Consider the following 140060-nt stretch of genomic DNA (forward strand, 5'->3'; position numbering starts at 1 on the left):
AGGTATCCTTCAGACCGCATATTATTTCCATTGTTACTACCTTTCGGCTTCCTATGTTATTCCTTAACACCACGCTAATAGAGCTCCTGCTTGCCAGAAGAGCGCTGCCTGGAAGGAAGCAGTACCGCAGCGTCCGTGTGAGCTGCGGGGCTCCCTCACGGGCCCCCCCAACTCGCAGTTCCCCGGCCGGGAGGACTCCCTCGGCTCCAGGGCCGCGGGGCGGGACCGCTGCGGCCGCGCCTGCGCGCGCGCTCCCGCCGCGGCGGATGAGCGGATCAAGCGGCGACCGGGTGGCGCCGCGCGGGCGGGGCCGGAGCGGCGGCAGCGGCCGGAGCAGGGACGGGGCAGGAGCGGCGGCAGGAGGAGGAGCGGTTGGTGCCGCGCGGGGCAGGCGGAGCCGGCGGCGGGGAGGGGTCCCGGCCACCGCCCACCCCGCACCGGACAGCTGCCGCTCCGCGCCTCCCGCCGGACGCGGCTGCGGGCAGAGGTGAGAGCAGCGGCGGGTCTGGGGCAGCGGACGGGAGTCAGGGTGGGGGTGTGTCACGATGCCACCCAGGTCCCTGCCGGCGCTGCGCTGCCGGCGGTGGCAGGAGGAGGTGGTGTGTGTGTTGCCGCCCCGCCGCCGCTGGGCGGGAGGGGGCTCTGGGAGCCCCTCGGAGTCTCCGGCAGTGCTGGGCCCGCGGTGGGTGTTGCCGGACGCTCGGCGGTGGCCGGACCGGGTCCCGCAGTGGAGGCTGAGCGGGGCGCGACAGGTCGGGTCGGTATCGGACCCCAGCGCTCCCGGTGAGGCGGGACACCTCGGCCGGGGGCTGCAGGGCCGCCTCGCCATCCCCGGCTGTTCTGATTGCCGCGATCACACTCCGGGACACCCCGGGGTCCGCCAGCCACGGGTGGAAACCGCCTGCGGAATGCAGTTAAAATTTAGCTCCTTTGACTGTCGGCAGCCTCCTTCCCCTCCCACTGGGAAAACAGTCTTCTAACGTAGCAATGCCGCGGGGAATGAAACCTAGATCCGTGTTACTGTCCCTGGTCCCTTGCTGCTGCCAGCCGCGCTTGTGACTCTATTAGCAGGCCTTCTAAATGGCTCACTTCCGAAAGAGCGCGTTCCCCTCCTGTCTGAGAGCGTTTGTGCTTAACGTACTCGGTGATCGTTCAGATGAGCTTCAGACGTTTTCTTGAAATAGTAGTCTTCATAAATTGTGTGTTACAGCAACGCGCTTCATAGAATTCCTTCTATGAAAGGAGGAAAGCCATCAATTCAGTGTGTTACTGAAGTTGTTTCTAACGAGTTTCATTGCTGCTGCTGTCCAAACAGTTCTTGGGACCGAGGACAGGAAACCTTTTAAGAACGGCTGGTTTTCATCTGTCAATTTTCATAATTTTAATTGTTTCAATTTAATAATAGAAAACATAAATCTGTTTGATCCATTAAGTTTTAATGTATTTGTGGCCCTGCTGATGCTTGTTAATTATCAACCTCATGTTTGAAGCGTTAAAGAGACAGGAGTTGATACTGAGTTGTTAGTCTGCAGTGAATGGACAGTAGCAGAAGTATATATGGAGTCGTGCTTCCCACTCGTCTTTGTCAGGTCTGTTCGTCAGCAAGTGAGAATTAAGAGTTGATACAGTTCTGGTTTTAAACGACATAAAAAAGAAGAGAAGAACAAAATTGCATTTGTTGGCTATCAAGTAGCTGTAGAAGGGACTGGTGAAATTTTCTGTGTGCTATTTTGTTTTAGAGTTCCCTGAAAGCTTTTGAGGTCATTTGTTGTTTTAGCCATGTACTAGTTTTTAATCAAAACTCCTGAACTTTGAAGTAATTTGTTTTGTGATTATACAACTTTCCAAAACTTGGCCTTAGAGCCCTCCTTTCTGGATGCTAGTTTAATACATCTGCTTCAGGATTGAAACTAGTTGGGAAAAGAGAGATGTGTGATTGTGGTCACTTGTCGGCTCTTTGGTTCCTTTTTTTTTTATCGTTGTAGAGTTGTGAAGAGCATAGTCGTTTAGCTTGGAAAAGACTCTAAAAATCGTGTTGTAAGTAAACTGAATTTGTCGAGGCTGATACAGCTTAGACCTAGCAATGAATAGATCTTTTTTTCTACTTTAATCATGGGTGAGGGAAAGAGCTCCTTTTAAACATGCTGCTCTGTCAAATTAGTTAAAAACTGACTTTTCAGTAAAGGGCCATCCAGCTCATATTTCTGCTGCACGTGTAAACTTCCAGGGTACTTCAAACTCTGTTCTATAAATGCTTGTGAAAGTTTGTTAACTCTTAAAACGTAAGGAGGAATTTTCTAATTTGCAGGAAAAAATGCTGGACTTGTATACTTTTTGCAGGGAACTGAATTGGGACAGAAAGTCAGGCTTCTCCCGTTCTTTTAATAGTGTTAGCTGTATAATCTCAGGGTTTTGCTCAAAAGGGAAATAAAATGCAGGAATTATTGGAAAGTAATTTTGGGAGAAAGGAAGTTTATTGAAGACTGCTCATTTTTAGATAGCCTTTTCTTAAATTCTGTTGAAGTGATCAAAAAGGGTCTGAGGTGATGCAGCACTTACCCATTTTCTTTTGTGTGCTGTTATGCTTTCAAAGAAATGGTTGTGCAATTACCTAGTACAAGAAAATGCATACTTTGTATTCTGTGAAGCTGTGCCCCAGCCTCCTCTCCATCCAGTAAATCTTTGCGTGCAGCACTCAGCCAAGTTTTAATTAACTGTGTCAAGTCAGTTATTAGGCTTTCATCTCTTCACTGATTACTGTTTTACCACCTGCCCCCCCCCCCCCCCCAATTTCCCACAAATTCTGTTTCCTGAAGCATGCAGGGGAGTTTTCTAAGGGTTTTTGCTCACTTCTCCCTCCTAGTGCTGTGAAATTCCTCTTGCTTTAGGCTGTCAGATAACTTATCTGTTAGTTTCTTGGTCTTCTGTTTCAGAATAGAAAATAAATTTTTTGGAGAAACTACTTGATGTCATATACTTAAAACTTCCCAATGGGTCAAGCAATGGGGTTTGCTTTAGTTTTGTTTCTTTTTAATGAACATGTATCAAGCTGTGCATTAGTCAAATTTATGATTAAACACAATTTTTACTGTTCGACAAAATGGAGAATTGTAAAGGAAGACAGAAAAAGACCTTGTGAAGAAATAGTGATAGCTGTAGAAAACAGCATAGTCTTACTACCTACAAGTGTGGGTTTTGCTTCAGTCTGCAGTGTGATAGAAGTAGTATAAACACAGCAGTTGATGATCCTGTTCCCCAAACTGTTATGTGGACATCTTGGTTGGGTAAATTGTGGTTCATAATACAGTATGCTGTTAATGAAGATCTTGCTTCTTCAGCAGATATACTGTTGGAGAGGAGAGGAGCAGTAATAGAAAGCTTTTTGAGGCAGGTATTTGTGCAGTTGCTGTTTTTACAGGAAGTGAAGTAGCGTAGTTCTTCGCCTAGGCTATTTCAGTGAATTGGTGAGGAAGTAAAAAAAAGCACTTCTAAATGTCAAGTGATTTGTTAGATTTTTTCCTGAGTGAACTGTTTTTACTGTTTTTTCCCCTCCATATTCTTACGTTGTCATAATGATGTTGAATTAATTAATCTTTCCTGGCTTTTTAGGCAATATTTAGAATTAACTTTTATTATAATAGGTAGTTGGTGCTAATATAATTCAGAAATATATATCCTTTAAGATAGAAGAGGTGATAGGCAGTCTTGGTTGTTTGGTTTGGTTTAAAAAAAAAACAAAGAAAAAAACAATCCAACAAAAACCCCCATAACAACAAAAAATGGTTTTTTTTCCAAAGGCTTTGACTCATTTTAGAGGACTGTTTCTGGATTTTGCTTGAGTGATTTCTTTTGCTGTTCTCTTGTTTTGGGTTGATAACCTCTCTGTTTAGCTTCAGCCTGTCAATAGTTTCCTGCCTTCCGTCTGCTACCTACAGCTTTCCCGCTTATACAGAGTGGAGAGTCATGCTTTGAGTTTAAAGCTGGAGTAATGTAAAGGGTTTGTAAAGCTCTTGCTTCTGTTGAGAACGTATGAACAAATATTGAGACAGGTGTGACTTTTGCAAGTTTTCTAGATCTTAGAAGGTTTAATTGTAACCAGAAAGTATAAAAAATAAGTCACTGACTTTGAACAATAAATACTTCATGGTATTGATAATTAGTAGAGGAGATATATTGTTGCTGCCTCATGGACTAATTGGAACCCCGGACTTGAAGAATCTACATAGTTTCAGGGATGTTTTTATAAATTAACTTCTGATTGAGGAGATGGTTTCTCTGCCTAAGAAACCCCATCAGTTTAGACACAGTTGAAGCAGCTTTATGTAGCTTTATCTTAAAACATACACTTTTTCAGCTTGTGGGAACAGCAAGTTGCATGCTTTTCTTGTGGTTTTTCTCATTTTTGTAATTTCATACTGTAGTAAAGAGACTTGGTGGATCTTGATGTTTCGAGGACTGACACTGACTTTTAAACAAAGGCCTATGTGCAGTGTTGAATCCTCTAAATGGATCAAGTGAAGTTTGGGAAACAGTGCTCATAATAGGCCACTGATTAGTAGCAGATATGTTAGAAGTGTTTTATTCAGAGTAACTGGTTATGAATTGTACACAGTTGAAATCCGGTGCAGTATTTTGCTATATTTGTTATAAAACAATGTTTTATTCCATCTGTACTCTACAAGAAGAAAATCTGTTGCAGATGTAACATATACAGTAGCATAAGAAGCCTCTTCTGAACAGCTAAAACTGCTTGACAGATGGTAAGAGGCATTTGGAAGTGAGATTTTAATTTTGAGGAAATAGCTTGGACTTCTGGTGTTAGGAGAGGAATAAATAAACCTCATTTTCTTCACACTCTTAACTGTGGATATGAGGTTTTATATCTGCATGTTCCCTCAGTACAGGATACAGCACTGATCATCCATCCACTAAAAATACTACATCAGTCTGGAAATTCTTAAAGGTTAACAGTGACTTTGACACAGTAGTGGAATGTGTGTATATGATCTTACTCTTTTTTTCATTCAAGCATTCATTCGTCCATTTGAAAGTGTTCTCATTGCATCGAAGCTTGAGCTAGTTCATGTGCTGTCTGTATGTTCATACATTTTCCAGTGCATTAATCCTGTCACCCAGTGTTTGTGTTGTAGTACTGCAGAAGCTGTTAATATGACTATTCAGTTGAGATAAGGAAAACCAGCATGTTTCTTTCCAGAGTTATCTTTTGCATACCTGCAAACAGAAGCCATGGTATTTTGAAGATTATTTCAAAAGACCAGTGAGTTGCTTTTGAAAGGGATTGAACCTGGACATGCAGCTGTAATACAGGTCAATTAAACATTTGAAAAAATATTTTTATTAAATTTAGTGTTCTTGCACAGCTTATGGAAGCATGCATGTTGTAGGACACTTCTTTTAATTGACAGTTCTAGTTATTTAAGGAAGTACGCATCAGAAAATACGTGGGTTTTTTTAGAATTCACATGTTTAACTGGTAGTAAGAAGGTGGTCTACTAAACCAGGTTGGGTACTTGACTGTGGCTTGGGCATTATTTATCTATTCCTAAGATAAAGCATTTCCAAGATTTAATAAATTAAAGGACACTTTTCATTTCTCCTTCCACCCTAATATAATGAATTATACCTGTAAATGATTTCCTTGACTCTTCAAGTAGCATAAGTATCATTCCAAACCTGGCTTTGTCTCACGTGCAGTAGGTTTTTTCTAAATACCTCATGTGGCCACATCTCAGTGATTGCATATTTTTCCTCAAAAATATTCTTTAGATTTTATATTTCTTACAGATGATTTGGAGAGTTAAGGCAAACAATTTATTACTTAGAACTGGATGGTGATACTTAAAAAGAGTGTTATACTGTTGATACAAGATTTGTGTGGTAAATTATAGATTCAGTTGGTTTCTAGTTCATGAATTATAAAAGATTCCTGGATTTATTCTAAAGGCGAAATGCAACATATTGAGATTGATGAAATACTTTTGGCCAGGTACACAGCAAGTTCCTTTGCTTGAAATTTTGTGGATTTTTTCTTCCTATTTACTTCAAAGACATGTAGTAGAAAGGATGCTTTTATGGGCAAAATGAATACTTTTTCTTGGTAACATGGGTGATGTTTGCTTAAATATTACATTGACCTAATTTTTTAGTTAATATATTCATATTTTATGGTCTTGCAGTCCTTGCAGGTTTTAAAAAGAAGTGTGATGATGCCGTAAATCTGTGATTAGATACTCCTTAAATGGCACTGAATTAAGAAACTTGAAACCTTAGCTTCCCTTGTCTAACTGAAGTGTAACAGGAAAGATCACTTGGTATGAGGATACGTGGTAACAGATATAAGCCGTTTTAAGTACCAAATAGCATATTTTTCTCTTTATTCTTGCACATTTAGTTCTGATGTAAATAGCTGCTTATGGGCCACTCTTTTTTCTTTAGAAGCAGGCCATAGCATGGTTTGTTTCTGCAGGGGATGTAAATACTGTGAAGTGTATGACTGGAGCTAGGGAAAAATAATGTTCACAGCCATATAAAGCTTTCAAAATAAATCTCCACAAATTTGTCACCCCCTGCTCAAGCTGTTCCTCCCAGACTCATCTCAGAGATGGCTGCCTGAGGGACCTGCTGCGCCGTGCTCCTTTGTGCATGGGGATGGGTGGTGGAGAGGAGCAGCGTAGGAGTTCTGTTCTTTGTGCAGTGGAATGCCAGTGCTGCTAGGAGGAGAAGGAGGAGGCAGTTTATTTGCAGTGGAGATTTTGGTGCAACTTGTGAACCTTTATGCTCCATAAACCAAATACTGTTCTTTAACACAGAAGGGATAGCTAGGATATTGTTTAGACATTAAACCAGTGAGCCTGAATAAACTGCAGTTTGTTGTTTTGCAACTGTGGGAGTCGCATCCAGCAGCACCATACTGTACCAGGAGAGCGGGTTTACCATTGTTCCTCACTGGGAACTAGTCTGAGAGGGACTGAAACATACTAGAGTTTGTCTGAAACTCTAAATACAGAACAGCCCAAACCCAAATATTTAGCGTTGCTGTAGAAGATCACCAATCTCCTTCCTTGCACGACTTTACCTTTGTCTCATAAGAGCTCTATTTTAAGGCTTTTGATATAAGCAGGCCTCTCATGATATTTTTTTCAGTATTTTTTCCAGTGGAAAGCAATCACAAGAACAAGTTTATTTGTGTCACTGAGCCAGTTTAGATGTCTATGTAGAGTAGTGCAATTGACTACATAATGCATGGATAATGTTTTAGTTGAAACAAATGTGTCATACCTTAATGCATATAATGCAGTCTGTGCTACTTGGGTTTGACTCTTGAGAGTGAACCACTTAGCTTTTTCTTCTCCCTTATCCCAACCCTCACATGTGTAGTATGAAAATGAGGCACCTCACCTGCTTGATGGATTCATTTATTTGTTCTTTCTTAGGCAGTTTACCGTTGGTGTATCTACTTCATGGACAGGCACAGACAGTCTTTGTGCTTCCTGTGAACACGGCAGTAGTGCAGACTCCTTGCCAGTGTTGCCACCTACACTATGGCTGCTGAACACGAAGCTGCATTTGTATGTGTGCTTACCTGAACACAGAGTAACTCCAGAGAGTTACAACTAGGAGCTAAACTAAATGTAAACGCTAGGAGTGGTGCTGGGTGGAGGCGGTCTGATCACCTGGGGAAGCCTTGTTTCAGGCCTTCGTCATTTCCAGGTGAAGAGAACCTGTGAAGTCAACCAAGTGCTTTATAAAGTGGACCTCTTTTCCCCAAGTAGGTGGATGTATAATTTAATTATGTTTGGTAGAAATCACATACTCTTATACACTGGCAACGCTAATGCCAGTGTTGCCCTGTTTTTCCATATGTCATGGAAGCTGCTGCACTGCACTTTTTGAGGGACTATTGGACACTCAAGTCTACTGGATTTTTTTTCAAAAAGGACCGAGTAACTTTAAAAAAAGGATATATACTTTAAGTACTTGAAACATGCTGATTTTATTAATGCGTAGTCCATGTATAAATATGGAATAAAGTATCTGAAGACATCCGGTTGCTAACTAAGGGAAGTGCTAACTTCTTGTAGTATACTAGTCCTAGAAATATAGGAGTGATCCAGAGTTGAAATATTAACATGATAAAAATGACAAGACTTGGAAATGGCACAACTATTGCTCCTTTTAGCAAACAATCCTTGAGTAATTATGAATATGTGTAATTCAAGTCCAGAGGAAATAGCTTTGTCTGGAAGCTGAAGCAGAGTTAAATAAATAAAAAAAAGCTTAAAAATTATTTGTAGAAGACTTTAAATAATAGCTAGTGTTATTGGGAGGAAAAAATGCAAGGGAAAAGTTCTGTAGACTTGTGCCAGAAATAGGCAGTAAGTTGGGGTCAATTACTTATTATCTTTCTGGACAATTTGGCACATGGATGTACTATGCACCAGCTAAACTTTGTTAATACTCTGCACTGTAAAACTGGGGCAAATGCAGTGAAAATTTGGCTTTGACTAATCTTAGTGGATTTATTATATGTACTATACAGTCACCATACATTTATTCTGAGTATAGTATACCAGACAATGTAATTTTAGAAAACACGTTTAATTTTGCTAGTATGAGCTGTACAGTTGAATAACTGATTATGCTGCAGCAGAAGTTAGTGCTATGTTATTCTTAATGCTGTCTTTCCCCTTTGGGAGGCAAAGAGAGAAGTCTGTGCATCAGAAGTCATTTAGGTCTTGTGCTGGGGAGCCAAAATACAAGGTTTACAAGAGGAAATTTCAGCAACAATAATAATAGTGTTTAGATTTGCATATTTTCCAGCTCTTCAGATGCTTGACCATTAGTAATCCTCTGAATGAGTTATCTGCTCCTCTGCTCATTCCATTTCTTATGGGGAGACCTTACAGTCCTCTGTGGTTCTCTGTGGTATTGTCTTGTGGTTTTTGTCCCTAATCATACTCTTTTCCAATTAAGGCAATGTCATGAAAATTATGGTAACATGGAGGAGAGGGGCAGGAGGATTGAGGAAGTCTTAAAATTCTTATCTGAAGTAACAGATAGGGTTAACTTAGTGTGACTGAACATCTGGCCACGCTTCTTGTAGCTGATGTCTAACATACTGAGGGTGGATGTAAGGTGCACATCACTAATGGAGGAGTATCTTTTGTGAGTGAAGAGGATTTCCATCACTTTCCTAGTGTAATGGCATCTGCTGTGCTAATGTTGAGGTGGCCTTTTTGCTTCTTTTCCATCCATTTTTTCTGTGTAAGTAGAATAGTGAGGGCCACCTTCTTGTTAGTTTTATTGAAGAAAAAGCATTTAGGATTACTGCTTTCTGTTGCGAGATATGACCTGTCTACTTTGTCCTGCAATTCCAGCTACATTACCTGTTCCAGTTTTGGTGGATACTTCCATCTTTCCCCTGACTTGGTCTCCTACAAAAATCACCATCAGAGTGCTGCAGGGAATTTTCTTTCTCATTTCTTGTAACTGTAGGCACCATCTGACTAACTGTGGCTTGTATTCTCTCCAGATAGCTCAGACACTGCGGAGGACTACTAGCTGGGGGAGGGGATTGGCTTTTTAGTTGTTCTGTTTGTTTGTTTTTTCTGAAGTGATAGGCCTGCTTGTGTTATTTAGACAGTAGTGTGTGCTGTTGTCTCTATGTGATATACACAGTGCCCATGTAGTATCTGCTTCACTGCAAGGACTTGCTGAACCTGAACATAATTTGTGTGTGTGCATGTATATATTTGCATTGAAAATAAACGTACTAGTAAGACATTGGAAGGAGATGACCTCCTGTGAACTGCTAGTTGGCAATCCTCAGTTCAGGGCTCTCAGCTAGATCTTTAGGCTAACACAACAGTTGGGGTAGCTGTGACCTGGAGTTCTTAATTTATTTTTACTTCATTATTTATATACTAATAAATATTATTTAATAATATAACATGTATATTATGTACTATAAATATAAATATATATGCTATGTATGATAAAATTATACATATAATATAAAATAACTTAATTACTTGCAGTCTTCTTTAGAGAAATGAAGCTATTTGTATGGGTAAGTAAAGCAACTTTTATTAATCTGTATGATGCAAATTGTAGACTTTGAAGGTATATCTTTGCTTCAATTAGTGTATTTTTAAAAAAAAATCCAACTTTAAATTGGGTCTGCACAATACATAAAAAGTTGCAATTCTAACACTAAAGATCTTGCTGGGCTGTCTTTTATGATCTGTTGGAGACTGAAAGATTCATGTAATAGCACATATTTCCTGTACTGAAATTACAATTTTGTAGTGTTTCTTTTGTTAGCAAATGAAAAATCTCATCGGTAATTAAAACGTACTCCTAGTGATTGTAGAGAGAAGCCAATAAACTAATGTTTGAATCTTGTTTTGTACGCAGAACTAAGGACCCCGCACTGACCTACCTGTAAAGATTTACTGCTTGCTGTTTTTACAAACAGTACCTTGATTGTGTCTTGCAAATAGGATTGTAGTTATACTTAACTGTCACTAAACTGTGCTGTCAGGACAAACCTTAATGCAAACAGCTACATTAAAATACGTGGGATAGAAAATCATAAGGGGAAAGCATGGACTTAAAGCTTGTGATACTTGTAAGCTGAATCACAGAATATTCTGGGTTGGAAGGTACTCACAAGGATCATCAAGTCCAACTCTTAAGTGAATAGCCCATATAGGGATCGAACCCACAACTGTGACATTATTGGCACCATGCTCTAACCCGCTGAGTGGAGACACCTCCTCTTCAGAAATGAGGATTACATCTATTTAAATGGTGCACAAAATTACTGAGTGTAAGGAGAGGTTCTAAGATAAAATTTTGAAATTTTCAACAAGAATGAATGTTCTACCTTGATGAAAAAAGTTCTTCTTTGATTAAAAAAGCAAGTCTGCTAAGGCAAAGAAGCACGTAGCAGAAAGCTTGTACATGCTAATCAAGGTAGAACACAGAATAGAGATCAATGAGCTGCCCTATAAAATGAGAGAAAATGGTGAAAAAGAAACCTGAGAGAGTGTTCAGATGGGTCTGTACCATGTCAGCTACTTTAATTAAATATTAACTATACCCACTTACTGTCAGTGCTTCAAAGAACAGCGCTCAATATTCCTCTCTGTTCATTAACAAGAATATTTTCTTTGAAGCTTAATAATCAGTTTCTTTCAGTGTCATATACTCCATTTGGTTCTCAGCTCGGAGCAGGGAAACATACTTTATTTCTATGCAAGCTAAGAACTGGTGTAAGGAAATGAGGCCTGTGGTGTCAGAGGGCTTGGCTTTTGGTGGTTTGCTTTGTTTTCTTTTTAAATTTGGAGATCTCTGCTCTAGTCACTCTCAGATCACATGTTACAAATTGTATGTACTACCTTGCTGATCAGACACATTCTTGTTCAATTAAAACAATCTTTAATACTTTCCTCATGTTTTTGGCTTATAAACAATATTTGTATTCAGTGAACTTTAAAAATTTGTCCTTGTATATCTCATTGTTGATTTCTACCTTCTTCCTATACAGAGCTTGATTTATGTCAAAAAGATTAAAGATCTGGTAGGTCGTGGTTATTTTTCAAGCGTAACAAATCAGTGACCGCATGTTGTACCATTTTTTGCGTAAAAATATTTATTTTTTGTTACTAATTGACCAGAAAAGAACTTAAATACACATTTTTTACTGTTTATTTTATCAATTATCAAATTATATTTCATCCCTTTTTATGAAATGAAGAAAACTGGTTGTTTTTTGCTTAAGTCACTTTCCTCTCTGATTGACAGGTTGTTTTTGTAAATATAACCCACTTGTGAACAGGACTTGTGTTATCTCTTAATGTAAATAACCTCCATTTTAGCATTTGCCATATAAACAGCATAGATGGAATTGGGGCATGAATAAGAATAAGGTAAAAGTCAACATTGAGCTGTACCGTTTCAGTTGCTGTAGTCTGTGAGTGCTTCCAAGTATCACCTGTAGTCTTTCATTTGAAGAGAGAAGAAATTGTTTACCTTTACAGGCTCTATAGATTAAATATTTGCCAATAGGAATCTCAGACAAATGTATTGCAGATCTTTCTCTGCCTATCTTCCTGCATTATAGTTCTTTGTTCTCTTACATGGATTTATTTCTGAACTCCATTCCTTAATTATTCTGCATTATAATTTGTGGACTCCTCCTTCTTCTTATTACAGCTACAAGAATTCATTATGTCTCTGAAATAGTTATCAGTATGACACTTCTCATGCTGTGAACAGTTAAAAATTATATCTTCCTGTCTTCTTCATCAGAACTTGCAACAATAGCTTATGCATCAGGCTGATGAAGATCCAGCAGAAAAATTAGATGACTGCATGGCTTAGTCTACTTTTCGTAAAAGAGACCAGTAATTCTTCTGTAACACTGTGGTATTGCTGTGTAGTAACAGCAGGCTCAAACCACTTCTCAAACAGCTTCTCAAACCACTGACGTTTTTGGTTTTAATTTTAAACTTCAGGAAGCTAAGGCTTGTTGCATCTTAAAAAAACAGTGTTAAGGGTAAATCGATTGTGTATTGTTCTTAAGAACTACAGACAATGAGTTTTAACTTTTTTGCTTTTAATTCTGTATACAGAATATTGTCTGGCAGTTGACCTTTTGTGAATTTAGTTTGTACAAAAGCATTTGTGCCAGCAGGCATGGTAGAGGAAGAGGAAACTAGAGTGACAGAGACCTAATGTTACTCTCAGTGTACAGCGTCCAGAAATGATAGCTGAAACATGTCTGAGGTATTAAACATAAGTTTGGACTGTGATTCATTATAGGCATTTTCTAGACATTTTTGTGGGTTTTAAAAAATGCTTAAGTTTCCATTGTTAACAAACCATTTCATTTAAACAGTTTGGTGTTTATTTTGTTTTTGTTTTTGTCCTTCACTGGTAGTTTCTTGTAGGTGATTAAAACTTCTTGTTTAGCAGATGTTTCTATCTTAAAAATGCAGACTTAAGAAGCTTGGGTTGTCTTTCTTGCCAGATGAGTAGCATCTTATATGATTCATTTGGTTTTAAGGTGTTGGGGGAAGTGTAGAAGTGAGCGCTTGGCTTGTAGAATGAATTTCTGAATATGGTTTAATGCCTTGATAGGCAGATGATGTTTGAATTTGCACTTCTGTCTGTAAACTCTTGGAGGAGGGAAGGAAGAGAGAAATGCGGTGGGGTTTTGTGATTTTCTTGTTTGTTTTTATTTTGTCAGGGAGTAGCTGGTGTTTCTATGACTTGTAACTTGCTATAGCTGACCTTCTGCAAGCTGCACTCTGTGTTCTGCAGCAGGGCAGCCCAGACAAGGGAAATTGTAGAGTAGGAAAAGTAATTTCTAAACAACTTTGATGTTGGTGAAGACTTGGAAAAAGACCTGAGTAAAGGAAGGTGTGTGCATGTTATTGGGGTTTTAAATTGCAATCTGAAAGCTCTCACTAAGTCCTCACCTCCTTTTCTGGTGTCAGGGGTCCCAAGAGTTGAGTCTTGAAGGAGGAGAGAAGAAATAATGGGGCTTTTCTATTACCACCTCCAGTTGTAGTAGGTACAGTTTTCCAACTTCACTTATAACCTGTCCTCTTCTTTTGACACAATGTTGCTGTTGCCCTCAATATGGAATGAAAGTTCCCTTGAGGTTTGGGGGCCTTAGTCACCACTCTGTTACAGGGTCATGTTTGCTTGAAATTTGTTCTGTGTTTTTAAAAAAATAGATTTATTTTAAAAAATTTATTTCTGTGTTTGTCCTGCTGTAGCCATCTTTTAGGCGATGACTCTATGTCATTAACTGTTTTGGTTATAATTTTCTGACACTTCTAAATGTCTTTTTTGCATCCCAGCAGTATTCCATGCATAATAGTTTTATCTTTAGCCCCACCCGTTTAGCTCTCTTCTTTCCCTTAAGCATATAGTAGCATATTTGTTTCTTCTTTGCTGCTGTCCTATCTGTCTTAGCAATTCAGAAACCTAGTAGCATTCTTCTGTGTTCTTGTTCTTTGCTTTACTTTTTCTGGAGGAAAATACAGGTGTTCGTTGATGTAAGCTCGCATGATGCATGCATATTTTGCAGTTGTGAAATTTTAAATGTCTCTATTTGAATCCTGTGCGTGGCAGTCTTTGCTGCTTAACTTGCAAAGATCGTGCTATTGTAACAGTGTGAGAGAAGCTGCAGTGCAGGTGCTTATGTCAGCGTCTCCTCCCTCCTCAAACAAATTACTGCAAGCATAAGCTGTACAAGCAAATATAGTAACACTCCACTCCTCCCAAAACTGTGTCCAGGGAGGTTGTCATCAGCATAAATTTATTTGCTAGGAGCACTACTTGTAGGAGCCCTACTGCTGATATCAGATCTGGTGGAATGCAGTGGTATCAGTCTGCTCTCCATTACATCCTTGGACTTTGTTTGCAGAGTTAACGAAGATGACATGTTATTTTGTGTCTTGGCTTCTGTTCCTCCTGTCACTGTTTCTGCTATCTCATGCATTTTCTAGTTGCCAGCAAACATTTTGCTGAGTAGCAAAGAAAGTAATTTTGATCTTTAGCAGGCCATCCTTCCTCATAGGGAATGGAAATGAACCTCTTATGAATTCTGATTTGTGAGCATTACAAAGAGAAGCTTGCATGCTCTGTGTCCTGAGAGCTAGTGTTTTTGTACTTCGCTTGAGATGCATAATGAGGCTCGCAGCTAGGAGGAGGCATTTATCTGGGGGAGCATTGAAATTGCTGATGAGGTGGTTCCTAAAGGTACTGACTTGGTAGTGATTGTGCCATTTTTCTACCCATTATGAAATAATGTGAACCCACCATGATGGTGGCATGGGATTTGCATAGTTTGCTCTTGATTCAATTTGCTTCTGATGTGCAGCAGAACCTCTAAGAGTTTTTGCAATGGGATAGAACATACTTTGCTTTTGTCAACTCCAGTTAAAATTTTAGGAAGAAAGGGAATTATGGGTCAAGGCAATGTATACATGGATTCATGTGACTTCTGTTTCCAGGAGCGAGGAGTAGTTTGTTCTTGTGAAGCTCATGATGTGGACAGTCAACTTTAAGACAAAAGTGACTGCTTCTGGGAGGTTCTACATGGAAACCGTGTTGCTGACAGTTTAGTGTGTTCAGCCGTCTTTCACTGTGAAACTGAGATGTTTGCTGTGCAGGCCATTATTTTCTGGAAAGTGCCCCAATTTCAGGTCAGTTGGAAGCTCAGAGGGTCCAGGTGTACCCACCTGCACAAGAACAGCACTTTGTCGTCAGGATTTCAGGGTTACTACAGAAAACCTAATTTCATTTTGATCAGCTGAAATGAAATGTCTTGAATGTGCTCAAATCCCATAGCAGGAACAGTTTATTGTGAATCTCTGTTTTAAGGATGATCTCACCTTAAAAATTTTTGTTTAACTGGCATTATTTATTACTATTTCTTTAGTGAGCTGAGAAAATTGTTTTTCAAATTAATGCATCTTGCATACTTTTTTACCATGTGAGGTATGCTCTGGAAGTGCCTGAACTGAAGATTCTTGCAGCACCCTTACAGCGTATTTCAATAATATTCAACAATATTCTCTGTATTGCGGTCCTTGCCCAGGGTTGAGGCAGGGAGGTCCAGCTTTGTGAAATACTGCCATCTACAGCACTGTCAAGGGTAACTGAACAGCAACCAAAAGAACTCCTTGGAAGTTGTAAGACTTGAAATATGACTTAACTGAACATGGAGATGATTCTGACTTTTAGCCACCTCATAAAGGATCTGTTTTTGAAATGAAGAGCTAGTTCAAGGTTGTTTATATACCCAAACAAATGCTTATTGAGCAGATATATTGTGTATATTTGAAAATAAATTTTAAAAATGGAAAAAAATAATTAACACCACTCTGAACTTCAGTAGTGAATAAAGTTATACTAAGATATAGCATGTATATTACTGGAAACAAAATTCTGATGTTTAAACTGAGTTGTAACTATAAAATGGTGCTCATCAGCTCAGAATCACTAAACAATCAGAAATTGCTTTACCTGCTTTTCCTTCTGTTGGAAAAGTAATGTTTCTACCTAGTGTCTTAACTGGAAAAAAAAAAGCATGACTTTATTTGTTCTGATGCTAAACACTAATAATGATGATTAATATGAAGGCATAGATGCAACAAGAAAGTAGAGAGATACAGATTTTTTTTTTCTGTTGTTATGATGCAACAGCCTCCTGTACCAGAACAGCTTAGAAAAACTTGTATTGTCCTTAAAAGAGCAGAATTTCATACCTGGCTTAAAATCTTCTAGTATAATATGAATTTCAACATCAAATGGAAAATTTTGGAAAACAGGAACGGTAATAATTTACTTTTAAGCAAACCTAGAGAGTGCTTTTGGTGTGCACCTGTGACAGCATTTGTCATGCGGAATAGCACTTTGTTCAGAGTCTGGGTACTCTGAAAGGCTCTTGTAAGTGACTGGGCATATGTTTACTATAGTCTTCTGTTTCCTTTGATACTTAGGAGTGTGACTATAGTCTTCTATTCCCTTCATTATTCAAGGGTGTGGTAATAGAGTAACATAGTGATTGCCCCAGCTGCAACAAAACCAAGGCCTTGAAAAGAAACCTGATCATTAGAGATTCACATGCATCTGAATTTCATGGCAAGTAGGCATGATTTTTTAAGAGGAAATAACTATCATCTAGGAAAGATGATTTTTTTTTTCTGTTAAACCTTCAATTTTGCCTTCATAAACTGTACGTGTTTTGGGATCGTTGTGAAGAATTGAAGAATTTTTCAGTTCTTCTTAAAAAGTGATTTATTTATGAATTATGATTTTTACTAAACAGCTAACAGATCCTCGAAGGTGTCTAAGGAGACAATTGTGCTGTGCTTTGTTTTTTGATTGAATGCAGTATGATATTCTTCAGTCTCAGAGTAGATAGACTGCTTAGCATTTTAATTGGTTTTCAAGATGAATTCAGCTTTAATGTTCAAGGCCAAAGACAGGGTTATGAAGGTTAATTATACTTACCAACATTTGGGAACAGTCAATTCTCTTTGTATGTGAAGTGTTGGCATAGTGCTTTTCTCCTGGGGCGGAAATTGCTTATTACTTCATCATGTATCTGGATTGCTTGTGTGCATATTGTTGTTAGGTGGTTTCGATAGGTAAGCCTCTCAGTTATTTTACAGTTTGGGCTTTGAAATATCCAACTGGCTTTTCACTTTAAATCTGGATTTTATCAAGTTAATAGCACTCCTGGAGTTACCTTAATTTTATATTCAGTGTCTGTTGCAGACAACTTGAATATGAAAAAGCTGAAATTATGAATATCACAGACTTTCTAGAAGCCATCACGGAAGTGTAAAACATGCCATTGTATTAAGAACTACTGGCTTACAGTATTTATTCTCGGGTTGTGATCATCAGGAGGCGGACAACTCATCCTTCTCTGAATTCTGTTGAGGGCTACAAAAGGAAGGAACAAAATCCTTTCTTATGGGAAAGATTATGTATGCCTGTGTTTTTGAGGTGTTTTGAGGTGTTTTTGAGATCAGAGGTTCTGCATGCTTGCTGATGTCATTGAAATCAATATTACATGTGCTTTTTGACAATTTTGAGAAAAAAAACAAACCCACAAACTTTTACTCTCCTACATGTTCATTATAAGATTTCTTCGATAAATCAGAGTTTTTAGAAGTTAAAGACTGTAGTCGTAACTGCAGTGTACCTGCTGAAGTTGACTGGTTTGTATCTGTGACAGCTGGTTTTGGATATTCAGTCTGGGCACTCAGTTAACAGTGAGCTGAAAATGCAGGACCACAAGGCTTCTCCCATCGCCCCTTTTAGCATTGCACATGGTTGGAAGCATGTAGTGCTGGTTACTCTTACAGCTGCTCCTGCAGGAAGTCTAAAGGGGTACATGCAGTTTTCCTCCTGACATACCAGTGCAATGTGTGAAAGTGAGCGTCAGAGATGGGATGTGCCCCAGGAACAGACTCTTACTCTATGAGTAAGTTGGACATGCGTTTTTGTTCAGTTACAGCTTTTGAGCTATTGCTGCCTGGCTCCATATACAGTGTGAAGTACAGAAATTAGCGTTTCATTCTTTTCCTACATGCCAGACTTGAAAGCAGCTTATGCATGTATTTCCAAGGGAATAAAATGTGTAACATTATACACAGAGGTGTAGTTAACTGCTGTGGCAGAGATACAGGGTATTGAATTGCTTTATGCTAATATTATCTTGGTAATTTAGCTCGTGTTATCTTGGTATTGTGTGTAATTTTAAATATGAAAGTAAATTATAAAATGTTATTAACTGATAACTCTTGTCAGTTTGGGTGACAGTACTGGAATGAGGTAATGCTGTGAAAGGGAGGGATGTCGTTTTTTTCTTTTGAAAGATAAATACATTCTTTCTTGGAATTATTCTTACTTATTATAAAAATAGCAACAGAATTTGTTTGAGCTCACAAGCGTTGCATCCTTCCTTCCAAGCACTTGTGCCTGTCTTCTGTCTAACCCTGCATTCCTGAACTCTGCGATGTCTCTCACAACCTGCACCGTGCTGTTCTGACTCCCTTAACTAAATGAGCACTGGGAGGCTGGATAGAGGATGGTGGAGAAGCAGGATTCAAAACTTCCTATCACAAAATGCTATGGTATTGCACAGCTGAGAGGATTGTATTCACTTTAAATCAGGTGTTCAAGCTATCTGATGGCCCTCTTAAACCATTTTATGGGAAAGAGAATTCCCACTACTTGAGTAGACTGGGTGGAAGGGCAGGAGGAGGTGCCTTGTCCATTAAATATTTGTTTAGCCTTGAACACAATAATTCTTTGTCCAGGATGCTATTTTTGTTTCTCTCTTTGTTTTCTTCTCTGAAGCATTTCAAAGAACTTTCAAGGAAGTGTCAAGACTTTATTTTCCTGTACATGCTTACAACCACTCCCTGGTTGTCAGGGAACAGAACCCTTTATCCCAACCATGACATGTACTAAATTCATGCAGGCAGAGAAGAAAGTATCTCCTTTATTGGTCCCTGAAGCAAAATGTTAAATGTACCCTGATGATATGTGTTTCTTGCTGTGAAGAATCTTGGTGTCTCCTCCCAATACTGGGAGCAAAAAGCATTCTGCTCTTCAGAAATGGGATAGCTTTGGGAACAAAATGTCTAACTCCTGTGCTTGAGGGCTGGCTTTGATGTGTGAAAGGCTTACCTTCTATTTTCAGCTCTGGCAAAAATTATTTTTTTATAAGTTCCTTGTTTGTTTGTTGCAAAGAGTGTGAGCAGTTGCCTGACTTGCATTAGGCAGTGATAGTGACCTGATTTCTGAGGGCTGTGAATTACAGGTCCGTTGTCACTTGATAATGCTTGTAATTCTTCCATAGCTGCTGGTTGTGGCAGGCTAGGTGCTTCTCCTCGCCCAAAGAAATGTCATGGAGGAGCATGTAATTTGTAGAAATAGGTGGGTAAACAAGGGGTTTAGTGCTAGGTCACTTGCCAAGTCTGCAATGCAACAATATTTTACAGTTCCAGTGGATCAAGCTATGTCATTTTAATGTTATTGGTATCCTGGTTAACTAAAAGCTATGTAAGATTCTTGCAGCAGTTCCAAAGCCAAGTTGATCAGCAGTTACTCAGTAGCTTCAGAAGACAAGCTTGGATGTTTGGTGCTAAAAGCACTAGTCCTTGTTAAGGCTGTACAAAGTCCATTTGTAATATTTTTTTCCTGTCTTTAGAAAACCCCCACAAAACAAAAACAATGCAAAAACCCCATAAAAAAAAAAAAACTTCCCCAAATAAAAAACCAACCCCGCCAAAAAACCTATGAAAGATTCTGAATTGCGAGCGTGTAGAATAGCACTGACACCTGAAAAGCAAAGTTATGTTCATCAGCTTATTTTAATTCAGTATTAGAGTGAAAAAAAAATAAACTTGGCATCAACAATGGAAATCTAAATTAGACTTTCTAAATCTTTTTAATAAACCATGATGTGTAAGCCAGATAATATCACTGCCTGTTTGAACCTGCTGCTACTTTAAGTTAGGATTTTTAGAGTTTTTCCTATTGCAGTAGGCTACTCTGACCTTTTGTTCCTAAATTTTCATACAGATATCGTCTATCTTCAAATTGTGGAAACTACCTTCTAGCACTAGCCAAAAGAAATCCAAATGAAGGCCATCTCTTTTGTCATCAAACTCTATTTTAATATCAAGAAGAGGCACTGCTGCCAAGATACGGAAATTAAATTGTACATGAGAATAAACATTAGGTTCCTGTTAGAAATATCCAAATTTAATCCTGTAGAAAGTCCATTTCTTAAAAACCTCTCAAACATAATATAACTGTGTTGCAGCTAAGCACAGCTCAACTCAGACATATTTGTCTGTGTTGAGTCTTCTTTCACACTTTTAATCTTAGAACTTCCGTTGATTTTTCTATTTTATGTATTTCAGTTTAGAGCAGAAATTAGGATTGTTACTCTCTTACCTGAGCTCCTGTGAAATGTATTCATGATGCTCATTAGCAGGACCCAGAGAGGTAATATCAGTTCTTATTTCGCTGAAACAGCCATTGGGGTACAGAAAAGTGATTCTGTACTGGTATGTGTTTGGGAGCTCTGGATGAATAAAGATCATCTATTTTATTCACTCCACATTAATGCTATTCTTCAACAGTACTTGCTGGTGAAAAAAATTATTACTACTTCCAGCGGTGCTTGCTACCTTTGAAAGCAATCGTTTATATATACTCTCAGAACAGCTTTCTGCAACTTTATTCCTTATACAGTTGATTGTATTTTTGACCTGCAAGTAAGGCCTAAAATATTTCTATATCTATCATCTCATTGTAAGATGTTTAGATACATCATTTGATGTATTAGACTTTTAATACCTTCTTGAGGTTTTTTCAGCACAATGGATGAATTGTTGTTCATATTCTTTAAATGTTTTTTATAGTCTTGAAAGAGTATTTTTTTTTCTTTCTTTTTAATGCTTTGACTCTCTGTTTGACAGTAATGTCTGCCAAGGTGAAGTGTTTCTTTTAGGAAAAGCAAGGTTAGATTTTGTTTTGGAATGTTCCACGCAGAGGAAATCCAGATCTATCTCCTGTCTCAGGATGGCAACTGATTCCACTCCGGCATCAGAAACGGAAGGATTTGTTCTGCCACCTATCCAACTTGACTGGGGAAACATATCTGCTGACTTTTTCATTTCAGAAAAACCTTAAAAAACAACATTGCTTTTCCTTTTGCCTTGGCTCGATTCCCTTCATATCCTGCAGGTGTTGGGCGAGTGTGTAGTTGTAAGCACAGTCTGTGCTTACAGAGGCTGTTACGGCTGTAATGGAGGTGAGTTAAAAGATGACCCTCAGCTGTTCTTTACTGCTGCTGTGCCAGACCTGTAGGAGTCCTATGACCTAGCTCAGTTTAGATTATGTGCATTCTGTGAGTGTCTGTTTAAAATAATTTGCAATAGGGGGGTTTCTGTGACAGAAGAGGGTTAGGGAGCACCTGCACAGACAGTTCAAAAAGGCAGAAGCCACAGTGGGAAAAGAGGTGGTAAGGACCAGGTGTGGGGGACTAGTAATCTCCTAATCCCTTTCAGTTGTCTCTAGAAGAATGTGTCACACTGCATCTTCATACAGCTGCCAAAATGAGAGAGAAAAAATGACAGGGTGCCATCTGGCCTCTCATCACAGTGCAGAACAACCTTTTTCTTTTTTTCTTTTTTTTAATACTCTGGGCTATTATGAGAGGCATCTTGGTTTCTAATGCAAAGTTCTAGATGAACATGAATTAACTAGATATCTGAGGAGATGCAGGTGTGTGTGAAAGACTATTAGTATTACCTTCACAGATGTGAAAGAAAACTGCTAATGCTGTTAGAAGAAAGGCAGGATTCCTTGACTTTAAAGTACTAAATTTAACATGTTGCTTTCTTAAACCTTTTTTAGATTTTGTTGTTGTGCAGGAAAAATGCAAGGCCCAAATAGCAAATGTACCCTTAAGTTGCAGGGCAGAGTTCTGAAAGGAATATGGTTTAGAATGTGTCTAAGGAATATGGTTTGCAATGTGTCTAACCATTACTTTGAGTGCATCCTTTTTTCTTCAAAACCAAAACTGTCATTGGCCAATTTAACCTTGTTTAAGGTTCTGTGTAGCATCCACATAGTTATTTTACTGGTTGGTACTGCAGTAAAATAATGTAAAAAATAAAATGTATGTAAAAATAAAATGCTAGATTTGGTGTTGTAAGGTTAGATTAAATCTTCTTTGCCTAATTCACAATGAAGCAAAAAAAAAAAATCTTCTGGATATTTTATGAAGCTTCATAGGATCTCTCTGATTCTAGCTTAATTGAACAAAACCAATGATTTATTGCCTCTCTTATTCTTATACTCAAAAGTTAGATTGAGCCCTAGGTAAAAATGTCTTGTGGAGGCAAACTGTGTAATGCTTCCAAGTAACTAGACACCTATAAGTGAAGAAATAGACATTTTTACTATTAAGACTAACAACTCATTTGAATTATGGGAACAGTCTTGCAGAATATATATCTTGAAGAGTGGGACAGGTTGGAGAGCTTTGAAGTGTATTTCAATGGCCAAAGGACTCCTGAACCCTTGGGCTTTAGCTTTTAGAGAGGATGATGGATTTTATTACCTGATGGTTATTCTTACCATCTCTTCTGTACTCTATTTTTATCAGGACAAGTTTGTGTCTGGTAGTAATCTATTAAAGTTTGTCTCTAAGGTAGTAATTATTAAAGTTGCAGTGGATATTCAGAACTTTGCTACACTTTCCTTGGTGTTCATTGCCATCTAACTCTTTCAAAAGATGGCAAGTGGAAGCACAGTCCAGATACCTCAGCCAACTTATTTCTAGAGATGTTTTCAAGTCTTTTTCTTAAGCTTCAACTTTCCTGTTTTTTGGTGTTTTGGTATTTGATATTTTTTTCCCCTTCTGAAAACAGCACTACAGAAACAGAGGAAATAGTGTTCTTTGCATGTGGACTGTTTGGGAAATGAAGAGGCAGGTGATGAAACGTGGGGTGGAAGGAAGTGTTATGTACAAGGTAGATTTGGTGGCTGATAGCATTAAGTGATCACAGTATACCTGGGGGACTTGAGGCAGTTGTTCAGTTCTGCTGTGCTTATACTCGTAGCAGACTTTTGAGCATTCAAACATTCCAGTTCAGAGTTAATGTAACTGTCATTTGTCATCTATGACTTCTCCTATATAATTACTGATTTTTGTCAAGCTCTTCTGTTTGGACTGACTTAACAGTAGAAGGAACCTAGAGATTTACTCAACTCTCGAATTTCTCTTCTAGAATTGCACAATGCAACATCTTCCTAGTTCTTCCAAGTTCTTATTAGTGTAAGATGCTTAGCTTGAGAGCTAAGGAAAAATCGTGATTTCTTTGTTTACCAGATATTTTGCTGAATCGTTTTATCCTGTTGCCCCTCCTCCATGTTTACCAGTAACTGAGCTTCAGTTCCTGCTTTCTCGGAACTAATCACAACAAACACAGAGTACTTGGCATGCAGTAGCACTGTATCATGTGCAAGAAATTGGCCTGATCTGTAGCTTGTTAATGAAGTGTACTTGGTGTGTGGACTCGTTGGCTAAGAGGGATGGATGATCTGTGGCCTTACACTACAACTAGGAGGCTGCAGTTCCTCTGGTCCACTGGATTCAACGACAGCATGAGTTACACTTAGATTGAGAGCCTCAGTTTGATCACCCTAGTTAGATTTAGAAAGTAGATTTCCTTTAATCTCTTAAAACTGATCCTATACCTGCTAGCTCTTAATTTCTATTAAACTTGCTCCTTTTTATTTGTTTGTTTCAGCACTTAGATACCTTTCTTAAGAGTGTTAGCTTAAACTTCCTTATGGACCTTACAGAACTGAATGCACTGATAACCACACCTCAGAACTGCTTACCTAGGGTTCACCTGGTTATCCTGATGAGTGGTTGAACACGAGTCATCAACATGTCCTTGCCACAAAGAAGGGGAATGATGTTCTTGGATGCATTAGACAAAGCATTTCCAGCAGGTCAAGAATAGTGATCCTTCCTCTCTACTTAGCACTGGTGAGTCCACATCTGGAGTGTTGGCTCCAGTTCAGGGCAACCCAGTACAAGAGAGACATGGACATATTGAAGAGAGTCCAATGAAGGGCCATGAAGATGATCAAAGGCCTAGATCATCTCTTTTATGAGAAAAGGCTGAAAGAGCTGGGACTGTTTAGTCTGGAGAAGAGAAGGCTCAGGGGGATCTCATCGATATGTATAAATAGCTGAAGGGAGGGTATAAAGGTGACAGAGCCAGGTTCTTTCCAGTGGTGCCCAGTGATGGGACAAGAGGCAATGGGCACAAACAGAAACACAGGAGGTTTTGTCCCAACATCAGGAAACATTTTTTGACTATGAGGGTGACCAAACCAAGAACCTGGGTGCATTTTTATCCTTCTTGACATCAATGTGAACAACTAGTTTTCTGTTTTCCTAGCATGCCTTGCCTGTCCTTGTTGCCACGTTGATCTTTGAAATCAGTGTATTATTATGCCTGTGTCATCTTAAAAAAAATTGCAGTATATTCTTATCTGATACACATCTCAGGCAATTTAAGTGCTTTTAGTTATTTTAGGCTTTAAGTAAAGAAGTCAGGCATCCAGCAGAACTTAGGTCAGTTTGGAGGTCAGAGCCCTGGAGAACACTTCCCCTTTGGAAAGGCCGGATCAGCATGCAGTAGCCATTTCACCATGCAACTTGGTGTTGCCCGGTGGCAGATCACAGGTGAGGCTGTACCTTGCCCATGAGATGTGATGCTGGAGTGCAAGAGGGTACTCTGATACTATAACAGATCACAAAACAGTATCGCAGTGCAAATGCCATATCTAATGACCGTAGGTGATAGTACTTAGGGAGAAAGCAAAACCCGTTTCAGCCATGAGATCAGGCAAAGACTCTTGATGAAACTCTCCAGATTTAGTGAAGTGTTTGAACTGAAGCTAAGCTGTGGGAGAAGGGGAAGAAGAGTCTTTTTGTGGTTTGAATTATGATTTAATGTTAGAAAAGTACTTCCAATAGGATATTACTGCCACAGTGTCAGCACTAAATTCTCTAATGTGCCTGGAACAAGTATCATGTTTGGTGAGGAGCTTTTTTTATAGTGGCAGAAAAAGGGGGTTGTATTTCCTACTAATGCCTTTATTCAGTTAAACAAACATTTCCCACAGTAAAAGTTCATGTAATCTGGTTAACTTAGGGAATTTGTAAGTCAATGCAGAGTACTGCCAAATCCACTTCACTGATCTCTAAAAGACTGAACAAAGGCTTGCTGCCACAGTCTTCCCTCATGGCCAAGGCACCCAACTTGTGCTACTTTTGCTCTGTGATCTGTGTAACTGTATCTTAGAAAATATCATGTAACGTTATAGTACTGAGACATACATTTAATGGCTTCTGATACTTTTTTTTAAATTGGTGGGAGTTGTCTTCTTACCTCTTCCCACAGGACATTTAAGCATCCCTGTGTGTAGATAGTTAAAAAAGATCCTGTCCATGCAGAGTAGTAGCTTTCATTGATGCATGCTTTCCTTTCCTTATATGGGAGACCCAAGGAGGATTTTCCTATTTTCAAGGTGGAACTAACTGAAACCCAAATAGTTAAAAAAACTACAAATGGCCGAAGCAATCTGTTAAAATCATAGAACCATAGAATGGTTTGGGTTGGAAGGAACCTTAAAGACCATGTAGCTCCAACCTCCTTGCCAGGGATACCTCCCACCAGACCAGATTGCTCAAAGCCCCGTCCAACCTGGCCTTGAATACTTCCAGGAATGGGGCATACACAACTTCTCTGGGCAACCTGTTCCAGTGTTTCACCACCCTCACAGTAAAGAATTTCTTACTAATATCAAATCTAAACCTACCCTGCTTCAGTTTAAAGTCATTCCCTTTTGTCCTATCACTACATGCCCTTGTAAAAAATCCCTCTTCAGCTCCCTTGTAGCCCTGTTTTAGGTACTGGAAGGTGCTGTGAGGTCTTCCTGGAGCCTTCTCTTCTCTAGGCTGAACAGCACCAACTCTCCTAGCCTGTCATCATAGGAGAGGTGCTTCAGCCCTTCTGATCTTCTTGGCCTTCTTCTGGACTTGCTCCAGCAGGTCCACATCCTTAATATCTTGGAAACCCCAGAGGTGGATGCAATATTCCAGTTGGGGTCTTGTGAGAGCAAAGTAGACCTCCTGATGAGTGACCTGACAGAGTCACCTGCTGGCCATGCTTCTTTTGATGCTGCCCAGGATGTGGTTGGCTTTCTGGGCTGCAAGTGTTCATTGCTGGGTCATGTCCAGTTTTTCATCCACCAGTATCCCAAATTTGTTTTTCTCAGGACTGTTCTCAACCCATTCTCCACCCAGCCTGTATTTGTGCTTGGGATTGCCTCAACTCAGGTGCAGGACCTTGTACTTGGCATTGTTGAACTTCCTAAGGTTCTCACAGACCCACTCTCAAGTGTGTCAAGGTCCCTCTGGATGGCATCCTTCCCCTCCAGTGTGTCAGCTGCACCACACACTTTGGTATCATCATCAAAAATAAGTTAAGATGGAATACAGATGTTAACAGAACAGGTTATGGATCATGTGATAAGAGGGATGCATTTCCCTTCTGCATTAAAGATATGTTTCTGACCTGTTCAACCTTCTTCACAGTTGGAGAGAAATAGCTTCTTTTGTGGCATGATTTGTCTGATAGGTACAGCTGCGTTAAAATAAGCAATACCTTTGTAAGAACTGGATTGTATCCATTGTCTATAAAAGAAAAATGGATGACTAGCTGGATGCCATCATATAGTTATTTTCAAATAATTTCAGCTTGTGTGTGTGTCTTCCTGAACACTTAAGTTTTTAAGAATTATGATTGTGAAGGAACATTTGTTAATTAAAACCTCAAACCAACCAAACTGCAAACACTTGGGAATGTGGAGAGAGCAGCAAAGGCATGTCATAAATGTCCCCCAAAAGCTACAAAAAAACCCAAAAACAAACCAAAAACCCCAAACAATTATACATCGGTTGTATCTTCAAATCTAATGGTTGGGTTAGCCGAAGTAAAATAGAGCTTGTTCACTTGTGGAAGCACCCCTCACAGTAACCTGGCTGCATTTACAAATAAATTCTCCTTCCCTACATTGATTAGAACGTTGTTTCAAAGCCTCGGGGCTCAGATGGTTAGAAGCATTCTGTAATTTTCAAAATAAATATGTTCTCCTTTTGCTGATAGAGCCCTTTTCCTTCCTTGATATTTATTTTGGCATATTTCAGAAGCAATACTGTTCACTTTTAGCTTTCATTTTGCCAAAAAAAATAAGCCAAGCTGGCTGTCTACTCATAAGCTAAGCAATGTCAGGGAAGGTAGTCCTTAACCATTTCTGCACCTGCTTTACTGGTCAAACATGAGCAGGCCGAATTTTCTCCTTCCCTCTCCCAGAAAACTTCACTGCAGCTTTTGGGACCCTGCTGGATTATGAACGTCTTGGGCACCACAAGTGGCCATGAATGCTAGGGATTAGACAGTATGGTACCTGTCTGATGATACTGCTCTTGAGACAGAGATAAGGAGGGGATGTAGTGGCTGTGGTCATGTGAACAAATGGAGGAGCAGAATACACCAGGAGCACTGACAATAAAAATTAAGAGTTGAAAAATGTTAAATATAGAGATGGGTTAAAAGTTTTTTAGGGTAAATGTTCCTGTGTCAGGAAAGATCTGTTTATTCAGATAACTTGAGTGTGGTTGCAAGTTTGCATAACTAAAAAAAGCTGGCAAACTGCTTTAAATATCAGTGCATACATCTGTTTGTTATGCAACTCATTTTTCATCCTGTTTAAAAGAGTTTAGTGTTTCCGTAAATTGAATATGCATGCAGTCTGGTATTGCTGAATTTCCTGCTAATAAGAGAACCTAAAATGGGCATGTGGGGGAGAGATAACAAGGAACAGGCATCAAGTGATTACCCAGTTCTGCATCCTTGCACTGGGATGTGGAAGGGATGCATCGCAGTGCCTGCTGCTCCAGGAAACAGACCTTCTGGGGCGAATTCCTCCTTCTGTGGTAATGCTATCTTTCCTTTTATTAATACAAATTAATCACTTGTAGTAATCTCCTTTCAGATGTCTGCTGTTTCTAACTTACATGAGAACATGTAGCCATACACTTACCAGTTATGCTTTCCAGTTACATGCCACCTCAGTTAATTACTCAGGGGCTTGAGTAATATCCTCATCAGTTCTTTGGACTAAGTCATAGGGAACTATTAACTTTGCAATTTTGTTAGCACTCAGTCATTTTGTTAAACTTTTTTTTAATGCTTCCTCTTGTGTTTTAGTGATATATGGTAAATTGCTATAGTGTGTTAATACTGTATGTTTTTCCTGAGGAAAAATTCTAATTCTAATGTGCTTTACATAATACAAAACAAACAGGATAATAAAAACATTAAAAGTAGTTGAATAAATGTTTATTCTTTATAGTGATATTTGTTTTCATGAGTGTCTATTTCTTAGGCAGGCCTTGAAACACAAGACCTTGTGTATTCTGGTCATCCGTTGACTTTCTCCCATTCTCCTGCATGCAGGATGCTCCTCAGGTTCCCTGGTGGGGATACTTCCTCCCACCTCACCCTTCTGTCCTCATTAAACTGTTTCTACTAAAGCTTGCTGTAGCTTGATATATACATTAAGCATGATATGATAACATCCTATCTTAAAAAAACCCCCACCGTCTCCATGCTACCCCTGCTCTTGCACAAGTGTTGATTTAGCAATCTAGTTTGTAATTTAGTGCTTCCTGCCCCCTCACCCCACCCAAGACAAAATGAAAGGGAAAAACGTGTCCTTGGGGTAATTCTCTGATCAAACACTTTCTCTGGCTGGTGGTAAGGGTGGAGGGAGCATGGCTTTGCTGAGAGTGGAACCACAGGGTTTTCTTCCTGCGGAATACTGACTGTCCTGTTTCACACAGTTCAGTGTACAGCTTTCTCATCTGCTTGTATCTTGCTGATGGAGGCCTTGTAGAGACCAGCAGAACAGTGACTGTAGTTGGACATCTCAGTAGGCATCCCAATTTGATCTGCTTCTCCCCTGAAACCCACTAAATGAATAAGTGGTTAAAGCATGTTTTTTCTATCAAGTTTTGCTTGATTCCAAAGCATTTTCTTGTCTCACTTGTGACTTCAAATGTGCTGTGAATACTACAATTCATTGTAGGTTTCATTCTCTTGCAAAAAAATTAAATAGGAAACACTTAAAGAATGAGGCATTGCTTTCTGTCTGTGCGTGGTGACCTCCAGCTGAGTGCCTGCTCTGCCACAGAGGGTGCTGGCTTGCACAAATTATTTAATTTCTGTGTCTCGGTTCCACAAAGCAATACACGGCTGTTTTTGGAGTTGTGCTGGGAAGCCCTCAACTGTGACTGCTCTGGAATAGCTTTTTCTGTACCCAAACAGCTTGTGTGCCTGTGGGGTGGGAGTGCTGTGGCTGCTGGGAACTCTGGAACAAGGGGAAATACAGCAAGAAACCTGTGGGTTTCTGGGTTTTTTGCATAACTTTTCCTTATTTGTAATAGTTAATGCTTGCCTATGTGAGTAGCTTTTGTATTGGCCATTTTATTTGAAACTATTCTATCCATTCCTAAAAAGTTGATTTTTCTGGGTAAATGTCCATGTTTTGCAAGCAACTGTAAAATGCAGAGTTTGCATTTAGGACTATTTACACTCAAAACTTATGGGAGATAAAGTGTAGCTCTCTTAACAGATTGGAATTGAATCACTGTATTTTTCTTCTCTAGGATCTCGAGCAGCAGGATGGAAGAACTCTAACTGATAGAGAGGCAGACAACAGGCCCTTTCAGCATGGAGACGACTCCAGTTGATGGGGAATTTGATAGAAATTCAGTGAGTAACTTAAATGTGCCTTTGTGTAATGAGATGAATGTAAAGATACTTTTGCAGAGAGAGGGTAAAATGGCTTGAATCTGTTCAGTTTTGGTTTGAATTGATACTTTTCTGGTGAATGTATTTCAAATATCCTGTAGTATCATGTACCATTTCCTAGATTCTCATGGCAAGAAGGCTGAATGTCAAAAAACATTTGGATTTTGGATTTGATTTACTTTTTGGATTTTATCTCAGAGTCCCAAAGAAAAAAAGTATTCCTCTGTCTAAGTGGCATTTTGCTAGTTAGTGACTATGGAGAATAGTAAAAATAATGTATTTCTTGGTGGAATGAGGAGCAGAAAAGGCAGGAGAAGTGATAATTATATGCTATGAGAGCAATCTAAGGTTAAGAGTTGATAATCTGTACTGATAACAAAATTTCTGATGTAGCGAAGCTCTTTCTAAGCACAGTTTAAAACCAGGAAAGGCTAGTGAGTAGTATCACACTTCATCATTGTAATATTGAAATTATTTAAGAATTTGGTTTTCCACAAGCTGTGTTATGTAGAAGCACTCTAATAGGTGAAGCAGGAAATGTTTTTCAGTTTCCAGAGTTGCTTCATGATAGAAAGCACTGCCTCCCAAAGGCAAAAATAAGATATATTTTCTGTAACTGTGGTGAAGGTCAAGTTTAACACTTCATTAGTGACAAACTTTATTTGTGACAGTCAGCTACTACACAGAGCTATTAATTTGTTCAAGTGTTTTATTACTTTTTTTAACTGAAGTGATGAATTTGTAGAAAAACTACTTTGCAGTGCATTAAGAAAATCCTTGACTTTTTCCTGTAATAAACAAATTCATTGTTTTGTTGCATGGACAACACATCTATATCGCAGATGCAACGTACTATGAGTATCGACTGTTGAGTTTTTTAAAAAAAAATCCTGTTAGTTCAGTTACTCTGCTCCTTGTTTCCTAAAATAAAGAAGTACCAGTTTACAAAACACTTCAAAGTAACATAAAATGTGCTAATCTTCTTTTTGTGACCTGCATTCAGAATAGCATGGTATTTAAAAGGTATCTTGAAATGAGTCTCTGTGTGTCTTACCAAGTCTCCTTCAGGAGAATCGTAAGTGTAACAATAGATTGCCTTTTGTCCTATGTGCTTAGGCACCTAAAGTGTAATCTCAGAATAATTTTTTTTAACTGATGGTATACTGTTATAGGCTACTCTAAGCATTTCTTACCAAAATATCAGCTAGTGGGGTAAATGTCTGTCTTAACTGCAGTTACAATGTCAATTTTTTGTTTTGCATGCAGGTGTTAAAAACGTTTTTGAAAGCTTATCTGGTAGTCTAATATTCTTGATCTGGTGTATATCATAGTAAAAAAAGTGAAAATTAAATATTAAAACCCCCATATACATTTTAAGAGAGATCGACCCAGTAATTTTGAAGACCTTGAATCAATGCAAATCATGACTCTTCCCAAAATTTTAAATTTTTTGAAATCATGTTTAAAAGTTTTCTGTATTCCAGACTTTTAGCTGCAGGAGGTTGGTTTGGTTTTGAGGTTTTTTTAAGTTCCATGTGTCTGATGAAAATTCATTAAATACATGAGGTGGAACATGCACGATGAATACTGATCAACATTTTTTTCCCACCATTTTAAGTTCTTTAGGATGTTTCTAGGAGGTACCTGAAAAAGCCCTTTTTTAGAGATGTCAGCTTTCTAATTTGTTTTTTTTTGGCTTGTGTGTAAAAAAAAAACAAAAACAACACAACCAAACCAACCAACCAACCAAACAAAAAATGGAGGAGGAGATTACAGAACTTAATACTGTGATCTTTTCAGAATCAATATAGGGAGAAAAGTCTTACATTAAATTCTTATATTTTCTAACAATTAGGTTTATACATACTGCAATAAATCTGAACACAAAGGCTGTGACAACTCAGCAAACTATTTTTGTAGTCTGGCACCATTAAAACAATGCAAAATACTAGAACCTTTGGTTTGAGTTCTTGTTTGAGAACAGTTTTTGCCTACCTTTCTATAAAATAGTAGTTTAATTTAAACAGCCCTCACTGACTCAGAATTCAGAACATTACATGGGAATGTTTGGTAAAAACTATTCTTCTTCAAAATTATTTTTTTACTAATTTTTAGTTGCCTCTATATTTTACCAAAACATATATTTAATAAATAAATTGCCTGTGATATAGCTTGTACAGTCAGTTCTTGCTATTTAAATACACCAATAGACATAGAAGTACCTTTTTTCCTTGAAGTATAGAATAGAAGTCCTCTCTACTGATCAGACTTGCAGGTTGGGTTAGTGGTCCTGAATTTAAATGTAACTGGAATAATCTTAATGATTTACACATATTCAGCGACTGCCTTCAGGAAAAGTCCATCTTCAGCAGGGTTGAAAACTCTAACTTGGCTTTAGAATGTGCATTTCAACTCTATTAAAAATGTAGCTGTAGGTTTTGATTGTAAAACTAGTAAATCTATTTAAAAAACTTATCTTTTGTAGTATGAGATTCAGACATGTTAGTATGACATATGCTTTTTCTTTTCCCCTAATATTCAACAGGAAAAGGATTTTGTTTTTCAGGACAACTTGGCAGATGTAACTTAAAGTTTAGTAGCAGTTGTTATTAGTTTTATTTCTGAGAAATGAATGTCTAAAAATAGTGCTTTTCTGAAGCACATGAACTGCCTTTGTATAAAACCAGAATTATGGCTGCTGTCTCATGGGATGCTTTATATTGCTGGTTTTATTCCTAAATCTTACTCAAAAACTTTACTGTGAGGAGGACTAGGTTTTGTATGTTCTGGTAGTGACATTTCAAGGAAATTGTGCTTCAGTAGAAGCTAAATTAAACATGTAGTGTTGAGAACCTGCCTTGTCAAAGGACTTGTTCTGTAATCTGTAATAATCAAAGTCATCAATTATATAATGTGAAAGTAAGAGTAGGCTGTGTCTCTGGAAATATGCATATGTTTCTCTTAATTTTGCATATTTAGAATAAGAGTTGTGGGAGGCGATGGACAGGAATGTCCTGAGAACATTCTTTTCAGAGCAAACATTGAAGTAGTAGAACTGTCATGTTTTGTTTCTTTAGTGGTTTGGATCCCAAATCTGCAGATATATGAATTGCAGATGACAGAGGTGCAGTAGGGCACTAGAAAATGAAGAGGTCTTTCTGCCCAAAATCATCTCATTTCAGTACCTTAACATCTTGCATCAGTGTTTAGAAATATATATTCTGCATGTTTTAGGTAAATACACAGGCCCAAATACATCTAATGAAGAGAGGAGGTTGACCAGCAACGGAGGTAGTTTGGTGTGTAAACAGAATGTCTGTTGGAGAAGATCAAGGACAGAGTTAGACAGGCTTGTGTTTCAGCCTCTGGTGTAGGAGCTGTTTGTACCAGTTCATAGGATTAACCATGCAATGCTAAAATATTTACATGAAAAGTCCCTGCACCATCATCTCCGGTGACAGGTTACCCTGCTCTGTGGTGTCATGTTGTATCTTGGCCAGGGCTGCTTGAGAGTCAGGCAGTGAGACCGAATCTGCTGCGGTGCTTTTTCACTCTTATTTCTTCAACATGTAAGTACTCACTGCGAGTGAACATGCTGTCTCAGTCTCTGACACTTCTGATCCTATATGTCCATTTACAATGTATTTTTCCAGATCTGTGCTCTTGCTTTCCAGCTTTTAGTGTGAAATAAAGCAGACCAGTGCTGAATAGAAGTGTTCTTTTCTGTCCTTCAGTCAGTTGCTGGATCTCTGTACAGTTACTGCAGGCTTCTTGCTCTCTTGTCAGTCACTGTTCTCTTGAATCTAAAATCAGCGTAGGGTAGTACAGTTCCAGTCCAAACATAAATTGTTTCCTAATCTGCAGTTATATTATCTGTACGTTAAAAGAAACACTTTGCCTTGAAAGCCATTGAATTCTTGAATACTTTTCATGTACTAGTCCCGAAACCTGCCTGGTAAGTTCATAGGTTCCCTTAGCAGCATTTCACTCTGATGTAAATTTAGTCTCTGACAGGAATTGAAGGTTATTTACCACGTTTGCTTATATTTTATTTCAGCCTTCATTGTTTAATCAAATCTTCTTACGGAAACTACAGAATTATGAAAGAAGGGTTGCCTCACATTTCTAATGATGTGTACTGCAGTTGCTATATTCTCACTGCAATACTTTACATTTGCACATTGCACTGTCAATTTAACACCCAGAGGCAGATGTGAGGGTTAACAAAAAGAAATATATTAAAAAATCTGTTTTGAGATCAAGAGTGCAAGCGAAGACACTTACTTGCAAAGATTTTGATTATGATTTTTCTCTTTTTTGTTTCCTGCTGTTTAGTCCTGATAAAGAGAGGCAAGATTGGATCCTCTATAAAGCAGGGCAAGAATTTATCTTCTTTATGGAATATAAGTTTTTTTTCTTGGGGATATAGAAGATACATCATGTTTGGATTTATTTTTAAGGAGGAAATGTTCATGCTGATCAGTATACTTGTTTTCTCCTTTTCACAGACTTCAAATGTAGTAAATCCTTTAACACGTAGGTGGAACTTGCCTTACATCTGTACACAGCTGAGCACAGTGGGATCTTAGCCTTGATTTTGGTCTTGGTTAGCAATGATTTAAAAAAGATTTCAGATCAGATATCAGAAAGGAGTACAGACTATTACTATGTAGTTACCCTCCACTGTTGCCTATATTTGATGCATTCAGTGGACCACAAATAATTTTTTTTTACGTGATTCTTTGGAAGTACTTTGATGTCCTTCCCAAATCTTTGTTCGCGAAGCCTAGCCATGATGATGATGATGTAAAATGTCCTCTTAAATTTAAAACTGCACTGCTTGTCTTGCATCCTAAGCCATTTAAAATATTACCTGTGTTCATAGATGAACTGAATCTGTGGCTTCTAATTTTGTGTTTGTGTGCAAAAGCAGTTAGGTTTGGATCAAGCATTAGTGGGTGCTTGCATGTTTTTGATGGTGTTAAAGGTTTTTTCTTTCCAAAACTCTTGTCTGAAAGTGGAATGGTTTTGGAAACAAATTTTGCATTATTCAACTTTCTTCAGAGCTTCAGTCTTTTGAAAACATCGTGCATCAAGTCATATTAGCACTAAATTGCTGGTGGAAAAATTCCACTCAGAATAAGCAGTTGAGGTAGTTGCTGTTTACTAATGATAGCTTCTAATAATGGCTTTTCTATAAGCATATTTGTCAGTTTTGTTGCTTCACCTTTTCTGAACTAAGGTCTGCTAAGTCTCCTTTGGCATTGAGGTGCATGTTGTATTTTAGTTATGAACTAACACTGTTTTAATTGTCTTTCTTCTTTCCCGCTGCTGCTGCTTTTGTGCACTTGCTTCTTCCTGGCCTGGATTTTTATGTTTGCTGTTCTTCGTTCTTCAATTGTATGTGTACACAGCAACATGGTGAGAACAGAGATTCTCATGGACCATCAAGTAAGTAACTCCTCTCTTCTACAGTATGTTTGCATATATGTTCATAATAGCATATATTTTGCATATGGGCTGCTGGGTTAAATACTAGATTTTCTTCTGTATCATAATTGACAATTTGAAGTATGATGAAAATTTGCTGTTGGAACAGTATTTTGCCTGGCATGCCAATCATCTATTTCCCTACCTTAACTTTTTTTTTTTTTTAAGCGGGAAAAGTTTATTCTTCACCTCTCTCAGTCATGGCCGCCAAAAATATATTTCTTATATTACTTATCTGGAAGAGAGGAAGCTATTTTTATGTGTTTGAAATGAAACCTTCAAGTGCTATTGTAGTATAGATAGTAAAGATATGGAAATAATGGTTCAGAAGCGCTTTTATTTTTGAGCTTGTCTGTTTATAGTGCTACATGGTTACTTAATTTCAACAATTTTACATATTCAGAACTGACCAGGCGTATATACTGTAATACTCCAGAAATGGATCTGGTGAAGTGATAGGGAAAACTTCAGACGTGGGTATTTATATTCTTGCATTCAGCCAAGGACTTGTTGATGCTGTTGGTTCATGGGCATTAGGATGATAGTATGATTGGCAGAATAATTTTGCCTGGGATTGAGAGTTTGCATGCGTGGGGAAAGGAGAGGTGCAGGTACAAATTGTTTCTTTTTGATAAGAAATCTGCGAAGAAGCTGTGGTCTTAGCTGACGTGGCTTATTACAGACGTTAAGAAAACAATGTTGAATTGAATCATAATAAACCTTTTCCTATATCTGATGTCATTGTACTATTTTCAGGGGTATAGGCACTTTCATATGCTCCTTATAGAAACAGAAGAACTGGGAATCTGACACTTAAGATTTTTTCTTTCATAGTCTTACCTGAAATAAATTGACTGTAAATACCCTGATTTGTATTTCTTCGATGCATGAATTGTACTGAAAAACTGTGTATTAGTAATCTGAAGACCAGTATGATGAAAATGAACAAAGTATGTATTCTCAACTATAACAGTTCTGTTGGTATTGAAATATGTCCTCTAAAGAGTCATGAGGAGGCTTTGGCATTTACTAATTAATGTTTCTTCTCTAAAATTATCCTCTGCTTGTCTTCAAGAAGATAGATGATATGAGTTTAAACTCACTCAGTTGAAGAAAGGTAGGAAGAGAGGTGGTCTTTCTCTTGGGTGGTGCTCTGAAGCCTGAGTGAAAGTCTAAAAACAAATCACCACTTTGAGGCCTTTGAGTGGAAGGAATGGTTGGCAATGCCATTGTATGTCTTCTCAGACACATTGAGCATATGCATATCAAATCTTTTTTTCAAGTGGCAGAAATGGCATGTGAAACCTAAGAAGAATTAGAATAATAGAATAGAAGGAACCTTAAAGATCATCTAGACCCACCCCGTTGGTGTAAGGAGGAACATATTCTACTAGCTTAGGTTGCTCTGAGCCCCATCCAACCCAGCCTTGAACACTTCTGGGCAATCAGAGAAGGTGGTTCCAGTGCCCCACCACCCTCACAGTAAAGAATTTTTTTCCTAATATCTAATCTAAACCTGCCCTCTTTGAGTTTAAAACCATTGTCCTTGTCTTGTCATTACAGACTATGGTAAAAAGTCTTTCTTATAAACTCCCTTCATGTAGTGAAAGGCTGCAGTAAGGTCTCCCCAGAGCCTTCTCTTCTCCAGGCTGATCAACCCCAACTCTCTTAACTTTCTTCATAGGATGTGTTTTTCCCCCCCTCATAATTTCACTAGATGAGGCCTTCCCTAGGGACATTTTAAAAAACCCATAGAAGTCCTATTTCGGTTGTTCTCACATAAATTCATTGGAAAGTGTAAGGGCTTTGAAAATTAGTCAGAAACTGAGTGTGGGTTTAGAGACTTACAGGTTTTGATTAGTTTGCCAAGATTTCACTGCAAAGCTGTTTCCTGGGTTGACTGAATTGTGGCTATCACAAAAGTGGCAAAGAAAGAAGTATTTCAGAAGTTACAGCTAAATGCTATATCTGTATTCAGTAGCAGCCTTTTCACCTCGTCCTAGTTTTGTTTTCATCTCGTGTCTCGTGTCTTAGACCAGTCTTATGGGCTTCTTTTAGCCATCCTCTCCAAAGCAAATTTCTAGCTTGAAAACCTCATTTTCTAGAATGAAATGTTTTGCAAGACAGCAGTTGAATACCAGTTTCATAAATAGCAGTGAAGTTCTTAATAGAAATCTATGCACAAGCACGTAACATCATTGACTGAGCATCATTTTGTATTTCAGCAGTGGTAACAAACAGCGATGAATCACAGCTTGTAACTCCAGGAAAAATGAACCAGCAACAGGGGAAAGAAGCCTATTTTACTCCAACCAAAGAGTTACTCCAGCCGTGTCTGAGCCCAGGAACTTCCCATAGCCATGGTAAGACAAAGCTGTTTTTTACAGAGGTTTTCAAGAACTTAAATTCTGATATTAGTTATCTGTTCCAAAAATTGGTTCAAAACCACTGCTTTTTACAATAAAGAGGTAAGAAAGAAAGCATAATGACCTGTCGTATGTAATTATTTGTATCCTTAAGTGTTAATCTGAAACAGGAAAAAATTCATTATGTGGTGCACTAATTTATTAAAGCATGCTATGATGGGACAACAGGCCATATAATGGGAAATCATATTTATGTGTAACCAATGATAACATTCTTTTCTCAGTACTTAAGTTGTGTCTTTATGCAGAAGTGTTATGATGTACCACCTAAGCCTGGAATCTTTGTGCAAAGATCTTTTAGCAGAAAGATCCTTCTCTTTAGAAAAGTGAAAAAAAGAAAAGCCTTAACACAACTTTTTGCCAGCTTTCAGTCTCTCTGCCTCGCTAAACCTCTTGAAAACAAACTCTCTGTGGATCCATCTGAATTGACTAGATGCAAAGTGAAACTCATTAGTAGACCTGTCATGTCGATAGTCTGTTCAAGAAACAAAAAACCAAGCAAATAAACAAGCTCTCCTTGTGCTTATTTGCATTGGATACCGCTTGCATTGTCTTATTGCCTAGGATATCATTAGATGTGTTTATTATGGTGTGTGAAGTCCTTACTGAAAACTTCAGGCTTTTAAAATTAATATTCTCTTCCCTTTTACTCTTGGCAGCCATGCTAGTCATCTATGCTTCCTTTAGTTCTTCCCGTGAGTAGTGTTCCTGAAATGGCTTTTTATTTTTTACTTTTTTTGGTATGAACCTCCCTAACTCCCATAGCTTGCTTTGTCAAAGTAATATTAGTGTGTCAGAGTAATAAAGGCAGTGTCTCAGGTAACTTTAAATCATTTTCCTGTTTTCCTATTGTCCTAGTTAGAACAGCTGGGACCAGTTCATCACTGTATGGGTGTAACCCAAAACTGTGTATTCTATAGCCTTCCATGCCATTTCCCAGAAACTGTTATCAATAGACCATTTACACCCTCTGCCCAGAGCAGGCCTGACACCTCAGGCTATAAACTGGATGTTAAGAGGCCTGCAAGACAGGAGGATGCTCCTGTCCTCACACCCATTGTGGAACTCCCCGCCCTGAGGGAGGTTACTGGGCACTCCTGCCTGAACTGGAGGATATATAATCTTGGGGTTTTGGGAGGTTTTTAACCACTCGTGGGATCCAGAGGAAAACTGAAGACCACTACTCTCAACCAGACTGCAACCACCACTTTTCAACTGGACTGCAGTCACCACTCTTGACCAGACTGTGACAGCTCTCCCACCAACAGGTTTTCCCTTCTCCTTTTACTTTAGACTCAGGGGTCCCAACGAACACCACTCTGTTCATGCCCCAGGGTGCTGGGTTATACACTTGGGTTTTGTGGGTTAAACCCAATTGTTTGTCTGTATAATCGTACTTATTGTATTATTTTATTAAATTGTTATTCTGTCTTTCGAGTTGGGTTCATTTCCCCTGCTGGTTTACCTTTAAACCAGCACACTCATTCAGTACTATTTAGATAAGAAAAAAACTTTTAAACAAAAGATAGTTGTTACCATGCTGAAAGTAGTAATCTTTTAGCGTATTTTAAGTTATTATGGTAGTATTTTCAGTATTACCCATAGCTAGCTCTGATGTATTTTCTAATAGCTGCTATTATCTCACTGGAACAGCTCTTGATGTTCTCTGGCTTGTGTTATGCTTAATCTGGAAATATTTTCTGGAAATATATGTATAATATACATATATATCTTGTTTGTAATTTTTATTAGGGTTAAAACAATTTTTTGTTATTCTCCCTATTTGCTGTGTTGTATCCCTTATTAGACAAATGCTGTAGTTATATGTGTATTTGAATATTCGAATAAAGTCTTCTTTTTAGTGTTGCTATTTCCACTAATCTATAAAGTCAAACTGTTGTGGTTTTTTCAGGGCTTTCACTCATAGGAATATTATTAAAAAGGGCTTTAAATGCCCTAAGACTTGGTGGTGCTACATCAAACTCCTTGCAGAGATTGTCCTCTCTCCTGACTATTTTTTTTCCCTCTGATTATTTCAGGGCTGATATAAGTGAACTTAAGATGGTTAAATGTATTTGTGCCTTTTTTAGCATCAGTCATCACTGTCTTAGTCTTCCAGGGGCACTACTAGAAACAAAGCTGTAGTTTCATGAAACAAGAAATTTGGCTTGCATTCAATTTGAGTAGTGAAAAGATAGGATGTGGGCTAGGCTTCAGCAACCCACAGTTACTAACTTGTAGCCTATCTGCAACTCAGGCGGTGTAGCTTTGGTTTTTATGGAGGGGGATGACCCATATGTAAAAATTGGGTGAATATTCTATGGTAGTTATTCCTGTGGCAAAATTACAGTACTTGACAAAATGTGAGCTTATTACATATGGGAAAAGAGATGCTGTGGAAACCTGAAAAATATGAAGTAAAACAGAGTTTAAAGTGATGGAGTATTTGAGGTTAATTGTTGTAACTGAAATCCAGTTAACAAAGATATTTACAATAAGCCTGTATGATGAGATAGGAAACGTTTAAATACAGAATTTAAAGGCATTTACTGTGAATTACTTTTAGTCACTGGCACCTGAATTCATCTTTAGGAGATAGATAATGTAAATAAATAATTCAAAATCATGCTGGGCACAGGATAAAGAGAATCAAAACAGAAAAATGTGTGGTACAGTCTACAAAGAACTGATTACATGTATATAAAGGAGAGCTGGGACATAGGTACTTAGCTTTTGGTGCTGGACAGTTGGATGTTGTCGAATGCTATTTGGCTGCTATTACCTGGGTTATGCTTCCTGCTGCCTGAATAAAAGTGCCTGTGTTGCAAGGCCAGTTTTGTATAGAGCTTGTGGTTCAAAACCAGGTGAGTTGGAATGAAACAAAACCTATCAAGAGGTAATCTCTGGAGCATCCAGCACTAACTTTGATGTTAGCAGAGAAACATCACCATGCATGCTGGATTCTTTGGCTGGCCAGCAGCTGTCCAAGGGGAGTCATGCTTTCCATCTCATGGTGAATGTACTGGAATAAGCCTCATTTGTGCCTTCTGCTTGTATTTTAAGTAAGATCCTAATGACAAGTAATACAAATACGGTTGAAACTAGATGAGTTTTAATATGAGGAAGTGGAGGTAAACATTTAATGTCAGTTTGGGCCATTGACTTTCTATTTGGAAAAAGAAGAACCATGTAATGTGCCAATGTAAAGTTGTAAGTGGTATATATTTTATAATTTTAGGCGCTCCCATGTATAAATACTGTGTGACCATAGTTCTGGATTTCAGAAAGCTTCTGTTTTCCTGTACTTGTTTGCTTAGCTTAAGACACATGTCTTAAGCTCTTTCCTCACTCCTGTCACCTTGTGAGATGGAACTTCGTATGTTGTCTGAGCCGGAGATGAGGAATCTTCTTTTAGGAGTCCAGTGCAGATTTGTTTTGCAAAGGTAGAGAACAGTTTGATCTGGCAGCATTGTCTAGTGATTGTTCAGCAAAAGTCTATTTACAATATTGCTGTTCTGTATAATCTTTGTCCTTTATTCTGAGGCTGAAGTAGCTTACCTTTGAGGCTACTGACTGGCACGTGTAGGTGTGGAGGTCAGACTCGCTTCCATAGGAAGGTTCAGCAAGGTTGTTTGAAGGAAATATATTAAAAAAAAAATGATGGTAGGGATTTTTCTCTGAGCAAGTTTGAGCTGGCTTCCCGCCAAAATCTCCAATGTTCAGCAAAAGCCCTTCCCCTCCCTCTCCTTTTCGGCAAAGAAAGGAAAGGGAAAAAAAAATTATAGAAACTGAGAGAAACCGAAACCAACCGAATTATACCAAAATCTATGTGTATTTTTACATATATACAGTTATATACAGTAAGGATATTATGTACAACTCTCAAGAAAGGGGAGAGGGGAAGGGAAAATGGGAAAAAGGGGCAAAAAGGGACAAAACCGAAACAGGTATGCACAATCGATAAACCCGGTAACTAACAAAATAAAGAACTAGTTAAATCTCACCACTTCCCTTGAGAAAAAGCAGGACAGTTGGACACGGCCCAGTACTCTACCCTCACACATGGTAGACAACATCTCCAGGAAGACCTAGGCTGAAACTATCGCATTCTCATATGATCTCAACCTGTTTATGTAGAAAGTTTAGAATTTTAGTGGTGAAATGCTAAGTGAGCCATATATAGCACTGAACCCAAGATGGACTTCTAATTGTCATGGATTAATTTATTTCTGCCTTGCCCATCAAGTAGTTAACTAGAGTGTCAGAATAACCTAGTCCTGATCATAATGCAATTAATGTCTTGAACATACTAAATGATCATAGTATGTTTTTTGGTAAATATTTTATTCGGAATTGTCAGACTTGGAATTGGACCTAAATAATTCAGTAGCCTTTCGATGGAAACTTTAATGAGCTTGGGAAGTTAGCTTTATCTGTAAAGCTTTGCTTCTGTTTGTGGGATGGTGTTTTTAGGCCTTAGTGAGCAGCATGGCCTTGCCAATTCAGCAAGACCAGGTTTTTTTAAGTGTTGTGCATATAGATGTTAGTACTACTAAATCATCTTCCAGTTCTAGTAGCTGACACATAGACTGTATAATGCCAGTTTAGCTCATTTTCTGTGTTTGCATTCTGTGGTCAAAAATGTTATTAACTATTAATGGACAAACAACTAAAGTTTTATCAAGCTTGTTTTTGGAATTTTTCCTTTTTTAACTTGCTGTGTGACCAAAAGCAATAATTGAAAAAATTATTTTATTGCAGTTAAAAAATTAGCATGAAAAGTATCAAGTACAAGACTACATTTTCAGAAGTTGTAGAGCAGAACTGTGCATGCTGATGTAATCTGTCAAATTATCCCTGGTGAATTGGAATCTTGTAAATCTTTTTAACTCAGACGAACTGATTTATTTCTTTGATAAAATGGTTTAATATAGAAATAGTGATTATTTAAAATTTATGAAAAAAATCAGAAGTCTCCTCATAAATGGTTTTTAATATTTTTAACTTATAAATATGTTCCTAAGACATACTGCAAACTTCTTATGAAGACAGCATAGATGCTTAAATAGCAATAAGCTCTATTGGTGTAAAGAGAGAAATCTAGTTAAGATAGTATTATTAAAAGGATGCTTGAAAATGTCAGACTTTCTGTATTTTTCCCATCTTTATTCGAAACATTGAGATGCAGATGGGGTGAAAATGTGAGTAGTATCTCGGAAAAGCATTATGAGGGATGTAAATCTTTCAGCTAAATTAACAGCTTCTTGCTATTAATGGGGTTGGGCTTGGGTTGGGCTTGGGTTTTGGTGGTTTTGGGGTTGATTTTTTTTTTAATACTTTTTCCAGTCAGTTCATCAAGTAAGGGTAAGCAGTGTGTGTGTAAGGAAGTGTGCGCCCAGAAGGAGCATGACTTGAGATGAGAAACTGCCCCTCTTTTCCAGTAGAGAAGTAGTTTTTATTCAATTTGCAATACGATAAAAACATATTCTGTGTTACGTGACTGAGAAATGAAGTGGCTTAGGTGCAGGGAGGTGGGTTGACAGTGGAAACAAAATTAGAGGTCAGCCAGTAGTGATGATCACCATGAATTGGAAGGAGGATATAAAGCTGATTTTTGGGGAAGAGTGAGGGCATTTTTGGCTGTGCTGATCTTGTACTTTAAACAGCTCCAGAGTAAACATTTGAAAGATGTGGTAGTGCTAGGATTTTAATCCACAGGATGCTGCATTTTGGGAGAAAATACAAATTTAACTATTTTTGTATATGAGAGACGGTGGAAAGTGAAGAATAGCTGTTTTCAAGCAGTAGGTCCTAAAGAACACTTACTAGCTGTTGACGGGATGAGATAGATGCCTTTGGATCCATAATGACCAAGAAAATACAAGACTCACATGTTACTGACTGTCTGCCTGAGGCAGCAAACAAGTTAAAACTGGTTTGTTGTTGACCTGTGCAACTTGCAGTTTTTAAAAAACATTTGTTTTGGTTGTTTGGCTCAGTTGATAGCAGTAGCACATTTTGTTTTGCTGGGCAGTAAGAAATGTCTGGAGCTCCTGACCCATCATCCCTGTTCTTGGGCCACTGGTGGTCGGTGTGCAAGAAGCCCTTGAGGCGTAGCACACATCTCCTCTTAACCAGCTGTCAGTGGAAGACAGGTTGCTGTGGACCAGTGGAAGGAAAGATGCAGCCCCATGTCAGTGAACTGGAACCCTTTTCAAAATATTAGCAACTCATACCTGAGATGGGCACTTGGCTTCGGTGGTTGGAGCACGTTTCTGCCAAGAGATCACAAGAGCCTGTTCTTTCATGTGGATGCATGAGACTGGCACCACAGCAGAGAGGAACTGCCTTGGAGCTGGAGAGAGAAATCCTGCTGCCCATAGTTATAGCAGATGGATGCATCAAGCACAGGGGAGGATGTAACTCCACTGGGAGTTGATCACTGCTTAAATGCTAGTTCCTGCTTTTTTTTTTTCAACTAGTGCTTTCAGCACTTTTTGATAATAGTATTTGGCTTGCAGATGGCAAAATCTTGCCAATCTATCTGTTTCCAGATCGAGCTGTTTCCTGAGTATTTGGGTTATATTTAATCTTTGATAGTGATTTCTGTTTTCCTTTGAGCTTACTCTGTACATCTAGACAAACTTAGTCATGGAAGTAACTTCATGCAGTCTCCTGTTTCCCTTCACTATGTCTTTTCTTTGAATAGAGAAGCTGAAGAATGGCTAAATTACTATCTTGACACAATAAGAACAGTTTATTACTAAGGCTGTCATGCTTTGTTACTTCACTTAATCTTCCCGTAAGTCTGTCTCATTGTCTCAGCACTAGAGAAGAAACTGTTAAAGGCCTTCTTGAGGCCCTCCAAAAAGCTTTTTTTTTAATACTTCCATATTAACAGTAAGTATTACTTCTGAAGTAAGCCACCTTCTCTCCAGAGTGGGTTTAATGTCTTAGAAAAATGGTAACACTTGCTTTCTCCTGCCCCATAGGAATTCTTTCTAAAACCCTGCAAGCCGTCATGCTCGCAGACTCTTGGTCTTTCTTGATGCTTCATTGGGAGGTGTTTTAATTTGTTTTGCCTTGTCTTTTGATGATGAGGAAGTATCTTGTAATCAGCAGTGTATAGGAGCCATGTGCACTGGTTGTTCTTTTGGTAGTTCTGGATTAATATCTGTTGTACTGCTGCAGGGACCTGACCCCAGTGACACAGGTGGTCACTTTTAAGATTTTGACAAAGAGTTCCTCACGAAGGTGAAGCCCCAGTTCCACAAAATTGTATAACTTACTTCAAATAACTTTAGTGATGCTTGTCTCAAATGGGATGTGAGTGGGGTTCTGGTCACAGTAATGGAGGAAGGAGCTTGAGCCCTAAATAATCTGATTTTAGTCTGTGTTATCAGACTGAGTTTCTTATAAAATGTTTTAAATTCTGCTATGTGTGGTTAGTCTCCTGAATATATTATCTTGACCTCCTGCTTTCTTACTGTAATGCATAGTCTGGCACAATCCTCTCTGCAAGTCATTGTGTGTTTATTAAAACTTGCCAATGCTACTCCACCCAGTGTTTGTGGCTCGGGTAAATTGCATGTACTCCCTTCTGTGTGGGTTATAGCTTTATGAAAGTGTGTTACTGAGTTTCAAAAGCACAGCAAGGCTGATTGCTGTGAAACAGCTCAAGCAATTTCTCGTTGTCCATGACAATCTCTGGCCTACTTGAACCTGAGCTGTGACCTTGAGAATCTCATAAGGGCTGACATGACCAAGGTTGAGACCTGAGCAGTAAGCAGGCCTGTTTACTCTCTGTGGGAGGAGCTGAGCAGGCTGTTAGCAAGTGAGGAGGTGCAGCCAAGTACAGTTGTCCACAGTGCATGTGGTGTTCATTCAAAACCACTCTCAGGCTTGCCTCTGGAATTACTCTTCAGCTAAACTGCACTGGACTTGGAAATACCAGAGAACAGAAGAATATTTGGTGAAAGAAACTTACTGTCCCAACTTGTAGCCTCATGGTTTAGGTATCTTTTTTTCTGAATCAAATATCAGTGCTGAAGGCAAGTATATCTTTAATACCCTTTTTGTTAAATAGGAGAAAACTACTTTCACTTCAAGTTCATGTACAAAAATCAGGTGTTGGATAAAAATTTTATAGGTATGACAGTCTTCTTGTTTTTCCTGTTTTCTGTGTGCTGCAAAGTGTGTGTTTATGCTGCATGTAGAGAATTATTTATGACCTTTTCTTTTCTTGGACTGGGAAGAGAATTCTACTGCGAAAGGTAGCATTGTCAAAATGTCAGGGCAAATTACTGTCAGAATTGAAATGCAAGTCTAAAAGGCTTCTGCTGCCTTCTACTACACCAACAGTTTCCCTTCCTCCTTCTTTTCCCTTTACCTTTCACAGAGTTTGGTTTTAAGAAGATTTTGGCTTTTCCTTTTGTACCTACCTCTAAGGGGAAAAGGATTTTTTTTAAATTTGTATCACTAGATATACTCTTAGTTATATTACTGCATTAGTATCAGTTTGTGTAATGTGATTGTTATTTTAAACTGCTAAAATCTGTATAAAAAGGATTGTTACATTTAAAATTTCTGAGTTGGATAGTCCAATTAGATTTGATTTGAGTTCAGTTTCCATGCTTGGAGCTCATACCTGTACAATTCAGAGATGTCTTTATTGATAAACCTATGTTTTTCTCAGCTTGTAAGTATTTTTCAGTTGGAGAAATGTTTGAAAGCTAAAACCAGGCTTTGTCAAAAGTGTTCATGAGCTGTTCGAATTGCATGTGTCTTCTATTTGACTTTGTTTTGTATACTGAGATTTACATTTTGCTTCAGGCAATATCCTGGAAGAATGTCTTAAACATAGGATTATGGTTTGTTTTTCAGCCAGCATTTACTACTGAAGAAGCCCTGATTGGATAGCTGATATGAGAAATGCATTCTGCCTTTTAGAAAAATTTATACAACAGATAAGTTTTCCTTCTCTAGAGAGGTGTTCAACAGATCGACTGAGAATGGTTTCTTCCCTTCGTGCTCCCCCATCCCTCTAGCCTGAGATATGTGAACTAAATATTTCAGTCATATGGGCTTTTTTATCTTCCTACTGATTTAGGTGTTATATAAAACAGAGAAATCCAGGATGCTTTTTCTCCCTTTCAGTGTTATACTTAGTCTAGTGCCTACTTTCATGTGGTAAACTTTTGTTATGAGAAAACTCATATTTTCATGTACTGATACACTGGCACACACCTGATGCATTTAGGCTAGCATGCAGGTGCTTTCTTTTTTATGCTGGCTTTTTAGCTCTGTCTGACTTCTGCAGTTGGACTTGGCTGTAATTGTGTTTCTGAGTATTCTGAAACTGTGTACACTTCTGAGCTGTGTATATTAGTACATTTTATATCAATTTGTTAAGGCACTGGGAACTAATATCAAAAGGATAGAAGGCTTCCTGGGACATTAGTCTAAGATCACTGAAGTCTGATTTCATCAGTACATTGATCTGTTCTGTCTAAATTTATTTTCAGGGATGGGAGAAGTAGAAGAAGGATTTAATGGGTTTTTTTGTCTAATATGTGATGGCTAATGAAGTGCACCTTTCAAATGTCATATACAGAACATGCAAATAAAAGCACTTTCAACTACTTAAAAGTACCTCTTCTTCCTTTCAGAAGTCCAATTTATTGCAAGGAATTAAAAGGGTTTCTAAGAGCTTTGAGCACTGAGTGTATGGAGAGCAGAAACCCCTCTAATATCGCAGGCTGATGCTCAAGAGTTAAAATAAAATTGAGCTTAGAATTACACCACGTAGAAGAATCCTGATGTTTATTAAAAGTTGCAGATTCCTTTTGCTCTAACAGCCTTTCGGTTTTGTCAGGTGTCTCTGGAGCAACACATACTACTTTAAAATAGTAGAAGCAAATGAGCATGTGTGTAGAGGTATTCACAGGCATAATAAATCACAAGGTGTTGAAAAGTTGGAGAACTAGTGAATTTTTACATGGTTTGACTATAAATAACTGTTTTACCACTGCAGATTTAAGTGAAACATGAAGATGATGGGGGGGGGAGGAAAGGGGAAGATAAAGGAGGAAGCTTAAATTTGATTTTTGCTTTTCCTCTTTTGTGATGGTGAGACAGAGTCATATCTTGGCAAGAGGCACAGAGCCTGCCTTTCCTGCTTTGCTGTTTAGTCTAAGTCCAAGGTTCTTAGAATACCTGAGTAACAGTTTCTCTGATTGGAGAAAGATTCACAGGGAGGAAATGTAACATTATCCATATTGAAATGTTAATTTTATCTACCCTAGATTTCAGTTTCACTTCTAAATGGAGAAGAGGTCATAGGAAGGAGAAAGAGGTATTTGAATCTGTTCCTGTTTACAGTTTGGCTACATGAATAGTGTCAAGGGAACTGAGAGGGCATGGAGAGACATAAGGGGAAGGCCTTCAGGATTATGTTGTTTTGTCAAACCCCTGGAAGTCTATTCACTTTCTCGTAATGTGGACATAAATTGACAGAGAAGACTAAGTTGTGGAAGAACCAAGTAGGCAGGTTCTTCCACCCTAGCAGAGTCATAGTCAGTAGGGCTCCAGAACTGGCACATGCAGACCAAGTGGTGTGCAGGCGGCTCATGCTGGAGCCTCCCCTCCCGTTAGTCTGTGAGATCCAACTGGTACAAGACATGGAAGTGTCCTGATACCAGTGTCAGCAGAGCTTTCCAGGCAGGGTCATAACCCTGACTCTGAAAGAGGAGATAATAACCCCATTAACTGGGCAAGATAGGTCTGTAATGAGAGGATACAGTTCCTTCTGGGTGTAAGGAGAGTTCTTCTACTGCAGCTTTCTCTCGATTTTAATTAGAAAAAAAAAAAAAGAAAATACATGTTCTGAATAGATTTGGATCAAGGTAGTTGCTCTGTTTGGTAGTTAAGCAGATAGATTTGGAGAAGTGATGTGGAGCTCTGTTTATTAAAAGAGGAAAAAAAAGAGAGAGAAAAAAAAGTTTTGTTCTCCCTCCTTGCATTTCTTCCTGATTGCCCCAACATTCCACTCCTTTAGTTTTTCATCTGCTTTTCCTGTTCCTTCCGGGACATTTGGACAAGGACTGCTTCAGCTAAGAGAAGTGCGAGACACAGTAATGGTTAAATGAAGACAGGCCTGAATATCTGACATGCTCATCCAGTTTTTCCCACTCCCTGTGCTCAAGTGAGTGGTGTTTTTCATATTTCATGTAATGGTTCCTCTTGATGGCTAATTAATGCCTCATGTTTGTTTTTTTCTGGTACATCTTTTCTCCTTATCATATATTGGGACATTAGTCTGTTACAAGGCATGAAGAAATTATAGTGATTTGATTTTTTCTTTTGCATAAGCAGGTGGAGTAAACAGTATTATTTGAGAATTAATCACATTCACGCTACCATTGATTTAATTTGTGGGCTGTGTTTCACTTTGTAAGATAAGGAGATATCTACTATGGAGTAAGGGAGAAGGCAAGTTCTTATTTGCAAGCCTATTCTTAGTGTCTTATTTTTCTGCTTTCCTGCAAACAGAGAAGCTTTCAAAACCTATTTTGTCAGAAATAAGGTGTGGTGGGGAAAATAGGATCAGCAGAAAAACACCAAATGGGAAGGAAATTGCAAATATGGAAGAGGGTGCCCATGCAAGGTAGTCATCAGGGCAGAGAAGCAGGTGAACTAAGGAGAAGGAGGTTAGGGAGAGCTTATTTGACTTTATTCTGGTAGCTGCCAGCAAGAAGAGTTTGGATCAGGAGATTTCTAGTCTTGAAGCACAATTTACTGGAATATTTTTTAAGCTTAAAATTTAAGTTGGTCCATCTAAGTGTTTTATTCATTGCATAAAATATTTGGAGCATTAACAATAAAAAACCTTTTTTGTGGAGATTATTTATTACAACTTTTCCAGGTGTCAGGCTGGTTTGTATATATAAATATGAGAGAGTTTTAGAGAAGAAAAAGCAATCACCTCACCTTTTAAATAAGAAATGAAGATGTTTAGGTTATGGTAATCAGTTGATAAAAACTAGTTAGGTAAGTCCTGAACAGGAAAGTCCAGCATGGCTGCATAATGCAAACCATTGATTCCCTTTTCAGATTTTCGTAGTGTACCACGATATCAGATGGGGAAGCCACATAGCTCATGAGTTTGTGCTCTCTGCAGTAGAAATTTAGGACTTGAAAGACTAAAAGGAACTTGATTTAAGGAATCCTTAAAACCTAAATAAACACCATTTTTGTGTGCTTACAAATGAGTGGGACCAAAACTGAGATGTAAAAAATGAGATGTGTATTTCTGGAAAAGAAGACCTGAAGCAAAGCCATTCCGCTTTAAGCATCGTAATGGCTTTGATGAGAGGAGTGTAGTGTTGCTTGGCTTGCTGCTGATTTGGCAGCCTCTGTCTCTTCACTGCATTTTTCATGTGTGCCCTTCGTTTGTTTCTTCCCCTCCCTTTTTATATCTTACTCATCAGAATGTGAGGTAAAAAGCTGTTACTGCAACACTCTTATTCCAAGCAGCTAATGCTAACCAGCTTTCACAGAGAACATAATCCTTACACAAACATCTTAACTCATGAAGGAAGAGGGTCCAGTGCGACGTAGGTTTTCTTCATGTGCTGGGGTTTCATCTGTGTTTTCTCCAAGAGCTGATGGCCGAAAGCTTGTCCGGAATGCTTCATTTGGAGGATATAACGAACTCTCTCCTGCTTTACCAGGTTTGTTTTGGTCTTGCATTTCTTAAAATATACAGAATAGGATATAATTTCCACTTCCAGTTTTTAAGCTTAAATGAAAGTAATGTACTGAGATGTTCGTAGAAATCAGAAAGAGTATTGCTTCTGTGCATTTAGGTAACAGCTCTTCATAGTAGCAAGATTTGCAGATGGGCAAATGAGTAAGTTAGCTTTTACACTGCTGCAAATCTTGCTTTAAAATGCACTGGTGTATGCGTGGAGACTGACTGGAATGTCTTGGTTGTTTGGACTTTAATTACTGATGTTCTGTGGTGGGGTTTATAAATGCCTTCCTCCCTTGTGCATTTCACTACCTTCCCCCGCCCCCCCAATGGATTTGTTTTAAAATAGTAAGGTACAACAGAAGGTTTTCAGTTAGCTCGAACTGCAGGAGAATCTGCATGCTTGTCATCAGTGGTTTGACATAAAATAACAAGGTAGAAAATGAGGGCTGAAAACATAGCCTTGCTAAACTCTGTAGTGCAAGATTTTTAAGATTTATAACCCCTGAAAGGGCTTGAATCGCCTTTTGCTGAGATTTGTTGTCTCCTGAAAATCAGGAGTGGAATATTGAAATAAATTTGTAGAGTTTCGTTGTCCATAGTGTGTCCCTCTGATATAGATGCCTGAATTTCAGCGTTTATTTCAGGAAGCTTTAATGCTTGAAAATGTGTTACCAGGTCACCTCTTCCTGAAAGGGAACACTGTAGAAATTGTGCATACTTACCAGAATTACTCTGTATACAGTGTGATTTATTTTGTGCATGCGCACACACGCACTTTATTGCATAGTCCCATGGGTGGAAGGGGAGGGAGGACTAAAATAACTTTCACTTTGTATTGCACATCTTCTGCAGGAGGGCTCACTGAATTTGTAAGCCCTGGTTCTGAAGACATGGAGAAGAGTTGGGTGCAGCGCATAGGAGAGGTTGCAAACTGGTGATTAGGGGTCTCTCTGCATCAGTGACCAATCCTGGCTTGCAGAATCATTGGAGCAGTGTGTTCAGCCTCAGGCGGGTGGGAGACATGACATCTTATTAAACTTCCTGTTTTACCCTATAACATTTCCTTTCACTCTGCTTCAGAAAATGATTAGCCTTGTGCCAAGCATCTAACACTGTTTTATTCAAGCTGCTCAGGAAATAAAGATCTCAAAGCCTGAAAGCATGGGGCTGGCAACAAGACAGATCCTTCCTACCTTTAAAATAAATATGTGTAATCTGGTAATTACTGAAGCAAAAAAGGTTTAGTTTTATATTTGCTTCCTTCATATAGAATTCTGCAATTGAAGCTGATCGCTGTCCGTAAGTGGACAATGGAAGACTTTTTAACTGTTTTCCATTTGTTCTGCATTTTTTAATGAAAAAATTCAAGTGTAAACATTTAACTAAAAATGTTTTCTCTTTTGGAATTTTTCATGTATCTCTGAAGAATTTAAAACATTCTTAATACGCTGGAAGGTGTAGTCTTTTAGACTTGTTTAAAAAAAGAGTAGTTGTTGCCTGTCTAAAAGATGCTCATGTGTAGTTACAGTGTTGACAGTCTTTGGTTATTGTTTATTTTATATGGTATTTACAAAAGAAAACACAACTGTGAGAAAATAAAAAGGACTTTGCTTACTTTTCTGATTACTTCGATTTCATAATCCATGGAGGAATCTGAATTAGTTAATACGAGACTGTATTCTTAAAACTGGTTGCCAGTAAGCTTTTGAAAATCAAGTCAGTTAAAAAGACTATTGTTCCCTGTGTTCAGTTCTTTAAAAAGATTATTTTGGGTTTTTTCTGACCTGTTTATTGTACAGCAGCAGTATTGATATTTCCCACTAAATGTAGCTCATACTTCTTCCAGAAGCATATAATTTTTCAGCTCTATTATTTGTTCTTCACAACTGCACATGCACACCGGTAATCAAATTGGGCTCTTCCTTTCTTTTCATTTTGTAGTCAGCAATATTGTTGCTTGGCTTGCTATTTATGATTTTTTTAATGCATTGCTTTGCTTTTTTACTGGTTCTTTTGTATGTTGGAAAAGGATCTCCCAGTGAATAGGTATTACTTCTTTTATGGATAAAACAGATCTGACATTAGAAAGTAACATGTGTTTTTCTGGTGTAATTTTTCATGTGTCCTAATTGCAGATGGCATTTGCTGAGAGGTACAAAACTAGTATTTGAGATGTAGGAGTTATGTGGTCAGTTTTGCTTTTTCCTTTGGGGTGAACAAAACCACAAAACTGATTAAAGGGACATATTGTGGGTGCAACTTTAAAGAATAATCCTTGTGTTACGCTTGAAAATCGAAATGTATTAACTGGACAGTTTTGTTTGAAAATGTGCTCTACTACAGACTTTATCCTAAGCAGTCTTTAAGCTTAACTTAATCCTCATTTTTTGTCATCAACAGTGTTTTGAAGGATTTTTTTTTTCTTTTGGTATTGACTACATATTCTGGCTCAGTCTCTAAAGAAGCACTGTTGGATTTTTTTTTTTCATCGACATCTTGTGTGCAAAGGGTTCTAGTTTCTTCAGCTGTGTGCAGTTGTCAGGCTCTTGCATCGGTGTGAAAGCTCATCACGAGTTTTTATGTAGGTTTTGGCCTGCAAGTTTTGGAAGGACTTGATGAGTGCTCACAGTAGGAACACACTATTGAAGAGTTTCCCTTGGCTTCTAAGGGAACCATGAACTGCAGCTGACTGCACTGGCATTGGGATCAGCTTTCAGAGCCCATGGGGCCTATGCTGTTAAGACACGGAAGGCCACACTGGGAGAGAGTCTGTTAAGATATAACATTGCTTTTAACACAATCCCTCATGTTGAGAACTGCTTTAGACAGTACATAGTGGAGCTCTTAACTCTGAAGATTGCTTTCAGGATTGTAGATAGAAAATCATACACAAATTCGAGGGATTTAATAGAGAGGAAAGTAGAGAAAGGGACTGCATCTCCAACACCTGAATTTCTCCATTGTGAAATGTGACCTCAGGTTATTTAGTTGACGAGTTTCTGATTGAATTACAAGATGGGAAAGAGAAAGTAAACTAAAATATTAAGTCCAAGACCACTGCTGATAAGCACTGAAAAGCTTGAAACACTTTCTTTTTATCAGACCTTGCCTCTAGCCTCTCATACCCTGGTACTCTCTGCTCCAGACACTGATTCAATGACTTTTTGTGGTGCAATTTTTAGTACTGTTGGGGTGAACAAAAGCACAAAAAACCCCACCTTTAGAGATGCAGCTTTCTTGGCTTTGCTGTTGTATTTGTCAGAAATCCATAGATTTATTCTTCATAACTGGTAGCAGGAAGAGTGAAAACAGTGTTTCTTATTGATGATTCTGTGAGTATAATTGTTCTGTTGGTGTTGTTTCCTTGACCAAGTATTTCTGTGGCAAAGTGTGTATGTCCCACATATAACTTTTTGTGATGTTTCAGTACAAATTTACCTCCAGGTGTTAGTATCAAACTGTTCTTGTTAGAAGTAAGACTGCTTTCTAGTATTGGGGTGTCTCCATCTTAATAGAGGCTCCCTCGAAAACGTGTCTTTGTAGTGATTGAGGCTGTGTCTGGATTAGCACCTGAGTTAGGATTTATTTTTTTAACATACATTTTAGCACATAGGGAGAAAAGCCATCTATATTGTGAGTGAGCTGATCCCTTCTATACAGAGGGATGTTACAAGTAGGATGGTGTGAGATGTGAAGTTGACTGACTGGGTTTCCTCACAGACCGAGATGGAGCAGTGCAAGGTGCACCAGCAGGTGCAGCACCCTGACTTGGCTTTGCTAAAGAACCCCTGAGAGAGCCCTTTTCTGTGCATATGGGTGAGGAAGGAAACAGTGAGTGTGGTGGCATAATCAGCAGACATGCACACCTCTTGGCTCAAGGCACTGAAAGAAAGGAGGTGAAATTCATGGAAATGGAACTGAACTTCATGTCCAGTTCTCTGGGACAGAATAGCTCTTTATGTTTTCATTTCTGCTTGGTGATACTGATAAAAAGTATTTGTGAAAATAAAAATGTATGTCCATTAGATAAGGATGTATAAAATCTTTAAAGCCTTTGTGCTTTAGAAAGCACACTGTGAATTATAACTTCTCTTCTGTTAAAATAATGCTGACTTAGCAGTTCCTCGCTGATTCCCATCACTATGTTTTCTGTATGTGCCATTAAATAAATCAGTAAAAATGAGAAAGTAACTAGAAAAGGCCTGCATTGCATTTTCAGTAGGAGTTTGTTCCTATTGAGGGATTTCTTTTGGGTTTTGGGGTGAGGATTAAGCCTCTGTACTATGGTTCTGGTGTGTGTTTGACTGCCTGACATCTGATCTGGTAACTTCTCAGTGAACTAAGGCAGATCTCTGAGGCTTGAAGCAACCTTTGTTTTGTTTCAGCACCTGATAACTAGTGCTGTAAAAAAGTGCTTTTGTATTTAGTGTTACATATGAAATGTGGCTTATGGTCTCTAGATCATGACATGCCTTCTTGTGGATTCCCTAGTCCTACAAATCTTCTGCCTGTCTAGGTACTTCTTCCCTGTGATCAAATGGTCTTCTGCGTTACAGGTTTTCATTAGCTGAACAAACCTATTGCAGATGTGTTTGAAGAATTCCAAAATGAAGGGTTTAATAAACTGTGCATAGAATGGCTTCTGCAAAGATGTATAAAAATTGTTTGGTGTTTGGTTTGGTTTGGTTTGGTTTTTTTAAGGCGTGTAGTGTTTCCTTTGTGTGAACATAAAATGAAATATTGTATTGCAGTATGTAATTTTTAAAAACCTGGTCTTAATAAAGACTATTTGCAAAAGGTAATAAATATAATTAAAAAAAACTCCAAAAACCAAACCCAAAAGAAACAAAAGACTGATTACCAGACCAAAACCAAGAGGAATCTCCAGTTTCTCATGTAACTTGAAGATCAACCTAATGCCTCTTTAAGTCTGTGAAACTTCCCAAGATGTGTATAGTTTTAATAATGTATGTGATTGTGATAAATGAATAATTTCTGTATTGTAAGTTGTGGAAGGGTGACGATATTAATAAAAAAAAAATCCTAGAATGAACAAACTACTCAACACTGCTACAGAGAGTTAATAAAAATTCTTTCAAGGCTCATAGTTTGCCTGCACATACACACATTCTCCTGAAGAATGTGAAATCAAGAAGTTTCTCTGATAACTCTTCTCACTTCAGAGCTCTAAGTACCAATTTCTGTTTCAAAGTTGGGACCCTGTTCAAACGGGTGCTCTGAAGCGCTTGTGGTGTCTGTGGATGCAATTTGCCTGCTGGTGCAGTGCCCTCTGGTGGGCCGCAGCTCTAGGGCACCCCCGTACCAGGCTTCTCAGTTGCTTGGGCTGTTCTTGAAATCCATGGATGACTTCACGGTTAACTGCCTTCTCTCCGGAGTGTGTGCAAATGATGGCATGTTTACTTACTCGGATAAATGCATTGCACAATTTGTTTTGTTCCTGTTTATAAAAGCTTTAGGCTACCACCACCCTTGTCAAATAAAATGGATTGCTGAGATGTTGTGTCCTGTAACCAGAGTAGATGATTTTTCTGCAAGAGGATGCTAGGTTCTCAGTGTATGTTCTGTAGCAGCTGTGTGGCAGCACCCATGCCAGTTGTGAACCTCTTTTCCATAGTTGCACGTACACCAATTCACTTTGCTTTTTGGATACTGGGAAAGTGTGGGGTTTGTACTGTAAGTAACAGAAGATAAATATGAGATTTCAACAACTGTTTTAGATAAAACCTTGTCCTTAGGCTTATTCAGTGTGAAGTTGAAAGTATAAATTCAAGGCTAATGTAAGGAACCTTTTCCATTTTCTTGCAAAAAAACATGATTGGTGATCAGATGGGCTTTCATGTAGGTGCTATGTAACAATTATTTCTAGCTACAGAAATGAACAAATCAGAAAAGGCTTTATTTAGTATTCTGCTTTGTACCTGCATGCATGCAGCAGGAGAGAATGAGAAGATAAAAGGACAAAAGTTGGCACATTATATTTACAATGCATCAGGTTATTGGATCGGGTGCAGCATTTTCCAAATACAGTGGACTGTTCTTGTCTCTTAATGGGTATTAAATTAGTGTATACTGTAGTAGCTGGTACATTTTCAGCTGATGAGACAGACTGGTATGTATACATTATTTGAAAATCCGATCTACTTGCACTTTGCCTTTTTATGCTAAACACAATTTGCAAATTTATTTCAAAGGCTAGCTCATACAAAATGTTAATATCTTCAGATCATTGCAACAATGCTGTCTTTTCTTTAAGGTTTTGACAGAGGGAAGGATGATGTGTCACAAAGTAAAGAGGATGCAGCATATTCTATGTCAAAAAGTAAGGTAAGGAAACCAACCTCCTAATTTGGCTTAAGAATGTTAGTACGTAAAGGAGTTATGCATTTTTAATTAAAGGCAAATATACTTAACTTTTGTGTAGATAATCTTGAAGATTACTCTTCAGAATCAGCAATAGGTAAAGATTAAAGTGAATTTCTTAATATAGTTCCCTGGATGACATCACGTGAAAGTTTATGGTTCAAAGATCAAAGTAGTGAAAATGAAATATGGACTCTTCTTCCTATCATCTTAGGGTGGGATGTTGCTTTGCCATATGTAGAGTTTAAAAGCTTTAACTTACCCAGCTGTGTTTCTGTTCTGTGGTTTTCTATTTTCTGCTAGGATGTCTTTTTACAGAGGCAAATGTGATAACAAACACTTAAACAGATTGTCAGGGTGCAGCAGGTATGGGCTGCTCTAGCAGGTGAGGACCTGAGCTTGAACACAAGTAGCTCCCAGCGGGAATGGGAGACATGCCTGTGTTTTGCCACTGTCGTGCACAGCTCTGCCCACAGCGCTCTGCTGCCAGGTGGGCACTGCACCTGTTGGAGGTGGTCCTGGCCAAGGCAGCCGCACTTTGGAAACAGAAGAGTTGCACTCGAGGTCTTGACACAAATTTTTCTGTGATATTTGATGTGTCAGAGCCTTAAAGGGAAACGTTACAAAGATATTGAAGGAAAACCAAGATACTTAAAGATTACGGCAGCATTTCCTGGCTGAAATGGTATCTCCAGAATTAGCTTCTGGAGCTGATGGTGCATTTTTTGGTGTGTAGCTAAGCATTTCAAGCTGTTGGTGTCTTACATGTGACTTGGAATTACAAAACTTCGTGTCTTTTAGCTTTACTGCATCCTAGAATGGATTCCTTATCAGGAATATCAAGGAAGTATACTTTACCATCCAGCTTGCTTCTGATCAAAATATTTATTTTGGTCCAGAAATCTAAATAATTTTTGACTTGGAAATCAAATTAATATGGTCTCTTTTGACTTGCATTTATTTCAGACACTCTTAATCACTTCTCTTTAACTATCCAATTCCTTTTTTCTCTTTCTTACATATATTTTTCTTGGTTCTTGTCTTTCCAGGATCTTAAGTCTTTGTGTTCTTTGGTGTTACTTTTGTTTGTGTCTTTCTGCTATCAAAGATGAGATCAATATTCGTACTTCTGCTAGTAGATATTCTTCTTCATCTGTCTTTTTGCAATTACTGCATGTGACGCTTGATTATATTAGTGGAGATGAAGTAGCAACCCTTCTTTCTAAGTGAGAATGGAAAAGCAGTGATGAGACTTGCCTGGAATCTGGTACTGAATGTACCTTGCTGGGAGTTGCAGCAGGTTCTTTTAAAATGTTTTCTTCTAAATTTTTTATCCCATCCGCTTTGTGTAGATGTAACACTGAGGAAGTTATTAGCGTAAAAATACACAGATCACTGACCTGTCTCATAATCCATTGGACAGGTAAATGTAGAACTCTACTCAGTGTCATATTAGTGAGCTTTAAAACTGAGACAATGAGAAAATGAGTTTTTGTAGCCTGTGATACTTACTGGTTTATATGCATGACCTTTGGATTGTCTTAGCTTTCTGTTAGTGAGCAACTAGAATATTTATGAATGTTTTGCTTAAGTTGCTCCATTATAGCTTGCATAATGAGTTCATTACCTCTTCTTATGTGACAGTGATAAGCATTTTTCCCCTCTTCTGTTATTACATTTAAAGTACTGTATTTCCTTTAACATCTAGAGAGAGGAATTTAATTTCAAGGTGTATGCTCATATTAAAGCTAAATTTTGAATGTCAAGAACATACCTTTACTACAAAATGAAGAGGTTTGCTTCGTTTTTCTAAGATATGTATGGAAATTAAAGAACATTTACGTACCATTGAAATAATGTTGCGCTACAGTTTTTCCAGTTACTGCACATATTTTGTACAGTAGCTAAGTAGATTCCTGTAAAGTCTTAGTCCTTAGAATAAAAGGCATGAAAGTAGAATAAAGTTAAATTGCTTTATTCTGCTTGTAAATCTTTAACTTTTGTTTCTTTTTTTTTTTGAGCAGCTTGTGAGTTAAGAGTGCTCAAGTGCACTGGTTTTATTATTGCAGTAAGTTTTCCTCAAAGCTTGCATATTTTTTGATTGTCATTTTATAATATTCCAGAATGCAAATTCAGTGAATAGATCTTGCACTGTAGTCTGAGATTTGAAATGCTGAGCAACTTGAGAAGCAGTTTTCATGAACTGTCCTTGAATTGAATACACAGTTTAGAATGTTACATTGATTTTCCTATTTATTTGTTTTTTTGACAAGGCAGAAGCTTTGGGTCCACCCAAAGGCTTATGTTTCAGTGCACAAAGAAATAGAACTCTTTGTAATTTATCTAAGTTTGTATGTAGTGGATACCCACTCAGTGTTCTCTGACCTCCAGTAGGAATGATGTGAGAACTCTGTGATAGACTCCTCTTTTTCCCTTTTTTTTTGCCGCCCCCCCCCCCCCCCAAAGAGTGCTGTATCCCACAGTGAATATTTGGTGGCTTGATTCCCCTTTTAACTAGTAGACAACAAATACCAACAAGTAAACTTTGAACCTTAAAAGACATGGAAGAGGTGGGGGGAGAAATCATGTGGTGCTGAGGCAGCTTATTGTCCTGCATGAACAAGGACTTGGGTGTCATAAACAAACCTAAGTCTTTTCCCCTGTCTGTTGCCACTGTGAGCTTCTTGGAGATGACTTGCAAAGTAATCAGTGTGGGATTAAGGAGCAAGGAACAGAACAAGTGCCATTAGTGGACAGTTCTATTTTGGTGATTTATAAAGCACTGAATCCTAGATTGAAGAGGCTGTATTTTCCTTCATGAGTTACAGGGTAAGTGCCTCTATAGCAGTCCATTTGGAGGAGCTGTCAAGTAATGGATGAAGACATTGGGATTCATATATCATGGGAATGACTCTTGTGTTTAAACACCAGGATTTGCCTAAAACATTCTCTCTCTGCTAAAATAACGCCAAGCTATTCAAGCCAGCTCTATCAAGTAACAGGCTACATGAGCTAAATATATACTGTACATAGTTCAGCTGTTTCTGGAGGAATCACAGACTTCTTTCCCATAAAACCTATATGAAAAGAGACTCAATAAATAGGTGGTGAACAGCTCATGTTACAAGTTATGGCTTGTTGCTTTGGGGTTTTTTTAAAGTGGGGAAAACAGTAGAGTGGGAATGGGAACCTTACAAACATAACTGCACTGCAAACACTTTCTAACGTGCCTGCATCAGTAATATATCCTTGTATCTATCATTGTAATTTATTATGTGATTTGTGAATTTCAGTCTGAATCCAAGCTTTTCAATGGCTCTGAGAGGGACATCTCTTCACCTTCAAGCAAACTCACAAAAAAAGAATCTCTCAAGGTGAATTCATTTTCTAGTAACTCCTTATGAACTACAAATGTATTCACATAATTTTACCTTTTTCCCTAATGAGAAGACAAAAATACCAAATAATCATGAGACTTATGGAATATTTAAGTATTGTGAGAAGTTGTGCTGTTGAGTCTCTTCAAATTTTACTGTACTGTTACTTGCATAATGGGCTTCTATAATGCAGTCTTTAAGATGGCACATGATTGTAGATAACTCAGAAGATTACTGGATAATTGAGGTTGGCAGCGACCTCAGGATATCTACATGCAATGAAATGATAAATGGAATTATCAAAATTACAGTTTGAATGCATTACTTGTAGTTTTTCCGCTGCCTTTTTCCCCCTGTGTTGTAACAATACCATACTCCACTATTTGGCAGATACCATGTCAGGAGAAACGTAAAATTATTTGGCTCTAAAAGAGGGAGATACATTGCTGCGAATTTCTACTGGGGAGGAAACATAATTGATGGATAAAGACTACTGATCAGATAATGTACCTGTAAATCTGAATCTACCCCAATTCTCGTTTTCTGCTTTACACCAGGAAAGGAAGAGGGGAGGGAGGTTGGTTTGGTTGCTTATTCTCCCATGTAATTCTAACAGGAGTTTTAAAGTCCTCAGTTTTAAAAGCAAATTGCAGAAGAATCTGAAATTGGCTACATCATAGCTGTTCTTGAAACAGAGCATGAAATAGTTGTTTGTACCTTGAAGTCAAATACTGTGTTTTAAAGCTACTTCTCTGTATCTGTACTGCAAATGGAATTTAGCAGGTTTTTCCTCATCTTGTATTGGTCAATGCCTTTTTATGCTGATAACTGGCTTATGGCTGTGACATTGTAAATATTTTTATTTACAGGTTCAAAAGAAAAATTACAGAGAAGAAAAGAAGAGAGCCACAAAAGAATTACTTAGCACGATCACGGACCCATCAGTTATTGTTATGGCTGACTGGTTGAAGGTCAGAATCCAAGTGTGAAACCTGAGTTGCAAATGTAGCAGCTGCTTGCTGCTTTCTGACCAGAACAGAAAAGGCTCAATCTTTTACTTGCTGTTAATGTTTTTCTACAGGCACAGCAGCCACTAATTGCATCCCAAGGTCTCTGTGCTCAAATCCTAGGGGAGTAATAGAGGAACCTAACTGCCACTTGCTGCAGTCACCCTAGTCACATGCATCTTGCACGTATAGCCATTAACTTTGGATGAGTTGATTTTGCAATTCTTATTTTGTCCTTCTCATTTTACACTTTGAGGTGACGCTCTGGTACATCCATAACAGCAGTGAAAATGATTCAGTCAGATATTTGAATATAGGTTTCTTTCTGCATTTTGGTGATTTTCTTTTCCTCTATTAAGAACTAACTGGTACAAAAGGCAAGGAATTAATTTCCCAAGGATAGCAGTCAATGTTATCAACAGTAGTGCAGTTATTATATTTGTACATATTCCTTACATTTGTAAATTTAATATTTGGATAGAAATGGTACAGTAGTACTGTACTAATAGTGCAAGAAAAAAAACCCCTTTTACCTGGTTTTGTTTGCTCCAAACAGTAACTTGCCAGGAAAACAATTCTCCAGTTTTCGCAAAAATCAGTGTAAACAGGCTAAAATATTGCTCAGAGATCAAGTTGTCATTCAGTCCTACAGACACAGAAGTGAATAAAATCCAGAATTGACAGAATTGATGCAAGCAGTCTAATGAGATGTGGAAATTCAGAGAATTGAAAGGTTCTTTTATTTCACATACATGTTGAAGCTCACACCTGTTCTAAAAGCTTTTATCTAAGAAATTCAAATATGTATGAGTTAGTTTGTGAATATCTTGCTTTTCTTATTAAGTCTGCCCTGTGTTCAGAGGAGTTCTGTTTCCAAAGATTATCCTGTCTTCATGCTAGTGATAAAATATGTTTCAGATAGGAAAATTCATTAAGGTTTCAGATTAATTGTCATACTTCCTATATCTGGATGTGTGTATATGCATTTGTAGAATTAAGTACTCATAAAGAGAGAACAGAAGAGAGAGCATTGAAATTGTACCTTTGTATTCTTTGATCAACCTGGATAAACTTTTGATAGACCTGATAAACTCTGCTTTGAAATAAAAGCTAATAAATAATTTGAATTTTAATTTTGTTAAGGGGAATGGTTTTGGTATTGATTTCACTCAGATATAACTGTAACTATTTATCTTCTAGATTCGTGGTACCTTGAAAAGCTGGACCAAACTGTGGTGTGTACTGAAACCAGGAGTGTTGCTTATTTACAAAACCCCCAAAAATGGCCAGTGGGTAGGAACAGTGCTCCTGAATGCTTGTGAACTCATCGAGAGGCCTTCTAAAAAAGATGGCTTTTGTTTCAAACTTTTTCATCCTTTGGAGCAGTCCATATGGGCTATAAAGGTTAGTGGTAGCATGCATGGTTCTTAAAGGATGAGTAGCATTAGCGAGCCATGAGTAAAGACAACCTTAATGAAAAGCTGAACTGCATTTTCTGTTACAACTTTAGTGGTTTTTTTATTCTGAATATAAGCCTTCAACATCTCGTCCTGTTCATCAGAAAAACTGTTTGATTTATGCTGCTCTGTAAACAGCTTTAGAAGTGTGGTGTGCAAAGGGATGCCATTAAAGAGGGTAATGCCATCACTGGCAATCATATGAAGGAATGAGTGTTTAACGTATTTTACATCAATCAAATCTGAGAAATTAAGGTGGGATTTGCCAAAATGAAAGAGTTGTGTCATAAATGTTTTTTGGTGTCCAACTCTATATTCTTGTAATAAAATGTCACCCTAGTTCAATTTGCTTGTAAGAGTAGAAATTCAAGTAACTTCCTTGTTCAATAATAGCTTATATTGCAACTTGTTAGCCAAGTCTACTTGGTTTTGGCTACAATGTTAGGAAGATAAATATTTTCATCCAGTTCTGATGTCTGTTTGCCTTGTCATAGATGGCATAATATTGTGAGCGGCTCCTGTCTGTGTTGAAATGCACAGTGTGTGTTCTGCACAGCAAAGGTTTATTTTTATTTCTCAAAAGAATCTTTAATGCTTGCTATTACTCATTGTTTACAATCTGATAAACTATTGTAGTCCTTGTTTTGTGTTTACATGGAGAGGGGGTGTGGAAACACAGCACAAGTGAACATATTTTCCTCCTGAAGTGACATCTTGCATTAGATGAGATTACCGTACAATATTAGGAACCTTCTCATAATTAATTAATTATGCCCTCTGCAACATCTTACAATCGTACAATTAGTAACTATCTTATGTTCTAAATCTTAAATTGATACAGATGTACTGTCACATCTGTTGAATATGCCGAATTGATTTTGTCATCCTTTTCTTAGGGAAGTCAGTCAGTATAATTCCTGATGCTTGTGATCATTCTGAATTGTTATCAATATCAATGTTATCTAAATTTACCAAACTTAGATCAAATCATTTGTACTTGCTTTTGAATAATTTTGTTTTATTATTGCTTAGGAGGACTTTTCAGTAATTAGTGATCTCACATTTGCAGAATACAAACTTCATATCCTTTTCCAAAGCTGTAGCGTTTGGTGTTAATGTGCTTATTTATGGCATGTATACATACAGTGCAAAGTGGTGGCCTGTCTGCAGAAGATCAGAAATCAGTCTTATATTTCTTTATTGCTTGGCAATGAGAAATGGATTTGTTTGTTTTTTTTAACTAGATATTTAGAGTTTAGAGGACATACCCCACCAGATTTTTACTTTTTTAAGGTAGGTCAAATTTTAAACCTGAACCAGTTGATATTGTCCATTCTAAATGTGCTGAGAGCTGGAGTGGCATTTGTTCATTTTGGTATGGCTATTTGCAGTTGAGAATTACTGGATTTTATTAGGTGAAAGGCCTTGAAGTTTGAAACCTTTTTCTGCCTTGTTTACCTAGTCAGTCATAATGTCCTAGATTTATTACCATGAGGCAAACTTGCATAAGTGTAATAGCAATTGACTGATCTAGAGTAGATTTACCAGAAAGAGCCTCAAGTCTAAGGCAAAATGAGCCTTGTTTGAAGTCAGTGCAGGAAGACGGCATTGCAAGAAACAGGTACAGAGGTGTTAAGTACTGCGGGAGATTTTCTCGCTTGAACACACTTCCTATAGTGTGGTGGCAGACTGCGAATTCTCTCCTGCAGTAGTTTGTGACCAGTCACTTCACATGCTCCCTTAAGCCTGTTGCTGTGGTCTTTGATGTTCCTCCTACACTGATGAGGTAGCTGATGCACTGTACTTTGTTTTGTCTTTCTCATGTGCCTGGTCCTGATGCCATTTCAGTTTCCTAAAATTAATAACTAGAAAAGTTAATGCGAATAATTTTTTGTGAGTAAATTTAGTCAGGGGTGGCTGCTTATCAGTTTTCACTGCTGTTTTTGAATGAAGGTTCATGGCATTTGAGTTTTATTGGCATGAATATTCTGTAGGAAGTAAACTTCAAAAGTTTTTTAATCTCATGGAATTTTTAACTTGACCATTGCCTCGGAGTAGTTGTAGCATCATCCATCAGGAGCAGTCAATCCACATAAAGTTACCTAGCACATGGAAACTAATGTGCCTCTTGTACAGAACACTAACATACTGAAAATTGATTTTGAAACCATAATGGGTGGTATCAAAGAAAAGTATCCAGTGCCTTTGGAACAGCAATCCATTAGAGGAAATCAAGATCCATGAGCAGTTATTTAAATTAAGTCAACATACGTAAATGTTTGCTATAAATTACTCATTTGGTTTTAATGTAATGTTAAAACACTTGGGGGAGCGTAACTTTCTTGCATAAAAAAAAGCAAAACCAGACACCAAAACCACATTTCATCTCTAAATTATAGTGGCTTGGTACAGAGTAAGTAGCATACCCTAAAGTGCCCACAGTATGAACTTAAAGGACAGATCTCATGAGCAGAAATCCGCCCTTAGTCCATGTCCTGTGACCCAAGAGTTTTAAGGACTTGTGATGGCTGAGGCCTGTGCACAGTGCTGGTGCCATGGCCCCTCTGTGCAGCACCCCAGCACTTCTCCCACCCCTGCCTGGTGTGGTGCTCTGCCATGGTACTCTCCCCTCCTCAGGTGAGAGTGGGCTTCTTCCCTGTCTTCCCACCCTTAGGGTGAGCAGTGGCCATGCATGGGGTTGCCCCTTCTGGTTCTTGGTACCCACTAACTCCTAATCCCAGTGTTGCTGCTTCACCAAAGACTTTTCATAGGCACACCTTTCTGCTCACTAAGAGGGAGACTGAGGTTTGGAGTCTTGTTTCTAACACCCAATTGCTGTTACTCTATGCTGACTCTTTGTGAGTTTCTGAACATCATTTACACCAGCACTAGCTTGTCTATATTGGTATTTAAGTGCCACCAAGACTACGTGTTTATCCGCTTCTCACCCTCAGAAACGTTCTGGCTGTTTCATTTGCTTGCTTCTAAAATAATCTGCCTTTATCTGCTTTTGCTCAAAACTTCTGCTGGCTTTCCAATTCCCTCTTCTAAACATTATACTGGCTTTTCATTAGGCTTCTCCGGGGGAAATCAGTGAAGACCAAAGTGTGTTAACTCATCAGTTAGGCAGACTTAACCCAGCTTTCAGTGATAGCTTTAAGGATGTTTATACAGCCCTCTTTGCCTATCAATTGTCTTAATGTTACCATATGTAAACTTTTTTTGGAAGGGGCTTTAAAATGGTTATTTAACATTTTATTCCAAAATGAAATGGAAAGGTCTTTTGGATTTTATTTTTTTTTTAATGTGAAATGTGAAGAACTTGATAGTGAATATAAAACTTTGGCATTTGATATCCTCTGTGTATCTTTTGGTTGAACTTAATGGCATGGTTGCCGATGCCCTTTATAGAGAGACTTAAGCATCTAAATGTCTTTTTTGTGGACCCAGTCATCATCTTGGTTTTTTTCTTGATAAAATGACAAGTTTACAGTTAGGTATCTGAATATTTTGTGGAATTGACTACTGCATAGGTAGAGAAGTTGAAGAAGGAGGAGGGAGAAAGGATTAGTGGGTTTCAGTAGCAATACATAGCAGTTATTTCCCTTTTATTTAAATAACAATTGACTCATCTGTTTTCTGAAGACAGGCAAAAATTGTGCAGCTCTGGATGCTGTTGGAACACCAAACACACTGGCATATAAAATAAACATGAAGTAGATCACTGAGTAAGACCTCCCATTCTTTGCAAGGGTTTGGCTTGCACTGGTGTTTCTCTATTCTATGAACCATAGCATCCTTCTATGAATTGAGAGAAATCTTTGCTCTCATCCAGAGCAAATGACACTTGAGGGGGAGAAAAGGCAGTTGATGTACAAATGTGGGGTCTTCTGCTAGGCAATATTTGTTGTAAATCAATTCACTTATATCAGCCCACAGGCATGTCTTTTGTTTTGCTTGTTTTCAGTCTTACCTCTTCAGCTGAAATATTGAGTGGAAGAGGAATAGCCTGTCCTTTGTGATCTCTTTACACCAATCTGCAGGAATTCCTGTACAGTGAGGGTGACCCCCGTGCCATTCCTTTTGATGCTTTTGTCATCTTGCTATAAGTAGCATCAGCAGAGCTTTTCCAAGTTACTATGCCAAGTCTGATTTACACAAAAAAACCCTGAAAAAAACACATCAAAAAATTTTTTAATCCCAAAGACCATTCTTTTTAAAGTGGGCTTGAATTCGGTCCTATGCTTAGATTGAAGACTTTGAAGAAGAAATCCAGTAAAAGAGGGCTGTCCATCTTTCCATTCATGTCTTTGTTAGATGTTGCTGAGTGACAGTAAATAGCCCTGCAGTGTGTCAACTTGTTATTACATTAAATGATAAACTGCAAAACTGAGTTAAAATATCTGATGCTGTTCCTTGTTTTATCTGTTTCAAGGGTCCCAAAGGTGAAGCAGTTGGTTCTATAACTCAGCCATTGCCCAGCAGTTATTTGATCATCCGAGCCGCTTCAGAATCAGATGGTAAATAGATGTTTCATTGTTTTTCAGCAGTGACAACAGTTAGTTATTAGAAAGAAGTGGTTTCAGTTGTCTTATCGTATCTGTTGCAGCACTTTAATCGCAGTTTCATTGTTGTTGAAGTTCTCCCTTAATTTAGTAAATTCATTTGTGTTGGTACTAGTAGATTTTCCTGGTCATTGAAGCAAAACTCCTTGCAGTTGCCTTGTGTTGACAGGGTAGAGGAGGGGGAAGGGGTTATTTATGATTTAGCTATATTAATGTATGTCTAAATATCAAGCTAATGCCTTTTTAAAGTGCTAATGTGCATGCATTCTCATGAAAGCATTTGTGTGTTAAGTGCAGCAGTTGCATAGAGTTCTAGGAGTAAAAATTCCCTCAAGACGTAGTTTTGTAACACCCTTCATTGGGAAGGTGGTGATCAGTGCAAGTACCTTCCAAGGTTACAATGTGAAAACAAAATTTAAGACTGTTGTTTAGCCTTTCTAGCAGGTGTTTTTTCATCTACTAGTTAATTAAGCATACCCCTGCAGACTTTAAAAATAGTTTGCCTTCTGTATTGAGAAATTGATTTGATATACAGAAATGAAAAATTATGAAGTGGAAAGAATACACAAATTTCTTTAGTAATTTTTTTTCCAAACAAAATTAGAATATCTGCTTTTTATATTTTGAAACAGTATTTATATGCTGTCTTTTTCCACACTGTTATCGTATTACTTGGCAAATTTTGCCAACTGATGCAGTTACTTAGTCTTCAGAATTAGAGCAGGGTTGCAGGCAACTTTGGAGGCATTCACAGTCAGGGCCTGGGTGGAGTCAGACTTTTATTAAGGAAGAAATGCTGAAATATACTTTAATGTAATTATGATTTACCTTGCATGTCCTGCTCTGAAGCATCCTTGTACCAGAGCTGGGTAGTTGTAAGTTGTTCTTATGTCCCTACCAGATTATAAAATCTAACGCATGTAACATGGAACAACTCTGAAGTGTGTCTTCAAAGGCAATGTAAGCAGGCCTAAACCACTAATTTTCCCAATTAGAAAATGGAAGTAGTATAGTTCTGTTTAATCCTTAATTTTTAGTCTAATACTAAATTTGTTTTTAGGCAGGTGTTGGATGGATGCTTTGGAGCTGGCACTGAAATGTTCAAGTCTGCTTAAACGTACAATGATTAGGGAAGGTAAAGAACACGATTTGAACTCTTCAGCAGACAGTAGTCATGTCTCTTTCTATGGTCTGCTTCGTGCCAACAACATGCACAGTGGAGAAAACCTACCGTAAGTGAATTAATTACTAAACCTGATTGTCTTTTTGGCAGAACCTTGTAGTGATGACTTCTCCACAGGGACATTAAGGCTGCAGTTCATTTTGCTCCTGAGTTCTCTTTAAATGCCTTCTTTGCACTGTGTTTTATACTCTGCACATAAAACAAAAAAATCTTTTTTCAAGCAAAGTGGATCCAGAGGAAAGTTTGGCCCAAGGAACTTGAAGCTGAGTATCATATCAGTAAGTTTTAAGTACTTGGTTAAACTGTTCAAGATAAAAAAATGAAAATTTTAAGTTGATGTCTCTTGTTAGCTTCACCAGAAGATAAGAAGCTTAGTACATGTGGCACAAGTTGGTAGATGTGAATTTAAGTTGCTGTTCTTAATGGATGAATAGAAATGAATAATCTTCTTTAAATTATTTCAGCATGTCTCATCTTTGAACCATGGATGTATTCAGTCACCCTATTATTAAATTAAATGCATAGAAGTTAAAATTGCTGGTATCGCTTGGTATCTAATGTGTGAGTGCCCTTGACTAACTCCCTGTTTATTTCAATAAATGCTTTCAGCCAGCTTTTGAGAGCATAAGCTTGTGTGGAAATACATTATTAAACAAGTGTAGTGAATGAATGGTGTTTTCAAATGCTTCAACTGTGTTACCAAAGTGCATTAGAAATTATAACAGATTTAGTCCTGTATTTGAAATAATTGGGTCTGAAGCTTGTGCTATGAACAGTTTCTCTCAGTAGACTTCCACTAATTCAATATACTTTCAGGTGGACATATATTTATTTCAAATATCTCCCACCTATGAAGACTTTGCTGTCCATCTGTCTTTTCTGAGAGGGCAGGAATTTTGTACTGCTGTTAAGAGTATGCTCCTGTATTGGAGACAGAGGCCTAAGCTGGGAAAACGTAATTATTTTTGGAATAATGGTCTGAGAAAAGCACAAAAAAGGCAAATTGTTGCCTCTGGCAACAATTCAAGGCCCTATCCAGATGACCAAGCTTGGCTCAGCTACAGTTTTGCTCCTTCTGTTATCTTGTAGAAACAATATAACTGCTGTGTACAATTCAGCTGGAGATCTGTACTCTTGAAAAGTAGTTTAATATCAGCTGCTGGCCTTGATTGCAATCACAGCAATTAGCTACAGCTGTTAAGTCTAATTAAGATTAATGCTTTAATTAAGTAGATCTTTTGATATAGCATATTCTAAGATTATTTAGTGTGTTTAACTATCTAAGTGAAAACCTGGCAGGTCTAGCTTTGATGGGGTTGGCAGAAGAGGGAGAAGAAAGGTGATGAAAGCAATTTAGCTTCCACTGAGAGCAAGCTTTTTTAAGTATGTTAATAGCAACAGGAGGTCCAAGGAAAGCATTGGACCAATATATGTTAAAGATGGTCACCTGAAAAACAGGGATGAAGAAAAAGCAGGCACATTCAATGCTGCTTTTTTTTTTTTTGCCTCAGTCATTAATAATGCTAGTAGTGAATTTCCATTTGTGGGCACTGAAATTTTAAGAGATCGGTGTATCAGCTGAATGTTTTTAAGTCCATGGGGTCTGATGTGATACATCCCAGAGTACTGGAGGAGCTAGTGGATGTTATGGCAGGAAATCTCTCAAGCATCTACCAAGAGTCTTTGGGAGTCTGAGGAGAACCCCACTGACTGGAAATTAGCCAACAGTATTCAGATTTACAAGAAAGGCCTGAGGAAAGACCCAGGAACCTACAGACCTGTGAGTCTAACCTCAGTATCTGGAAAAATTATAGAGGTCATACTGTGTGCTGTTGAAAGACATTTAAAGAACAGTGCAATCACCAGGCATAGTCGGCATGGGGAAAGTCATGTTTAACTAATGTGGCATTCTTCTATGATAGGATCACTTGCCTACTGGATGAAAGGAAAGCAGTGGATGTAGTTTTTCTGGATTTTAGTAAGGCTTTTGATACTGTCCCTCACAAGATCATTCTGGACACGTTATCCAGCTATGAGATGAGGAGAGTCACAACGTACTGACTGAAGAACTGGGTGAATGGCAGGACTCAAAGGGATGTGGTGAATGGGGCTACATCTGGCTGACAGCTGGTTGCCAGTGGTGTCACTCAGGGCTCAATCCTAGGGTCTGTTCTGTTGGGTATTTTTATCAGTCATCTGGATGTAGGAATTGCTGATGAAACCAAACTGGGAGGTGCTGTTGACTCTCTCAAGGGATGAGAGGGCTTGCAGAGGGATCTGGGTAGATTGGAGTGTTAGGCATGAAATTTAACAGGTCCAAATGTTGGAGCCTTCACCTAGGACAGAGTAACGCTGGGCACAAGTATAAATTGGGAGAAGAGTGGCTGGAGACCAGCCCTACTCTCACCACAGCCCTGGGGGTGCTGAAGTGATCGTTGGGCATGAAGTGGGCTTAGGGCCCAGCTGAGGGGCAGTGGAAGGAGGTCTGGGGATGCTGGCTGAGAGCGGGGTCAACAGGGATCAGCAGTGTGCCCTGGCAGCCAGGAGGGCAAACCCCATCCTGGGATGCATCAAACCCAGATAACCTGCTGGTCAAAAGAGATGATTATGCCACTGTATTCAGTGTTCATGTAGCCTCATCTTGAGTGCCGTGTGCACTTCTGGGTCCCACAATTTAAGAAGGATATGAAGGTTCTTGACTATCCTGAGGAGGCAGCAAAGCTGGTGAAAGAGCTGGAAGGCATGTCCTGTGAGGAGCGACTGAGAACCTCCAGTGTGTCTAGTTTGGAGAAGAGGAGGCTGAGGGACAACCTGATTGCTCTCTTACAGCTTCCTGAAGAGGGGAGGTGGAAAGGGAGCTGCTGAACTCTTCTCCCTGGTATCCAGGGGTAGGAAGCATGGAAATGGTTTAAAACTGCATCAGGAGAGTTTTAGGCTGGACATTAGGGAGTATTTCTTTACTGAGAGGACGGTCAGACACTGGAACAGGCTTCCTAGAGAGGTGGTTGATGCCCCAGGCTCATCAATGTTTAAAAGTCATTTAGACAATGCCTTTAATACCATGCTTCAACTGTTGGTCAGGCAGTTGGACCAGAACACTTGCAGGTCCCTTCCAGTGTAACTGTTCTAAACTTGGTATGTTTGACAGTTCAGTGAGAAGAGGACATCCTATATGTTTCCAGCAAAGCTAGTTTGACACTGCTGCCAGATGAGGCTTGATATCAGCAATTTGAGTATATATTTTATTAAGATCCTAGTTTGGAAACAATGAAATTATTGTGTAAAGCCGAAGATTCATTTAGCCTTTTTTCTTTTTTAATAGGCTAAATGACAGTGAAGTTGAAAGGCATCACTTTAAAGATCAAGATATGTACTCTGACAAATCTGATAAAGAAAATGACCATGACCACGAGGAGTCTGATAATGAAGGATTGGGGAAAAGCGAAGAAAGCGACAGCGACACATCAGAGCGACAGGATGATTCTTTCGTTGATCCGGACCCAATTGATATCAAGGAAACTACTTACTTAGAACAGAGTCATGAAGAACTTGGGGAGGTATAAGTGCTGTTGATGTAGTGAGCAAGCAGCTTCTCCAAATAGAAAACTGGTATTTTAGGGGTCAGACTACACTTGAAAGCTGACTTGCAGGATTGGCTTTCCATATTTTTAGTAATAGTGAGTGGAAAAGGTTCTGTTCACCCGGTCTGCTTTGCCACTCTTGTGCTACTGTATGAGATTTTAACAGAGATAATGAAATTATCTGGAATATTGCTTAGACAGAAGGTGCTGTTTGAAAGAGCCACCTGCAGCAGAAGTTGACCATGACTACTTGTTTTGTTGTTACTTCTATTTGATTTTTATTAACTTAGTCCTGGTTTTTCTTCAAGTAAAAATCTTCAAGTTGAAGGTTTGAATGCAAACTGACACTTCTTTTTTCTACTGCAAGCAAGGAGTTAAGCAGCTGTGGGATCTGCAGAATTTATTTAGTGGAAAGCTTGCTGTGTTCCTGATGTCACCTTGCATTCTAATGATACCCCAGATACCATCCCACTTCTGTGGGTTGTTTTATGTATCTACACAGGCAAATATGAGAGGGATTTGTAAACCAAAAAGCTTTGTAACAGAAATAGAGATAAGCTTTCTTCTAAAATCTCTCCTTTCTCCTCAAGTGCTAACTATGAGATTTTTTCATACCTATGGAATTTGCATACTTTATGCTTTAGTGCTTTCTATTGTTGTGTCTAGACAAAGCAATATTTTAGGAAAGCTGAGGAGTTTAGGATGACAACAAATTCTTGAATATGCATTTTAGAACTGTTCTGAAAAGGTGTTTTTGCTTGCTTTTCCTACAACTATTGCTTTTGATTTCAGAAACTATAAGGAAGAATATCTTCTCTCAGACAGAAGGGAGCATATTGGAGTGTGGCTGCTGATTTTGCTTATTTACCCTTAAGTCATATGTTTTTTTTAAGAAAAACCACTGATACTGCTGACTGGTCAAGGCAGTGAAAAGCATAAATGTGTCAGCTTTCATGGTTGGGAAAAGCTGGTAGAATGAACAGCCCTCTGGTGTATAAGTCATGCACTGAGAACAGAGTAATGCACTTGATGCCTAGGAAAGGACTAAGGAAGGTTTTCTGAACAATATTCTACCTCAAGATTTTCTTGTCTAGGGCTGATGCAAACAAACAGTTTTTAATGCTGAATAGTATATTAATCATACTTCATTAAATATGTATCATAAGTGTATTTATAGAAACCTGATCTTTCTTCCATAGTTACTTCAGCATCTCTGAGTGGTTCATTTTAAGTATCCATTTTCCATTCTCACTGCAACCATAGGAAATGTTGACCTGTCTTCTGGAGGATTATTTTCTTTCTCGTTTCTGTAAGCGTTTTTTGGTTCATCCTAGGCAGGAGAAGCTGCTCAGACAGAAGTAGTGTCAGAAGAAAATAAAAGTTTGATCTGGACACTATTAAAGCAAGTCCGGCCAGGAATGGATTTGTCCAAGGTTGTACTGCCTACATTTATCTTGGAACCTCGCTCTTTCCTGGACAAGCTGTCTGATTACTACTACCATGCAGACTTTTTGTCTGAGTAAGTAAATTCTATCTCTGGTTTTCATTCTTTCCATTTTTTTTTTTAATTAAAATAGGGCAACAGTGTCAGATATCCTTGTTTTCTGAAAGCTAACTGCCTAAGAACTCATATAGTACATCTTGAAGTCTGGCCCCTCTTAGTAATTTAATAGCAATCACGTTGCAGTTTAGCTTCTGAAGACTGGTTAGAAGACTTCTCAAAATTAGTTTAATTATTTTTTCTCAAAGAAACATATTTAAAATGGTAATCCAGTACCAGTTAAACTTTTAATACAGTGTTAAGTTCTGTCCAGATTTATAGTTGCCTGCTCAAATGTAGCTAATAAATTAAAGACTGTAAATTGAAATATTATTCAACTCAGAGCTCTGCACATGAGTGGGCTGGTTCTCTGGAATAGTATCTTATAAATGGAAGACTTTAGTGGAGGTGGAACAGAATTTATTGTTACAAAGAACAGACTCAAAATATGGAAATACGATTTCTGATTTTTTGTTTGATTTCAGTTTTCTGAAAATTATTTGAAAACTTTGAATTTGGTGAGATTAGGCTGAAAGTTGTACAGTACTGCAAATCACAAACCTGTTGTTTTAGTCAGCTCATAGATTCAAGATATGTCATAACATTTGATAGTGTGTTATAACTGAGACAATACTGATTGTGTTGTCTCAATAAGCTGACAGTCTGTGTGTTCTGTTTCACAGAGCTGCTCTTGAAGAGAATGCTTACAACCGCATGAAAAAAGTAGTGAAGTGGTATTTGTCAGGATTCTACAAAAAGCCAAAGGTGTACTTCCACGTATTATTTTGTTGTTAGTCATTGTGTCTAGTTTGAGGGCTTAGGATTGTGCTGGAGTAAATTTTTCCTTTTAAATTACATTGTTATGCACTTTTTAAAAAAGCAAGGTTAAGTGTTTAGGTTTAATTTTTACACAAATAGATCATGGAACTTTCTAGTCCCTTGCCATTCTTAAAATAGACTCTATTCAATTTCTTTTGTCCCTCGGAGTAGAAGTTGAGCTAAATATTTTTTGATAAAGTTAAGCCAGTTCTATATTTATTATTCTTCAGTGATAACGTTCTGCAATTGGAGGACTAATGTTTCCACTACTTCATTTAGCTTTTCATTAAATACTCTTTATAGTCATGTTGGTGGGAAACAGTATTGAAAGTAAGTACTTACTACCTAACTTCAGACAAAAGCTCTGTAATAATTCTACCAAAAAAAATCTTATATTCTGTGTGTCCTTACACGTAGCCTGGAATAGTTTTCTGGATATACTAAATGTATGACAATTTCCTTAGAATGAAGAGCAGAATAACTGAGCACAATATTGAAATGATGAAATAAAATACTATATACTTTAGCACATATATCATGTACTTCAGCATATATATTATTATTATTTTTTGTGTGTGTCTTATCTTCAGTGACAGACTGTGGCTTGTGTACATGCATAGTGTGGTTACTCTCTATTTCCTTTTAGGGACTAAAAAAGCCGTACAATCCTATACTTGGAGAGACTTTCCGCTGCATGTGGATTCATCCAAGGACAAATAGCAAGACTTTTTATATTGCAGAACAGGTTGGAACAAATATTTTTAAGAAAAATAAATGTGTTGTATATTTGTGCTAGTGAAATGACATGGTAGTTTCAGAAAATGTATTGAAATGTATGAATAGTATCCTAAAAGCTCTCCTGGTGATCATAGTTTTCTTACAGATGTCTCCTTTAAGTGTCCCTTCCTAGAGAGACAGAGAGAAAAGTGTTTACAGCATTTCTGTTCCCTCTTACTCCAGAAAAAGTCAGATGCTAATTTTCTTAACTCTTGAAATTCAGTAGGTATTTGCTTGATCTTTGTCTATAAAGATTATAGCCACATTTCACATAAATTAACTGTATTCTAATATGTGCAGCCTGAAGTTTACATTCTGTCATTATTAGCTCAAGTTTTATACAATATTGCATGTTCTTGGTTTTCTTTTTTTCCTCTCTTTTTTTTTTTTTTTTCAAATATGTGGGTTTTTTTCCACAGGTATCACATCACCCTCCAATATCTGCCTTCTATGTTAGCAACCGCAAGGATGGGTTTTGCCTTAGTGGTAGCATTCTGGCCAAATCAAAGTTCTATGGTAAATAATGGGGTTTTTTTGGTTGTACTTTTATTGAGGAATGTAAAATAGGTGCACTTGAACTGTGTTTTGTGGGTGAAAGAAGGCTGTTAGAAGAATCAATGTTTGACTGTTGTATTATCTTTTCTAATTTCTATTTTTAGAGTATTTTAATTTTTAATTGGAGACACTGTATTATAGTGGCTTCACTAGACAGAACAGATTGCAGTGCTAAATATACTGATGTTCTTAATTTTATTGCTCAGTTATTAGGAAATATTGGCTGTTGTCTTTCAGGGTGAGAAATATGATACTCTGTTTTTGAATTTCAGGGAATTCATTATCTGCCATACTAGATGGAGAAGGACGGCTAACATTTTTAAATAGGGGAGAAGATTACGTAATGACAATGCCATATGCTCATTGCAAAGGTAGTGGGGTTTTTTCATGCTCTAGATGGTAAAGTTTTGAGAACAGAAGTTTGTTATTCTAAATAGTTCATTATTCTAAATAACATACTGTGTTGGATTCAAGCCTGTCATCTGAGAAGAGTGTTCTGAACATTGGCAACATTGGTGGATTTAGGCTTCTGCATATTTTATAGGGAGAAAAATACATCTGTTGTTTAAGCCATGTTTTATTTTTTGGCACAGAAAAAGACTTTTTTTCATAAAAAGTAAGAAATAGTAAGAGCATATATATATATAGCTGTCACTACATGATACTAATTTACTTTTGGAGTTGCCTTTTTGTTAGAACAATTTTGAGCTTTTCCAATATTTTCCTCTTGTAAACATGGAAGGCAGTGTAGTATCTACACTACACTTTGTGATTCAATGTAAATCATGAACATTTGTCTTTATGGGAAACCAGTCAGTGGTTTGTAAAGCTTTCTGGAAGGTCAGTAGTGGTGCAAAATACATTGTAGAATTGCTTATTTTTAAGGTGAAACTTATTCAGGATCGTCTACCCATATATTCCAAAATTCTCATTCAGAATAGCTAGAATTCTCTTTCAGAAGGCCAACTATAAAAGCAGCAAATATAATACTTTCTTCATTTGAGGTGTATGAAGATCAATTAGCAGAATTAGATAATTTGACATGAGCTTAGTAGGCTTTTCTCTTTCCATTGTTTTTTAAAGTTTTTAATATTATGTTCAATTTTTTTATGGCTTTGGTGACTAAAATAATACTAAACAATTAAACCAGATAACATATATTCATACATTCAAGTCAAACAGGAAGAAGGAGGACTAGTGTGACTAGCAAAGCTAATAGAGAGGGAGAAATGTAGAAGAATATTCAGGGAAGGCGAATGTGCATGGTGAAACAAAGGTATTTGCACATCCATCCACTGTATGTAAAATATATTCAGTGTTTCAAGCACTGGATTGCAAGGGAAAGACATGGGAAGGAAAGTATGCTCAGCATTGTCAATCTTGTACTTCTAGAAGTCTTTAGGGAGGTGATCAGTGTTGTTTTATATTGGTTGTCCATGATTGCCTTCACCTGTGGTCTGATTGCACATACTGCTTCTGCTCGAGGGAAGTTTTTCTTTGTTCTTTTTGTTGTAGGTTATTTTCTTGTCTTAACCGCAGAAGCTTCCCTTCTCCAGTCATTTCCAATAAGACTAAACCTTGCTAGAGCCAGCAGCGTATGCTGCCAAAGATATGTCTTCATAAACTGTTTTTCCTGCTTATCTGTAATTCACTTAGATCTTTTTGTTTCTGTTTGGGTTATCTTATTTGGCAGAAAGGTCATGATTATCGTTAGGAAAGGTCATCTGAAAATACAACTTTTCCTCTGGCACAAGCATGTTTACTCTAGGAATTGTACCCACGTAGCTTATGTTTTTTGTTTTGTTCCGTTAAAAATACTCATTTTACCTTTTTTTTTCTCTTGCAGGAATTCTTTATGGCACAATGACCTTAGAGCTTGGAGGAACAGTCAACATCACCTGTGAGAAAACTGGCTACAGTGCAACAATTGAATTCAAACTCAAGGTTAGTAAATGCTGCTGGTGGGCACAAAAAGGAGAATGAACATAATGATCCTTAAAAAAATCATTAGGTGACTCCTTAGATATGGTCTGATTTAGTATGGAATTATGTTTCGGAAAATAGAGGAATTTTTGTTTTAACTGCTACATTTCCATATGTCTGAATCTAGCAAATTGTGATGTTTTTAGGTTTTTATTTTTTTAATAAAAGGAGTTGTCATTCTTTTCTTAATGTATTCTTCTGAATCCAAAGGTTTTGACTGAAATTTACAGTGCTCTATACATGTCTGGTGATAACAGATGCAAACATATAGTTAGTTGTATGACTCTTAAGAACAGCTCTAATGGGGAAAAAGCAATGGTCTGTCTCATCTTCAGCAGTGGCAACAGTGTGTGTCTAGGAAAGTGTTGGAACAGGGAGAAGTGTTCAGTGATCTGATCAGTGTTTCAAGCATTTTGTGTGTTGTTGTTAATACACCTTGGTAGTTTTTATTTCTCTGAAAATGTTCAGGGTCTTTTTAAACTCCTAGAGAGCCCATGGAGGAGAACTCACACCTATGTTCCCCTCTTTCATCCTGGGTAAATTTAAGTTGCTCACAACACTTCAAATAAAAATGAGTCCAAGGCTAACAGTTGGCTAAGATTTATGTCAGCCTAATGCCCAGTGCTAAGCAACAGTTTACATGGACTATTTTTGGCAGCTGAGCATAATGTAGGAGCATCTCTCCATTCACATAAGCTAAACAAAGGTTTCTAAACTACTTCTAGTACTACTTCTACTAATACTACTACTTTCTACTTCTGAAAAATACGTTTGCCATCTTTGAGGCAGAAACTGATTTAAAGCTGAATAAATAGTTGCCAACAAGTGTGCACGTGGAGAGGGAAATTGTACGTGATTGAAATTACAGGGGAAACATAAAAGGTGAGAGGCTGTGTTAACTTTGCCTTGTTAATTTTGCCTTGTCAGTCCACAGCATACATATGCAGTCTGTCAAAAGGCCAAAGAAAATCCCGGTTGTTGTGTTTGTGCAAGAGTTAATCTCGTAACAAATGGTCCTTGGCAAATTGGTGAAATTACCATAGCAAATGACTGTCCCCTTCAGGATATTATTGTGTCACTGTTTTCTGCATTATTTACTGTTTTCTTTACACATTCCTTAGACAGTACTTTTGCTCATCAAATCTCTTGAAATATAGCCTGAAGAAACTACTTACTGTGGTTTTAGACTTCTTTTGGGAATTAAATCGGAAGAAATAATACTAAAAGCCATCAGGGCTGTTTACAGCACATTTCATAAATGCACTTTTTCCCTTAACACTAAACATAGAAACAAAAATAATAGATTATCAAAATAAACATGAAACCATTTATTTTTATTTGCAGCCTTTTTTGGGTAACAACGACAGTGTTAACCAAATATCAGGGAAAATTAAGCTTGGCAAAGAAGTTCTGGCTCTTTTAGAGGGTCACTGGGTAAGTAGTGAGTGATGGTCTTTTTTAAATTCTGGCTGACAGTTGAGACAGGTGAAAATAGCACTTAGTTACAAAAAAGACTCAAGTTTAAAAAAAAAAGTTAACTACTGCTTTTATAGAAGGTATTCAAGAAGGTATAGAATCAACATAGTGCTATTTGTAGCTGTTAGAAAATGGAGAAGTTGTGCATGTTTGAATAGTTAATGAAGAAAGTAAAATGTTTCTTCACAATGAAGCTTGTGAAATGTTTTGGTATATGTGTTAGTACTATGAAGAATTGTTATGGCACCAACATGAAATATTTAAGCTTGTTCCAGTTCTTGTGAGGTGACATGACCTCACTGGTTTTTGAACGTGGTAATGATTCCATTGTTCCAAGTTAGAACCTACTACAAAAGGGAGAAATAGAATTTTAAACTTAGCATATATAAATATCCTTAACTGCATGCATTCAAAAGAAAATCTCATTACAAAAAAAAAAAAGCTTATTCCTCCCTTTTTTGTAATTTTGGCACTCTTTGATATAATTACAATTAAGGTAACCCTATCTGTTACAGGACAGTGAAGTTACTATTACTGACAAGAAGACAGGTGTTTCAGAGACATTCTGGAACCCAACATCTGATATCAAGCAGCGCAGATTACCTAGATACACAGTGAAGTTTGAAGAGCAAGATGACTTTGAGTCAGAGAAGTAAGTTCACTTTAGAACCATGTATTTATTTTGACAAAATAAAACTCATCATCTTCTCCAAATTATAAGCAAATTATAATTTCTTTTCCATGTTTAATGATACTGGCCTGTAAAACAAGTAACACTTAATAAGATCATTATTTTTAAACTTTACAGTCATGGAAAGTCATGGTAGAAATGTAGATAAACATATTACAAATGGTAATGTTCTGTTTGGAGGGTGGTCTATTTACTTAACCTATAACTGAGGAAACAGTTTGCAATTATTTTGTCAACCAGATTCTGTCTGTGTATTGTTCATTTGTCAGGCTTTGGCAACAAGTGACAAGAGCAATAAATAATAAAGACCAAACAGAAGCTACTCAAGAGAAATATGTTCTGGAAGAAGCTCAAAGAAAGAGTGCCAAAGAGAGGAAACTTAAGGGTGAAGAGTGGACATGCAAGCTGTTTGATCAGGATTCAGTCACAGGAGAATGGCACTACAAATACGCTGAGTGAGTCTTGAAGTGCTTGTAGCAAAAACTGCTTGTTAAGTGCTTGAGGTGATGTTGCTGAGCCTCTTCCTGTGGCTTTAGGAACAAAAGTAATGAGACATACAGCTTACATATAGTAACAAATCTATACTATGTTCTAGATTTTCTTGGGCATGGCACCTTGGGGTTTATTGTGCTCTCTTTTTCCCCCCTACACTGACCAAAGCAGCTACAGAGATTTTCCATACCAGCTGGAAATCAGAAAATCAAGTGTCTGAAAATCAGAGAAGCCTGTGCTTAGTTGATTTGAGCTGTTTAATTTGTTCTGTATTAGAATAACTCTGAGAATAACAGGTTTACAGCAATGCTTAATGCTGGGACCAGGTGGCTCTGCCTGGCTGTCGAATATGCCCAGCGTACATGTGTGTGCGTGAATCTCTGTGATGATCTGGATCAGAAGATGAAGATGTAGCTGTCTCCCTGACTGCTGGGATGCATTCTGTGTTCTCACCAATGTCACAAAAGTCAGCTTGGAGCTGAGGCCTTTACTAGTGATGGTTTTCATAGAACACCCACATTCTACTGATTGTTTTTCAGTACCCAGCATCATTCTGTATTGTAGAGACTGTAAAAGTAAAATATCCAAGGATGATACACGCCGAGTTGAGTAACTCTGACGCCATGAAGGATTGAAGTATATTCCTTTGGCTAAACCTGGGAGACCATCTCCTTTCTGTAGAAGAATGGCAAATATTGGGGCAGTGGCCTAAGTATATGTATAGAGAAGACTACAAGAATCCTGAGTACTCTTCATGTCTCCAAGAAATTTGCAACTTAGAGATTTCCTGGAACCAAACAGAGAACCTGTGTATTTAGCAACTCTCAGTAAATTTATTTTCCTTGAATTTCCTTGGCTTCCTTTTAAGTTTGTGCAGACTCTTAGCACTGAAAACATCCAGCAGCAGGGAAATTCCCTAACTAGATTAAATGCTCTGTGACATACCCTCTCTTGGTTTGAACCCTCTAGTGCTGTTGATGCCTCTTCCTGTTAGAACAGTCCAGCTGAATTGACTGCCCATACTCTCAAACGCCGTGTAAAACCATTAGGAAAAGTACTGTACTTCAAATCTGTTAGACTATCCCCTGTGGCTTTAATACCTATCTTGCTAATCTGCATTATTTCATGTGTCCTTGAGGCCTTGTGGTTCAAGGATGTGCCATGGAAATTTTACTATGTGCTAGAAAGCAGCCTGCACTGTCAGCATTCCTTGGAAGAAGCTTCTGTCTCCATTAAGCGTATAATGCTGGCTAACCACCTGGTCCATGTAGAGAGCAGTCTTTTATGCTCACTGTGAAAGATGTGGTCAGTGAGCTGTGGCATTTGTTAAGGTATCTGGATTACAAATACAGAAGAGAGCAATGCCTAGTTCTTAACCCAGTTACCTCAGATGGCATTTAATTCAAATCAGGTTAAACTAAGATGTTAAGTGCAGGACTATGTTCACCACACACGAAACATCTACGAACTATTAAAAGGCATACAGAAGCACATGAAAGGAAATCCATGCTTAATCTACTCTCCCTAAAGCTGCACGTCAGAACGACCCTGATGCAGCTCACTTGCAGTTTCCTGAAACAGTCCACTGAACAGCTGTAATCAGTGGGACCGTTGGTCTTTGCCTTTGGCTACTTGTTACTCTCCACTGAGCTATGTGTCTTATGCTTTTTTTTTTTAAGTCCTGTATCAGGCTATACTTGGAAAAGCATTCTTAAAAAATCAGAACAAGAAAACTGTGCATAGCTCATTAGTGTCTCATGAAGCCAGTCTTGATTACTATTAGCGCCCTTTGGGATGAAAGCAGGTTTGAGGTAACTGATTCTTAACCTCTTCTTCCTAGGCATCTTTTAAAAGAAAAAAAATTGCAACAAAAAGTGGTCAAAAACTAAAATAATTTTTTAATTCCCCTAATTTCCCTGTAGTTCTAAAATAATAACTGTATCTTAAGCAGGAAATCTCTCCATGTTTGACAAATGCATATCACTGGCCAAATAAATTCATAATGATATTGTTGGTTAATACAATAGCTTGTACTCTTAACAGCTGGCTGAGGATTTGACCTGGATGTGAAGTTTATTTTTTGTCTCTCTTGGCCCTTTAGGTTAGGACTGGGCTATAAGTGGAAGATCAGATCACTTACTCCATGTCTGACTTTTATATAGGGAGAGCTTTAGCCTCTTCATACTGAGTAGTTACTCAGCAAGAAAATATTTAAATCACTGTAGTGTTAATAATATTTCCTTTTTCTAGTACCAGACCATGGGACCCTTTGAATGATATGATCCAGTTTGAAAAAGATGGCACAATCCAAACCAAAGTTCGACATCGGACACCAATGGTATGTTCCAGTTCTGACAGCACATGCAGCAAGATCCAGGGACTTGCATATATTATGCATTATCTGTATAAAGGTCATCAAAGCACTGGGATTGATGGGAAATGCTGTTATCCAACAAAAATGTTGTTTACCCAGTCCATAGTCTTTCACTTGTGTGTTGCATCCTAAGCAGTAAATGTGAACTTGAATGGATGGGAATATAAAATACGCAAACTTGAACTCAGCAGTTTAATGTGTATTATCCTATAAATGGTAAGATGCACAAACTTCAGGCTGCTTATGCCTCAAAAATTTTAACTTGGACTTCTATTGAATATTATTCTTTTAACTGTAACTGTTAGAATGTCCTGCTTTGCTACAGTTCTGGTTCTCTGGAAACAACACATAGGTTTATCAATTTTAGGTTACCGTTCCAAAAATTAAACGAAAGCCAGCCAGTCAGAAGAAAGGAGAGTGTGGTTTCTCATCCCCGGAGCCTGATAACCAGGATTCCTCTGGGAGCGAAGGTATGAAAAGATACATTTGCATACAGAAATAATAAATTTATTTGACAGCTAAAGAGTTCAGAGTCACACATACTCTTCTTATCTCAGTGACTGTATTATGTTTTATATCACGTTGGATACGATGTGAAGCACGTTCTGGAAAACCAAAGGAGCAGAACAGCTCATGGTTTTAATTGCAAACTTTCCTTTTAAATGCAGGGTAAGCAGGCTTAAATGCTGCACATATTTAATACCTGGGGGAAAAAAATGGTGTTTGTAAACTCTTTTCTTTCTTAAAACAAGATGAATTGTTTTAATTTGTAGATTAGTATGTGGCTAGGGGGCAGATTTTTGTTGTTGATAATGCTTGCAAAAATTAAACAACATTGTGAGTTAAGGATATTTCAAGCGCCTAAATTGCTGTCCTTCTGTGCTATAGGTGACTCTGAAATAAAGGTTTCAGTAGGAAATAATTAGAAAACTTTCTCCTCATTTTTGCAACTGGTTTAGTTAGTCATTTGTACTTTATTCCTTTTTTGGCTGAAGTCACTTCAATTACATCTGGCTTTTCTATCCTTCAAGCACAACTTCTGAAGCATAATACAAGAATAAGGAAAAAAGGGGCAGACCTTGGTGAACTGCAGAGTGCCATTGAATCTATAAAGGAAACACAAGAAGACATTAAGAGGTAGTACTAATCAAAATGCTTGAAAATTGTTTAGAGAATAGTAATTCTATAGCTTTTTTTCCCATTTTCTGCTTTAGAACCTTGCTGTCTTTATTCTTCTTCACAAATATTGATTGCTCATTGATATTTTATAGTTTTTCTCAAAAGCTCCCTTCGATAGGGAGCCTTAACATAGTAGAAAATGCCAAATTGTCTAGTTTGTAATTTACAGGATATTGTTTTCTATCTTACAGGGACATTATGGCTCTACGAAATAGAGTCTCTTCTAATTCACCACCCGTGGACTACCATTTCCTGCAGTTTAAGCACTATGTCTTCATTTTACTCTTGGTTCTACTACAGCTTGTCATTAATTTCTTGTTCAAATAGGAAGTGTGAACAAGGGCCTTCTCAAACTGGAACGATCAAACTGTTACTGGGGACCATATTTTAAGCTGGACTTTAAATGATGCAATATTATCTAAAAGAACCGTGTAGCAACAACTCACAGAACTTTGCGTCAGTGTTCATGGTTCAGAATCATACTCCTGTCTACCCAGTTGAAGTAAGAATTGTGTAAGTGCCAGTACACTCTTGCTCCTGGTGTGTGCCTCTGTCTCGTAGTCATACGACATCAGCCTTGTGTTTATATTACATCATACACTGTACTGATCAATCTTCACCACAGAATAGATGAAGTTAAAAACTCAGAGGTCAGACCTCGTAGGTAGGATGTGATTCCTATTATGGTAGAATGATAAACAAACATACTTTGTTACATATAAACTTATCATTTTTATAAAAAAGGAACTTTTGAAGTAGCCAACAGCTTTTGTAAATGGCGTTGGGAGTTTGGAAGTAAGCTTTTGCTTAAGGGCAAACAAATACATTATTATACAAAAAATCATGAGCATTAGGAACTGGCAAGTAAAAAGCTGAAGTCTTTGGGAAATCTGCAACATCAGGCCGTGCTGATTTGTTTTGGAAGTATGAAGTTTTTATCCTGAATCACTACAGGCTTGAAAGACAGCTGTTTTATAGTTTTAAAACTTCAGATTCTTCATAAAAACATTCCTGCATCTACTGTACAGAGCACATTTTTAACAGTACAGCACCCAGGAAGGTACTGTCTTGGTCTACTCTCTCTCATGAACTGCAAATATCAAGAATTTCTGGTATGTTTGTAAGTCTTGATAAATCTACAGCTTTGACTTTAGATTTGTGTGTGGCCATGTCAGGGTAAGACTGCTGATGCCAGAATTCTTGCTTATTTTTGAAACAAAATGTGAAGACGAAGAGGTGTGTTTAGTGTTTAGCTTGAGCTGAACCTCCCAAAAGGCAGACAATATAGAACAGGATTCAGGTACTGTCATGAGTTCACTTGCAAATGAAAACGTGTGTTTACAAGGGGAAAGTTCAGAAATTTTGCAGTGGCTAACACCATATATATCAAAACAAATGAGAGGGAAACCCTAAGTATTTGTGAGGAAGGAAATCCCTCCTTACTGCAAGTATATACTACCTACCAGAATACATGAATACACCTACTTAGTATGCTGTAGCCATACAAATTAATGTGAAGATTAAATTTCAATTCAGAAGCAGGGTTCCTAATGTTTTTTTATTTGAAGAAATATATGCATGTGTAGAATTTGTAAAATTTCAGCAAAAAAATTTAGTGCTGGTGTTTATCTGGTGAGTTCCTTGTGCCAGTCAAGCGTACCAAGTCAAGAAGAAGCTGTAGTACTGTAAGGATACTCTCAGTTACCCAGATGAGACAACAGGAAGATGAGCGGCACAATGTGAAGTGCAGACAAGTTCATTTTCAGGGGATCCTCTCAGGAATCAAATCCATCCTGGGCAGTGGAACAGTTCAAAGGGCATGTTTGGCTTTTTAGCATGGCCAGGTTTATCCCTCTGCCTTGAGTAACCTCATTGACTCACCAGGTGATCTGCCTTTCTGTTCCGCATCAGTCTCACTAGTATTTAGTGAAAACACTGTTTACTCTTTTATCTGTCTAGCTTATATATTTCTGTGGCTGACAGCTTCACACACCTCCCCTTCTTTTTTACCTTTCCCCTTCTTTGAGCCTTAGCTATGTAAAAGTTTATTGTGTAAGCACTCAACTTCAGCATATTGCTTACAGCTTCACATTAGCATGGTTTGATCTTGAATAATTTTTCTGGAATGTGGTACCTTAAGCAGATCTTGCATCTATGGGCAAGACCAAAGTCCCTTTGTAAACAAAAAATTACAAATGCCTAAGTCTCTAAGTGGAAACTGAAGTTGTTAGCCATGTATAAAATAGCAGTAAGAAAGCAGAATATTACAGCTTTCACTTAACGTTCTCAGCCTGGAATTTGGCCATTCGTTATTGCATTCAGATGTCAAAGCTTCACCTGTCTTAAGATCCAGTTCGAGCCTTTAAACGTATTCTGTACATGAGAATAATCCACTAAATGAGATTTGGGCCATGACTTCAATCCCCTGAAATAATACTCTGCTAAATTTGTGGTGCTGAAACTCTTGACTGATAGTTATAAGTTTCTATTTCCCTTGTAAATAGAAATGTCCTTCTGCCTTTTCATGTTCATTTTTTAATCACTTCTGTTCAAGAGGAGTAGGTAACACAGTTTGCATGTATTTGTACATGGACCGCGTGGTAGTAACTGGATTTGACCCAGCAAGCTGGCTGGCAGCTTGGTGTTGGACAATGTCAGACTGAACAGATTCTCCATATCTGAAATTCATGCTCAGCTCAAGATAAGTAAAGCACTTGAACAGAGCAAGACAAAATCCCTATGCTTATTTTCCTCTTCAACTTATTTTTTAGAGTTGAATTCTGTTGTAAAAGTAGTTTTAGTGATGATCTGAAAAGGTAAAGGATATGTGATGAAACTTTTTGAAAAGTAAAATTGCAGACTTCTTGAGTGTATGATTAGATAAATTCTGAAAAGTACAGTGAAAACGTAGTAATTCCTGTTCTGATGGGTTTTATATGATGTTCCCTCATTTGAATAGAACAAAGAAACTTCTTGAATTTTTACAGTACAGCTGGTCACAGGCATGTATGGAGCCTTTTCTTTAGTGTATCACCATTGTCCTGTTTAACCATGATGTATAGCAGATCTTGACTCTCCTGCCTGCTTAAGACTGAGTTCTGCTCATAGTTATAAAAATGGATTGTACAGTTTGCAGATGTCGGAGAGCTGTGGCCTCCTACTAGTTTTTGAAGTTTAAAACAGCACTTCATATTTGATTTACAAATCTTGTTTTGTTTGGGTTCCTTCTCTTGTACAGGAAATATTTTCAGAATTTGTTGCCATGTGGTTTTGTTGGGTTTGTTTGTTTTCAAATGCACTCTATGCCTTTAATTTGCCATTCAGGTACAGATTGCCTAGTTGGATACAGATGACCTAAGATAAGAAAAAGTAAATATGCCATGTGAAATGCAACAAGTATCATTTTCAGCAGTAGATGATGTTTCTTGCATTTCACATGTTGATTCCTTTTAAATAGTTGACATTACATGAGAGTATATAGCCTGGTTGTCATGTCATGTTTGGTTTGGTTTGGTTGTTGTTTGCTGCTCTCCTGTGCCTTTGGCAATTTTTTTTTTTTTTTGCTGGACTAGTGTTTATGAAATAGACTTGGGATTCAGTGTTTCCTATAGTTTCTTAAATGCTGTTACTTTTGGTTATTACCACTGTTTGTGTAAATAACGTATAACAAGAATTCTGTACATCTGTAAGTTTTAATTATTTTTATTTCAAGAGTATCCTCAAATCACAGAAAATTTAGCAGATATTCAAGTATTGTAAACAGTGCCTTCTTGATGGGTTTCTTGCTGTTCCGAGACATGTAAAGATTTGTCAAATTTGTGCCATATGTAACATCTGACCTTTTGTTAGGGCTTTTGTGTTTGTGCACTGATTTTCCTGCTTAGTCAGACTCCGGGAGGGGAAAAAAAACTCTTAAAGCATTACATTACTCCCTCTTTCTGGCTGGTGAGCCGAAAGTGGAGGATTTTGGTTGTTTACAGTGAAGCTGCACTACTTTGTAGTAATACAGAAATAGCCATAACGAAGTAAGAACTTCACGGAGACATTATTTGGGCCTTTTCTTTTAACTTTTTCTCCTTTCTGCCCTGCCCCGCTCTGCCAAGCGCGAAAATCAGCCCTCAGGACACAGCGCCCGCCTCCCCCGTCCCCGCGTGTCCCGCGCAGTCCGTCATTCGGGATCACCGCTCTCTGTGAGGGATCTGAACTGTAACAGGGCGGCGGAATCCGCCGCCGCCGCCTCCAATAAAGATGTGTCGCACCTCGGCTCAACCTCTCGGCTCTGTGCGCCGGTCCCCGGGCCGGACCGATTCCCGCTCTCCCCGTCCCCCTGGGCCGCCCCTCGGCCCTTGCCCAGGCGCGGCCGTGACGCGCGGCAGGCGGAAGGGGAGGTGCGATGGCGGCGGCGATGGCGGAGCCCGTGCCGGAGCTGCCGCGGCTGTGGCAGGAGGCGGCAGCGCTGGCGGGGGCGGTGCGCGGCGCGCTGGGGCCGAGGGGCGGGCGGGCGCTGCTGCTGCGGCCCACGGGTGAGGCGGTGCCGACGCGGGACGGGCGGCGGCTGCTGGAGGCGCTGAGGCTGGAGCCGCCTGCGGCCAGGTACCGCGGCGGGGGGGCCGGGCGGGGCCGGCGGCGGCGGCTCCTTAACGCTGGCCGTGTGCCCGCAGGGTGATGGCGGCCCGCGCCTGCAGCCACCGCGCCGCGACGGGGGACGGCGCCAAGAGCTTCGTGGTGCTGCTGGCGGCCGTGCTGGGCGGGCTGCGGGCGGCGGGCGGCGGCGCTGGGCTGCGGCGGGCGCTGCGGGCCTTCGAGGCGCAGGTGCTGGAGCGGGCGGCGGCGCGGGGGCTGCGGCGCCACTGGCGGACGGCGCCGCCCGGGCTCCCGGAGGCGCGGCTGGAGGCGCTGCTGGAGCCGTACCTGGCCGGCCGGCTGGGCCCTGGCGAGCGGCGGCGCCTGGCGCGGCTCTGCGCCGAGTTGTGCCGCCGCTGCGCCCCGACCGCCGCCGCCCGCCCTGAGGCGCTGCGGCTCCTCGCGCGGCGGTTCGCGGCCCTGCACGCCGCCGTGCCCGGCCTGCCCCTGGCCAGCTCCACCATCCTGCCCGGCATCGTCCTCCGCAGGGACTTCGCTGCTTACTGTCCGGCCGAGGGGGAGCTGCGGGCCCTGCTAGTCACCGAGCCCTTGCAGCCCGCCCTGACGGCCCCCGGCGTCGAGTTTGTTGTCGACTCCGAGGGTCAGTATGAGGCTTCCCTGCGCTGGATCACAAGGAGGACAGAAGCCTTAGTGAAACACTTGCAGAGCAACAGCGTTAAGCTGTTACTGTCGAGCACGAAGCAAGACGAACTAGTTATCTATTATGCCCAACTATATGGTGTTTCTGTTGTAGAGTGCTTATTGTCGGAAGAAATGGCCCTTATCAGTGAAATCACCGGCGTCTCGCCTTATGCACCTTTTGGTGATGACATGTACAGGGAAATCACTGAAACTGCGGTGGCATCGTTTTGCCAGCCCTTGCTGCTTGGCTCCAAGAGATGTGTCCACATTGGCTTCACCAGTGTGTGTGCCTTCCAGCCCCATTGCCTGATCCTTTGTGGGCCAGTCGATGGGGTCAATGAGCAACATGCTGCTGCTTTACAAGAGGCCTTCACTATGCTGCAGCAGCTGTTTAAAACAGTTGATCAGAGGGGGGAATGCAAAGCGGAAGGTGAAAGCCAGAACAAAGCCTCAGATGTTTGCAGTTGGGATTCTTCACCTACTCAGAAACAAATTGTAGTAGAAAATATTTCTTGTAATAGTAACCAGGTTTCTGAATGTCAGCTGAAAGCACTTAGTGATGAAACAGAGACAAAAATTTTAGCCCCTGATAAGAGTAGTTCACTGGTGGACAAGCAAAAGAGCTACAGCACTGCTGTGTTGGCATGTAATGCTGATACAGTGACTGCGTGTGAGCTCCTGGATGTTGGCAAAGGTCTAGAGAAAACATGTTGCAATATAGTTCCATTTAAACAGGAAGAGAGTTGTGTAGGTATTGCACAGGATCATTCCAGCTCCCTCATAGAAGCAGGATCAGTTTTGCCAGTAGGAGGTTACTTTGAAATCCTTTTACATTATTATATTCAGTACTATGCAAAACAGTGTCAGCAGTCAGAGGTAGCTGTCGTATCTAATGTGGTTGCTGATGCTTTGCTAAGTATCCCTAAGGCCTTGTACAGGACAACAGAACTAGACAGCTTTACCAAATTCTATCTCAAAGCTGTTAATTCACTCCGAAAAAATCAACCACTACCAGGGAACAAGGAAGGCTTAGAGTCAGTGTATTGCAAATACCAGTTAGTCGTTTCAGTTCTTCATTGTGTTACAGAGCTTCTCTCCATTGACTTAATAATTGGTATTAAGCAGCCGGTGCAAAAAATTGAGGACCATGATTCAGAAGATGACTTTTGAAATCATTAATAAAGAATGGTTTTGATTATGTCTTATGTCTTTATGTCTTCTTGTCAAATGGATGTGTCTCAAAATTCAGTGCTAGAGAGTAAAAGATATCTTTTTAAGTCTAGAGATCTAATGTGCTACTTCTTTTAGAAGAAAAGGAAAAAAAGGGCTAACCAGCTGAAGATAGCCTGGGACAGCTTGGGAGAATGTGTTGACTCAGTTTACACACCACAGAGAGTGGTGTGTTTGGGCATGCACTGAGGTTGTAGCAGCCTATGGGTTTTTCTTCATGCACTGTTTCCCAGAGATTATTTCTGTTTTGTGCTGTTATTCTATTATATTTCTAAATATGGGTTGTCCTCCATGTAAAGTGAGTCAGGTACACATGGACACATGTTTCGACTGAGATCCAAACTCAAAATATCATGTAAAGTGCAGGCATACTGGTATTAATAGACAAAGATTAAAAGAATGTTTTTTAAAAAAATCTTGATGTTTTAACTCTCCTTTCTGCAGCCCTTGGCAAACTTACATTCTGCCCCATGTGAAATTCAGCAGACTGTTTTGAAGGTGCTCAGCCCAACCGCAAGGAGTGTAGGTGCGTTTTAAGCAAAGTAATCCTATTTGTCAGGTAGCAGATTCACATATACAGGCAGGTAGTTTCCTTTTTTTTTTAATTAAAAAACAGTTTAAGTTGCATGAATAGTAATGTACAATAAGACTAGATTGAAACTGCATGCTGCATGCAACTCTTGAGAATGGGAATAGTCTGTTTTTATTTGTTGGTTTGTGTGGGGGTCGAGTCTGAACAGACTTTTACAGGTGTTGGGATCACACTGAGACAGCCTCCATTCCCCAGCTCTCCTCCAGCCTCCATCCCTGCCGCTGGCCCAGCTGGCTCCCTGCTCTACACCTTCCCTGGTCCTTCTCACTGATCTCTGGAACACTGTCTCCTTGTTTACCAAATAGGCATTGCTTAGTTTCTGTAGTGAAAGTTATGCAACCTAAGTATGGCCTTACATTTTCATCCATGCTTAGCTGATTGCTGACCTTTAGTGTTTTTGGCAGCTATACAGAGAGCATCGTTAATAGGAACCAGGCACAACAAAGAATATTGTTCTGTTGTGTCACAAATCTCACGCTGCTGAATCACGTTTGTAAGAGGGAATAGGGGACTGCAACATTTTGTTTAGGAGCATAACTGTATAGTGGCATATTTTATATTTTTCTGTATATTTTGCATGCAGAAAAATGTATATGGTTTCTGTTGTTATCTTTATAAATCATCTTCCAGAGCCCAAAGGTAGGGCATTAATCACACCATGTGAGAAGATTAAGGAAGATTAAATTCTTCACTAGAATTCCATTCATCTGTTCTAAATTTGCTTTTTGTTATGTGACAAATCTGCTATTAGTGGTAGAAACTCCTGTTTTGATTTCTGAATTGTTTCTATGCTTGTTTAGGTTAATCCATCCCCTTGCATAATTTTTTTTTAGTGAGGTTCTTTTAAATCTCATGCTAAGAGAGAAACTATTTCAGTATTCAGTTGCAAAATTCTTTTTACATCTTGATCTTGAAATCTAAGAAACAGTGTGGTTTTGTCACTAGTAAACACAAATATGAAATACTTGCTCTATTTACTATTGCATTTATCACATTATTGCTCTTAAGACTGAACAAATCAAGAGAGTAATGTCTGAATTTATCACCAGTTGCTTTGGAAATGCATTGGCGTAATAAACACAATTATAATTTTGCAGCATCATTTTGTGCAAGGTGTCATTTATAGTCTGTTAATGAGACTAGAAATAGATGTTTGGATCTAGAATTATGTAAATTACTTCCCTCTGAGAATATTAAGCTAATGATTATATCTAGGAATAGAAATTCTAATTTTTTCATTCCAAAATTAAAAATAATGATAGCAAAAATGTAATAGATGTAATATATAGTAGCTCCTTCTTTATTATATGATTCAGTAAAAGACTAGACTATGTAAGCAGTGTTTATTCCTGTGATAGATCAAGCAGTGCACTCTTTCTAAAAACAGTTCTGTCAAAAAGAATACAATATAGTTTTCCATAGGAACACCATTTGTGCTAGTTCAGCAGACAGTTTATTTCTCACAAAGTCACCAGCAGATAAAAGAACTGTTACACTGAGGCTTTGGTTTAGTGTGGGATTAAGGGCACATCAGTAATACTGTGTCCTGCATGGCTGTGTCCTAAGCCACCTACAGCAGAAATCACTATAAAAGATAAAATTTCCATTTAAGGTATTTTAAAAAAGGTATTGTTTTACTAAACAGAATCTCTAATCTGTTCTTATTTTGAGATTCCCAGTGAAATAATCCAGAATGGTGATTTTGCTTTTGATAATAATCATGACCTACTTTCAGTGGGTGTCTTCATTTTGCAGGCTTAGCATCTGATTAAATATTACCTTAAAATGGGAATGCAGAGAGGGAACACATGGTAGGGATTTCTCAGTGTATGTGGCAGAACAGACAGTTCCAGATGAGAGTAATGTCTGCTGAGATTTTAACATTAGACTTGATACATGTCTGATATCATGTATAAGGATTATATTTATATGCCACTGCTTTTAGAACACTGAAAGTCATTGTAGAAACAGCTGGATTATATTCATAGGGCGAATAAACTGCTTGGGAGCTGTTTTCTAAAATCAGAAATACTCTGAGGCATCTAATTACTGATGCAGTACTGAAAAAGGTACAAAATAGTTACACAATGCTCAAAAAAATTTAGTCTGTTATCAGTGTTGACTGTACTGTAGATGTTTATTGGCATAAGTGTTTTTTAAAGTACTGGTGTTAGGAGTATAATCCTGAGGACCAGTGCCCCACAGCAGGGCTTCTGCCATTCCTGTTGGGACTGGGGATAGCTCTGCCCTTGCGCTCCAGCAGTCACACCTAAGAGTGGTCCTACTGTGCCTAGCCTAAGATGTTCAGTTCACCTTGCCAGAGTGTTTATGAATGAATTTTGGCAGCTCAGTAAATCTTGCAAGCTGTGGTGTAGGTAAGTGGAGGGGCTTTTTGGCATTTTCCAACTACTGGTGCTTATAATAGAGCAAGTATTGGAAATTGCATTCCCTGTAATTTGAGACCTTTTTGTCACCTTGCAGAATTTTCCAGTGAGACGCTTTTTAAGCCTTAGCAGTTATTAGCAAGTATTATCAGCATTCTGTTGTTCTAGAACTCCCCTCTATTTCAGAAGTTTGGCACCTGGGCTATAATCCTAAATGTTGCAGAACTTACATGGCTTGGATTTATTAAGAGGAGCCAATTTGTAATCATCCAGAAAGCAGGAAATTTTCTCCTCCTGTTTTAGTTGCTTCTATTCTGCGTGACTGTGAAGCTCATGAGACAGTGTAATACAGTAATAACTCCATGGGTGTGTGGGTGGAGAGGAGGGACAAGAATAAGAGAAGTCAGGAGATAAGAAGACCCAGTTCAAAAGGAAGAGCAGAGAAAAGATGAAGATTGAATGGTGAATAGAGCATAGAAAAGGACTGTCATGTAGAAGGAAGAATGTAGAGTCTCAGATACATGAATGGGAAGAAACAGCCTCAGCTTTCACACCTACCTCCCTGGGATGCAGTAGCAAAAGGAAGGCATTAAGTTCTGCTCTCACCTTGGAAGACTAGCAGAAGATGGTTGCCAAGTGGACAAAAAAATCCATGAAATTAATTTTCTCCTGTGCTGATGTAGGAGAGTAGCTACCTTGGAAAGCATTAGGAGCTGTGGAGACAGCCTGTCTGCATATCTCAAGGGAGTCCTGGGCTGTAGACTTGTGACAGCCTGAGATAAGAGATGCACATTTCTGTTCCTGAGGTTTGAAGAGTCTAGGAGTGGATGAGAAATTACTGGGTGTGGATTACATTTGTTTAGATAGCACATCTTGCCCTCACTGTCCTGAGCCTCTGGAATGTGCTTTGATCCCTAGGTACTTGCAAAGTACAGGCAGGGGTCATCAGTAATACAGTGCTTGGCTCCCCAGCCTCGGTGAGCAGAGGTTCTGGGCTTGAGCTTGTGTGGTGCCTTGTGCCTGGGGAGCACTGAGCCAGTCCATGTTACACGTCATACTGTGAAAACACAGGGTTGTAATGGGAAGCTGCTGGGTTTACAGCTTTGAAAAGAATTGCATGAACTGTTATTGAAGTTATAAATCATCACCTGATAAATTTGCCATCTGCTAGGCCTTAGATAATGAATCTAAATTTACTTGTGTTTGAGCATAGAAAGCCTGTCTAGGACCTCGAAGCTTGTTTTCATAGTGAATTATAACAGGAGTTCAATGCCATTAGCCTCCTTATTGTAGGGAAAAATTAATTTTCTTGTGTAGTTCTGACTTCTCATAAGACTGAACAGTTTCAAGAGAAACAATTATTCTAGAAATGATAGATTACAACATTTCCAATACCAATCTGTTATTGACAACATCTTGTTTGTTTAATAGCTAGCACTTATGACCATGAAAAAGGTCTATCCCCACTGAAAATAGCACATTTCTGTCTCGCGTACTCAGACTCCAGACCTCTAATCCAAATGTATTCAGGTGATCAGAAGATACTGAATTGACAGGCTACCAGCCCAGTAAAATTAATTGCATAGTACTTTGGAGCAGATGATGATTGATACCAGATTTTTTTTTAATAACTGTTCTCATTGTTTTTCCTACAGAAAAAAAAAATGCATGGTTGAAATAAAATGTGTGAACAAGATCATAGATAATTTTCTTGCTATTGTATTTAACATATTTGTGCTTTAACCATTTTTTCTGTGCTGTCTCTAGGATTTTGTAAATATGATTAATATCGGATTTTAAAAGCTTCGTAATGGTTCAGTAACTGCCTGACTTTGGCTGTAACATTTTAACTGCGAAGATCAAATTATAATAAAAACACAGCAAACATCTCTGAGTATCTTGGAAATCTGATACTATGAACCATTGGGGAAAACCAGTGGATTTTGTCTTCCAGAGTTTTATAACAATGTGTGCCTGAGATTAGGATTGGGTCCTGAGCCAGCAGCACCTGCAAACTGTGTTTAGTATCTCATAAATTATGCAACCTTTTAACAATTGTACCTTTACATTTTGACACTGCTCAGGTTCATAACAAAGTCTGAATCTATAATGCAGAGAAATAAATTTCTCATTATTCCCACTGGATTTCTGTTGTCAGAATGAGTGGGTGTTCACATCAGAAGGTAGAATAAATGCTAGTGCCTTGAAATGCTGCCTCTACAGCTCCTAATGTTGTTGCACTTGTCATCGTGAGCTTTCTAAAAGCTCCAGTTTTGAACTTGGAATAAATATGTTCCACTCATAAAAACACCCACATCTGTAGGAAAAAAATATGTGTGTGTGTGTGTGTACCTGTCCTTAGTTTCCATAATGTGACAGGTGTTTTCCCTCACTTATTTTCCTCCCTTGCACTGTTTTGAAGTGCCATGTGACACTGGCCATTACTTATCTGGTTTTTTTCCTGAAGGTAGAAAGTTGTCATGTTCTGTTAAAATCTTAGATGCAAGAGTTTCTCTTGACTTACTACTTATCTGTTCAGATATTTTTAATTGCCTTATTCAAAAATTATGTTTAAGAGTCATTGAATGATTCAATAGAGAACAGCAGATATGAATATTCAATTTAAAGAAAGCAAATGCTGAGGACTTTTCAAACTTTTCACAGTGACAGGCATTTCTTGTAGAAATAACTAACCAACAGTTGATCTTCTGCAGGAATAGCTGTTAAATATCATGGAGTGAAGACATCAGCTAGAGGAGGAGTCAGAGTTTAAGACCCCGGGATTTTATCATTGCTGGCACTTATTTACTGCAAAGCCTGGAGTAGGTCAGTTATTGCCCATGTGATAATTTTTCATCATGAGATGTTAGTGGGCTTCATATTCATAAAGGTTTCAGGCTGTGCTTTAAATCTTTGGGAATTCAAGGATGGATGCAGGTGCAATCATTGTCTGTTAAAAAAAAATTAATGCATTGGATGTCCTCTCAATCTCTCAATTATCTTTTTATAAAATGTGGAAAACTGTTTCTGCCAAGATTGCAGATATTGTGTATTTTCCTTTACCCGTGACTAGTGTAGGAAAACTGAGTTGTTAATGAGGAAGCAGGCACCACTGCTGCGTCCCTTTCCCTTCTAATAGAACACTGACTCCCTCGCATACTAAGGATTTCTGCGTGCAGTACGGTGAAGTGTTTAAAATGAGCCTGTCCCTTTCCCTTGCTGCAGCCCTGTATTTGTTCCTATGTTTTCCTGAGTCATTGCACATGACTTGAACTCCAAGCAGCTTGGAACAAGTGAAAATCAGGATATGTGGTATAGACCCCATAGCAGTGACTTCCGAAAGGTGTGAAGAGAAGCCCTGGTATCCCTGGCTGAGCCAGCCTTCAAGGGCAAGCTGCCTCATTGCTGTAGCTTGCATGACCTGTGTGTGGTATAATGGTGTCCAGGTCAATTGTATGATTTTCTCCATAGTCAGACAACTAGGAGTGTCGCCATACTGCCTGGCACTGGCTCTGTCTCCTAAAAGCGATGGAGAAGTGTATGGAAAAGCACTGCCTGGGAAGCTCTCTATTCTTCCTGTGCAGCCTGATTTTTGATTTATTAGTTCCTTAATCCAAGTCCAGATCTACATGCCGAATTGTTATCTAGTGTGTCATTTGGTTTGCTGGGAGCCTGAGTTAAGTGTGCATCAGACTATCCATGTAACACTGGATGATTACATTGGAATGAAACATGTAGAGACAGAGACCATTTAGTGGGTTATACTTGTCACAAAATTCCAATATTTGCTTCTGTGAATCACCAGCAAAAATGTCTTGCAATTCTCCTTAGATTGCTAAATTTTAACTTCGTGAAATAGTCCACATTTTGGAAGATTTACTACTGCCATTAAAATAAGTGGTCCAATGCCTATATATTTATATTTATCTTATATTATATTATATTTTGCTTCTTTCTCCATAGCTATTGGAGACCACATTTTTTAAAAAATGCTAGAAACTTTGTGTTTACACTATAACAGGTCCAACACAAACCTCTAGTTCAAAATAAAATACTTATCTGGGATCCTAATCCCCATTTCAATGCTTCAGCCCTAATCTACAAAGGAGGAGGAAGTAATTTTACTCAGATTTTGTCCCAGTGGGCCAAAAGCAACACTTTTAGGGGTTATAAGAGATGATTGGGGTTGCTTGGGAGTCAGCTGTTTAATGCTTAATTCACAGGTTGCCCTTTCTATAGGAATTCTTGTATTCTGAATGTGTAAAGTATTAGATTTTTATTTGTAGAGTTACATATATTAGTTATGGTCAGGTTGTTTCAATGCTCTGACTTTGAACTTTAGCTTCCTCACGTACCTTGACAGAGCATCCTAGCAGCAAGGAAAAGGACAGAGAGGCATGACTGTATTAAAAAAGCTAACTCATTACCTTGAAGATTATACGGGAAAATCAGAGAGAACTGAATCATACACCATTAGCAACTGAAACCCCAATTTTATATTTAAAAAAAAAAAGAGTTCATGCCTATTGTTGCTCATAAATCAAGCAACAGATTTTGATTAAAATCTGACTGCTACTGCAAAGGAGAATCCCAACCACACCAGTGTGTGGATGACATTAAATGTCAGAGTACTGATGAAACTGGGAAGCGGGGGAAGCTTTTTTTGGACTTTGCCATGACCAGGAGGGACAGACTGGTCTCATGCCCTGAGCTGTGCATAGCTGGAAAGCTGCCTTGCCTTACTGCCTACTGAAAGAAGTCACTTGCAGTGATTTGTCTTAATAAATAAAAATCAAATCCAGAGTACAAATGGAAAAGATGCAGAGTGTACAGTCCTGGAGCTTGAACTCCCCTTTGCATTTGGTGAAATGGAGACCTCTTTTATTTCCTAAATTCAAGATACTCTACAGAACATGGGTTCCCACAGGATGTCAACTTGAAGGTTTTAGGTTTATGAGGCACAGGACATTTGGGAAGGGTTGATCCTGAACTCAGGAGAGCTTGCAATGACTCCACAAATTTGAATTCAGACTGTAAGTGCTGTGAAATGGGAATGGGAGTCAGGGGTTGGACTGAAGGGGCCTATTTGCATTTGTCTCTGGTTTCATTGAGAGCACCATGCTTATTTATCAAGCCAAGGATATCTGCTGTCTGCAAGGCAATGACTCCCAGTTCCCACTGAGATGCCAGAGCTGCAGGAGACAGAACTGGCCGTCTTCCAGAGGCAAGCTAACACTCCCCATGACACAGCAGCCTCCCATGCCGAGGCTGGCAATCTTTCTCTGACTGCTGTGTGCAGCACTAGAAAACCTTCCAAAGAAGAGAATTTTTAAAAAAGAAACAATGCTTTGTATCAGTAATGAGAACAGATGTTAGCCTCAGATTCCACATCTGCTTCAGGTATCCTGGATACTCTTCAGGGCCTTATGCAAAAGCAGCTTAGGCACCTATATACTAAATGAGCCTGGCTCCCCTCTACCTCTTTTTTACCCCAGGTGAAAGGAAACCTTTCTTTCACTGGAGGCCCTTCTTTCTGCTCCAGACACCACATGTGAAACCAAGTAAAGGTTGTGCATGCTCCGGGCATTGTTGATCTTGAAATGTCACCAAAGGATGATGGAGGAACTAGGAATCCTGAGAAGCTCTGAAGCATTTGTTTGGAAGGTGTCAACCTACAGGTTAGAGGACTGGAGAGACCCTTTGGCTAAGCTAGTAGTCCTGCTGTTATCTTATGGTGCCGTTCTTTCCATCCGCTTCTTTCTTTACTGTTAATGTATTTTTGTAAACTCTTTGCCAACAGCTCTCACTGAAGTATCTGGTCTCCTCCAGGCTGCTTCTTGCTCTTGGTTCCTTCAGTTCTTTGAGGTTGAGAGGAAAACCAGCTCCAAAACATAGAATAACTGGTATTTTTGGTGATGGACAGGGTTTGAATCTTTAGCGTTTTTAATGCCTGCCTGTCTGCAGATTTTAGATGTGAGGGATGTGTCCCCTGGAACTGTCTTAGGCGAGCCGGGTCAGAGGGAGCCATGAACTCTCCCAGTTTCTCATGACAGATTTTGGATGTAAGAGATAAGCAGACTACAGGGCTCAGTGTTTCATAGCTGTCTGGGCAGGCTGCCTTTCATTTCACATTAGCTCCCTGTCCGACAGACTGGCACAGCTCTGGTTAAAGCTATATCTCTGTTGGGATGGGGTGGGAGGGAGAATAGCTTGTCAGAAATCTGCCCAACCCTCTCTACCAAATGCAAGCCAAGAAAGACTCACTTTCCTGATGACTGCATGGCAGGTGATTGCACGTGAATGCACACTGTTAAAATTCCTATCTGTGTATAATTTAATGATGTTCCTCACTGACTGTGTCCACTTTTCTACTTGGTTCACGTACAGCATTTATTTAGTGTTTTTTACTTAATGATGGTTTACTGAAGTTGTCAGTCATAAGAAACATCAGAGGAGAAAATTCCTATCATAGGAAAGACACAGATTAAAAATAATGTCTCCTCTGGAAGAGGCAGTAGTTGACACTGGAGCATTTCAACTTTCTTCATTTGCTAATGTTGTAAAAGTTGACAGCTCTTTAAATTGATGACAGCCCTCTAAATTAATCATGGGTTTTGGTTTGGTTTTTTTAAAAATAAGTTATCCATCAGAATGGCAAAGTATGTTTGGAAAGAAGAGCATTGTGTTATTAAGTTCATCTAGAAGTTACAGAGAAAAACACAGCCTGACTGTTAATTGTTTTACTTCAATGCCTTTTTCTGATATTGAGAGCTTAGAAGGGCTCAATAGTGATTTCAATTACTTGGGTATAAATCCAGAAAGTGACAGTGGAGTTGGTCCAGATTTACATAAGTACAAATGAAATTTTAAGAAATGTCTGTGTAGTTTCCTTTCAGGCTTTAGATATAATTATCTTAATTAGCCTCTCAATTCAAGGGTCTAATTTCCACCATAGTTAATGAATAGCACTTACTCACACTTACGTGATTGAATTATCTGACTTGAATTATCATTTTTAGGGAATATTCTAAAGGCTCCTGTTGAGAAAAATAGCCTCAAAGTTCTCCAAATTTGTTTTTCCAAGTATAAAGACTAAATATAGCATTTGTTCCCCAGAAAATGTGAGTGACAGGGATTAGTAATTAATGAACAACGTGGCCCATTTATAGTCCTACCAGCACAGAATTCACCGTAGCATGGAGAACATCAAACGAAACAACTCGGTTGACTTCCATGCATTTAAAACAATGAGGAATAAAGGATTAATTCAGACTAAAACTGCAAATGCTCCTGGGTTTAGTTAACACTAATAAAAACATTGAATAACAGCTAAGAAATAATCTGAAAACCAAATTTTAAAAGGCTGAAAAATAATGAATGAAATCCTGAAAGTATTGAAAGTTGTAGTTGAAAATGAAGCTGTGTTCTGTCACAAGGCTTTGCTCAAAGAAGACTTTTCAGAAGTCTTACCGAAACCCGTGGATTGTGTTTGATTGTCAGTGTATTAAATCACTCCCAGCCCATTCTGAGATATGCTATGCTTTGACTACAAGCAACCCTTCAAGACTATGGTATTTATTAGCAGTTGATCATTTTCACATGGTTTTCTTTTAAAATAGATCTCAGGACTGTGTTGCAGGGGCCCCAGTTCCTCAAGACTCATTTAGGAAGGGAGCATTTTACACTCAGTGCCCTGGGCAGGTGTGGAAAGCAGAGCAGAGCAGTGCTCCCAAGCAATCTGACTCCATGCCATGTGTCATTGGTGGGGGAAAGTGGAATTGTGCAGCAACTGCTGGAGGGGCTCCAGACCATTGAGGAGATGGCAGTGCCTCTGAGTGAGGATGGCAGAGCACACTCCAAACCCCCGTGGAGGGATGCGACACCAGGCAAATGCCACCGTGGCTTGTGGTGCTCAAGTGCTGCAACTGCCCTCACACCTTGCTGTCTGTACAGTGCTCCTGCAGCACCAACAAAGGAGCAGCAAGCCTCAGACATCCTGAAATTCTTGGGTAAGCTATGGGATCAAATAACCTTTAAATGATTGGCATATCTCCAATTTCTGAGATGCATACTGCAGGCATGGTTTTTGCTGCATTGTCATAAGGTAACAGTAGATTGAGCAGGAATTGCTGTCCTTCTCAACAGAGGTAACATGAATTATCTAAAAAAGCACTCCTACTCATGGTCTTAAAATATTGCTTATTGTGTCCTCACAATAAGGCCTTTCCCTAGTCACGACTTTATTTGGTCTCCCCGGTCGGCTTCTTAGAGCACAACCCACTATTTAAGCCTATCTCTGTGCATGGCTTCAACCCAGTCATTTTCTAATGACATGCTTCTGGAAAAGATGAAGTTGGTCCAGCTATAACTCCAGTTGGCTGTGGATAGGAGAACGTTACGTGTTTGCTGCTTTCTCTGCCCTTATGGAAATAACCAAAGTCCTTCTTGCAACTTTGAGTTTCATTGTGTACCTCTGCTGTGCTTCAGGTATAAATCAACCACAGCAGGCGCTTGCTGCCTGCTACACTACAAAGCATCAGACACTATCTGTAAGCACTGCACACAATTTTGCTTCAGTTCAGTAAACAATGTACATGGCTGCTGTGCTTCGAGTGAGTCAGAGACCTAGAAATGAGCTGTTACTAAACAGCAGGGTACAAACTAGGCTTTTCTTTACTCAATCCAAGCACATAAAGCGAGTTATTGCTATAAATATTTTTCTCTCTGGCCTTTTCTTCACTGCATAAAGAGGTATGTTCCTAATGACTGTTAGATATCCAAACCACAAATATATTAAAATTTATTTGCTTGTTTATTATCGATTTTTAATCTGCCAGCTCCTGTGATGCTAGAAAGAATGAAAAAGGCATCTTTTCCCATGCATGGTTTTGTTCTTGGTGTACCCAGTGCAGCAGCTTTATCTTTGGAAGATCCTAAAGCCATCTTTTCACTGTTTTTTTTTACTTACTAGGAAAAAATCTTTACTTGTACTGGAATCTCTAAATAACCCTTGTGTCTGTAAGCCCCACTGAGTGAAATGGTGCAGGATTAAAACCTCACCTGGCTTTAGCTACCATCAGGAGCTAGTCCTGAAGGAGGCCACTGGTCCCTGCTGGCACAGCTGGCTCTGGCTGAAGGCTGACCGTGCTTTCCCCTGTGCTTCACCGTCTGGGCTGGTGAGAAAGGAGCTGGTATGATGGGCACTTGGCTTGTTGCTGTGCTGCAGCAACCCCCTTGGCATTAGAAAAGCTCAAGAATAGGTTTGCTGCTGAAATATCCAGCCTTTCTTCTGGTAAAGCCATGGGTTAAGCAGCAGGAGCCTCCTCAAGTGTGTGTGAATGATGTAATCAGTGGAAAGTAGATTTCAACTGTATTTTTGAGGATTGACAGCAGATGCCTCACTGTGCCTCACCTTCTCACTCAGTTCTCTGTCTCCTGATCTTCTAATGAAAGACATCTGTGAGGCCACTTTTTCACCACATCTAAAGGAGGATTTGCTTTTTTATATAATTTTTAATTGCCACCACTGGCCTTGCCTGTGTTAATCGATGTTCTTGGATTTTGAACCAAGATCAAAATGTTCAGGTTTTGCCACCTGAGGCAACACATTTATAGTGCAGTGGTGGGTTGAGTGAGGACTGAGTTCCTTTGGTTTATGTTAACCCAAGTGGTAAGTCACTTTCTGAATGTTCCTTCTATAGCCACTAGGGATTTTATAGAGGTCATGCTCTTTCCTCTCCTTCATTTCTCATTTCTAAGCAGAAGAGTCTAGTCTTTCTCACACAAAGCTTTTCTATACCTGTATGTTCAACACCTTTACCTTTTTCTTTATGTTTTCTATCCCTATGATATATATACTTTTAAAAGAACCAGTTGGAACAGTGCATGATACCTAAGGTATGCACATGCCTGGTCTTGTTAGTCACAGAACAGTATTTCCTCTCCTTCTTGCCCCTAACATTGCTTCCCTTGTGACTCTCACTCACATCTGAGCTGGCATTTCCGATTTCCAGTGCCTTTGATGTCTCTGTCCTGAGTGCCCACAGCTGACCCAGTGCCATGAATGGAGACCTATGCACACACATGAGTGGTGGTGGGGCCATGGCTGAACTTCATCTCTCCTTCACTCCCCAGCTCAACACCATGGGGCTGTGATCCAGAGTTCTCCACGGACAGCAGTATCAGGGTGGGTGGTCCTTGTTGTCCCCAAGCAAGCCCCTTGTCAGGACCTACTCTGTGTTGTGCCTTTGAAGGCTAGGCATTAGCTACCAAGGACAGACACCCCTGGGTGGTAGGAGAATTCAGAGAAAGCAGCATCTATGATTATCCAGCTGTGCTGGGAGGCAGTCCTGGTGCTCAGGTGTTTTATCACCTTCCAGAGAGGGAGGAACAAAAATGTCACATGTGGTCCCTTGTCCTTGTGCTGTCTGGAAGGAGTACAGCCCAGGTGAGCTTGTCATGTAACAGTGAAGTCCATCTGTTCCATATGGGAAATGGAGACACACGATCTGGGCAGGAGCCAACTAGCACTGCTGGGCCCAGCTCTTTGATCACATCTTGAAACAATTCTGATGCTGAGGAAAACCTGATATATTTGCTGATGAGTGGTGCATGACTGTGCAACCAGGCTTGGGAGGGAGGGTTGTGCCGTTGTGACACTTTTCCCTATTCCCCAAGGAGGAGCTGCTGCCCCTGTGCCTGAGGGGCATCCTGTCTGTGCTCACAGCCTGGCTTCTTCCCACCTGATCCATGAAGTCTGGGATACCAATACCCCAGCTAAGAGGAAAAAACAAGACCAGATCAGTTACAAGGATTTGTTGTCATTGTAACATTAAGATGTTAGGCAACCTTTGCAGTGCAAGTTGTTTCACAAAAGTATTCAAGGTTTGTGTGTGGAGACAGCGACGTGGGAGCTGAGTCAGCATGGTGCCTGCCTGCCCAGCCTCTGCACCTCTGGACCAATTGTTTTGCTGTGATAATTGCACCTTGTACAAAACTCCTATTTAAAAAGACTCTATTCCCAGCCTGCCCCTTCAACCCAGCCCTTTATGAGCATTTTTGGGACACCCGGACTCCTATTAATACTACCACTTAAAGCGTTTCCAGAAGGCTGTGCCATGAAGTTCTGGGCTGCCCTTGATTCCCCCAGCAGTCCCTGGGATGAGAGAGATGCCTCTAGATTTGTCCCTCAGAGCTGAATCACTCCTTGACGTGTCCCCCCCTTTCCCCAACCATGGGAGGTTATGAATCCCTCCTAGCAGAGTGTTTGATGCTTGGGGGGAAATTTGGGCTCTTCCTGAGTACCAGAGAGAAAAGTGTCCCATCTGTTTTGGCACAAGGCAAAGCACAGGATTATTCCAGAGTAAAATAAATCTTTGGGCCTAATTAATAGCTCCCTTACACTAGCACAAAACTGCTGGAGTCATTAGACTGCTACTAGTCACAGTAGCAAATAGAAAGGACAGCCACTCATTCTGCAGGAGGAGAAAATCTTTGGAGAAGTTTTTTTCTTAATTTTGTTTCTTTTCCCCTTTTTGTTTTGATTTAATCGTTTTCTCAGCAAATAAACAAAGCCTTCCAAGTAAAATGTGCTCTGCGTGAATGAATCATTGTCATGCTTTTTATCCCTTGCTTTTAATAAATGTTATAGGATGAACAATGTTGCCCATGTTGATTAAATGGAAAATAATGAAGAAAACTAAGTGAAAGAAGTGAATCTCACAATCCGTTTTCAACTGACTGTAAGACAGAGGCAGGAGTCATAAGCTACCAGCTATTTGTGGCCAGCAACCAAAAAATTTTCCTGAAAAGTAGGAGCAAGCTTCCTGTGGAGAGGCAGCAGACTTGCCAGATACAGAACCGCAGACTTATAATATCTTAAATCAGACAACAGCAAGAAAAACACATCCATTTTCCTTGCCATGGAGGTAGCTGCTGGCACAGATGCTGCCAGGGAATCACACAAAGCTGAGTAGTAAGGCAAACTCTGGGAAATTGCAACCTATAACTTAGCTAGTTCCTGTGTGAGCAATTGGCAGCAGGCAAGTGAGAAATCAGCCATGAGGGAGAGGAATGGCAGACTGACTGGCTGAATTCTGGGGGTTCTGATTGGGTATTTTTGGCAGATTTTTTTTTGTTTTCAACTCTGCTACCTTTGCTTTTTTTCTCTTTCCTTTTATTCTGCCTTGTGCACCTATGACTCTTTTTCTCTCTTCTTCTCTCCTTCCCTGACCAATCCCTGGTGATGTTATACATTAAGCATATGTTATGCGCTGTCAGCTCATCTGTTGCAACAATTTTTTCCTCCCATGAAACAGAATCTGGAATAAAACTTTGGGGAACTGACCCCAGAGGAGCACAGGTGCAGAGTCCATGCAGTGATGGCCCCTGGGGACAGCAACTCCAGCAGGACCCAATTCCCCAAATCCCCTCCTGAACAATTTCTGCCTCTACCTCACAGTGCTTAGATGGTGTAAAGTCATTTGATCGCAGCTTGCCTGCTGGCACAATTTGTTTGTAGCAAACCCAGGGCAACCGAACATTACACAAACAGTGCTGGCCCTCACATTTGCAAGGGGCTGCTGTGCCCAGAGTGGAGAGAACGGGTTGGTTAGGGCCACCTGCCCAGCAGTCTGAACAGACTGCCTGCTCACTTGTGTCTCCTCCTGAGGTGTTTCTACATTCTGCATGGCCCAAAGCAACTACTTTGGTCTTAAAGGAGGGCTGCAGGACTCTGGCTGTGGCCTCCCCCAACCCACCTGCACCTCTTGCACCAGGTGCAAGGAGGGCTGCTGCAGCTGCTGGGAATCGTGCTTCAGCTGGATTTGAATAAATCTTGTCCTTCACACCTGGGAAGGACAACTGCCAAGGACATCTCCCACTGCAGTCTTTTGCAGCAAATTTCCCTGTTCTTTGTGCATGGCTACAGACCTGTCCTACCCTGTACTTGATCAGTTTTAACATCCATACCCATCCTCACAGAATGAAAGCATCTGTTCCTCAAGACAGTTTCTGAGGAACACATGTGAATTCGTTGAAATGTGGACTTGGGGGGTTGCTTTAATGTACTAAGCAGAGTTACTTTCCCCTTTGCTAATTCAGGCTACAGGAACGGCACAAGCATTAGTGCTCAAGCAGAAATTGCTGCACAGCTCATGCAGCCTGATCTGTATGTGCTCCTGGTTGGTTCACCTCCCCCAGCACTGACCTTTGTCATGGGGCAGGGGAAGGCTTAGACAAAGTTTATAAGAGTAGCCCTTTCACTGAGCTACAAGGTGCAGAAAGGACCCCCTTGCTTTCTAAATTCCTTCTCAGAGAGGAGCCTGGGTACACCTGTATCCAATCTTAGCCCCAATTTTGTCAATGATTTAAGTTTAAGGAATTAGAGAGGTGTGCTTAAATCACTTTGTCCCTCAGGTTTTAATGATGGCAAATAAAATATATTTATATAAAATGAATTATTTATTATGGCAAAAGAACAGACAACTGAACAGACGAAAGATCTTAAGCAGAATTATTTACTACACAGTGTAAAAGCTAAAATCTACTAGTAGAGTATAGTAAAGCACTATGTCAAAGCAACTGTATTAAAGCAATTGTATCAAAATTAGCAAAAAGAAACAATCATTAAGTAGAGGTTGATCTAACTCACCGCAAAATGATAGCAAGCAGATCTGTCTCTTTCACTTAACCCCTGAGGAGTAACCATGAAGAGGCATCCCTGCTTTACAGGAGAAGCTCCATATACTTCAAGAAAGTATGTGGAAGGATCTGCCATATGAAAATTGACTGGGCTTTCATAGTTATAAAGTGATGTACTGCCAGTCACGTGTTGCCAGGTCAGCTAGCAGCTTATCTGCCAAATCCTGCTTCAAAAAGCAGCATGTGTGTTTGAAGCTTGGTGAACCAGGCTGGTTTTAACATACTTCAACACTAAACCCAGCACCTTGGCACCACAGTAACTCATCACAGGTAGCTTGCATGGTTGGGATTCTCTGGCGGGATTCAAGGCCTTATCAGGGCAGAGCATCCTGCCACAGCCCTGGTGGCTGGAGTGCATCAGGCAAGGTCTGGGGACCTCTGCCCACTGCCCTGCCTGCACAGTGCCTGCAGAAGAGGTCTGGGGTGTTGGTCACACAGCTGAACATCCAGCTTGGTCCTTCCTTCTGCCTTCCAGAAGGGGAAGGAGGTTCATCCCTGGAAGTGCTCAAGGCCAGGCTGGATGGGGCTTTGAGCAACCTGGTCTAGTAGAAGATGTCCCTGCCCATGGGAGGGGGGTTGGAGCTAGATAATCTTTAAGGTCCCTTCCAACTCAAACCATTTGATTGATTCAATGAGTGAACGCTGCTCTTTCTGCTGTGTCACCTCAGCTTTGCTGAAGAGTTGGCTGCCGGAGTGAGCTGCGGGCCTGCCAGAGGGGCAGGACACACTGTGCTCTGGCAGGCAGCTTGCCAGCTCCGGCTTACTCATGGGCAGTGCGGTCATCCTGGGACACCTCAGCAGACTCAAGGCAGCCCAGATGGGTGTGAGCAGTCACGATTTGACTGAGTGCTGCTAAATTAGGCAGAGAACTCATATACTTTGGCCATGGGGCACAACAGTCATGTCACCTGCTGTCCTCAGGGATGCTGCACCCAGACTCAAACCTGTTTGCCCAAAACAATGGAGAGGGACCTTGTAGGGGCACATTTGCCTTGTGGCTTAGTGGTGCAGCTCTCCCTGTCTCTGCAACACTGGAGCACCATGCTTGGGAAAGTCTCAGCACCCATCTGGGTCTGACGGGACCTGTGCAAGCAACTTGTGTGCATAAAGCCTCCCACCTCTGGCCACAAGCTCCTCTGCTCGCTGTGGACCACACAGATGAAGAGTTCATGTGTGCCCCTGTGTATATGTATGCATACATGTGCACAGGTGTAGGTATATATATACATATATATATACTTATGTGTAATAGAAGGTAAACTGATTATGTAGGTCAATGCCCTCAGTCTCGATGAAGAACCCCCTTGCTGCACTGTGTAAGGTTTTCAGAGAACACTGGTACCTGGTGGCAGAGAGGGGATGCAAAGATGGAAGGTCAGCACAGGAAAATGTTCAGCATGAGCCATGCAGGCATCTGGATACCTGTGCTAATGACTCGTTTTGGACAGAAAACAAACAACTAGGTGTGTGAGAAGGGCTGCACAGCCATTTGAACACCGTTAATCTCTCATTTCTCATTGCTGGTCAGTTGGGGACTAGCAACTGGCAGTGGGAAAGTGATTTTGGAGGTAAGATCTGCTGTGTGGGAAGTTTTCATCTTGCATCTTCTTTAGGTGAGGAGACACAGGTGACAAAAGAAAGTTTGGCTCACATAGACTCCTTAATTCACTTTCTGCTTTGTTAGCAAGAGATATCACTGCACCACGGTTGTTGTGAAGCTCCAGCAAAGCCCCAGCACTGCTGACTCCAGTTTGGGAAGCTGGAGTTCACCAGGGACTTTGACTTTAACCAAGACAGCCTTCAACTTGGACCCTGAGAAACTGTCTGAGTGATATAGATGGAGTATCCAAATGGAGGTACTTGGCAGCTCATCACTTTCCTGGAAGGGTGTCCAGAAGAAATAACATCAAACCTCTGTCTGCCTCTTGTGTTGTGAAAGTGTGTCTGTGTTGGCCTGAGAGACTCTCGTCTGAACCTTTTGCTTTCAGCTTTTGTTTTCTATGGCTGGTTCAAACTGAGACCTTGGCTCGTGGTCCTTGACAGCTGAGACCAGTGGCCTCGGCTGGCTTCAGAGGCTGCATAAACAATAGAAATCACAGCTGAGGAAAAGCAGCAGCTGTCCTGAGCCCCAGATGACTCTTACTTGGTTTTGACAAGATGCTCTCCCAATGGTGTTTGTCATTGCCAGTTTTTCTTTGTTTCTTTTCTCTCCCTTATCTCTAAAGAATTACTGTTGTGCCATTTCTGTTGCCCAACTGCTTTACAATCACCTTGAGCATCCTCATTATTTGCTTGAAAGAGCCTGAAGGACATCAGTTTTCCTTCAGCCCCAAACATATCAGCCAAAAGCAGCCCCCAGGCTGTTAGTGCTTCTCAAGAGCTCCACTGTCCAGATGTATGTGTCCTCCAGAGCTTGAAAAGGGGAATGTGACACCGCTCTTGTTATGTCTTTTGGGCTTTCAGGAGGAATATGGATCTTCCGCTTCATCTGGCTTATTCTTTGGCATCACAGCTTATTGTGACATGATGTACTCTGATGGTGATGCATCATCAGACCCTACTGGAGTGTCTTTCCTGTTGTTGGGAAGTACAAGACAGGCAATTCTCAGCTCTGCTGCCACTTCCTGTGTATGAGCCCTTGGCTGGTCTGAGTCCTCTCCATCAGCAGCCTCTCGACCTGGAGTGGTGGCTCCAGGGGCTCATGGTGTTGCAGCTGGCATGGCTCACAGCCACCTGCCCAGGGCTAGAAGGGCTTCAGATCTACCCATGTAGCACTACCCACAGCAAAGGGCAGTGGCCACAGGTACCTCCTGTCACACTCTTGGAGAGGGTGAGTAACCCACAGTCATTCTCACTTTACCCTTCTGAAGCTCAGTCCAGACTAAAATTAGAGGTATCTGGAGGGTAGGCTCCTACAGACCATCTCCTGGCTGGGATCAGAGGTTACTGAAGCAGCTGCATCTCCTGACTGATTGCCCAAGTGCAGATGGTTTTAGTGCTGTTCTCAGGACCTCTGGAGCAGAATCATCCTGCAGTATGGATTAACTGGCACATGCCAACCCTGCAGATTTGGCCTTCACTATTCAGAGAGGTGATTTGTCCTGGGAGAGGAAGGCAGGCTAAGCCATGTCTTCCAACAGTAATCCCTGCCAGAAGCCCTCCTCCCGGGAACATGAGCCACTGGTATCTGATCCAGTGCAAGACAGGCAAAAAAGCCAACCAAACAAGTCCATCCAATCCACCTCCAAAAATATCCCCTGGCCATGAGAGAACAGGCTCCAAGAGTTGTTGGCTGCCCGTTTTGCTTAGCACGTGAAAAGTAAAAAACACAAACTTTGTGGAGGTGAGGCTGACGGGATGTGGGATGTTTCTGGGCTCCCTCCCAGGCAAGGCATGAGGGTGAGCAGTCCTGAGGTGAAAGCAGAGTTGTGGTTTTACTTGGGTTTCACTGCAGGGTGGTTTGCCAAGGCCACCCACTGTCCCTGCCAACTCTTGTCCTTGTCCTTGGAGCATGTCTCCTCTAGGATTGCTTACACAGACTTTTCCATCTCAGGTTGAAAAAAAGATAAAACCATCTCTTTCTGCGTAGCAGACTTCTGCAGCTTCCTCATCTTTATTGGGATTCAGAACTGAAACAGATATCATTCACTGAAAGAAATAGCTAAATGAGTTTCCAGAGCTCAGACTACTTTGGGAAGGAGGGGCATCTATTTGCATAATTTTGACGAAATACCAGATTAGAGTCCTAAGACTGAACGATGCTACAGCTGACCACAGGTGAAAGGAAACTGCTCATGTGCGGGTATGAAAATCAAGCACACAAAAGGAGCTGTTTTTCTGTCAATGCAAGGGGCACAGACAGAGGAAAGGGAGCTCAGGGATGAGCAGTCAGTGCAGCCACTGCCTCCAAAGAGCAATATCTGAATACAAGAGCAAACAAACTCTTTCCCTTTCTCTTTTTGCCCTCTTTTTATATTTCTGCAAAACTGAAATCAGTCAGAAACCACAGCAATATTATTCTGGTGAGCTGTTTAATCCTTGCTCAGGGAAACCAGCATTTTCAGCTGTGGCTGCCCCACAGGGTGTCAGCATGTGGCTTTCTCTCCTGCTGAGCCATAACCATTTGCCTTTAGGGCAGAAGGAGAAATTACACTCCTTAGTACTCAGACACCAGCCACAGGGCCCAGGCTCCTAGGGGCCCTGAAAGTTCAAGGTGAGATACTATCCCATCCCTCATGTCCCCTGCATCCAGCTGCTCCTGCTGGCAGTCCCTGTCCCTGGGGCAGCAAGCAGCCACCTGACTCCCAGGGGTCTCTGGCTTTGCAAGGCACCCCACTGGCCAAGGAAACCCCAGCCTGTGCTCACCAGCATCCACTTTGGCCTGCTCAGCCCTAAGCAAGATAGCCCCGGGATGGAAAAAACCCTACAGAGCTTGTCCTCTGCACTTAAACCAGCCCATGTACTAAACGCTCTTCCAGCCCAACAGTGCAAGTCTCATGCCTGGGACTTGTCTCTCTTCACTCCCTTAGCTGGCATGACTGGTTGGTGGGGACAAAGGCAACTGGCTGGTTGTGTGTTTCTCACAGCACATCACTAAATGCAGTGCTTCCTTGCTCTGAAGTTTGTCTATCCACACTGGAAGACATTTGGAGACAATTAGCCAGCCAGGTGCCTCAGTGCACCCTGATAATGTATCCGACTATGCAAAGGACTGCTCTGCACAAAAGGGAGGTTTTTCCTGCTTTGGAGTTCTGGGTCTGCGCCCACCAAAAGATGTGGGAAGGCTCTCATGGGACTGCTGAATGCAGAGACAAAGCACCCCTCAGTCTCTATGCTCACCAAAAATGTTAGGGCAAAGCGAACATCCCTTGGCATCAGGAGACAGGCTCTGTCAGGAGAGCTCATTATCTTTTATTAGACCACCAGACACAGGCAGGAGAAAAGAGCTGGCAAGTTTTGGTGCACACAGGTATCTCCAATTTTTTCTGAGTGTATTGTTTGGTCTAAAAGACATGACCCTTGCCTGCTATTCTCACCTCTCCTCTGACCTTAGACCATGGCAGTAGCAATAGCCTACTTGGCATTGTGTGCTTCTTCACAGAAATATAGTAGTGAACAAGAAAATGGTGGGCAAACACACACACTGAGTGCCATGGCGAGAACAAGCGAGATGGAGGGGAAACACCATTGCAGCTAATTAAAAATAAATAAAATCCCACTTCTTTGTGCCTTCCTCACTATTCCTCGTGGGAGAGGCATCAGAGGAGAAGGGTACTGGCTGTGCTTCAAGCCTGCTTTTGTTCTGAAAGCTTCCAACAACAACTGGGGTTTATTTTTGTCCATAATGTTGACTTCAGTCCTGCCCTGAACTATGCCGTGTTAAGCCTGAACAACTGGGATATCCTTGTTCTGGACTACAGCATTTTGTTCATGTTGACTCCTATCACTGTCAAGCAGATATTGTTGTTTGAAGACATGTAGGTATTATTTGCTAGTTACCATTAGTCAGTAAGATGTATTTTTATGTCAGAAACCTCCATAAACAGAAGTATTGGGCTGTGGGTGGGACACACTGAATGCTATTGGGAGCATTTTTGCTTCACCTTATTCTTTGCACAGACAAACTGTGGGCTGCAACCTACCCCCTTGTGCCAGGCACAGATGGCCTCTCCCCGTCTGTGAAGCCTGATGTGCACCATTTCATCTCCCCTTCTCTTCCATCCCCACTTTCGTTGGGCAGGGACAGAGCAAGCCATTGGAATTTAAGGTCGGTGTTTCAGGGGCTGAGTTTCTTCTTGAACCAGGGAACTGCACAGGGAAAGAACCGCTTTGAAACATGAACCTGTTTCATTAGGATGGGGAAAGCCAGCTTGTCCTCCTTCCTGTGAGGATGCAAGGGGTGAGCGGTGCTGGAGTTGGGGATCATTGGGGGTTACCTCATGCCCCTTTTTTTTACAGAATCATCAGCCCTGGGGAGCAACAGTGGCCGTGTTTAAACACCTCTGCAATTCAAAGCAGTTCGCTGCAATCGTTGCTTCCCTCTTCTTAGGGCTAATGGTTTTGTGGTGTATGAGCTGCATCTCCCAGAAATTCTGACTGCTCTGGTTAGCAGACATGAACTGCAGCCAGTGCCTCTGCTCTGCACTCTGCTACTATCCCACTCAACCCCTCCCAAAGCCTGGCCCCAACTAATGGTTCACACAGGTAAACGGACTCCTCCATACATAACTGAGGGCACACATTAGCATATGTACATTGTTGTACACACCACCAGAGTACCTGCTTTGAAATACAGCAAATGAAAACCATGCAAATGGCTGGTCAAAATCACCAACCTCCACTTTTGACCCTGTGCTCTCTCTCCTATAAGCAGCACTCCCAGTAATTTCTCCAAGCACATTTTCCTGACCACTGCCACAGAAAATAGGAGGTAAATGCTCACATTTTAGCTTATGCAGAGCCTCTGTGTGGTGGCTTGGCTTCAGAAATATCTAGTAGGGAAAGCCCCTTGGGCTGGACACATCATACCTTTGTCACCCCAACTTTGCTGGAGAAATAAGTTCAGATGATTGAGATTTTGAGTTAGCTCTTGTCAGAGTAATTAATACTTCATATGAATGAACAGACATTTTCCCCCTTCAGCAAGATAGCTTTGGATAGGATCATATTTACTAGAGGCTAATCTCCCAGTGCCCACTGAAATTGGAGTGAGTCAAATGTTATCTTGTAAAAGAAACACATTTGTCACTTGAATGTATTTTCAATGTGTGACATTAATCTTTCTCATTGTTCACATGAGAACTATTAAGTAAATTACTGCTAATTAAAATAATTCTCTAGCCAAGAAGTTTTTTTTAATTTTTTTTTTCTCAGGTGAGTCTCAGAATTAATAGAATCATAGAATAACAGAATCATAGAGTATGCTGAGTTGAAAGGGACCCATCAGGATCATCAGGTCCAGCTCCTGGACAGAAAACACCAAGAATCACACCATGTGCCTGAGAGTATCATCCAACCACTTCTTTAACTCTGTCAGGCTTGGTGCTGCGACCACTGCCCTTGGGAGCCTGTTCCAGTGCCCAACCAGTCTCTGAGGGAAAAACTTTCTCCTTATATCCAACCTAAACCTCCCCTGACATAACTTGAGGCCATTCCCTTGGGTCCTGTCACTGGTCACGATGGAGAAGAGATCAGTGCATGTCCCTGCTCTTCCCCTCACAAGGAAGTTGTAACTGCAATGAGGTCTCCCGTCAGTCTCCTCTTCTCCAGGCTGAACAGATCAAGTGACCTCATCCACTCCTCACACGGCTTCCCCTCAAGGCCCTTCACTATCTTCGTTGCCCTCCTTTGGACACTCTCTAATAGCTTAATGTCTTTCTTATATTGTGGCACCCAAAACTGCACACAATATTCAAGGTGAGACAACACCAATGCAGAGCAGTGCAGGACAATCCCCTCCCCTGACCCACTGGCAATGCTGTGCCTGATGCCCCCCCCTCCTGGCTGCCAGGGCACTGCTGACTAGAATAACAGTATCACTGAACTGATTTATATATATATATATGTATATATATACAAATATATATACATATATATATATATAAAAACGTATTTTAAAAGGGTTTCTTCTGGCTGTACTTAAATAAAAACCATGTAGCAAAATCAACTCAATTTGACTACTCTTACAGAGAAACAGAAATTTTGTTCTGGAACAATGTTTCTAGTTATTTCCTTTACAATAAAATCTGAGGCAGGTTTTAAAGCATTATTACACAAAATGAAACACGAAGCACAGAAGGAGGGAAAACAGCCTGTTGAGAGAGGCAGCCTGAGGGAGACGATGGTGAGCAGAGACTGAAGCAACAAAACCCTCAAACTGACACTCACACAGGAACTTTGCAGCATCCTCACAGAGCTACATGGGAAAATGTCACTCATCTTTGACTCCAAAATTTTGCCACATCACCACAAACCCACAGCCCATGGAGATGTTGCTCACAGTGTCCCAGCCTCTGTTCCCTTGTTTCTGCTTTTTGACCAGCTGTTAAAGGGGCTGCTGTCTTTTTTGGAGGATGGAAAACTGTATTTATTCAGTTGTCTTTTTTTGCACCAGGGAATGTTTTCCCATTTCCTAGCTGGCCACAGCCCTTCTGGAGCTCACCAGTGCCTCTAAGCACACCTGGAACTGATTTCTGATGAGGAGTTCTATGCAAATATTAAAATAAAAATAGAGACTTGCTGCACTCCTGTATGTTTGCTAGAAAGCTCTCAGAAAACACATTGAATGCTGAATTTTTTTTCAGCAGTGCTTTCAGCACTTTCTTGACACAAAAGTGATGTGATAAAAAGTATTTTCAAGGACACTTGAGTGAAGTGCATCACTGTGTCATCTTTCCGGTTGAAATTCCACAAACAGAATAGTTTAAGGTTTTTTGCATAGCTTGATGACTGTCAGAAGTCTCTCCACACCAGCTTTGCAGAAGGTTGTGGATATTCTTACAAAACATATAAAATGGGCCAGATGATGTTCAGAGCACAGTAACCTCTAGAAGAATAAATGATTTTTTTGCAGCATTTATGGCAAAATAACAAAGAAGCCCTAAAGAGAAATGTAATACAGAGGATCAGCAACCTGATGAAAAAAGCAGGAAAGATCACTAATGTGACATTCAGAAAACACATTCTGACTAAAGACTACAGAACATCTGCTGCAGCATCTGCATTTGCATACCACAAATTAAAATAAATAGAATAACCCTGAGCTGTCATCTGCTCTCAGTTATGAGAGCTCAGCCTTGCCATTTCCTCTGTGCTTGGGGTACGACGTCGTGATTGCCTGGCATGGCTTTTGACAGGAGGACAAAGTTTTAGCTGGCACAAGTTACCCCGACCTCCTCGGCAACAGTCACTGCTGATGAGTTGCTGAAGATTGATGGGCACAAGCTGCAAATACCCCCAGCAATGTTTTTGAACAGCATTGGGGATGTATAAGAACAGGAACATGGATCTAAGGAGGGGCAAGTTCCCAACAGGATCTTCTTGTCTCCTCACAGCTGTTTAGGACCAGCATCAATCTCAGCTATGCCAAAGCATAGTTTTATTAGGAATACACTCATTGGCTTATCTGTTGTACTGTGTGGTTTCCTGTGGTGCCTGGCTGCTCTACCCTATTTGGCATCCTGAGCCTGCAGAGGCTTTTTATGCAGCCTCTCACCTTACTGAAGGCCAGACAGAGTAAACTCTTTATTCATTGATTTGTCACACATGGAGAGAAAGTCTCAGCCAAATTCAGGGCCAAATGTGCAAACATCTCTGCAGAACCAGCTAATGGCCCAAAAGAACTAGTCCAACCAGACCAGCCATACAATGCCTTAGGAACAGAAAAGATTTAGGAAGGTTTGTCTTCATTTTGCAGCTTAGGACTTTATGTAATTCCCTGCAGAGAATACGGGAAAATTTGGCATGGCTGGGATTTGAAGTTATGTTGCTTGAACCCTGCTCTAACTTCAGCATGAAGGCCATCTACAAATCTGAAGTGATAATGAGCACAGGGATAAAACTAGCTCGGCCTGTTTTGCCTGATGCTGTTGCATGCCAAGGCACACCTCTGGGCACCAGCATTGGGGGCTGGGTAGCACCATGGCGGAAGAGTGACAGCAAAGCAATAAATCTCTTGAGATATAAATTACCATTCACAGTCATAAAATGAGAAGTGTTGGCCAAAAAAGAAAAAAAAGCTCTAATGTGGATGTGCCTCAAGCAGAGCTTTCTGCTGCTTGCAGATCAGCGCATATGGATACTTTAAACAAAATGCCCCAACTAAATGTGGAAAGATGCCATTTAGTGTAACTATAGGACTCTATTTCTAGAGAATTTGCCTAGTATGGGATTTGGTCCCTGTTGTTCACCAGGCATGGAGCAACAGCTACCTGGTCAGTGACATCTGTGACATCAACCACTGCTTTGTCAAAATTGCCTCTGCTGTGGAAGATCCACATCACTGGCACAGGACAGCCCACAAAGGCTGGTCCCCAGCCTGACTTTGACATGTCACCAGTGTGTGTCCTGAAGCAACCCTCAGCCATCCAAGGGAGAGTGTCCTAAACATTCAGATAAGGGATTTGAGGACCTCATGTTTCTGAGCTGCTCAGAAATTGCTCCACGGTCCTGGAGAGACCGGTCTGACAAATGGGAACATTTTCTCTGAGTCAGCTCTATGGCACTGAGATGCTCGGCTGCTGTTTCAGCCACAGACAGAGAGAGCAGCCAGTGTGCTCCTATGTGCAGAAGAGTAGCCCAGAGACTCCATTCATCAAAGTTTTGTAGCTACTTCTCCAGTGTTTCCTGGGTTGGCTACGCAGCCATTTACGTCAGGCCTCTGTTATTCCTGTAGGGTGAGGGCTCTCCTAGGGACATGTGCAGTCACCAGGGGACTTCGCTGGATTTGGGAGCTACAACCTTGCCAATGGCCTTCCCTGCATGTCAGGCTGTAAACAGGCTCTTTGTAGTAAGACGGGATTTTAATTCATGCTGTTGCTAACTGATACAATAAGCAGTATTATTGAAACACCTTTATTGGATGATTTTTCTACTCAGAATTAGTAAGAATTTGCAGTTACAAGGCCTGAGCAACATCTTCCAATACATATCTTGAAAAGAAGTCACTTACACAGCCTGCACAGCAGCTGGTACCAAGTGTGTTGCTAGCCCAACCTCTAGCCAAGCAAAGTCTGTCTCCCACCACAGTTTTAGTTGGCATCTGAGGAGGAATGATTTTGTGCTACAGTTTTCAAGTGTGGCTAGATTTAATGTGCTCTTTTTTCCCCTCTCTCTGTCAGATTCTGAAATCCATGGAAGACTCCTTACTGGGTTTTTGCAGAGTGCTGATTTCACCCTTGTCATCCCACCCTCATCTTTTTTACTGCCTCTCACTGATGGAGAAGGAAAAATACTGGGTTTGTCCTTCCCTGCTCCTACTGCTCCTGCCCAAGCAGGGAAGTTCAGCAATGGCTTTAAGGAAAATCTGAAAGGCCTTGGATAGCTTTTCTTCGTTAGTTTTGGCACTGACTGTGGCAAACTGGGCACAGAGCAGAGCTACCATCTGGAGCTCCTCTCCCAGGCTCTGTCTACAGGGCCTGTGGTGCTGATGCTCATGGCTGCAGCAGTGAGGCTGAGGCAGAGCTGAACTAGATTTGCCTCTTTATTCATTCAATGACATGTTTAGCCAGAACGAGGACCCACTGCTCTGCTGTGGGGGATGACTGGGCTCACACCCCTCATTTATTCTTCCTTCAGCAAGGATGAGGTATGCCAATGCCTGGACCAAAAGCTTGTGCTGAGCACAATGCTGGACTGTGTGAGTGAAGGGAACTGAGGCAGATCACAAGTTCTCTCTTCACAGGGCACCAGGGCTTTAAATATTCATTGCTTTTCTCTTGTAGCATATTCTGTACCTCTATATCTGATAGCTGAATTCAGTTCAGCCTAAAATGTCTCTTAAACAGGTGTAGGATCTGTCAGTTTAATCAAGAAAAAGAACTAAAAATGGAATTTTCGAAGCAGCTGCAGGAGATTGTACAGAACATCAGCAGCTTTGCACCAACACTACCTGTTTAGTATTGCTCTTTCCTTGGTAGTGACAGCGAGCCCACATTGACTGGTGGCTGGCTCTCCACTTCTCAGAGGCTATACATCATCAATGGCATCAGAGACTTTTCTAAAATTGGTTCAGACTATTAAAGGAAGGGCAGCAGCAGAAAGAGGAATGAAAAAGTGACAAGCTGATAACATGTTCATTCAGCTCCTCTTTCTCTACAGATGAAGAAGCATGTAACTGAACTTAAAAGGAACTGCTGAGAAAAAGTCACGTGGAGATCATTAATAATGAATCACCCAAAGAGATGAGTGTCCAGCAACGAACGTTCTGGAGAAAGAATATCTCCTGTTATTACTGGGTTATTTCCAATCCCAACCATATTTGAGTTGTGTTCCAGTGATGACCTCTATCCCAAAGAATTTGCAATCCAAGTAGGAAAATCAGATGGGGAGCGGGGAGATGTCCACATCTCCTTTTCCTTGCTCTGCCTGTGCACTGACTGACTTTAGCAGGGTGAGCTGGGCCCCTAGAACCCAGCTCTGAGCAGGGCCTAACAAGCTGGGTGTCCTGGCACTGCCCTGGTGCCACCACACTGCTCCAGGTGCCATGTGGCTCATGCTCAACTGATAGGAACAGAGCACACTGCCTGCAAAAAAGGGTGCCAGTATCCCTGGAGAAGCAGACCCACAATGTCGCATTCCCATTGACTTTGGCTCAATGTGTCCAGGGGATGGCTGCTCCCCAGGCAGTCAGACACTTGGGAGAAACAGGAGAGATGTTTTATGCTTGAGCTTTCCCACAAACACCACTTGTGCTGCAGAGAGGCAAAACATTACAGGCAGCATTTTGCAAAATTATGTTTCCCTATTAAATGAAAACCACCGCTGTCGCCTCGTCTGTTCCTCACCTCTGAACAGGCAGCACGTACTGGTTGAGCTGCTCAGGTTTTGGAGTTAGGAGCTCCTACTGCGAGTCCCATCCATCCCTTTCTTCCCTCTGCTGGCCCGTCACTCTCCCTCCCCAAGCACTCCTGTCCACTGCCTCTTTCTCGGCTGTTACTTAACAAAGAACAAGCTGACTTGCCAAAGGAGACTGAATAAATATTAACGCTAGAATATTTTCTAGCCCTTAAGTCTCTGATCCTGTGGCTTTCATTTACATGAAGGCAGCAGGAGTAGTCATGTGTTTGGGGGCTGTGAGAGGGAGCCCACTGGATGTGGTGCCCTGCTTTCACTGCAGTGCAGAGGGACACAAAGGCACTGAGCAATTGGCCAGCTGTGGGGTGCTACAACTCAGCCCTGCAAAGAGGGAGCATTAATGAGTTACCTCAAAGGTGGGTCAGGCTGTGCAGGATGTTCTGGTTACATGCTGGTAGATGAAATGATACCTGATAGGATCATAAAGCTAGACTATAGGGTATATTAGAGTATAGGGTGCGTATTTGTATGAATATAAAATTTAAGGGGTAAAGAAGTTGTGAGGAGGCAGTAGGGAAGAGCTCTGCCCATGCATGTGAGGGGGGGAAGCGCCTGCGTACTCACTCTTTTTCCTTTTTGTCACATCATTTATTCATCACAAAGTGCTTTTCAGAATCTGTCTTTTTGGGTTGGGGGAATTATGACACGGCACCTTCAAAGTATTTAAGTAATGCTCATTTCCAGCTGAAAGGCAGCAAGGAGCTTTAGGAGAACGCAACACTGCACACTAAGTGCAGTATGCTGCCGGGAGGGACACACTCATGTGGGGAAAGGACCTTCTTCACACTTTTCACCTACATCCCAGAGGTGCATCCCCCACTGATCCCTGCCTGCACCACTGCTTCCTGGAGAATGGTCCGCTGCCCACATGGCCAGGACTGCATGCCATCTTGGGTGATCAGGCTTTGCTACAGCATTTAACACATGGGTTTGCAGCCCCATGTCTGTGCCCTGGGATGGTGACCCTATGCTAAGGACATCCAGCATGGCTGGCAGAGCCTCTATTGCATCCTGTCATCCCAATCATCATTCCTCCCTTTACACAAACTCACACACAAGAGGGCCTTCAAGCAACCTCCCTGCCTGAGGTCTGAGTATTAATTCATAAGTCCAATAAGAAGGATTTTCCAATCCCCATATTGGTTCTGTCTGACACAGAGTGCTGGTCTCTGCAGCATTATGTGCCCTCTCCTTCTCCCTGTCTTCACATGGCTTCAAGGAGACACACACCTTCTTCCCCCTCTCCAGGAAAGCCCTGGCCTTACTGACATACATGGGCCAACACCTCCTGCCTAAATGTCTTCCTTCACTTTCCCTGTTTCTGAGATGGCGTCATATTCATCATCATCAGTCAAATCCTGCACCAGTGCTGGCTTCCCTTTTGCAGTGAACCCAAAAAGCAACTTCAAACATAAATACTCCTGCAATATCTTCCAGCACGTTATCCTAATCCTCAGCAAAATAGACCAGATTTGGGAACAAGGACCAAGATGTCACTGACCCAGAGGCCAGGATAGAGTCATAGAATAGTTTGGGTTGGAAGGGATATCTAAAGGTACCTCTAGTCCAATCCCCCTGCAAGGAGGATTCCCAGGTCACATCAGATTCCCAGATCGTACAGGAATGCATAAGCTATGACACCAGAATTTGACAATGGTCTCATGTTTCTTAGCAGTGATCTATTTATGAAGCCACAGAAACCACAAAATAAAAACCCCTCCAAGACAACAAACCCACACTGTAATGCATTTGGGATAGTGGTACATATCTATATGACATACAGATACATTTGTTCCTGATCCCAGGTGGCAATTCCATTATGGAGATAAAAACATGTTGAGTGTTGATAATTGTAAGACTATGAAGGAATGCAGGAAAATACAGCAGATACTTTATAGACTTAGAAAATGCATTTCTTGGCTGAAATGCTCATTAGTAAAAATTATAGATTGGTATTAATTACAGGAAAATGCCTAATCTTTGTGCAAGTTTTTATTTAATTATGAAGCTTTGTGTTTCAAAATCTAAGTTCTTGTGTGGCATTTCTGCCCTCAGAGGATCTGCATCACTGTCAACAACAGGGAAGGAAAGCCAGATGATGAAAGAACATCTGGTATGGAGTTCTGCTGTTAAAAATAAGAAAAAGAGATAAAATACACTGCAAGATTTTGCAAAATAGCTTTCACAGAATGAACTGGTCTCCATCAGACAAGAGCTTCCCGCTTATTAAAGTTCCACAAGCTAATGGCAAGGTATAGACCGAAAATGGGGTCAAAAGCCATCCAATTCAGTGAGGTATTTTCCCCCTGAACTGAGAAAAGCTTTATGTTCAAACTCAAGTTCCATCATGAACTTGCATACACGTCGTCATAGCATGTGACCCCTGTAATGTGAACTGGGGTGGAGCTGACAGGAGTGGATGAATCCCTGTCCTTCTCCTGCCAGTCCCTCTGCTTTCCCCAGAGAGACTGTCTGTGGGACAGGGGCTTCCAACACCTTCTGCAAGCCAGCCTCATTACCTTGTCATCCTAGAGGTCAGCCAGCCACCAGATGTCAGCTAACCAGAGATACCCTCCTCTCTGAGATCACACCTGCCAACTCTGCTCCCAGAACCTGGAGACAAATTGAAAATGCAGTGACAGCAAATAACTTCTACAATCTACAGAGGTGGCAAATATGTCAAAAGCATTTTGATATCGAACTCTCACTTGAAACCAGTGATCCAAATGGAACTCAACTTATTCCTTGTTGAGGGCTAAGGGCAAACTTAATGTTTTGGAATTCATTCACACGTGAGCTGGATGGACTTTACGAGTAATTGCTGTATGTAGCATTTTCCTGCATCATGCATTATTAAAATCCCACAATTGCAGGAACAAAAATGAATGGGGCTTGCTCACCCATCCTTGCCCAGCTCCACAGCAGGATGGGCGATATCCTGACCTCCACACTTTTGCCCCATGCTAAGTCCCCAGTCCCCTGTTCTGTCCTTTCTTGGGTGAAATCTCAGAGTTTGTCTCCTTATCCTTTTGCACTGTATTGCTGATACAAGAGAGGTGATCCTTGCCTTCAACTAGATTTCACTCCTGGAGAGGAGCTGAGGGAAGGCCATAAGGAAGCCAAGAGCATTCAAGCCACAGGTGGTGTTTTTCCCTGCCGCCTGCTTTGAAGAAAGTCCTTCAAACCCAAAGATAAGTGTGCAGACCCACCTACCAAAACCAGCAGCTTATCAGAAGGCATTTCTCCTTGCAGACATGGCCCAGTCCTGGGGTGACTTGCCCTGGCTCCTGTTTTTCTGCTGCTTGCACAGGACACTTCTGTGTCAGCATCCTGCAAAGAGGTAGTGTTACACACAGCCTTCATCTACAGGTTTTGTTTGTGCAATCAGCAAGGTGCCAGGGCTGGGCAGTCATGAGAGCTCTGCATTTCGTGTAATTAGGCTGCTATACTACAGCCCAGCAAAGTCACATTGCTCCTCCTAACTGCTGAGTAAGTCATTGGCAGGTGACCACACATGGTGAATGAAATGTTTTGGAAGTCCTTTAGAGAAGGCTGTGGTAGTGCAACTTCTGGCACTGCAGCCCTCAGATCAATATGAAAACTAGTCTAGGGAACAATCAGATTGAGATTTAAAAGCACCATGCACACCAAGCAGAATATAAAATAAATGCCAGCCTGAGAAGAGTGTCCCATTGGTCAAAATTCATGCTCAACATTGAGCAGCAACCACAGTACTGCAGGAATAAGCCCTGTTCCAGTTAATTAAGCTATACAGGTCCTACATTTTTCTAGTGGGGGTAAGTACAGCTTTATGGAAAATCTGGCATCATGCAAATGTATGCCAAGATCACATGCTTCCTCCAAAGTAGAATATTCAAGCATGACGTGGCCACTAAAAGGCTGCTAAAAGATGCCGCCTATCACAGCCCTGGTCAAAATGTCACATGCTAAACAGTCATAAGGAAACCATGCAGCTGGTCCGTCCTTCACACACACATGTTTTCAAGGAGATGAACCTAGTATTCACATGTATTGACTTTTTGGAGCTTTTTGAGTTTCTGACAATCTGATGGACAAGCAATTTCCTTAGCCCATTGTACAACCCCTCACGAGGTTGTGGGTGGGTGTTTCACGAGGCATCAGTGTAGTCCTTGAGGTGCTGGAGTGGTGAGGGCAGATGGGGGAACCAGGAGCTTTGTTGCCTTGCGACACTGGGCAATGGTGCAAGGCTGAAGGTGTCTCTCCCTCTTGTGCCTCAGTGATCAAGACACTGCTGAGTCAGACCTGCCACTGTAAGTACCCTCGCCACTTTTAAAATGACCCTCAAAAATAATCAAAATGTGTGAGAAGTCCCAAGGCCAAACAGCAGCCTGTGAGCAGCAGTTACTCAGAAGAGAGTTGAAAGCTCCCACAGTTGGACCCCATCTTCTTTTGCTCCTAGAAGATGTCAGGCATTAAGCTTGCAGCTCTGGTGGTGTCCCCTGGGCTTTCCGTGGTGGATGGTGCCCTTTCTGCCCTGTACCCTCTCCTCAGGTTTTGTGGCTCAGACTACAAGCCAGCAGGCATTCTGGTTCTGCCTCGGTGTCTAGTTGTGGCTGACTGGGACTGAGCACAACCTTACTTGCAGCATCCAGCAGCTCTTCAGAGAGCATCTCCCGACTCGCCACAGAGATCTCATTCCGACACCCCCTCAACAGCAGCTAGCAGCCCATGTGGACCTCAGAGAGACCTCCAGCTGCATACAAACAACATACCCACTAAATATGAACAAACCAGCTGTGAGATTTCTGGGTCACACCAAGTCTTCTCTGAACCCCAACATTCCTATTCCTCAGTGTTGGTGGGGTCATTCCCAGGGCACCTTCATCCAGGGCATGAATACCCTGTTGGTCCCCACTATCCTCCTCCAGCACCTTCCCCACATACATCTCCTTTCCTCTCCTCCAGCCTCTTGCTGCCATGCCTGCCTGCCAGGCTGACAATGCCTGGACCAGTAACAGCAGGAACTGTGACACAAGAGGGCCTCAGCAAGGGCTAGCTTTGGAAAAATAAAAAGCAAGAACATATGTGTGGTTTGTCCAGATGCTACTGAGAAAGGCCTATTCTACCTCCCTGGGCTTTTCTGCACACACAGTAAGTCTTAGCAATGTATCAGTAATGTTGTTCATCTAAGACCAGTATAAAATATATCTGGTTCTTTCCTTAGACTTCTCAATTCCCTAAGGAAATTAAAAGAATTAAATTAAAGTAAATGAAAAGGTTCAGATTTGACCTTTTAAACATCTTTTCCTCTAGCTCCTTTGAATGAACACCCTGATGCCTTTGAAAAAAGTTCTATTTAGCAATAAGAGCTTTCCCATGTAGCCGTAACTGGGTCTGGGAAGGAGCCACTTTGGCCTTACAGTGCTAATCATTGTGACAATTGTTTTGCAAGGCTGTGTCCCATCATACAGAGTTATATTCCTGGTATTATTGTAGCCCAAAAGATCTCTCTCTGTCCATGGGCAGTGGCTAATGACATATTTTTGTGGGGGGTCTATTTTTTTTCCCAGCAATCACCTGTGACTGAACCATTCTGGTGGTGTTCTCTTATGATGCAAAAGGGATGTACCTTTGCAGTCTTGTGACTGAGAAATGGTACAGTTCCTTTGACTGAGTGCCAACATCTTCTTTGGGATGAGATTAATCATGCCCTAGAAACATCCACGGTCCATCTGATGATTTCTATCCTGAGATCCTCTACCTCCTGTGTGGTCTCTGTAACACAAAATAAGTTTTACCCACTTCCACTGCTCCTGGATTTTCTTTATGCCCAAAGACAATAATTCTGGCACTTGGCACCCCTCCATGGTACTTGAAGATACTGAAGATACCTTTTGATTTCAAATTGGTCCCTCCTTCTTTTGGGACATCTCATAGCTCGTGAAGAGTGTATGCAGATCTGTTATGGCCATCATCTTTGAGCTCCATCTCCAGTCCTGAGGGCTCTGCACCACCCTGCTGTGCTGACACACAAGCTGTTTCAGATGCTACAAGCCCAGGCCAGGAGATTGTTTGGCAAATTCTATTCAGAAGCCCAAGGCTTATTCTGGGCTATCCGAGTATTTTGTCCCAACCCTCCATCACCACTTGTTAGACTTTCTGTACAGTTTCATGATTTTTTGGGTGCTTCAGCACTGATGTGGCTTTCATGAAGTCCTTCCAGCTGGGGTGGAGGGGCTAGTCTGCAATTTGTACGGAGGAATGGTGTCCTTTTGAAGTGTTCTTCCATTCTTTACTGTTTCTGTGCACCTGCAGCAGAGGTGAAGCTGGTGCCCCACAATTTACTGGGAGCATTTCTGCCCTTCCAAGCAGTCTCTACCTTGTAGGTGCCTGTCATAGAGAGGCAGGAGTCCACATGTTGATTGTTGTGCAGCAGGTCACCAGGTATTTGCTGTCACTTCATTGAAAAAAATTATGAAATAGTATCTGGAAGGGCACTGGAGTCAGGACTTGTTCATTCTGGCTAGAGGTGCTTATTTTGCCATCAGCCAGCTTCTCCTACATTAAAGAAATGTGGAGCTAAAATTAAACACATGGCCTATTAACGCTGAAGTGCCTTGCAGCAATTGCCTGGGGAAAAAAGACAGGAGAAATGGGTAGTCTCAAAAAATAATTAACAGTGAATAAAGGCTGAAAGAAAAACATGGACCAGGTGGGAATTACAGTAGAAGTCTTTTCCCAGGGGAACTCTGTTCTTTGCATACAGAAACTCACTTGCAACTCTCTGGCAGGGGCTTTCAGCAGGACTCTTTCCTTCATTGCCAAAGGTTTTCCAGAGAAAGAGCTCTTCTTTGCCTTTTGGATTTGAGAGTGGGTCAGTGCCTGCATTTTTCTGCCAGCCTAGCTTTCAGTGCCCTTAGCCTGACCACACACCTGTGACATAAGGAAATTGGTGACTTCCATTGCACAGGGAGGGAGCAGCGGGAGTGAGGGCCCTGACTCACTCTCAAGAGCACAGGAGAAACCTGTGGGTGTCTGCAAACTTAAAGCAGAAGTTTGAGCTGAGCTTATTGACTAAACCTGGAGAAACCAAACATATTTTGAAAAACACACCTTTTTTTTTCCCTATAAAATGTGGGTGGACTTTTTTTTTGGACCAGTTATGTTTCTTGTGAAGTCAAGAAGGGCTGTGAATCACGTGGCTGCAGTGATTCTTGCATCTGGGCTCCGACTCAGCTGTTGGGCAATTCCTCTCATGCCAGGTTTGGCCCCTGCTCCATCCTTATCACAGTAAGTGCTGTGGTTGCCTCCACCTTCCCCCATGCATACACCCCCCCAAACACCCATGGAAGTACTCTCAGGTCCCACTGCCCAGTGTTGAGATGTATGGCTTCGCCCACTGTCCGTTTGGAAGAAGCATAGCCCAGGCTGGAGAAGAATCTCGGGACAACAGCTGCAGCCAATGGCTGTGCAAACACAAAGCGATGTGCTACTTGGGCACTTTGTCCTTCCAGTGCACAACAAGATGCAGTCATCAGTCCCAACATCACTATTGATACCTAATGATCTCACCTCCAGATATTGAGTCATACTTGCAATGGCTCCAAAATGCCTGCCTGGAAGATCTCACAAAAGTGTGTTGTTCTCTCCTGAACCCAGTATCTGTACAGCCCTGAATGCAATGCACAGGGGGCGGCGGGGGGGGATGCTTCTCGAATCCACAACACTTCATTCAACATAGACAAAGCCATAAATGTGCTAGGGAGAAATAGGTTTCTCTAATTAAAAAATAGTTCTTTGTAGAAGAGTAACAATTTACTTTTTTTTTTAACAAAAATGAAATTTTAATTACATCTGAGTAAATCAAGGCTATTTTCAAGTAAATGGGGAGGTTTTTTCACTAGTTTTGGAGTGTTCAAGATTCAGCATCTCACTCTTTTAAATTTATCTGGCTTCTATGAAAAAACAATTTATGGCTGCCACCATTTGATTAAATGGTGCTCTAGAGGACTTACCTGCAACCATTCCTGAAAGAGGTGTCCTGTAAGGTCAAATTTCCCACAAATCCCACAGTGATTTGTCTAACTGAAGTGCCTGCAATACAATAAAGCAGATATAAAAGCCTACACTTGATGCAGTTAGAAGAATTTGAAAAGTGCAGTTAATTTTTCTCATTGCCTTCTCTCTTCAGAGAACAGAGAAAGAAGCACCACTGGGACCACTCCAGCTTTCCCAGAATTATGCAAGCTTTGTGTTTGCACTGGCCATAGCATCTGGGGAATATTTTTAAACCCTGTCAAATAGATAGTGACCTTTTCTTTCTTGCAGCTTGATGGGTATTCCCAAAAAAATAAACTCAATTTGATTTCTTGACATCTCTGCTGCCCAGGTTACCCAAAGGCCATATCTACGTAGTAGACAGAGGGAAGAAAGCAAACCACCTTCCCAGGGCTCTGCAGCTTTGCATTAACCCATCCTGGAACGACAACGGCCCCTCTCCTGCACTCTGCAACACTTAAAAATGCCTTCCCTCTTTGGTCTCTGAAATTAAATTCTTAAAGATTTCTTGCTTTGTTCTGCCCTAGTTTTGCTTGCTTTTCATTGCTTTTATTTCATTATAGGTTTTTATTTTCACTGACTTGAAACTGGAAGAGAATCAAACCATATACCCAGACTGCAATGCAGAAATCCTTGCACCTGTTTAAGAAAAGCTTTCTATTTCTATTCATGTTGTTGGAAGTGAGTATTTGCTAATGATAAAAAGACATGAATTTTGACATAAGTGCAAATACTCATTTCTCAGAGCATAACAACCCCTTCATTTAATATAGGTATGAAAGGCATTTTACCCAGAGGAAACTACTCAATAATGGCAGTGTCCAGGTTTTTTCTTCTTTTTTGGAAGCAGCTGTGCTAAGCTGCTTTTAGACAGAGGATACTGCTCAGGAGGGAATGGCAGTCCCAACCAGTATTGCTAGCCTTCTGTTTCTTGCTAATAACTTGTGCTTTATACTCCATCTTCTGTATTTTTCCTTTTTATTTCAAAGCAGGTGTATGTACGTAGATGTGGCATCCCAACAGGACTTCCACTCTTTTCCATCCATCCTCCACCTCAAATCCTAACCCATCAAAAAGTTGCATTTAGTGACATTTTTACTCTGTGCCATGGCAAACAGCAACTGGAGGGAAATAACACTGAGGTGAATGCCAGGGAAACCCAGCCAAAATCCAACACTCCTAACCTCTCTGGGCTCTCAGGACAGGGAGAAAGCAGATGTACTGCCTGCCAGTGGAAACAGGGCTGCAGGTGCGTTCATGAACCTGAGCGTGGCCCTGAGAACACCAACACCACCACGCTGTAAGAATATCTCTACAGTGACTGGTGCAGCTGAACCACCAGCAGGACCACCAGGCAGACAGCATGGCAAACTGCATGAGAGCTCTCTTGTTTTCCACTCCACAGGACATTAATTATTCACATTTTTCTGAGTCTTCTGCAGGTAATCTTAAAAATATCTGCAGTGAATACTTGTTAAATAATGCATGGTGTTTACTTTTGTTCTTCTGCGGTTTTGCCATCTTTCACGAATATGAAAAGCATAAATCTAGAAAGCTGCCTTTTTTTTGATGGCAAAATTTTCCAGAGTGATCAATCTGGTTATGGAGATCTGTACTTGTGCTGGTGCTGCCATTTACTTGAGCAGGACTTCTTCAGCAAGCAGGGATTGCCTGTGTGAATACAGGGCAGGTATGCGCTGCTCGGAGATTGCTGTGTATGCCTGGACTGCCTCAAAACACCTCAAGCAACATAACAGAGTGCAACAACATTAATGTTGAGGCCTCAAAATAATGGCAAAGCTCAGATGTAAGAAGTAACGGCTGTCTGCTAGGAACAGAGCTGGTGTTTCAGCAATGTTGAAGGAAGAGACACAACCACATTCTTTTCTCCTGTTTTCCAAGAAAAACTACCCACAGCTTTCTCTTGGAAGCACTTCAGGCCCTGATCCTCAATATACAGGCTCAATGTTCCCAAATGTATGTGTTCTGGGCAATCTGGGAATATGAATTCTCCATCCCTAGAAGTGTTCAAGGTCAGTTGGATGGGGCTTTGAGTAACCTGGTCTAGTGGAAGGTGTTCCTGTCCATGGCAGAGTAGTTGGAAGTAGATGACCTTTGAAGTTCCTTCTAACCCAAACCATTTGATGATTCTAGGATCCTAAGATTCATGCATGAACAAGTGATATCACCCCAGGAATGTACTGCTTTGCAAAACTGGCCTTCAATCACTTACGAGGCATGACTGAAACAGCAAATGAATTTCCTGTAACTGGTGTAAAACCAAGATAAATGATGTTAAAATCTTTCATTTTCTCAGTTTTTGCCATACTGAAATGAAGAATGCGTCAGTCAAAATGAGATCCAAAATCTGCAGCTGGGATTCTCACAAGCACTCAGAGCCAGCTTACTTAAATTAGACAAGGGGCAGAAATCCCTAATTATTATATATATTCTGAAAAAAATTCCAGTTTTCTAAAAACAAGTGCAAAAAGTCCCCAGTAATTAATATTTTTTTTTCTTTCCCCCACAAAGAACTCTCTGAAAGAAGCTTCAAGGAAAAATACTTATTCTTGAACAGGTAAGTATTTAAAGTGATATTTGCCATTCAAAAATTCAAACTCAAGTTCACTCTTCAAACCTGTTAAGGGATTCTCAACAAAAATATAACTAACTAAATAGTAGTTCCCCAAAAAGTAAATAAAATTTTTAAAATACTTGTGTATATTGAATGTCAATAGTAATATGTGGAGAGGAATGTGTTTGTCTAGCAAGTCAGCTAGACTGCCTTGACACAGCTGAGCCTGCTGATGGCAGGCAGGGTGGGAGTCATATCAGAGCAGATGTAGGTGTCTAGCAACAGAGCGGAATAGGCACTTCCAGGGCATGATACATCTTATCCCAGAGTAGCTGTCTAAAATAGATCAGACACATTGCAGCTCCTAAAATACCTGCTCCTTTTCAGTGCTAGAGCAAGCCTGGGTGGCGGGCTCTGATGCTGGAATCTGGATGATGTAGGAGTTGTCCTTAAAGGCAGGCGGGGCAGATTCTAGCCAGGAACAAGCTGGCTCTTCATATCCAATCTACTGCAGTAGCATGTGGCTGTGTCAGAAACTGGATAAACTCTACACTGAAGGCAGGTGGGAGGTTTGCTCTGCTACTCCATTTTATGTTTGGTTTTGATGTATTGATAATCTCTAACATTTATGATATTAATCATTCATAGTATCACACTATTATAGTACCTTAAGATAGCCACTGTCTCATATTTACCTGCCCCTGGAAATACCCCCTTAGGGACATTTGGAGGCACCACATTGCCAGCACATAGTCACCCTGAGTTTGGCTGCTGTACCGAAGTGTTCCTCCTCCTCTGCAGTTTCCAGCTGATGAGCTCTGGGTTTACGGTCTTATTAGTCCCCTGGTACCTGGTCCTCCACCTTGCACTGCTGGATGCAATTTGATTCCTGCTATTTCAGTCCTCTGGGTCATCTGATTACCACCCCATCGTCTGCCCCAGACCAACAAAACCTCATAAGTTTGTGTAAACACCAAATTTAATTGGCACCCTCACTTACTGAGGTCATTACTGAAGGGCTGACCCCAGAAGGGATTTTTTTTTTTTTTAAATCAGACATAGTAAAAAGGATACCCAGCTTTCTGGATTCTTTCTCCCAAAGTATCCTAGTTTTTAGAGAGTCACTAGCATATTATGCCTTGTCATATTAAAAAAATAATTTCAGAATTTGTTCTTTTTAAAAATAAAGTCCATATAAATGATCTCAGTATTATGTAGGATTATACTGGTAAAATTCTGTATATGTCGTGTGTATTAATGTATCAAACAGGTATTTTCCTAAAGAAATCTTCTAATATTGCAGTATGATAGAAAAGTATTGTCGTCCCAATTACTAACACTTTGCCAACCATCTCCGTATATTGAGATCATCATTATTTACCCTTCAGCCTCCATAGCAACACTGAATGTAAATATGTTTCCTAATATTCTTCTAAATGGAGATTAAGGCTTTGCACATTCCAGCTGCAAACATGCTGGGAGAAGAAACAGGGGCTCCGTCTGCTATTGTGTTTGTTCAGTTGGCTGAAAAAAAATCAAACACCAATATAAAGGCATATTTCATTACAGAAAAGGGATTTTATTCTTTGAAAAAAAATTGGTTTTAGTCAGCTTCTTATACTCTTGTAGTCCATTTGGAGCTGCTGCTGGGCAGGATAACAGCATCAGTCTCTCTGTTTTTGCTGCAGTGTATTTGTCCAAGTATATTAATTGCCAAGATCAGTGCTGTATTGTCAGATTTCTGTCCGGGTTGTACCCTGCAATGCCACACCTACCCTGCAGAGCCAGGCACCGCCAGTGCTCACCGTCAGCAGCAAAGGCAGCCCCACAGAAATGCTGAATTAGCACGGGAGGTGGGAAGTGCTGAACAAACACTCATCCATCATCCTATAGGTCCAGCAAGGAGAGACAGGCTCGTTGTTTCCTAGTTTATGTATTCTGCCCTTGGTGTATAACTAACAGCAGCATCGCATTGAGATAATTTATAAGCCTTCCCAGCCCACCAGCATTGTGTGAGTTTTGGCTCCTCCGTGGAGGTGATGGGAGGCTGTACTGCTAATGAGTTTCCCTGTGACTTCTGTCAGGAGCCGAGAGTTTCTTCCACTAGGGAAACATTAGAGAAGTCCAAAAGAGAAATTAGCTGCTAGCAAGAAAAAAATTGGCATAAGAAAATGTATGCTACTGGTGCATGTTTCTTTTCTCCTTCCCAACAGCTCTGTGCCATGTTAACCCTTGCAGGTTCAGAGGAGATACTCCAGATGCACAAGGGTATAAAGGAGCTCGCAAGTAGATTCTTTTCTCTCTCCTCTAATTTGAGTATTTGCATAACAAAGCAAATGCTTGGTTCTGCAATTTGAGTGTACCTGTGTACTTCCTAAAAGTAATTTAGGAAGGAAATTTAAGCACCATCAAACAGGCTCTGCCAATCCCCAGGAGACAATGATATTTAAGCGTGTAGAGGCAAGATAGTTGCTTCCTCATCACATTGCAGGGATGGAATTAAAAGTTCCAGATATTTGTCTTGACTAACAAAATCAAGAATTAAGCCTAACACATTCGATCCCAACATCAGGAAAACTTATTTCTCTTGCAGGCACTAGAAGGGAAGAGTGCATGCAGGAGAAGCGTGAGGTTGTCACACATCAGGCCATTCTCTTTTCCTATTCTCTTCTGTGAATGTTAGGAGCCTGATTAGGAAGAATGAATACTATTGCTCACAGATTTCCTCTGTCCCTTGGCAAGCTTCTCCTGTCTGCTCCCTGCTTACCCCTAAGCACTGCTGGTAGTGGCATGTCCAATTCAGAAGCTGCAAGTAAGGAACAATCTGCAGCCAACGTACTTACACTTACGCAAAGAGGACATCTGGAAAGACTGACACGAACTCAGGTGTCAATGGCTCCCATAATCCTTTCCTGGCAGAAAGGATGGACAAATGACCTAATAGGTCTTCTTCATCTGGAATATCTATAACCTTGAAAATGATGCTGAATTTATATCCTAAAATAGCACTTTGGAGCATTACTGGGCTCTAAGCAGTAGAGCAAGGCACAGATGTGGTACCTTGTCACCATATGCAGTGTCACGTCTGGGAGTCTCCGGGGAGGTGACTGTGGCAGCCAGCTGCCTGCAGCCTGCTCAGCACCCTGTCAGGTACAGCTGAGAACTTCCCAGTTCTGGAACAGGGTCAAAGAGAGCTCAACACTTGCTGGGCCACACTCTAGTGCATGCCATGGACATGCCTCTTCTCTTGCCTTGCTTCATCAGCAACATAATGTTTCTGACCTCTCAGAAATGCTACCTTTACAGGTCTTTGTGAAAACTGGGTATTACAGCAGGGGGAACATTAAAACGAATAGCAAGACAAGATAATTTCCAGGCCTTCTTATAAGAAAGAAAAAGCCAACAGGAAAAGGAGTAGGAACACGTTGCTGGGAGCAATATGACAGCATGATACCAGGACCTTGTTAGCATAGCACCTTTCCAAAAGTAGGACTAAGGCTGAGGTGGGGAAGACCAAACTCCAGTCTTGGTCACCTGTAATTTTCTTGACTCACAGTCCCTTGCAAGCAAAACTATGTACTGTCCTTGGGTTTTACCTCCTGACCCACAGCCTCATGTGGCAGATCTGTCTGCCCCTGGGATCTGTGATCAGCTGCAGATAGTGGGGCTCCTTGCTCAATACCTCTCAGCATTGAGGTGGCTCCTTCCTGTGCTGTGGCCTCTCATGAACCTAATGTGTTACACATTAGGTCTGATGTGTTAAGACAAGCCCATATGTTCATTGCATGGCCCACCATAGTGTTATCTCCCTGGGTGGAAAAGAAGACACCAGCACAGCATGTTATCAGGAGATCGGGTCAGAGCTAAGCAGTAAGCACAGCTGGGGTGACCACAGAAAGAGAAGCAGAGCAGCTGCATCACTATAGCAAGGTTTGGATAATTTCATTTGCCTAAGTGCTTCTCAGAATTGATGAGGAAATCACACATAGTACATCTATGGGGGAGAAAGCATTTTATCAACCCACAAATTTAAGCAAACTGATCAACAAAGGGTATATGAGTGGTAACATTTCTAAATTCCTAAACTGATAGCATTCCTGCAGTCCGATGTTAGAAGAGCCATTTAAGTGATTTGCAGCCTTGTACTCAACCCAAACCCCACCTGTCATCCTGTCTGTAATTTAGTCTTTCTCGAAAGATGAAACATCTTTTCAAAATTCGTAAGGATTAGTGAAATGGAAATAGCTACATTTTTATTCATCCCCTTTTAATATTTTCCTTTGGCTTTCCACCCCCCACCCCCTTCTGAGAGTATAATAACCACTAAGAAAAGCTATTTCAACAAGCGTTTCTTGATTCCCCAGTGCTTGGTTAGGACAGATCTGTGCTATTCCTTTTCCTTCACCCACTTGTGACCAGATGAAGACCATGGTTTTACTATGGTTTTCTAAAAATTTAGGGTTTTACTTAAGCACTTCCAGCCTTGCCCTGCAGACACTTACATGGGATTCCTACTGAAGGATTCTTTGTAATAAAAAAAAAAGAAAAAAAAAGTCACTCTGCATATTTAAGAAAGAAAATGACCTTTTATCTGCAGTGAAGCAGGGATCCTTCCTTTGATCTTACCCCTGGGAATGTTGCAAAATAACAATAGGATAATCCTATCCATTGTCCATATTTTTATGAGCAGCCTGTGTGGGGCTCTGCACATACAGCAGGGTTTTGCAGCCAAAAGTGGGCACTGATTTTGCTAGGCTGGGGGAGAAAAATATGCCTCCCTGCCTCCCACCTGTCTGTACCTGTCATTTTCTATTTAAGCTCTGCAAACAGTTGTGTGCTTGATTCTCTTTCCCTGAAAGCTGTCTCTCCCCCATCCACTGCCTGGTCTCACACTAACGCCATGCTCCTGTCTCTCTCCTTGAGCAGATGTCTCCTGCCATCTTCAGCTCTGCATTTATTTTTCTCTGGTACAGCCTCGGAAAGACTCGATGCCAAGTTTATGTCAAGGTTGTTCAACCATTCTGGAGTGCAACTAGACACAGACCTTGACTCCACTGTCCTCAAGGTCCTGCTTTTATTATTAGACTTAGCTCACTGTTTGGCTACTATGTTTGAAATCCAATGTTTGAAATCGAAATGTCAGCTCCACCTCAGCTTCGTTATTACACAAACTAGGTGGAAATCTGCTGATCAGAACTCCCATGTACTTCTACCAGGCTAGGATTTCAGCTGGCTGTCTCTTTGAAACACATCTTTCGGTACTGGATCCTTGCCACACGCACTGCTGGGGAGGTCAGTCCCTGGGAAAGGTCACTGGCAGCTTCCAACCCACCTATTTTATTGTTTCTCGTGTTTCTGAAATCTTCTGGCAACACACTGGAATAAAAAGATAACCTTTGGTCTTCAACCAAAGTAATGAAACATTGACCCAAAGTGTATCACTGGATTTTCATGAGGACACCGTACGCAGCACAATACCACATCAGAGCAACATATAAATGCAAGTTTAAATATTAAAGAATGCAACATTTATTTGAAGATGTATTTCACAATCTGCCATTGTAAATATACAGGGGCACACTGCCAGCAGTGGGACCAGACGGATGCCCACCATGCCTGTCAGTCCCCCTGCAGACTGCGTGCAGCACACAGCCCACCTCCCCTCCCTCTGAGCTCTCACACAGTTGTGTAGTGGGAGCTGTGCTGTGTGCCAGGGTGAGTGGCGGAATTTTGCTACATTCCACTTAGCTTTGTAGCCAAGAAGGTTTAGAAAGATCTGGGTCAGGTTCAAAGGAAAACCACTTTAGCAGTCAAAGCACTCGTGTTTTTTCAGACTGTGCTTGTGAAAACAAGGCATAATATGCAGCCAGGAGAAGCTCTCACCCTGTCCTCAGCAGAACTCATGGACCCTGCAAAGGGCACAGCTCCTTCTCGTCCTGCAATCTGTCCTGCTCGGACACAATGGCTCTGACCCACAAAGTGTACAAAAGAACTGAAAGAGAGCAGAAGAAGGGAATGCAGAGACCCAGTGCTCTCTCCTGTACTACCAATATTTTACCAGGTCTCTCTGTGCCTGTTACTATACCTTTCTGAGATTTTTTCCTGTTGGTAAAAATGAAGCTGGTGTTACAAACTTCCTCACCAGTCCTTCGACTGGGCAGTCATGCATTTGCATTAGCCTAGTATTGTCATCTTGGATGTTATGTTTGCATACCTGGATCCTATGGCCCAATCTACTTCTGGCCTGACCTCTTTGGTCCTATTCCCTTTTATCAAGGATAATCACAAGCATCTGCTATCCACAGTCTGCAGCTTTTGCAGATTATGCAGCTTCTGAGTGTTGGCCTATTTTATTTTGTCAGTATGAAGACAGAGGCTGTGTTTACCACCCAAGTTGCCGTAATGCCCTCTGAGATATTTGTAGGCAAATCTCTGTATCTCATGTTTTTGTACTCTGCCAGGCACAGGAACAAAGAGGGAAAAGCAAATTCCAGGAAGAAAGGGCAAAAACTTAGTTTGCCTGCCATAGAAGATCTGTATCTTAACCTTATCATGATACAAATAAATAAATAATAAACTTCAGGTGCTTTGTAGGATGACCCTGCATTATAACTGGGCAATTCAAAATAGCTCAGAAAAAAGGGGGCCAAGACAGTGCTAGATGAGGCTGGTGGTCTGGAGGGTATTAAACAAGTGAGGATATATGCATTGGAATCCCAGTTTTGCAGGTCAGGGCCAGCTCTTATTTTGTAGGTGAAGTCCAGCTCATGGGGAAAAAAAAAAAAAAGCAAGGGACTTGAGAGAGTGCTGTGATAGCTGGCTGAGTCAAAGACAAAACATCTATTTATCCAGAAGGGCAAATTATTTTTCCCCTGGGGGAAATACAAGGTAATTCTGTCGGTAACACCAGAATTAACTGCAGATTCACTGGTTTGCATGGAGTGACCATCTTCCCCTGTATAAGCTGAGGGCTGCAATAGCGAAGAGAGCAGTAAGCCGTGTGACAAAGGTAAGTGCCTGCCAGAAGGTAATAATAGCAGGGAAAAGGAGATTTTCAGAATTTAGGTCCATGGGTAACTGGTTCCACATACATTTAACAAAAAGGCTTTTCGATCCTAAGTTGTACTCTTTTCTGAGTAGCCCATATTATCATACTTTGCCTTTCCTATTTGCTTGCTTGCCATGTTATGTTAGTTGTTAAAAAGACCTTGCTTCTAAGGCTTTCTGGGCCCACTGTGCTGCTGCCCAAAATGCCGATACTCTTGCCTCTTTCTGAAATGTCAAGATGCATCTTTTCTCCTCTGGGATAGAAATAATTTCTGAAAAACAGACATTTAAATACTCAGCTAAAAGGAACACTTTCATCATATCAACCAAATCTTCTATTCTTATTTTTATCTTCATTTTGCATATTGTATTTTTGTATGCAGCAGCCATAGGCATAGCCCCAAAATATCAAAAGGAGGTAGCGGTAGTTAAAGACAGTATTGTGACCATTACTTAACAGCAGTTTACATTTTATTTTCATGGAAACCCAGTAGTAGTGAAGGAATCTTTTAGATCATTTTTGAAGGATTGTTCCAAACAATTTATGTTCTAGTGTCCTGGCCGGACAGCCTTTGAAGTTCATCCAGCTTTTTAAAGTTAAATGAAAGAGCTAGGTAAGACAAACAAGAAAGTAATTTGTATCACCTTGTTTTAGTCATCTGAAAAGCCATCACACCAAAAAGCAAGACACACAGACCCTGCCCAAGCCCTGCCATCTAATTCTGCAGTGAAATAGTTTAGGAGATTGGATAAAATTTCACTTAAAGACCTTTACAGAATATCTGAAAATAATTTGATGAGCTGCTGAACCATGGTGTTTATCATTTTGTCTGTCTTGAATTTGTTTGCGCTCACTGCCATAGATTCGTATCAGAAATTTGCCACTGGAACAAGCGTCTGAGACACATTACATGGGTTACACTGGTGACACCCTGCCAGTTGTGTCATTGTCTTTCATTTCATAAACTACAGATGTGTAACTGAGCAAGATCTAACTTTAACGCAGCAAGGATTACAGCAAATGACAACACAAATTCCATATACAGTATGCTACAATAAAAAGAAACAATTAAAATAATGGACTATTGGACTATTTCTAAAACTGAAGTGGCTCTTTCTTTGTAGAAATATTGTAACAGTGTTTGGTGGATTGACCCTGGCTGGATGCCATGTGCCCTTCAAAGCTGCTCTATCCTTCCTCTCCTCAGCTGCACAGGGGAGAGAAAATGTAAGGAAGACTCCTGGCTTGAGATAAGGACAGGTAAAACAGACTCCACATGGGGAAATTAACTGAATTTGATGCCAATCAGATCACAGTAAGGGCAATGAGAAACCAAATCAAAAAACACCTTCTCCCCACCCCACACTTCTTCCCAGGCTTAACTCCTGATTCCTCCTCCCCTCCAGCAGTGCAGGGGGACGGGGAATGGGGGTTGTGATCTATTCATCACAAGCTGTCTCTGCCACTCCTTCTTCATCAGGGGGAGGGCTCCTCATGCTTCTCCTGCTCCAGCGTGGAGTCCCTCCCACGGGAGACAGTCCTCCACAAACTTCCCCAATGTCAGTCCTTCTCACGGGCTGCAGTTCTTCACGAACCCTCCCCCGGGGTGCAAATGAATGGCTCTGAATGCTTTTCACTGTGGAAACACACTGTCGTATCTCAGGTAGTTACATTCAGTCTCAGGGTGGAACTTCAGGATGGATCATTAGTTTCTTGTCCTCCTCCCCAGTATGCCCCTTTGAAACTGCTAGTCGGAGACTTTCCGACAGGACCTTTAATTTGAGACGCACTACAGAAGTGTCAGATTACACAGCAACTCCCTGCCAGAAGATACTCCTCTTCCTCACTGCCTGCAGGAACAGTTTCAAGCCCAGTAACTTGCTGTTGTTGTCAGTTGTTGTTTAAACACAGCCAGCAGCCAAGCACCACACAGCCGCTTGCTCACTCCCCCACCAGTGGGATTGGGAAGAAAATCAGAAAGGTAAAAGCTGGAAAACTCGTGGGTTGAGATAAAGACAGTTAATAGAGAAAGTAAAAGCAAAGCAAACACAGAATTAATTCACTGCTTCCCATGGGCAGGCAGGTGTTCAGCCATCTCCAGGAAAGTAGGGCCTCATCACATATAACAGTTACTTGCAAAGAACAAATGCCATCACTCCAAACATCCCCCCCCCTTCCTCCTTCTTTCTGCCACTTTTATAGACTGAGCATGATGTCATATGGTACAGAATATCCCTTTGGTCAGTTTGTGTCACATGTCATGGACCCCCAACTTTCTTGCCAGTGTGGCAATATGAAGAGAAGGCCTTGGCTCTATGTAAGCACTGCTCAGCAATAATAAAACCTACTCTATATTATCAACCCTGTGTTCAGCATAAATCCGAAACACAGCTCCATACTAGCCAATGTGAAGAAAATGAACTCTTCCTCAGCCAAACCAGCACATCAGGGTTGACAGACCAAGAAAATAATGTCTGAAAGCAAGAGGTGCCCTCTAACCCACG

The 140060-nt window shown here is 40.4% G+C and overlaps 2 protein-coding genes across 4 annotated transcripts; both read left to right on the forward strand.

Annotated features, from left to right (window-relative positions):
• Nucleotides 1–363: 363 nt before the first annotated feature.
• Nucleotides 364–88411, forward strand: OSBPL8 (oxysterol binding protein like 8). Of its 3 annotated transcripts, none has more exons than XM_027747738.2 (24): nucleotides 364–487; nucleotides 29897–30002; nucleotides 35456–35492; nucleotides 37757–37894; nucleotides 56986–57056; nucleotides 60386–60466; nucleotides 61339–61440; nucleotides 62677–62880; nucleotides 67369–67453; nucleotides 68559–68730; nucleotides 72004–72238; nucleotides 73597–73781; nucleotides 74486–74567; nucleotides 75268–75366; nucleotides 75818–75914; nucleotides 76226–76324; nucleotides 77800–77897; nucleotides 79281–79370; nucleotides 79928–80064; nucleotides 80373–80558; nucleotides 82846–82933; nucleotides 83337–83439; nucleotides 84001–84106; nucleotides 84340–88411. In XM_027747738.2, the coding sequence occupies exons 2-24, from the start codon at nucleotides 29961–29963 to the stop codon at nucleotides 84473–84475; spliced, it is 2673 nt and encodes an 890-aa protein (XP_027603539.1). In that variant the 5' UTR covers nucleotides 364–487; nucleotides 29897–29960; the 3' UTR covers nucleotides 84476–88411. The 3 variants fall into 3 exon arrangements, with proteins under 3 accessions (XP_027603539.1, XP_027603540.1, XP_039242619.1); XM_027747739.2 differs by having other exon boundaries at nucleotides 37760–37894; XM_039386685.1 differs by lacking the exon at nucleotides 364–487 and adding an exon at nucleotides 7702–7789.
• Nucleotides 88412–88515: 104 nt separating this feature from the next.
• BBS10 (Bardet-Biedl syndrome 10) lies at nucleotides 88516–90614 on the forward strand. The gene is made up of 2 exons (XM_027747742.2): nucleotides 88516–88741; nucleotides 88810–90614. Exons 1-2 carry the CDS (start codon nucleotides 88542–88544, stop codon nucleotides 90581–90583), a joined length of 1974 nt encoding a protein of 657 aa, XP_027603543.1. The 5' UTR covers nucleotides 88516–88541; the 3' UTR covers nucleotides 90584–90614.
• The last annotated feature ends 49446 nt before the right edge of the window (nucleotides 90615–140060 follow it).

This window comes from Pipra filicauda, unplaced genomic scaffold (genome assembly GCF_003945595.2).
Source record: "Pipra filicauda isolate LSUMZ 115617 unplaced genomic scaffold, ASM394559v2 scaffold4_size7858003_pilon, whole genome shotgun sequence".
Lineage (NCBI taxonomy): Eukaryota > Metazoa > Chordata > Aves > Passeriformes > Pipridae > Pipra > Pipra filicauda.

Excerpts from the sequence above, each read along its gene's own strand:
- OSBPL8 (XM_027747738.2), top strand. The coding sequence starts at position 29,961 with ATGGAGACGACTCCAGTTGATGGGGAATTTGATAGAAATTCA. Across the intron at positions 37,895-56,985 it reads AGGAACTTCCCATAGCCATG|GTTTTGACAGAGGGAAGGAT; the intron begins GTAAGACAAAGC and ends CTTTTCTTTAAG. Across the intron at positions 60,467-61,338 it reads CAAAAAAAGAATCTCTCAAG|GTTCAAAAGAAAAATTACAG; the intron begins GTGAATTCATTT and ends TTTTATTTACAG.
- BBS10 (XM_027747742.2), top strand. The coding sequence starts at position 88,542 with ATGGCGGCGGCGATGGCGGAGCCCGTGCCGGAGCTGCCGCGGCTGTGG. Across the intron at positions 88,742-88,809 it reads CTGGAGCCGCCTGCGGCCAG|GGTGATGGCGGCCCGCGCCT; the intron begins GTACCGCGGCGG and ends GTGTGCCCGCAG.